General features: G+C 48.1%; 1 protein-coding gene across 2 annotated transcripts; it reads right to left on the reverse strand.

Moving 5' to 3' along the window:
* Positions 1-2,174: 2,174 nt before the first annotated feature.
* On the reverse strand, positions 2,175-101,139 carry IGDCC3 (immunoglobulin superfamily DCC subclass member 3). Of its 2 annotated transcripts, XM_033070720.1 has the most exons (14): positions 101,001-101,139; positions 90,713-91,018; positions 44,769-44,913; positions 41,975-42,105; positions 37,447-37,584; positions 31,046-31,204; positions 23,620-23,785; positions 15,095-15,342; positions 14,381-14,545; positions 9,557-9,745; positions 9,197-9,301; positions 8,079-8,217; positions 7,660-7,867; positions 2,175-7,579 (listed from the first exon to the last, which is right to left on the reverse strand). In XM_033070720.1, the coding sequence occupies exons 1-14, from the start codon at positions 101,065-101,067 to the stop codon at positions 7,415-7,417; spliced, it is 2,331 nt and encodes a 776-aa protein (XP_032926611.1). In that variant the 5' UTR covers positions 101,068-101,139; the 3' UTR covers positions 2,175-7,414. The 2 variants fall into 2 exon arrangements, with proteins under 2 accessions (XP_032926611.1, XP_042635600.1); XM_042779666.1 differs by having other exon boundaries at positions 2,175-7,867.
* Positions 101,140-103,928: the final 2,789 nt, after the last annotated feature.

Consider the following 103,928-nt stretch of genomic DNA (forward strand, 5'->3'; position numbering starts at 1 on the left):
TATTATTAAAATTCATGGGAGTGATTTATAGGGGTTTTTAAAAACAGCAGCTTGCCAATATAAATTGGCTTAGGAAAGTCAACTGTAATCCACCCAGGTCCAAATAATGACATTTCCTCCAATACATCCAAAAAGCTGAAAAGCAGAAAATAATATCCAGGCTCCAGAGATAAGGCAAGCACCCAAGGGAAAAAGGACTCTGAAATATTCATGCAGCCGTAGATTGGATGGTGGAAATGGCCATTCCCAACGGCTGCGTTTAGGGACTGATGAATTTAGTTACTGTACCTTTATATTTATCGCTCAATAAACAAGACAAGCTCCTTTACAACGCCGAGCAAGACTAATTTAGCTATTTTAGCACTAAGGAAATGGCTTTCTGGGCAAGGCTAGGGGTTGGTAATTTTGTATGAAATTAGGAGACTTAATTTAGCCAAGGCAGCGAGCACTGGTGGGATCTGAAGGTGTTGGGAATAACAGGGCTGGAGGAGAGATCTGAGGATTAAATCCCCTCTGGAGCAGTGGGGCTGGCGTGTTCCCTCTGGGTTTTGGACAGGGGGACCCCACACTAAGAGAGAGCAGAGCCTTTCCAAGGCACCTGCACCTGCTGATGAAGATGTTCCAGCTCTTGATTTTCAAGATGATTTTTGGAGGCTTAGGCCGTAGCTGTAAAGGTTTTACAGCAGCCGTGCTGGAATCAAGCGTGGCTCTGTAAAAGTGTCAGCAAATGAAGCGGTGATGCCCGAGCGGTATTAACGCCAAAATGACCTTTTCGATAGTTAGGGCTTTATGGGATATTATAAATTCTCCCTGTGTTGGCAGGGTTATAACTAGGACATTAGCAGTAACATCTTCTCCAGCGAAATCTGAGGCAAGAATGTGGTGTTTGGAGCTGAAAACACCCAACTTCATTTTTTTTTTTTTAGTGTTTCTGTAGCTGAAGAGTTGATTTGAGATGTTTCCAGCATAAATTTGAATGCACATGGTCAAAAGGAGATTGCTTCTATTAAAGACAAGTTTTGAGCACTCAAGTAGGGGTTTTTGAGGGCTCTTAATATTTCCAACAGCCCAAAATCAAAGTGATTTAAACGTATTGCTTGGGGTTTTTTATTTCCTTAGTTTCTAAGACTTCAGATTAATATTGTCAAACCTTTTTTTTATTGCCATGAAGGCAAGGAAAGTCCTTTTTAATGAAAGCCACAAGCTCTGTACAATACCTTAACTCTGCAGCTGCTATCTGCAGTACCAGATTTCACTGAACTTGCATGAAAATCCCCCGAGTGAGCCCACTCTGATCTTTGTTTCACCTCTTGCATTGCCACTGGGAAATAAAATCAGTTTTTATGCTGGTATTTATTAGGAAGTATATATTTAGACAATCCATGCTGCAATTTAGCAGTTCCGAGAGCTTCGGGGAGTTGTTTGAAGCGACTTTTCACTCACCTGCTTATTGAAACCCCTTTAGAAAGGGCTGCTGGGCTCAGTCTGTCATTTATTCCCCACAGCCTCTCCTTTCCTCTCCTTTGGCACTGAGGGCAGCAGCAGCACACAGGACAGTGGCAGGAGGGTGGCTCATGGTTCGCAGCCCATTTTGGGGCAAGGATTCACTTTAGAATCCCAGAATGGTTTGGATTGGAAGGGCCCTTAACAGTCATTCTGTTCCAACCCCCTGCCACGAGCAGGGACACCTCCCACTGTCCCAGGGTGCTACAAGCCCCATCCAACCTGGCCTTGGACACCTCCAGGGATCCAGGGGCAGCCACAGCTTCTCTGGGCACCCTGTGCCAGGGCCTCCCCACCCTCCCAGGTGCTGCTGCATTAGCACTGCAGGCAGCAGGAAAAGCAGCTGCAGCAATAGCTGAGCAAAAGCAAGATTAATTGGAAATTGATTTGCACTTCTAAGCACAGGTGTCACACTGTGACCCTGGAGGTCTCATCTCACCCAGCTCCCAAAGAGCCCCCACTATCCAGCAGGACTCTGCTGATGGCTTGGCTGGAGTTTTATAAGCAAAGCATCAGAATAAAAACCCTTCAGCCTTTAAATGCTGAATTTTGGAAGCTGCTCTTTGAGAGGAGCCAGATTCATTGCCATCCACCTGAAGTGGTGATGCCTCAAGTTACCCCGAATCTCCACCACAGCCCTGCATGTGAAAAGAAAAGCTCCACACAGAATTATTTATTCTAGTTTTATTTTTCTTGTACAAGTAGCCACAGGCTAAAATCTAAACAGAGCAAACTACAAAAAACCTGGGTTTTATTTTATTATTATTTTTTTAATACAGAGCTAACAATCATGGGATCAGTGGGATTTCAATATCAAGACAGTTCAAAGTAAGAAAGGTAGAAAATAAACAGTAGAAAAGTGCTTTGCAATTTGGGTTTTTAGTATTATTCCTAACAGTTGATTCCCAAAAAGGACTGGGACAAAGGTTTAGCATTGGTTTTATTATGACTTTCTTACAAACATAAAGATATTGCAAGTTTAAATGATGGAAATAGGCTCAAAGTACAAATCCCTCTTTGCTTTTTGAGTCAGACCCTGATCCAAAGCCCCGTGAAATCAGGCTTGTCCCCGACTCACTGGGCTTCGTACCGGCCCCGTCCCTTCTTCCACACGATGCCCAAGCCCAGGCTCTGCCCTTGGAGTAAACCTGGAGCCATTTCCCTCATTCCCAGTGTTCCAGGGGGTTCAGTGCCATGGCCTTGTGCCAGCAGTGCTTTCAGCTGGGGGTGCTGGTGTTTCACTCACCCCATCTCCCCACCCAGGCACCTTCCTTCTCCTTTCCCTTTTTTTCATTTGGCGGGTGAGGGAAATAAATGAGCCGGCATCGAGTTGCTGGATGGGATCTGTAACCTGCCTGCTCTGCTCAGGGAGGGATACATTTCACACACTGTTTGCACAGATGAAGTGAGGAACTCCCCCCCATTTGTTTTCATAAGCTTTTAATTTCCTTTTTTTAAACCAATTTTCCCAGACTTAAGTGCTGTCAGAGAGGGTCGGACACTGCCCTGATCCCCCCTGAAATGCCATGGGATTGTCATCCCACAGGAACAGCCCCACAGGTAGAAAAACTCTTCCCTTCACTATCCAGAGGCAACAACACTTCATAGATTCTCTCCCCTTTTAATGCCAAATGAAAACCTACAGTCCCTTTGTATAATTTTGGGTGGAACCTTTAAATTTCCCAAACTGGTCCAGCACTTAAATACATCAGCACCTTTACAAAACAAGGAAGAAGAAAGATAATGGTAGACAAATAAATACCTGAATCCAACAGTGTGAAAATACCCTGTCACAGCATAAAACTATTCCCTGTTCAACTAAAGACAATATGGATACTATCCCTGAGGAAGCAGCCATCTCTGGTTAACTTGAGATCTCCAAGAATAGCTTGTGCCCATTATGGGTTACCAAAAATTTAAAAAAAAAAAAAAAAAAATTAAAAAAAAAATCAGCTTTTAGATATTTATTCCTTCCTATAATTTCATCTCACCACAGCCAGAAAATAAGAGGTTTTTTTGGGATCAGCTGAGAAAAGGCAGCAGGTTGAATTAGTGTAATTATTTGAAAAATACTATAGGATGAGATTCCTACTCCGAACATGGGCGGGTTCCAGTGGTTTGCACTGGATCCAACACCTGCCTGTCATCCAGTGGTTTTATCTCTGGGTAGAACAGATTCCTCTCATCAGGAAAAAGTGGGGGGAAGAAAAGGAATAAAAAAACCTGTCAAGCTGTTCCTTAAATGTTGTGGTGTGTAAAGGAGTGTGGAGGGAGTGCTGCTCTTGGCTGGCAGGTGAAAGGCGCTGGGAACCACCCTGGGACTGTCTGGCTGCCTCAGCCTCTGGTCTGGGGACATCAAATGATGCCTCGACCCCTTTCTTGTGGCACAGCCCCATATCTGCAACACACAGGGACCTGCTGTCCCATATCCACCCAAATACAACTTGTCCACCCGAGTACAACTTGTCTGCTTGAGTACAATTGTGCCCCAAACACAGAATAAAATTCCATCAGTTTCTTTCAAAACCAGGGCAGAAGTTTGGATGAATGAAGGACAGACAGTCCCCCATGCTGAAACCAAACACATTGCTTTTTAAATTCTTTTTTCCTTCTCATTTCACAATTAAGGGCCAGACATATGCTAGGTGATGTTTTCCCAAGTTTTGGGTTGGGACAGCTTTGCCTCCAGCCCCATTCAAGCACTGCAGTACAGTGAGTGGGACTGTTCCATGTTGCTTTTCCAGCTTAGCAGCAGCTAGAGACACAAAGCCAATATGTAATTTTGAGTAGGGTTTTTTGCCCAGTTTGGTGGACTTAGATAATTTAGGGAAGACCATGGATCTCATGGATCACCAGACTTCAGCCTCATCCCTTCAGGGACTGAGCTGCCACAACTGTCTGTGTTAGGTCCCAATGGTACGAATTGACAAGAGCGGAAAAGAAACCCCAAAAAAGAGGAAAAGCTAAACATCTAAAAAATAGTCTTTAAAGATTTACATCCATCTTCAACCATCTCAAACCAACACAGAATCTGCATTGGTTTAAGCCACCATGTTTCTGCATAATTAAAAAACAACAAAAGAAAAAACTCTACTCTTGACATACTATTGTATTCCAACTAGTCAAATGGCACAGCATTTCCCTTTAATAAAAGGAAGTAGTGACAAATACTTGTTACTATTACAATATCACAATAATATGATATTAAATTAATAGCATGTTCACAGCTCCAGGACGTCTGAGCTGAACACTACTCTAGGTTCTGTGTTCACTTTGGCAACAGTACTTATTCAATGTGAACGGCGGCGTTACACACACAAAAAAAAAACAATAAAAAGAAAAACTGGGCTGGAGTGGGAATGGGATGGCAGGAGAGGATCAGGTTGTCTTTGATATGAGGTTATAACTCGAGCTGTTTGGTGTCTTCTCCTCCCTCCTGCTTTCCCCTAACCTGGAATCCTCTGGCTGCTGCAGTGGGGAGGGCTGTGCTATTGGTCTCACACAGCACTGTCCCCCCATAGTCCCTTCCCAGCCTGTCTCCAGGTCCAGCATCACAGGTGTGAGCAGAGATCATCTGACAGCCCATTTGCCTCTTTGGTGGGGTGGGGATAGGCTGTTTAGGGGTGTTAATGCCAAAATGTAATCCTTTGCATCTTTTCTGTTCTGCAGGATGTCTACAGGAAGAGGAATTTTAATGGAAAGGGCTAGGAACACTGAGCCTGAACAGCTCCTTGCTCTTGAGGTTGGTGCCATTACATCTGCTTGGGCCAAGCTGGATGAGGTGATGTGGAAGGACAGAGTCCTGCTCCCAGGTAACCCTGCCCAGCACCAGGACTCAGCTCAGGGAAGAGGCATTTGCTCAGCCTCCTGCACATTGTAATATTTACACAGCCATTGGTTACATCCCATTACCAGCTGGGCAGGTGATGGGGGTGTTTTTGACACAAGGGACTCTCCCACTGGTACCATTTAAAAAAATACAATTAATACTTTTTTAAAACTTAAACTTATTTCCTTTCCTGATTCCTTTCACTGTCCTTGCAAATACAGCAACGTTTGATTTACCACCACCTACACAAAGAAATCAAACCTTCACATTTGCCTGGATTTACCCACCTCACACAGCAGGGAAGGGGCTGCCCTCTGCACCAGCTGGCACCTGGTGTCCCTGTCCCTGTGTGTGCCCCCATCTCACCCATGGACAATGCTGGTCACACACTGACTCACAAGGCTGCACCATGCAACCCAACCTCCACAGTGTCAGGTTGGTGGTTGATCTCTGGAGGGGACAAACCCTCTCTTTGGTGTCAGGAGCTCCTCTGCCCACCCTGGGCATGGGGAAGGGGCAGCTCTGGCATCCCCAAGCATCCTCCTTGCCTTGTCCCTCCCAGGGAACTGAGCCCTTTTTGGCTCCACTCATCCTTTGGACGTTCTCCTGTAGCTGGAAAGGTGTTGGAGGAGCTGGGGGCAGCTCAGTAGCATCTCAAGGGGTTCTGGAAGTGCTCTATTGGGGTTTCTTTCCCCATGGATGCTCCTGATAGCAGGATGGGCTTTGGGACAAGACAGTGATGTCCAGGTTCCCACCTCCCAAGGGTGTGTTGTGCTGCTCATGCCAGCACACGCCATAGATCGTCTTGCTGGGAATCAGCCTTGGGGAGCAGCACAATGATAGGGCACAAGGGTGCCTGGCCCCAGCACTGGCATCTGAGCACCCCATCCCTTCAAACCCAGGATGGACCAGTGCCCAAATCAGCCCTGGAAAGGAAGTGGTGCCAGGGAGCCACAGGGCATCGTGCTGCTTGTCTGTGACAGCCCCAACAATCTTTAAAGTAAAAAAACCACAACACGAATCTCCGCCACACAAAATCACACCAGAGCCCCCAAAAGTAAAGCTCATAACACCAGTGAAGCATCGTGCTCCATGTGGGGCTGGGTGGGAGAGACAAGAACTGGGGGAGAGGGAGGACACACACACACACGCGTGCACACACACACACACACACATACACACAAATTTCACTCACACTTGAGGTAGAACATTGCTTTCAAAGGTTTGGAAGTGCTTTACATGGGAACAACGACAAGGAAGCCACCAAGGTGGCGGGTACAGAGCGTGACTGCTGAGGTAGGACCATGCTTGTACTGACCAAGTGCTACGCTACTTGTTTGTTTGAACACGAAGGAAGACGCAGCTATTTCTGCTTCCCAGAAGACATTCATTCCGGTTGAGGTAGGTTCTGAGTTCACTTGGGTTGTCTGTCCAAGTCTTTCAGTAGCCCTCAGGCATCTTTTGACACACACACACACTCTTTTTTTTTTTTTCCTTTTTTTTTCATATTATTTAGAGTCAATCAGCAAAAAAAGTATCCTGAGAAATAGCGAAAGTGTACAAAATCATCAAATCCACGGAGAGACAGCCTTCCTGGGCCTCAATTTTTGGAGTCAAGTTAGAAGGATTTTTCCAAATCCAGTCTTCTGGAAATAAAAAATAGATCCAAAAAGTAGTTCTAAAGCTGCTGATCAGAAAAAAGTCTGGGATGCCAAAAGATGGGGGCTCCACCATATCCCCAGTCTGTCAGAGACTGGAGAGTTTGCCAAACTCTGCCAAGGAGTCTGTTACGTAGCAGCTGTGGGGAAAATCCATCGTGACCAGTCTCCAGAGAGCCGTCATCGGAAGAAACACATTGAGAGGCTCAAGAGAGGTCAGAAAGATAAACTTCACAGAGTTTCCAAAAGGCTGTATACATATATATATATTTATATATATATATAAAAATAAAGCAAAACAAAAAAATAACAATCAGACCGTAGAAATCTTCAATTGACCTGAGATTGACAACTCGTAAAGACATCACCAGCCGTGGGTTTGGTTTCTGGTAACTCCTACAAGAGGCTTCGAGTCTTGGCAGTTTTATCCTTCATTGGCAGGACCGTGGTCAGGAGCTGGAGCAGCAGCACTGCTGCCATGGGGGTTTTTTGGGAGGGGGTCTGGCTGCTCCTCAATGATGCTGAACTCATCCAGAGGGAGTGTGGAGATCTGAGTTTCGTCGTGGGGGGCTGACAGGCTGTGAGCCGACTGGGGAGAGAGAGAAGGGGACAATGCAGTGACAGCGACAGCTCCCCAAGCCGGGTGTGCTCCCATCCTGCTGGACTTACCGTTATTCCCTTCTCCTGCTGCTCCTGGGATGGGGATGCTGGGAATAACCTCTCCAGCTCGTTCATATCCAGCTGCTTTCCGTTCAAGTCACGGTCGTCCCTGTCCCTACGAGTGGCCCCGTTCAGGACAAAGCCCGTGGCACTCCGCTGGCTCCGGGGGATCTGAGGGGTTGACAGCTGCTCCTGCACGTTTTTGCACATCAGCAGCCTGAAAAATAAAGAGATGGAGCCTGAGAGTGAGGTGGTTCATCCTGTTTCTTCCCCCAAGCTGGCTTATGTCTTATCCCTGTTCTACATTCCTTCATCCTTCAATCCATCCTATAAAGTCCAATCTTGCACCAGGGATGTGACACTCAGGTGGGCACACCCACAGATCCCAGGACCACCACCCCTTGTGAGCAGTGGCTGAGCATCCCTACCTTCCTCGGTACCCAAACATAAGGAAGAGGATGCAGAATATGATGCACGTGACTCCGATGTGGATCCCGATGATGATGCCGGTCGTGGAGGTTTTATTGTTCTGCTCATCCTTCATGCAGTCACAGGGAGGATTCAGCACTGCCAGGAAAAGGAGAGGAGTCAGTGGTGCTGCTCTTCTATTGCTCCTCAGGTTTTTGGGGAGCTAAAGTCAGAGCCTTGGGCAGTGCTGGGAGCTGTGTATGGGAAGAGGAGCAGGGGTTCTCTGCCTGCCTATGCACCTCCCTTACTCCCAGCACCCCAGGAAGGGAGACACAGCAAGCACAGGACTGGAATATCTGTAATGAGCCAGCCTCATTAGCTGGCTACTGCCATTAGACACAATTAATGAAAAAAACCCACTCTGATGTTAATTTTTGCAATGTGCCATGCTGAAGTGGGAGGTAAGAGGCAGCCACCACACCAGAGCAGGCTGAAACCTGATGGAGTAGACAAATGCCAATGAGATTAGTATTTACTCCAGCACAGACAGAAGAGTAATAACTATCTCTTGAAGATATTCCCACTGGAGGCTTAAAAGGCTTCCAAGAGCAGCAGGATGTTTTTTACACATAGATGAATATGAAAGGTGTGATCAGTTAAGAAATTCCCTCTAGAGGTTTCTCCTTTGCTGTCATGCAATACAGGGCTCATGCTCTGCAGCCGTTCCCTTTCCAAAGCCACATGTCCTCCCTTTTGACCAGTGAAGGCCAAAATATCCAGGAGAGCTCCAGGAGAGCAGAGATGCTCAGTGCACCACGTCTCACCTGTGGATGGCAGCTGGTGCCTTATGCATGGGGGATTGTTCCTGTTCATAGCCTCGCCTCTGTCTCAAGCTTAGGGGACAAACCTGGCATGTGCAAAACATTTGGTTTGTCTTTTCCCATTGGTAAAAAAGCCATCCAGGTGCTCCCAGCCCTGAAGAGTTTTGCCTCAGCATTATTTGTGAGCTGAAAATAACTGAGTGGCTGAAGGTGAGATGAGGGTAATGCCACAGGGGGCACACAGGACATGTTTGGCCTCATCACCTTCCTGCAGAGCTGCTTCCCAAAGCAGCACTGAGACCCAGGTCCCATCTCACCTGTCCTCTCCACAGTTTCCCTCAGGGACACGAAGCGGACGGTGGAGTTTCCGTCGCCGTGCTGGTTGTAGGCCAGGAGCTTCACCTCGTACACCACTGATGCGTCTGCCAGGGGGACACAAGAGGGACACTTCAGGTGTAACCACGAGCCTTATCTCCCCCAGTGATACTTATTTGGGAAAAGAACATCTTACCAAATACACACAAGATGCTGCAAACAAGTATCTGTTGCTGGGAATACACCCACAAAATCTGGGGGAAGAGCTGCAGCATTTAGGGGTTGGGCTACACATTTGAGTTCTCTCCTGCTAATCACGACAAGGTGGGGAGGGGACCTGGATCAAGTGTCACCATACTCACCCAGGTGGGTAATGTTGTAGGCTGTGACGTTGCTGGCCAGGAGCACTGGACCTGTGTACTGGGAGAGGTGAACTTTGCGGTAATAGAGCTTGAAGCCTTCGTGCTGGCCCAGTTTGATGGAGGGCTCCCACATCGCCTGCACAGTGGTGCTGTTAATGACTTTAATAAAGAGGGATGGCATGGCTGGGACTGAAACAGAGAGAGAAAGACAGTGGGTTGCATGTGCTTTTTCAGTCTGGGTGATGAGAAATTCCCCAGCAGCCTTTCCCTGCACTCACAGCACCAAAGAATGTGCCAGCTGAGACACAGAAAAATCTGAGCAGATCAGAATCTGGTTTAACAGCTTTGAACTTCTTCAGGGAGCTGCAGAGTTTGCAAGGGTTCCCTCTGCTCAGATGAGCAAGCAGAAGCTACTTTTACACTTTGGCTGCAATATGATGCTCAGTCTGGCCGGGTCAGGGCAGGAATGCAGCAACTTTAGCAATGAGTTCTCAAATTCCAATGTTTTGCCCTCACCCTGAGGCACAGACCTTTCAGAGTGATTAATCCCCCTGGGAGGAAGGAACCAGAAGGGATGGAGCTGGAGACATCCATCTTAAAATTGTGTGCTAGGTATCTGCACTGGCTTGCAGGGGGCTTGCTCTCCCCATCAGCTTTAGGAGGGAGATTTGTGACTGTTCTAGGGACTTAGGAGAGAATCAGGGCATCTTCTTCAACAGCCCTAAACAGCTGAGCAGCCTGAGATCCCTGCACAGCTCTGACTGGCATGTTTTGGGAGGCAGGCACTTACCTGGCCTGAGGGGCACACAGGGGGTTAGCTGGGAAGATGTCCCTGCTGCTGATTGAAAGTCCACCAGGAACATGCTCCAGTCAATGCCCCACAACCCTGCCCTTATTCCTGGGGTGTGCTGCAGAGGGGGTCACACCATTCCCTCTCCAGGTCCCCAAAAATCTGCCTGGCCGCATCCTGCCCCATCCATCTGGCTTGATAGGCAAAGATCTGCAAATTAAAGCCAATTTCTTGTGATACCTGGGTTTTCCAAAGCTGGCTCTGCCCCACGCCCAGCCTCGTGCCCTGGGCAGCACTGGGGCACTCAGTCCATGTTTCCCCCTCCCTCCCTCCCTCTATTTCTCCTACACTGATCACACCAATACCAGATGTGTCTCAGCAGGACATTTCACTGTGTTTGTTTTCCTCATTTTGACAAAACGCCCCCAGGCGAAACTCTCCCACTTTCCCCAGCCTTTGGCACCATCCAGAAGGTGCAAAGCATGAGGTGCTGCAGGCTCTGCCCTGCCCAGGGCTCTGCTCCAGCACCAGGAGGAAGAAGAGTTTTTGGGAACCAGGGACCAAGATCAGCACACTCCACAGCAAAATCATCCAGCAGAACAACTCTACTTCTCCAGCAGCCTCCAGGCTTTGAGGTAGAGCTGTTTTTCCAATCCCACATGATTACAAGCTCAGCAGTGCCCACATACAAGGCTTGCTGGGCTTGCACTGGACCAAAGCTGCTTTCTGGCTTGTTTCTCCCCAAAGGGTCTCTAAGGATGAGCAGTGCAAACCCAGCCTTTGGCAGAGTTCAGCACAACCATTAGTGAGTGATGGGGAAAAGCAGATGGAACGTGGCCATGTCAGTCTAAGACTGATGAGAGCTAAAAGGGGCATTTCCTCATTTAACAGTAAAACTGCACAGCACAACTGTTTGCCTTTTCCTGCGTACTGAGAGCTCAAGCTTTCCCATGAGGAGATTTAGAGGAAGGATGGAGGGTCTGGGCAATCCTAAAGTGATGCCTTCCTTCAGGATGCAGGGGCTTTGCTCTGAACAAGCCCTTGGAGATGAACAAGTCCCTGCTGACTGCTGCGCATCTCCAAGTGGATTCAGGAGGAAAGACCCAGTGTTCTGGGTCACATTAATGAGATCTCATCCTGCCTGAGTCCTGCCAGTGGGAAAAAAATGGGCTGAAGTATTCCTTCTTGATAGGATTTATTCTGATGTGCATTTCATTGCTGGGAAGGCTGAACTTAACAATTCCTGGGTGCAAAACACAGAGTAAATTCCATTTATATCAGAATGTGCCATTCCTCCCAAGGCTGCGTATTTTTGCAATCCAATTAAATACTCCTTTTTTCTTATTCTCCCAATTCCCTCCAGGGCAAAATCCCCGCTCTGAGAAGTTGGACCCTTGCTTAAAGCATCACTTTTCCAGCCACGGGTGAAAACACCACAGAAAGGGAAATTATCACATTATCCCATGGACAAAGAAACACTGATGTGGGCCATCCTGATTTGTGAAGAGTTGGCTTTATTTTATGGTTGCAGAGCCTTACATTTAATAAAAACCACAAGAATATCTCTCCTACAAAATATGGAATATATTGTATTTATTCAAACTTTAAGTATATATATGTATAATACTGATTATAGGTATATGCACTCGCAGAATGCACGTGCTGTTTATAACGTGATTACACAAATAAGTGTATACAATGGAATCTGGCTGTGTGTAAATATATGTACACACACCAGCAGACAGGTGCTTCACAGAAGTATATATTAGACATAATATGGAGCTAATATAAGTGAGGCATCTCCCTCATGCTAAGGGCTGGGATACTTGTTTTCCTCTTCCGTGCTGTTTGGAATTTTCCCCAGGTCATTTCAACTTTCTTCTTGAAGGCGTCTTTAGCCGAAGATGACTAAAGGAACAGTCTTCATCCTAGAGAAATGTCAAAAAGTCCTGGAGAAAACCCTAAAAAGCATTAAAAGACAAGAACAAGGAGTGTGTGCTGCTTAATGAAGCAGAGAGCGTTTGAGATTTAAAATACCATGGCATTTGTGAAACGGCGTAAAGGAGAACAACAGGGAGGAGGCAGGAGGGCCTTCCCAGAAAGTGAGGTTTATGGAGGAGGACATGGTTCACTCAAGTCCCTCCTCTACAGCATCTTCCCTTCTACTTTCCATCCAAAATCAGCACTGGCACAAAGGAAGGAGCACTGTGTCTCTAGAAAGCATCAGAGGCTTCAGCCAAGCGCGCTCGTATTGCCAACCCTGAGAAGCTGATGGTCCCAAGCCAAAAGTAACCCTGCTCCTCTTTTTTCTGAGAAGTATTTCATATTCCTGCTCCAAACAATACCAGCATAACATGGGTACTCAGACCAGTCTCCAGCTGGCAGCATCTCTGCTGCCCTGGCTCCACTGAGCTGGCCCTGGCTGCCAGATACGGCATCTTGGAAAATCCATCCTTTTCTGAGGCTGTTAGCACAGATCCAGCCGCTCCCCGAGCTCAGAGGGGACACAGGGTGAAATGGCTTGGCCATGAGAAGAGACAAATCTGCAATGAAACCTGAATTTGGTGACAAAAGGCCCTGGCTCTCTGAGCCACTCTCTCCTCTGTGAGCAGAAGGCAACAGGCACCCGAGTGAAGCAAAGTGAACAAATGAAGCCAGAACTGGGGCTTTAAAAACCTTTTTACCTTCCTACAAGACAAACACCAGCTGGGCTTGAGTGATCTGGACCATGCCAGCTTGTCCATCCCGGACAGGGAGCTAATTCCTGAAGCTTTGTTAGACAGGCAAGCCTTTTTTAAAGGACAGCAGGACAGAGATACCTTAAACTTCAGAGAGCCAGGAAATTTATGATCCCATTACCAGATACCTAACTATTCCTGCCATGATTGAAGGTAATGATGACAAAAAGTCCTCTCCCACTTGACCTGGACTGCTGCAGAGTCACCAAGCTCTATAGAGCATGGCTGGCTTTGTAGCTCCTGGAGCTGAACTCAGAGCACTGGGTCAAGGAGTTTCAAGCTTTGCCCTAGCTCATCCTTCTGCCTCTAAATTGGAAGGAAAAACAAACTCCAAGGGTGACTGATTCCCTGCAGAGTACCAAGGAAAATAAACTTGCAGAGCAACAATCCAGCGGGCGAGGATTTACTGGTGTTTTTGCTTAAATTCTGTAATAAATATCTGCAAGGGCTGAGAACAGAATGAGAACTGGATCTTCCCCCTGGAAGTCAACACACTTCCATTTGGTCCTAAATAACATCCTCACACCCAAGGCCCTCTCTGCTGGAAGTTCATAATTATTGAATATTCATAAGAATGATTCCTAAGAAATTAGTCTCCATATCTGAGACAAGCCAGGATTCAGAGATAGATGAGTCTCTAGGAAAACATTCTTCCAGTTCTGACTGACATATCACATGGGGGCTGTGGTTTCTACCTGGTATCTGTGTGCAAGGGTCCTATATTAAAACACCCACTGTCTTACTGGGGAAGCTAACTGGTGGCCAAGTCAAGAAAAAAAAGCTTTAGAGATCACCCTAACTTCCCACTGAAACAGAAAGCTGCTCCAGGGCAGGGATTTGTAGGTCAGGACAGCTCAGTTCTAGTGTGATTTGCCCTGGATAGAGCAGAAAAAAATAAAATCTTTAAAAGTGTGGCACTTATCAAGTAAGAGCTGTGAGTACCAGAGCTGCTGGAAGATGATGAGATGCTGCTTGAGCAGGAAATCTGCATTTAGCAAGGAGTTTAGGAACAGCCCAGAGCAGCTGCAATGCACAAGGCCAGGCAGGTTTGCACTCACCCCCTGCTACAACATCAGCTGGGAGAGGCGATGCTGTGTTTAATCAGTCAACCCCCCTGCAACGATACAAGTGAGTTTTACACAATATCCCAGAGCAGGAGGAGCAGCAGGAACAAGGAGCAGCAGCACCACAGGCTGCAGCGGCACCGCGCCGCGGGGCGGTGTCGGGGTGAGCGGCGCCGCTGCTACGCACAGCGGGCGGCAGCATCTGAGGGTCCCTGCACAGAGCTGTCCTTACCTTCCCCCAGCGTGCTCACCACCGTCACTTCTGAGGCTTTGCTGGCACCCCGGGACGTGTAAGCCTTTATATAAAAGCTGTAGCTGGTTGAGGGCTCCAGATCAGTCACCAGCTGCTGGAAGGTGCTCTTGCTAACAGCCTCCTGGTACTCCATCTCCACGGGATCTGAAATGCAAAGGGAGAGAGAACTGAGCCGTGTTAGGCTTTGCAAGAGGTAAAGAGAATAAATAGATGTTGCAAGCAGTAATTTTGGTCCCTGGAGTGGATATGTACCTGCTCACACACATTTCTGCTTACATTTCAAGGCCATTGAAATTGGTAATTTTGGGACAGGGCTTTGAGCAACCAGGTCTAGTGGAAGATGTGGGTTGGAACTGGATGATCCTTAAGGCACCTTCTGACCCAAACCATTCTATTATTCTCTGATTCTGTGATTTCTGCATGCTTTGCCAAGAGAGCTACGTGAGCAGCAAGATTTGACTCTGCAGCTTCATCCTCCCCACCCTTTTGATATTTACAGTGGTATATTTAGTATTTGCAGGTATTTACAGTGTATTTACAGCCTCATCTCTGCCCTTCAGAAACTGGGAGGTGATGGAAAACACTGATGGCAGCACGGACCACGACACTGCAGACCTGGTTTTACCTAGGGGGCTGTGTTGCTAAATTACAGGAGGGCTGAGGGTGCTCTGGGCCGTGGGTGTAGCACCATACCTGCAGCTTTCCGGATGTGCAGCACGTAGCCAATGATCTCCTTGGTGTTCTGCAGGGGCTTTTCCCAGGACACCTGGATGGTGGTTGCAGAGACAGTCTCTGCCCTCACGGCCTGAGGAGGGCTGGGCAGCCCATCAGCCCACAGCACGGTGAGGCGGGCGCTGGCCTGCGTGGAGCCCGCGCTGTTCTCGGCCAGGCACTGGTAGATGGCTTCATCCGCCTGGTTGATCCCATAGATGGACAGAGTGCTGTGTGGGGACATGAGAGGGACAAACATCACACTGGCTGCCATGGCCCCTGTGCTGGCTGCCATGGCAGGGCATCTCACAGCCTCTGTTTCCACAGAAAGCTTTCAGGAAGCTGGGGGCTGGTGCTTTTAGGGAAGGAACAATCCAGGAGGTGGTTGTGTCATTCCCTGAAACCCAACTGGGCAGATTATCTGTCTCGACCTGCAGATGCTGTGGTTCAAGTATAGCCAGATGTGGCCACAGGGTGGGACAGGGACCAGCAGGATCTAAAGGTGTGGATTCAGGAAGATCCCAGCCACACCACAGAGCTCTGTGGCAAGTGCATCCACACACCCAAAACAGCTTTAACTGGCTCCAGTACACACCAGTGAGACCCATCCAGGCACCACACATAGCTGCTAAGCCAAGTCTAATCAAACACAGCCAGAAAGCCCTCTGGTGATGTTCTAATTGCATTATAGCACATTAGAGCTGTCTTAGGGTAACACTGGGATTAGCTGATTTATCCAGCAGGGTTATAGCCTCAGCTCCCACTTCTGCACTTCCAGAAACACCATCACCATGAGCCAAAAACCAAAGCTTATGAGCAAGTCACAGATTTGTCTGCAGAACCTCTGAGAGTATTTTTGCTGCTGGTGCATCAAAGCTTGCTGCCTTCCAGGGAAACAACCAGAACAGTTCTTCCAGCCTGCTCTTGGGGGCTTCCATATCAGGTTTAGATGCCGTTTTCATCATCCAAGAAAGGACAGGCACTGGCTACCCTGGAAAACATCCCTAAAGCAGGGGGAAAGCCAGTCATATACCCCCCTCCCAAATGAGCATATTCCTGAGCACGGTGCCCATCTCTGCACAGGGACAACCAGAGTCCTTGTACATGTGGCCTACAATGCCTTTGGTCCTGGGAGGGTGTTCTCACACACAGGACAACCTTGGGAAAACTTCAGAACCTCACATGAGCTTTTTCTTACTTTTCTGTAAGAAATTACCCAAGCCTAACAAAATCCACATGCACTACTTGCTTCTAAGGAGACACAAATTACTTTCTTCTGCAGTGAATTCTAGGTGGACCTGGAACTTGACTGCACATGAGTAAATCCCAAGCATCCCTGCAGATGCAGGGTGCACTTCATGGGAATCACAGTCAAAGCTGCCTTTTGTGTAAATGAAAAACTGAACATTGGAAGTGGAAATGATAAATAACCTGCCACTGCCTGCCAGTATGTCAGAACAAATGCTTCTTCTAATTGCAGCAAAATATTGGTCTTCCTATATTAAAATTTATTATTACTGTTGATTTAACATTCCTGTTTCTGCCTTGCAAATTATCAGGGGCCATGGTGAGTGAGCAAATGTTTAACAGTCATCTATTTATGTCCTGTGCCTTTGTTTCCTTGGAAACATTGTAAATGGAATATCAAATGTGATGGTTTCAGCTGATATGGTGATTTTCGAGAATCAGCCCTAAGCTCCTCTCATAGCCACGGGCTCAACGTATCTGATTAAATGGAAGGAGAAAGGCAGAGCTGGGAGAGGGCGCGGGGAGGAAGGACCCGATGTGTGGCTCAGCTGTGTCAACAAGGGCTGACTCCTGTGAGGACAGATGGCAGAAGGCAGGATTACACCATCTGAGAGCTGCACTCCCAGCCCTGCACAAAGCAGATGTGTGGAAGGAGCAGCAGCACTTCCTTCTGCCCTGTCAATGCAGGGATTATTTCCATGTGGCTGCTGTGCATCTGGGCACCCAGAGAGGCAAGGCCAGGCTGGCACAGAGGTCAAGAGCAGCCTTAAGCTTCCCAAGCACAAAGCAGATCTGGACCAGGGAGTATTTAGGCTCTGCTACTTGCAGGTGCATTTACTTGCTTTGCTTAGAGGAAAAGATGTGGAGGAAGGAAGAGGGAAGCTAGGCTGAAAAGCAGTGCAAGAAGCCTGATGGCAGCGCTGTGATTCTGGGCCAAAGATTTCTCTCTCCTGGGAGGATTTGGGGATGAGCAAAATGATGTGGGACACAGATGATGTGCAGGATGCCAGAGGTCCTGGAAGGATGGCACTTGGCCACTGGGACCTGGAGCTGAGCAGAGTCTCTGTCATGCACAGTCAAGTCAAAAGAAATAAATGCAGTATTTTCTGTAAAGTTGGCATGGCACATAGCTGGAAACTTGCTTCAGGCTTCAGAAAGTTCATTTTCATTGAGATTTCCTGGGCTGTGTTTGGATGTGCTGTGCAATGGGAGCCTTGGCCATCTGTTACCTGGAGCCCACATTACTCACAATGATACGCAGGCAATGGGACACCAGAACAGCTGGAATTTAGGCTATGAGAGCATGGAGAAGCTGGTGAACACAATGCCCAGCATCTAAACACCATCTCCAGGAGAATCATCTCCCAGCATGTGGAGGCTGCAGCAGGGCCAGTGTTCAGTCCCAGGTTTTGCAGCTTTTTGACTTTTCTTCCTTAAGCAGGCTCAAACAAAAGGAAAATCTGTAGTTGCCGTGTGAGAAGGCGCAGAGCGTCTCTGTGCGTCAACCATCTGAAATATGCAGTGTCCTTTTATTTCTTCCCATCAACACGAAAAAAATCTGTCACTTTGGGACATCTGCTGCTGGAAAACTTTCCCGCGAGTGCCAGACTGGCAGCGCCGCAAGCACGTCAGACGAGGCGAGATGCCAGAAGGCTTTCTGCTGGTCACCAGAGCCGCTCGGCGAGCCCAGGGCTCCATCACATCTCCACACAATGCCCTGACAGGCATTGATGGAAGTGGGGAGAGGAGCTGCTGCAGATTCACACCCGGCTGAGCTGAAACGAGAGGCCTCCGCTGCTCGAAAGGCGCGCTATTCCCAAGCTGTCTTCCCAGCTCACAGGCAATCAGGATGACTGATCTGGCTCGGGTCAGGGGTCCAGGCCGGTGACCGGAGATCGGCTTTGCAAAGGCTCCTCTGAAAAAGTCTGTGAACTGAAGGAAGCCTCTTCATCGATTCAGCAGCACAAAGAAGAGGGGCCCATCTGGGAGGGCACCAGCCTGCGCGCGCACAGGCGCACAAAGGAGGGAGTGTGATGAAATTAATGCAGAGAGCGGGCTGTGGCTAGCAGGGACAGCATTCTGAGTGCCAGCAGATACAGAAAGCCACCAGTGCCACATTCAGATGCCCCATCCCTGCTCTAGCTCTGTTTGTCGTGTCCTGTGTTGTGCTGTGCTGCACTGAATGATCTGTTCCTGGGCTGCTGGCCCGTGCCACGCTGGGAAGGAGCCTTGGCCCCTCAGCTTTGCAGAAATGCCCTGAAGGTTGCCTCATACAGGCTGAAATTAGGGTGCAAAGCTTGAAAAGTGACACTCAGCAACCCAGACTGACACTGCATATCATTCCCAGCTCTCTATATGCATATTCTTACATATCCAGGAATTAAATATCATACAGAGCATCCTAGGTGAAATTGGGCTGGGTTATGCAGAAGGACTGGTTTCTATTTTGCAGGTACTGCAGCCCACTGGCCAGGATCCCTGCCCAATCTTGTGATTTCAGATTCACCTAAGAACAGCTTCTGGAAGCTGCTGGTCCCAGACACTCAGGCTGTTTTTATGAGCCTCAGACTACAATCACAGACTTAACTGAATCCTGCCCCAGCAAGCAGAATATCTTTACATCTTCTGGACCATGGGGAAGCAAAAAGCATCTCAGGAAAAGCTACTGGAAGGGAGGGCAGAGCCTGTATTGGTTGGACTGCAAATTCAGACACCTGGCAGAGCTCTCTGCTGCTAAATGGAAAGTCCCCCAAACTTTTTCTTAAGCAAACAGCACAGATACTGGAGAAGAGAAACACCCAGCCTAATTTAGGGGAGACTAATTTTTGGCTGCACCACTATGGGCTCAGTCCTGCCTCGAAGCCTCCTGTGTAAGGCCCATTCTCTGCTGATGGATTTTACTGTGTGCAGCAGTTGGAACAAACACTTAAACTCCTGACTCAATGCACTTCAAGAGCAGCTCAGTGGAGCAGCACACGGAGAAATTACACAGGCAACTTGGTAGCAAAATAATCGCAGCCACATGAGAGGGAGAGAGTGATGCCTGTTGCCGTTGGCTGATCCGGGGTTGCTGCAGGTCCTTTTTGTGGGATATGGCTGTGTGATCCCAGCACAGGACCCCTGATTGGTGCAGAGATCACACTGATTGCCCACTGCTTAGAGGGCTTTGTGTGCTCGTGCAGAGATCCTCCCTGCAAAGGCCATTTCCGTGTGCCTTCCAAAGTCAAACCCATAAATTACGCTTAAATCAGGAGCAGCGGGTTCACATCCCCATCCTCCACATACTTATTTGTCATGCTTCTGGGAACTGAAATATGATTTGCTCTAGAGCACCCTTTCCTCAATTACAACCATCTTCAATCACAGCATAAGGAACTGCAGGCTTGCCTGTCCTCCCTTTTTGGTCCAAAACCATACAAACTGAAGTGTTTGTGGGCAGTGTGCACCATGAAGGGATGTACAAACCCATCTGCACCTTGGCACACCCAGCTAATGTGGGGTTTACAGAAAACAGCCCCCTTGTGAATGACAGGCTCTGCTTTCCCTGGGTTTGGTACCAGAAGGGTTGTCTGGTCCCAAGTGCTGGGATGTTTGTGCTTGAAGGCCCCTTTCTATTTCTGCACTGGGATTTAACAGCATGGGAAGTGTGAGAAAATAAAAGTTGTCCTGATGTTTGTTTATGAAGGAATATTTCCCCTGATGAGCCTTGAACATTCATGGGCTTGGAAGTGAGACATTTCCAGAGCACGAAACCAAGTGCAAACCAGTGAGGAAGAATTTAAAAAGGTCACCAAGCAGAGCAAATGCCACCTGAGCCCAAATTCTAACAAAGCCTTTTTTCTGGTGGAACAAATGAAGTCCTTTAATTACAATTTGTAAACATAATCTTCTTGGAACATCAATATTTAGAGAGCCTGCCTTCTCTGAAGATGCTGGCCTTTGTCCCTTGCTATTATGGCAATATAAACCCCATAGTATAAAACACTTCCAGGCCGAAAATCACCCCCCTGAAGCTGATTGGGTCAAAGGAATAAAAGCAATAAACCTTTCACTGTGGTAATTTGGGGACTATTTCATGCTTCCTTGTCAATTTTGAAGTAATAACCTAGAAACATAATTTCATGCAAGTCCATATGTAAAATAATCTTACACAAGCCCAACTTGGCCAGTAACCACACCTTCCTCCTGCAGCACTGCTCAACCTCTGGGATGGGCTGGTGATGCTGGGTGGGAATTTTGCTAGAAATTCCACTTATACCTCTCAGGCATTTGGATCACGATCAATCAGAATCACTTCAGCAGCAACATGGGCATCTCTGGTCAGCATAGGGGAACAGACTGTCCCACTGCTGGACACAGGGATGGCTCCACCAAAGACCAAAAGGCTCCATCAGCATCTCCCTCAGAGAGCTTGGCTCAGCACAGCATCACCCTGACAGCAATCGGCTGCGTCCCAGCCCAGGGGCTGCATGGCAAGGCAGCCCCATCATCAGCTCCTTCAGTCATTTTTATTCACAGCTTTTAATGGAAAAGCCCACAATTCCCTATGCCTGAGCCTTCATGCATTTTTCATTAACAATTATCCGCTATCCCAGAACTGCTTTTGATTTTTTGCTAATCATCGATTGGCTATTTTGTTCCCACACAGCTGGCATTTTCAAAACATAACAACCACCTCTGGAGAGGGCACAGCAGAAGGCTGATCTTTAATGCTAATGTGCCCAGAAACCGTCAACACATCAGGTGATGGGAATTCACATCTGAGGGACCACGAGGGATGAGATATTTATTGGATGCAGCCTGAGAGGCTGATTTTACTGTGCTGAAAGCCTGGAAGTTGCTTAGCAAGTGGATGTCTGATGTTGTACCTAGCAGTCATACCAATCTCCAGTGAATCCAGACCCAAAGCTGCATCCCAGCAATGCAGGGTTTCTGGTGTCCCCTCACCTTGTGGGGTTTGCTCTCCTTGGAGTTGCAGTTACTGCATATGAGAGACAGTGTGGGGTGAGGCAGATGCAAAAGGGCCCTTCACAACTTTGGGAAGCAACAGATCCATTGGCTGTGGGTTTGTGCATGCAGGAACAGAGCAGCATCTCAAACACACCATCATCTTCTGCAGCTCTGGACCTTGCTTTTGGCTGTGTTAATTTACAAAAACGAAGTTGCTCCCCATGACATATTTTGCAATCAATTAGCACATTATATGTTTTGGGATGATTTACTCCTTTTTTATTCCTGAAACTCCCTTAGGGAGCATTCAGACCTCTATGACAATATTAAGCAGAGTTTTAATCCAAATGAATTTTCTAGGAAACCATGTAATTGAATTAAAAAGCTCACAGTGTAGTTTAGTAGCTTCATTACTAGTAGATTTGAGATCCATCTTTACACAGAGAAATATTTTCCAAGTGCAATAGACTGATAAATCCAAGACATAACCACAAACTGATTCTGCCTGGAACTAAATGGGTTGCACCACTTAGTCATGCCCATGAGAGTAAAACAAAGGGCAAACTTGAAAAAGCTCAGGAAAAAATCATCCATTGATGTGTCTCCTCCATGCCATGGAGCTCCCAGCCCTGCTGCACCAGTGAGGGCACTTTCCAGACTGACAGCTTTAGAAAGCACCAGGCATGGCCACTTTCCTGGAGGTTGGAGCTGACCAAGAGCAGTGTGAAAGAAGACAAAAGTTCAACACATTCGAGTGTGAGCCTGAGGGCTCAGCTTCACAATCGCGTCACCACGGCTTGAGAAGATGCCACGTGTCAGCTGAGCCCCAGCAACGGGCTGAGCTCCCTCAGCCCCTGCCAGATGCTGTAATCTGATCATTCAGCTTGCTGTGGAAAACACTGATGCTAAATTGCATTAAATGATTCCCATAAGACAACGATTACAGAGATGTTCACCAAGTTGCAGTTCATGTGCAGGGGTAGCACAGCTCCAGACACAGGGACCTGGCCAGGAGATGTGACCATGACCAAAGACCCAACTCCTGCTCTCCTCAAGTGAAGAGGAATGATTGCACAGGGAAGACATCTGGGAGAGACACAGAGCTGGATTCAGTGTCAGTTTTGCCATGGATTTAATGATCACTTGGACTTCATCACTTTTGACTTCACTTCCTCATCAATAAAAAGGGATGCACTAATTTCTCTGCTACCCCTTCTGCTCTGTTCATACCATAAAGGGCACACATGCCTCAGAAAGCCATGCCATGAGCTAGAAAGACCACATGCCTGAACTGAGTGTCATCTCTATGTGCACATACAAAGTTTTCTGAAGCTCTAAAAACTTCCAGTTTGGAGCAAACCTCCACTGATTGAGATGATTTTATTACCACTCACACCTTCTTGCATCACACATCCTCCCATCACTCATGTAACAAAACTTTCAGACCCCTCAAACGAGAAAACAAAAAGCCACATTACACAGACACTCAGAAAAATAAACTCACTCTCATCCCCTGAGGAACAAGCCATGGTGCCTGCACAGCACTTCCCAGCTGTCTAAACTGAAGGTCCAGACCCTCCTAGAGGGCTGGGTAGTTGCTTTCCTGAGACACATTTGTTAATAAAGAGAGCAGCTCTATGACACCACAGTGTACAAACCTCTACCAATACATCAGGTTTACAACACAGGTGTTATTATTTTGTAGTATATTTTTTCATGCTATTTCCATAGAAACAACATTGTCAACTGGTAATTTTCACACTAAGTGCATCATTTCCTCAGTACAAACATCCCCATCTCCTCACAGGAAAATGCAGTTAGTTAGTACTCAGAGAACACATTCTTCCCTGGTGAGATAAAAGGCTAAAGTTTAGTGAAAGTCAGGCTCCACACAAATATTATTTCTGATGTATTTGCATTTGCACACCCAGGCAGGTCAGTGTTCAGGCGTTAAAGCACAGTTCCTCCACTGAGGAGTCAATGTGGTCCCTGTCAGCTCCAGGAACAATATTTAGCCCTTCCAGGAGCACCCAGATGATGATCAGGACAAAAGAGAAACTCTTCCTGGGTTCCTGCGTCAACAAAGTCTAATGTTGATGTCCTGGCACAAAAAATCACGGAGCACCAAACTGTAAGACTGTAAGTCACAGCCAGCAGGACTGGAGCAGTGTTTTAGTTTATCAAAGCCCAAGTTGAATCCACAGATCTGCTTCAGAACACTACCACCACCCCACCAGCTCTTTGCTATGCAGAAAGCAATCCAACATCTCTCCCACTCCCATTTCCACTTCCAGTGCACCAGGACCTACCTGTTGTTATTCTTGAGCTTGATGTGGTCGCTGGTCTCCAGGATCTGCCCGTTCCTCAGCCACGTGATCTGGGGAGGGGGCTCCCCTTGGGCCACGCACGTGAAGATGGCAGTGGTCCCCACGGGTCTGGAAATGGACTGGGGGTGCTGCACAAACTCTGCTGGGGCTGAGAGGAGGAAGGAGAAAGAGGGTGAGAAAAGTTATGATGATTCCACTTTATCCTGGTACAAAAAACCATCTTGTGGATAAGCCTCGTCTGCCTGGGAATGTCTGATGTGGCCAAGCCACAGCACAGGCAGCAAACTCTGGTTTGGATGGGGTGTCTGTGAACAGTGCAAAGCTGCCTTTTGGTTGCCCACCCTGGCAGTCATGGCTTCACAGGAGGTGCCTGAAGGCCAGATCAGAAGTGATGGAAAGCTGAGATGAGTCCTGCAGGGTTCAGACAAACAGGATCAAGGTTTAAGCCCCTTCACCCTCCATGGTCTCCCATGGAAAGCAGCCCCAGTGCTGCAGCTGGGGAGATGTGCTGTTTCCTCAATGGCAGAGCTCAAGCAACACCCTGGCTGTGTCCAAAGAACCTGAGTGGCACTAGCAAACTGCCTGAAATGGAAAAAAATATATGGGTATCATACAGCAATCTGGCAGGGTGTTCTCTCCCCAGTAAATATCAGATTTGCTGCCAATTTTTCCTGTCAATAAAATATTAGGGAACCTTTTTTACCCTAGAACTTCAGCCTGGGACTTCTAGGGTCCTGCCAAGCTTTGCAAAGGACTGCACCATGCCTGTAACCTCTGCTCAACTTGTCACAAAATGTTTTCACCTTTGGCAGTAACATTTTTAAACAGAAAGCGATCTCTTCCTTCCAGCAGCTCAAATTAGATTTAAAATCATTTATCAGAATAAACCAGCGTATCAGCCTACAGAAAGCAGGGCCTGACAGACACTGCCAAATAGGTGAGATTATTCAAGCAGTTCTGCTTCAAAGGGCAAAGTGATAAATATACTGCATGTTGCTACTGAAACCTAAAATCAGGTGGAACCGGCAGCAGACACAATGAAGACAAACAGATAAGAGGCACAGGCCCATAATAAATTTACTGACTAACATCACATAACAGATGGCTGACATTAAATTTTTTTGACAAAAGAAAGATTATGGAGGGAGACACGTTCAGAGCCACTCAATGGCATTTTCCAAGCATGGGGTTGGTGGCTGTGCCACCAGCAGGGATGCAGGGGTTGGAGAAGGGAGAAAGCTGGTCCAGTGAAATACAGTGAGGAGTGGCCAAGCTGCAGGTGGGATGCAGGAGTTGAGTCTTATAGTTCATGGCCAAAACACCCCTTGGGGTTTCCTGCAGCATTTTGGGGGGATAAAGGTCTGGCCCAGCTGTGTGCTGGTAAGGGAGGAGCATGGCTACTGCTGCAACGTGGCCACACTGCAGGGACAGGTGCTGGTGTGAAAGACCAGTTGAGCGGATTCTAAATCCTCCAAGCAGGAAGACACAGGAATTCATCACAGAGCCCATCCCCCTCGAAGGAGCCCCCTCCTTCATTTTTAATAATCAGAGGGAAGTGGAGCATGGCAGATCTGACTTATGTTAGTGGTACAGGGTATCCACCAACAGAGTTTATTGTCAGGCCCCTGCTGTCAGTGCTCAGCTCCAGCAATGAACCTGATCCCAGCAGCCCAATGGACACGAACTTCCAGAACCTCCTGCTAAACTTCCCCATGTGCCAATCAATCTCTTGCCCTTTTACTTCCCTTCTGTGTTTTTGCTCTAGACTTACAGATTAAAACAAAATTCAGGATGGGTTCAATAAAAGTTGGAAGCAAGGATAAACAGGGGGAAAACCCCTCATCCCTGCCATGAATGGTCCCTTTGTGGTGTGCAGTGAGAGCATTAGAGACTTGATTTTCCTCAGCCTCCCGCCCCTCGCTTTGTGCTGGCGCAGTTTTGCAGAGCAATTATTTAGCGAGTGGCTCGGCACCTCCCTGCTTTCATCTGGGCTCCTGAGCTGCACCCGCAGGTGCAAACCCAGCATGCCAAGGAAGGGCACAGCCACCTTCAGCTCCTCGCCGCAGCTTCATTAAAGATCCTCTTGGCTCTTTGCCTCCCCCTCACTTCATCAAATCTCAAACCCACCTTTTGTTCCAGCCGAAACAAAGTTGAAATATGGAAAGAAGCACCCGGCATAACCTCCTGGAAGCGCTGGCTCTCCTTATCCTCCCTTATTAGCCCGTGTCAAGAGGCAGTAATTGGAGCGGGGTCGCGTGTGACTCGGGTAAGGAACGCGCAGCTGCGGCCGCTGGCTCGGCGCCAGTGACACTGCTCAGTGCCACAGCCCTGGGGGTTCCTCGGGTCCCCTCTGCCATCCCTCCTCTTTGCTGCCTTGCTAAACACAACCCCAGCCCCTGCTTAACTTGCTTAAACTCTCTGGGGAGCAGGTTCCCAACTCTGCTGTGCCGAGCTGTCTCCTGTTCCATGGCGTTCTTTGCTGCAAGACACAGATTGCCCTTGCACTGTTTCTGCTCTCCCTGGCTTTCCCCACATGTTCCTCTATCCTGCTGAGGTCTCAACAGTGTGAAGCTGTAGTGCCAAAATGGCCCAGGCCAAAACAGAAACCCATGGAATCAGAGGACGTGGACCAGGAACAGGTGGAGTTCAAAGGACATGGACTGAGTGGGTGTTCCTCTGCTACCTGGACCAGGATGTTCATAACCAGTGCTCCAAGGAAGGTGCCCTCAGGCCACTGCTGGTGTGTGGTTTCAGGGCAAATGGCTCCTTTCCTGGGCAGAAAAACCTCTCACCTCTCCCAGGTCCTCTCCCCTGCCCTTCTAAATGATTTTGCACAGGATCCAAGAGTTTGCCTGGGTCAGTGGGGAAGGAGCAGAAGCCAACCCTGCCTGCTGCCAGCCCTGCCTTCAGCCAAGCCCTGCCCACTGCCAGCCTTCACTCTCCTCATCACTCATAATTAACAGAGCATCTTGTCAGGGCATATCCTTCCCTGCATGGAGGAGCAGTGGCCTGAACAACTCTGCCCCTTCCACACTACAGCCAAAAAGCCATCACAGGCAGCCAAGAAGTGTTTCTCAGCCTTCCATTAAGATTTAATAAAGATATTAATGGAGATCACTGTTAAGAGCAGAGGATTCAAACATGGCAAGGAGGAATAGGCAGGATCCAGCCCTAGCTTGTGAGGTATGAGGAAGCCAGAGCGTTGATTATTCAGGACTTAATGGGAAGGAGAGGATCATGCAGTTTTAATGAATATTTAAAGGCTTGACATTGGTATCAAAAAGCAATAACACTTAATACCACCCCCAGATTCGTTAACAAAGTGATTCAATAGCTTTTACTGTGCTCAGCAAACTGTGATAGCATGGAGGTGCACTGCAACAGCAGCTTCTAATAGGAGACCCTGATGGGCTCCATCTCTTCTGGGACATGTCAGCAGGGACCAGCAGCCAGTGTGTCCCCCAAGACATCAGGAAGCTTTGCTGTCCTTGCCATGAGGTTGTGGTGTGGTGCTTATGGCAGCACTTGATGGCTCACAGAAGGTCCCAAGGACCACTGAGAAGATCCTAAGGGTAAGGGAGCACTGACAGCCAATGCCATTGTGCCAGACCAAACCATGCCTCTTGTATCTCAGTGTGAAGTGTCATTAATTCTCAGGTGGACAGAGTGGCAGGGCTGGGGAGGGAGGCTGGGGTGAAGAGAAGGAAGAATAACATGGAAACAACAAAACCTCATAAATTAGGGTACTGGCACCCACAGTAAGGGTATAAGGGAGAAGTCAGGTCAATGAAGAAGTCACTCAAGCACAGCAAATGGTGACAGGAGATTTAAGACAACTGCTCCTCACTTGGCTTCTCTCTAGTCACTACAGAGGATACTCAGATGTTTACTTGAGTAACTTACAGTAGCAGTGATGGGACTGCAAGGGCCAAAGGGAAACTGTGCCCATGTCCCCTGGAAAACAGGCAGAAAACACTGGAGGGGGCTGTCATGGAGCCTGCCTTTCAGCTGTCATGAAATTCTTGTCCCAGCAGGGTGCAGGCTGGAGCTCCACAGCAGCAGGGTATGTTCCCATGTCACCCACAAGTGAGGTCCTGGAAGAATGCTCCACAAGAATCAGACACCCCAGCTCACTCCAGCATCCTGACAGGCAAAATTTGAGTGCCCACCTGTGTGGTGGCTTTTCTTGAGAAGGAAAATGTGGACAGGAAGGGACCTGCTCCATGGGGGACACTGACTCACACAGCACATATTGGAGCTGGTTTGCAGAATGAATTCAGGGCTAAACTCAAGGACAAACCAAGTACCACAGAGCCAAGCCTAAACCACAGCAACTGCAATACATCTGCTGCTGAATTCCAGCCCACAGCCAAAGGCTGTGATGCCAGCCAGCAACCACGATGGAAGAAACATCAGGAAGCGCAGCGGTGGCCGGATCTGCTGGACCAAGGAGCACTGCCCGGTCCTGCCAACAGAAAGCAAGGCAAACAAGGCAGGCATTGTCAGCAGAGCCTTCAAACCCATGTCCTTAAGATGGGCCCTCATTTATGAGATGGGATCTCATTTTTCTGCATAGCTTTCAGGAGGAAATGAAGCGTGGAGTGGAGAACACTGGTGACCATCTGGCCATTCACAGCCCATCAGTTTGTTATGACACCAAACACATAATAAAGCACAAAAGATTGCACAGGAGGTAGAGGGAAAGTGCTTTGATATATTTTTTCCCTTGCCACCGAAGCCTGCTCTTCCCTTGCCTCACACACACACATACCCTCGGTTTCAGTTGGCGCTGCATTCGGCCCTTCCACAACTCCCCCCGTGAGACTTTCATTCCAAGCCCAGCACAAAGCAATATTCAAATGGCTGCGCTGGGATCTGAAGGGAAAATGGAAACTTTCTTGTGTGAGAACCTTACAAAAGAGATCAAAGGAGCCTAAATGGCCAAGGGAGGGCAGGGACGGAAGGAGTGGGGGATTGACGCCTTCTCCTCTGGAGGGAGGAGGAATTCCCAGGAAGATAATAAGATGATGTTAGATTATCTGAAGGAAAACCTGCAATGGAAAGGACATCACTGCTGGAGGAAGAGAGGAGCCCTGTGCTGGGACACCTCTGCCCACGCAGCTGATGGATGGGACAGGGACCACTGCTGGCAGCAGGAGGGAGGACGTGGTCTCAGTTCCAGCCTCCCGCTAACTCCTCGCCTTACAACAGGAAACATCGCCCTTTCTCCTCCAGTTTCCCACCTATAAAAACGTCCCTCCTTCAAAAGACTGGGGCAAGTTAATTTGTGCCTCTAGGCACTTCAAGGGCCCCTGCATAAAGGCAGCAAGTACCTGGTCTGGTGTGCTTTGAGGATGCCGTATTGTCCTAGCCCTGTGCTAACTTCCTCTCCAACCAGGCTTTTGATAGCTGCTCTTTGCTTTTCTTCTCTTTACGGATGTAATTTGCATCACTGACATCTTGACAAAGATAAAACCCACAGTCTCCCATGTCAGTCATTATTGCTGTTTTCTTCCCAGACGAACCTGAACAGCGATCATTTGTACCTCTCAGCTGGAAAATTCAGGCAAAATGAGATGCAGAGGCAGGAAAAACTGCTTCCAGAGGGAGGGTGAGCAAACCTGGGATGAGCTCAGCTGCCTGGCCAGGGTCTGCCGTTACCCTGCCTGGGGAACATTCCCCTAAAATACATGGAGCATTTTAAGGATGGGCAATACAGGTTGGGGTCCTGCAGGTCCTATCTAAGGGTTACTCCAAGGACACACAGGTCACACTTCTCCACACCACTGCCAGCTTCTCTGCTGATGCTGAAGCATCCTCCTTCCATGGAAAGACTGGGCTTCAATGGCCCTGTGAGTGACATTTTAGGGACAAATTCTTATCTTGGCTTGCCAGGAGAAAATCCACAGTAATTCTATGGCAGCTGAACTGCAGCACCAGACAGTTGCTCAAGAGCTGATGTTCAAATCTCCAAAAAGACTAAAAACTACTATTTGTAGCAATGAGAAGTTGTGTTACCTTTCATTCAGTTACTCACAGGAGCAGTCAACCATATTCAATAGTTGTATTTTTAAAACTTCATGGATTTTCCAAGTAATTAGTTTTGGGTCTGCCTCCCTGCCTCCTGGACATCAGTTTGGCATTTGTGCTAAGGAGACCTCTCCTACACATACCATGTGCAGAGCTGTCCTGCAGCAGCTCCAAAGGGTTTATATCAGTACAGACAAGTTGTTCTTAATGCTGAGGTTGATGTTTCTTAATAAGGGGATTCATAGCTGTGCCAGCTGGGAGGTCCCCTCATTGCACTGCTCACCCAGAAATCCAAGAGCAAAAGAAACAGTGAGTTTTTCACCTTGTCTCATGTCTGATCAGCACCTGGGGCTCAGGAGGCACAGGCAGCCCTTTCTCCACCCTTCCTACATCGCTCCTCCACAGCTGGCAGGATCAGCACCAGCGACTCCTGAGATCTGTGGGGTGACATCAGGGCTGGAGCAGGGCGAGCATCAGGGCTGGAGCAGAGCACTTTCCCCATCAGCAGCACGAAAGGTTCAATTAGCAGCTCCGGCAGGAGGTGTGTAATTTTAGATTCAGGATATCATCAGTCAATAGTTAATGAGTGAACTGATGAGAGCGTGAGATGCTTTAAGTGGACTAGCTTGAAGAGGAGGTGAGTGCCTGTAATCAGGGGCGGATTGCTGCCATTCAGAGCACGCTGCCAGCTGGGTTTGCCTTCTGAAATTCTTGCCTGGCTCCCCTCACCATGGAGACTGGTTGCAAAGGAGAATGTGGAAGGGATTTGTGTGCTTTACCTAGTGCTGATCTCTACTTCGGGCTCAGCTGCCTTTACAAGTAGCATTTCAGGGCAATTGCTGCAGGAAGAGAAGGAACCTGTGTCCCATTGGCACAGCAACTGGCCCAGACAGTGTCAACTGCCACATGAAACAGTCTCACAGACTTTTTGGAAATGGTTTTAGACTTACTGGTGCCATTTCAGTTGGAAAGCAATACTCTGTGAATGGTATCCACTGTTGCATATCATTGCAGGAGTCATATCTGCCATTCAGAGGTGTCCATGGGAACAGTGACCATGTCCTTGTATCATTAAGGACCATAAAACAAATTTGGCTGATTAATTCAGGCTTTCTGCTGAGATGCACAAGTATGATAACAAGTAACAACCAGTGTCTGCTAAGACAAAGAAATGTCTGTGATGAGGTGAGAAATCCCTGTATCCCACCCAGCTGATGCCTCAGCTGAACCATACCTGGCTGTGACTCACCTGTGTGGGACACAGACACACACCCACATGGGAAACCACGTGTCTAGAACAGAAGTGCTTTGTCTGGTGCCAGCAGAGAGGTGAAGTCAGCACCTGTCCCCCCAAGCCCTGAGGGTGCCAGGGGCTCACCTTGCACGACGAGGCTGCCCTGCGCGGTGCGGCGCACCCGCGTGCCCGGTTTGTTGGCGGCACACACGTAGATGCCAGAGTGCTGCACTGTGAGGTCTGAGATCATGAGGTTTCCTGTGCCCAGCACCTGGATCCCCTCCACGCCGATCGGGCGGCCGTCTGAAAGAAGGGGAGAAGGACAAGAGTCACCTGCTGCACCTTTGGGTGAGGTTCTCCAGGCCCTCAGTGAGGTCCAATCTGAGCACTTATGGGTGGTGCCATGTTCTGCTACTGCCATCTGCCAAGTAAAGTCAATGGGATTTAGCTGATGTTCTTATCAGAACTTCCTTCTGCAGAAACCAGATCCTTATTTACATGTTTGCCCACAATCACTCTTTGTTGCTGCTTAAAAACCCGAAGTACCACCACAGGAAAAGTGAAAGCTCTCAACCATGTGTTCAGATTAAGATGAAGCATCCAGAACACAGTTCAACAGAGTGGCTAAACCAAGCTATATCATCTCAGCTTCTCTGAGCCATTGTCTGGGTTCTTGCATTAGAATGAGCAGGGATCCAATCAGCTCAATAACCTATTTCCAACAGAGAGGCTTCAGGATGTAGCCCAGCCAACCCACTGCAGTGCTTCCCTGATGCACTTTCCCAGCCACCAGCAATTTATGACCTGCAGATTACCTGACCCAGAAGTTACACCACTTTACCTGATAACTCTTGATGGATTTTTGTGGCTTCTGAAAACAAGAGAACCCTGGGTTTTTGATTCCTTAGCCCTTGAACACACACTAGCTGAGGGCTGAGGAGCCAGTCTCCAAGCTGGTGGTTAGATCTCATTTACTCTGGTTTGGAAGGGCAACTGTAAAGGGCTGCCCCCACCCTGAGTGCTGGATATGAAATAGTTCAGTATCACAGAATTCAATTTTTTCCGGAAAATTCCCAGCCAGCTCTAATTACAAAGTGTTTCATTAGTATCAGGCTATTGCTTTCTATTGTTGCATTGATTTGTGTTTTAAGACACTGTCTGACAAAGGCAGCTCTAAATCAGGCCTAGCACATGTCAGGGTGTCTGAGCAGAGGGGCAAGGCAGGGGAGGAGTTTTACTGGATGAGCAGTTAAAGGGAGCACACTTTCATCAGACAGGAATCAGGAATTCAGTTCTCCCAGGTTTGCTCATGGAGGAGTTTAAAGAATCTACAGGAAAAAAAACAGCTCTGGTGATGTCCCCACCTGACCTCCCCACAAGACTTCCATTCTTGTGTTCCACTACAGTAGAAGAGCCTGGTCTTGTGCTCCAAAGTCTGTGCCATAATCTTGCCATGAGCTTCACACTCCAACACAGCCAGCATGCAGGACTAAAAGTTATCCTAATTACGTTTCAGATTTAATATCAAGTTTTGCATAATAAAAAATATTAGAAAATTTGGGTCATTCATAACCACAGGTTCTGGAACAGACTGAGAAAACTCCTGCTCCTCCATGGACTGCAGATGGATCTCTGCTTACCTGTGGAGCTCCATGGGCTGCAGAGGCACAGCTGCCCCACCATGGGCTGCACCCCAGCCTGCAGGGGAACCTCTGCTCTGGCACTGGGAGCAGTTCCTGCCCCTCCTTCTGCACCGACCTTGGGCTCTGCAGGGCTGTTCCTCCCACATGTTCTCACTCCTCTCTCCAGCTGCAATTTGCTCTTGTGTAATAACTTTTTTCTCTTCTTAAATTTGTTATGGCGGAGGTGCTACCAACCACTGCTGACAGGCTTGGCCTTGAGCAGGGGTGTGCCCATCGTGAAGCCAGCTGGAATTGGCTCCATTGGATGTGAGGAAACTCCCAGCAAATCCTCACTAAAGCCATCCCTGTAGCCCCCACACCACCAAAACCTTGTCATGCAAACCCAATACAACCACAGGAGTGAGGGATCCCATTTCAGATTCCAGGCTGCATCCTGCTAGGAAACACCAGCAAAGCATGGACTGAGAGCTACAAAAGCACTTCCCAAACCTATTGCCTGCCATGCTCTACATATGTTGTTTTTCAGGAAATTTTGAAGCTTGAAGGTTTCATTGCTTTATTAGACAGGAAATGCCAGACCTCTTCATTATTTGCATTGCAAAGAAAAATGCTCAGGTCTTTTAGAGAGAGAGAAAAACAATGTCATTAAAGGATCACACTGCTGGCCAAGCCACCGCTGCAGTAAATGGCTCAGTCATAAAAAGGACAGTAAAACATGACCTATCATGACATTTAATGAGCAATAACAAGGAACCATTCCTTCCAAACAGCATTTGAACTGAAGTGTAAAGAGGTCTGAATTAAATCCAAATTGAACTTGATTTCATCTTTTAAATTAGTCCTTTCAGAAGTCTGTATTTACAATAGGTGTAAAAATAAAATCTCTCTCTTGAGGGAGGGATGGGACCAGCAAAATATGCAAAGTGGTCATACCTGCACCCTTCATCACATCACTGCCTTGAGAAATGCCATGGAAATGTGATTTGAATGCCAGCAGTTTTACTGTATTATTTATAACATGCTCCATCATTTAAGCATGCAAAGACTCAGCTTGCAGCAGGTGCTCCCCCCAGTCCAAATACCAGCATCAATTATGCCCTCAGTTATCTCTCCAGCTATTAGAAGTCTGGTGGTCTGAGGAAACATCTTCTGTCCACACATCTTTCATTTCCCTAGAGAACAAAGCCCTCCAAGCTCCAAAGCCCAGATGGATCTGCCATTTGTGTCAGTGTGGTCACCTCTAACAGCCAGTAAACATCACTGTGCTTCATCATCTCTCATTCAACTCCTCCCTTTCCAAAAGCACTGAAAATCTACAGAAACATCTTTACTTTCCCAGTCTGTTCCATGCTTCTCACACTGCTGTGCCTCACCCAGCCTGAGCCATCCTGCACTCTGCTAGGTCTTCAGTTAATATCTAGTCCAACTTAGCAATACTGACAACACATATAAATAATACAGAGTGTTTACACAAGAAATTCCTTGCATCCTGAAAGCTCAGCACTTTGCAGAACCGCTGTGCTGAGGGACTGATGTCTCACACCTGCTTTGCAAAGGTTGCTATTTATTTTAACCCTGTTTTCTTTACATGCAGACTTGAAGAATGGTTTGGATCAGGCAATCCAAACCCTGTAAATCCACCTTCCTGGCATCATCTGCCACCACAAAGTCGTCTCTTCATGGAGGAGATCTGAAAGATCCTAACATTCAATCTAAATCTACCCTCTTTCAGTTTAAAGCCATTCCCAACTTGTCCTACCACTGCACACCCTTGCAAAGTCCCCCTCCAGCCTCCCTTCAGCTACTTCCAGGTTCCCCATGGGGGTGAAGTTTGGATGAAAGACACCTGCAGTTTGGGAGCTGCATTATTTATTTTTCCAAGGTGTGTGTGATGCTTTCTGGAGCCCATTCTCCGCCTGCTAACCGAGTGATTGGCACAGCAGCACCAATTATGGAGCCCCTTAAAACGTGCCAGGCGATATGAATATGCAACAACACCAACGCCTTTCTTTTATAAGTAGCAAGTAGAAAGAAAGTAACAACTTTCTAATGTTGATCATTTAGGTCTTTTGTGAATTCTTTGTATTGTGTCATAGTAGCCTTCCACTTTTTAGACGCATGGGTCTCCTGCTCCTGAGGACACTGGGCACTGTGGATTAGCATATTTAGAGTACATTGCAACAGTTGACTATTCAGTATGTGAAGTGGTGAAATTTACTCTATTATTTCTAAACACTTACAGGAACGGTGCTCCTGTCAACCAGTCAGCCATCTATTGCAAGCTTCTGTGTCCAATAAGTTACCAATTAATTGGCTCCTACAATTGTTGTATAGTTTACTTCTTGAATGGCTCCCTCTTTAGTAATTTCCTTCCCATTGTGCGGCCCTTTCTGACAACTTCTGTATAACGCTATCAGATAATCACTGTCCTTTCTTTCTCGCCTCACTTTTCTGTATCTCTCTAAATAGTTTATTATTCTGCTTTGGTACCTTTTATGGAGGCCAGCTCAGTGGCCTGTCAGTTAAAGGGTAAGGATACATTAAAATCGTCGTTCATTCAAAAGGCTTTGCAGTAAGTGCCCAGGATATTCATTTGTGCACACATACAGGTCCAAGCTGAAGTGCGTAGCTCTGAAAGGAAAAGCTCTATCTTCCCTGAACAAACCCTTAATGATTTTACATCTCTCTCAGAGCCTGCTCTCTAATGAATGTTGACATTTCATGCACGGCGAGACACAGGAATTCTGTTTGTGGTCAGGGGCTACAACATATTCCCAAAGAAATTAAATTCAAAATTGATTGTGTGACACTCAAAAACTGGCCCAGAATTTGAATGATTTCCTTCAAGCGAAATATAGCTGCCTTTCCCACTGAAAACCAGCCAGGTTTTAGCAAAGCCAAAGCAAGAAGTGCAAATGGTGTTTATGGCTTGCTTTTCCCTGTACCAGAAAGCTGTGAAAGCAAAATTGTTCTTTTGCTCCTTTTTGACAGAAGAAATGCCACAATGTCAAAACTGTGAGTAAAGGGGCTCAGAGAGAGTTTCCAAAAAGGCAATGTGCCCTGTGCAAAGTCCCAGCACAACAGTAATCCACAGCTCTTCCTTACTTCTGCAAGGCAAGAAAGATGCTCACACAGAATTGACTTTTTTTGCTTAAATTAATCCATTCCTATTGCTAAATCAGCTGCATCTCTCTAAGACTTTGTGGCTGTGTGGGTTTTTTTTATTTCTGAAAAAGGATTAAAAGTGATTATTTTCCTAAGTTGAGTGAGTTATCTGTAGGAGGAACTTCAGGAAGACAACCTTCACATGGAGGATGCCAGAGATGACAGATACTCTGAGGACCTCCCTGTCCAGCACAAACCCCTCTCCTTCCTCGTGATCACACAGCCAAGGAGACATGAAAGCACTTCTGAAATGGCTACAAAGAGATGACAAACCCTCCAAGTCATCAGAGAGCCCCTGCACTGCACTGCTGTCAGGATCACTGTCATCTTAAACCAGACCTTGTGATGCTTTGGACAGGAAACATTCCTCCTGAAGGGGAGGGAAAATAACAGGATCTGTTTCCCTTTCAGTAGCTCTGATTCTGCTGCTGTGCTGCCAGGCAGTGTGGAGAGGGGATTTATTTTTGGTGGAAGGCAATGCTGAGCTCAGACCATCCAGACAAACATCACACAGTGCTATTACATCTTCATTATTGCACTGCTCTATAGAGACAAGTGTTTTGAAGAAGGTAATAAGCACTTATAATTAAGGCAATTATAAAGTAGTTTATTATAGTTGAGCACTAACATAGAGCTGCCTTGTGTCCAAGAGAACCTAACCAGTGATACAGAGTATCTGGGGAATTTTTAAAACAGCATCAATCTGATGGTTATGGCTCTGGAGACAAAAATACCAGTTAGTGGCATAAAAAGACTGATTTTACAAGCCACTAGAGGATGCAAGGAGGGAAAACATGGAGAAAAAAACGTGCAACTGATATTGGATGCAAGTCCTCGTTCCCTGGCAGGCAGCTCTGGAGTGGGAAGTCACCCTGCCCATGAGCTGAGCCTGACCCTTGGAGAGCCATGGGGTGCACAGCAGCATGAGACAGAATTACCCTTGTTTGTGCTTCACAGCCACCTTGGGAGACACCAGGAGATGAGCATCCCAAAAACGATGTGACCTCGAGCAACACAAGATCTCAGGAAATCCTAACTGAAACAAAATCCATCAGCTCTTCACTCAGCACAGGTTTCTGTAGGGCAATGGAAGTGTTGCTCTGAGCAAAACAGTTTCTAAGCTATCATCACAAAGTTAGAACCTAAAAGAAACCTGAGAGAAACGCAGCCCTTTGCTCTTCCTCACTTGCATGATGCCATCAGACATTGCCTCTGGTTTCCATGCTGATTTAAAAACATATCACGGACCCCAGCAGCAAGCATTTGTTTTTTCATGGCTTCAGACACACTACTTTAAACACTCTCTCCCCCTTAAAATTGTTTTAAAACTCCCTGAACAGGCAGCAAATTTCTTTCAAGTCTGTTTTTATGTGAAAGATGTGTTTGTGTATGCTTTTGCTTCTCTAGGCCAACAGTGGTGATGTTTTTGATGCAGCAGCAGAAGATGCTGTCACTTGAGAAAAGATAAAATTATCACCTTTCATGAAACATCTACAGGTTTAACCAACCCACTCCTCTAACAGCTGAAAACAGAATCTTGGCAGAGAGAAAAAACAAAGTGTAGACATAAGGATAAAAAGTACTTCAAGCCTACAATTACCTTCTGTGGGAAGAGAGAGGGTGAATCAGTTGTTGTATAAAACAGTCAGTGGCACCTACTTATTTCCTACATGATGGCTATGGAGAGGAGGAGGAGGAGGAAGAGGAGGAGGAAATGCCAGTGACCCCAGGGCTTACCCAGGCGGCTCCAGGACACGATGGGCCGGGGGTTGCCGGTGGCGATGCACTCCAGCACCGCGGTCTGGTGCACGGTCAGAGTCAGGTTCTCCGGGCCCACAAGGATCATGGGGTCCTTGTACACGGTGGAGTGGGAGCCTGCAAAGACAGCACCATAGTCAGAAGGCTTCTGATTCCCTCTTGGTTAAAGGGAACATTGAGGACTTCAGGCATTCTCTAAGTATTTATCCTCCTTCATTGGGAACTGTAGTGACGGGAGAAGCAGCAATGAGTTCAAACTGGAAGAGGAGAAATTGAGGTTGGGTATTTGGAAGAGATTCTTCCCTGTTAGGGTGGTGAGGCCCTGGCACAGGATGCCCAGAGAAGTTGTGGATTCCATCCCTGGAAGTGTTCAAGGCCAGGCTGGACAGGACTCAGAGCAACCTGCTCTAGTGGCAGGTGTCCCTGTCCAGGGCAGGGGATGGAATGAGATGACCTTTAAGAGTCCTTCCAACCCAAACCATTCCAGGATCCTAAATTATGTGGCTGGTGTAACCCTCAATAAATCTGAGATGTGTATGAAACAAAAGGAGCACAGTGTTTGTGTGACAGTCACACTGAACATGTTTAAAGCCTGCATTGATTATTCCTGGGGAAAACCCCTGAACCAATGACCCAGCCACAAACAGCCCTGTTAACACTTGGATATCAGCAGCATGAAGAAGGAACTGCACTGTGAACTGCAGAGAACATGTGTATGATGTATAAGGAAAACACAACATGCAAGACAGCAGGAGTACAAAGAAATGAAGGAGTTGCTTTATCTTTCAGCATTTTGAGCCATAAACTAATCCATACAGAGCACAGTGCCTAACTCTGTCTCTGTGAGCATCCTCTCTTGCTGCTGGTGTCACTTGCTCCAAAGGACCTGTCCTGGGACAAGGAGTGATGGAGGTAACAGTCCCTGACTCCTGTTGAGGAGTTTTCTGAGAGAAAACTCCTCTGACGACTGCACCCCACCTTTTCCTACCATTTTCCTGCACCCCATGGCACTGATATAACTGTGACACATTTGCTGTTCATGATACAATCACTAATCCTTTAGTTGCACTACAGTAGTACCAAGTGGCAGCAACCAAGAATAAGATGGATGTACACACCCATAACAAAACAAAATCCTGGCACAAGGACCCTGGACACAAGACAGGCACAAGAAAGGCAAAAGAAAACACATTTCACTTGATAGAATGATAGCATGGGACAAATACATCATCCTTTGTTATGTATACCATAGCTGAATCCACATCTCCTGAGTCCCTAAAAAGTGTCTTATCCCTGGGCCAAATGTCCCTGCACCCTTTAGTCCCATTTGCTGGAAGCAGGAGAGGAGGAAACCCGAGAGATATTCTCAGTTCTCCATCAGTAAACAGGAACACTGAAAATCTCTGCATTATTCTTTCTCCCCATCTCTGATGAGAGCTGGGTTACACTCCAGAACTGCTGAGGTCAAAGCAGTGTTTAAGGAATTCCATCAATCTTTCAGCTGCTGGCAAAAAAAGCCCTGCACACCTGCAAAGAGAAATACTTGGGCTGGTCATCTGGGCCCAAGCAGGAGAGGGGCACAGGGAGGGCTGGGGAGCGAAGCCATAGGGACCAACCCACACTGAGTTCTGCACATGGACTTTCCAATGTTCAAAAGGCTCTTTACAGAGAACTGATCCACCAAAATCTACCTACAGGGGGCTTTTCTCCAAGAAAAACAATTTCTTTTGAGTGTTACCCTTCCACAGCAGCTCAGGGGCTGGAATCAGGGCATAGCAGGGGATTGCACAGTGGTCCAAGGGCCAGCACAGATCAGAGCAGCTCGTTTGTTAATCGTTCCTACGGGGGCAAAGCAGGGAGCAATAAAGCAACTCCGAGCTTGTGTGTAAATGGGCAAAATCCAAGAAAAATCACCGTGTCAGTGTGACTTAAGAGCTGACTTTCTCACTAAATGCATTTCACTGCAAGCCATAAAATGCAGATTTTTTGATGAGAACCAGAATGCACAATAAATTCATATGACCGGCTGGTTAACCCCAAGAGATCTGAAAAACAATACCTTCCCCTCAGTACCTCAGAGTGCCTTTAAAACCCATGTAGATTTATTGTTCTGAATCACAATACTAAATGTTCACGCTCAGAATAATACGGTATTATCAGCGTATTATACAGCGATTTCAATATTTCAAAACATGGAGAAATGAAATGAATTGTCCAAGGTCACCCAAGAATACCAGCAAATGGGAGCCAAGCTCAAAGCAGAATTTATAAAACACACTACTCTGACAATAAAATATTAAAAAATCACATTCTTTGATTTCTACTCTGAGTCTTAAATAAACCTTCAGGTTTTTGAGTGTTGTTTCAGCTCCCTGAGTTAGGGCAAACGCTGTCCAGCTCTAGAAGTGGCATTTCTGTCACTGCTCACCTTCTTCTGCAAAGATCATGGAATGGTCCTGTAGCTTTGCTGCTGAGCCCACCTCCCACAGGAGTGACAGCTCCAGGGCCAGCAGGGAGTGGGACCCAGTAGTCACAACCATGTCTCAACATCAAGGAGGAGGTTTCCTTCTTCAACCAGACCAGCCCTTTGATGCAAGGTCAGGAAGGAAGGAGTGACAAAATGAGGGACTCATGGCAGATGAGTGCTGTTGGAGTTCAGTAGGGTTCAGGGCAGCACAGGGATTTATCTGGAAAGGGAAAGGCTCTAATGATGCCTGTGGTCCCCAGGGATTCTGCCAGCAGCAGTCACAGTGAGGATGGGGAGGTCCCCAGCACTGCCAGCAGTGACAGGCACTCCAGCAGGGACAGGATCTTGATCAAAAGGCCAGCAGCAGAGAGAGCCACAGCTCACACTGCAAAGGTGTCAGTGCAGAGAGGCAGGCAGCCCCCTCGGGAGCAGCTCTGCTGAGCAGGCACTTGAAAATAATCAATCAGCAGGACTGGAGACATCTCTGTGCTGCTCACTGCCGGCAGCCCCGCCACCACTGCCAGCAAGAGGAGGGAGAGCACCGTGAACAGGCTCCTTCACCTCCCACAGGCAGCCTCCTCCTCCTCCTCCTCTCCTGCTGGCTGTGGCAGTGCCCTGCAGGGCACAGGCTTAGAGAGCCCATTCTCACCCTCTCCCTCCTCCCTCCCAGCCAGGGCTTGGATTGGAAACCTCAGGAAAGCAGATCTGGTGCTGCTCTGTGGGTGAAGCAATGGCTGAAGCAGGGAAAAGTGGGAATCCTCCTGCCATCATGAAGAGCAGAGAGACCATTTCCTTCCCCATGACACAAGAAGGAGGTGATACAGAAGATTTGCAAGAATTCTGTTTACCCCATCATGCCTATCACCATTAGCACAGCTGGACTCACGTTAGCTCAGTATTTACTGACACAACACCCACACCAGCAAAGCAATGCCCCGTGCTCCTCTGTGGCTCACCACAGCCTCTGCTGCCGTGCCAAAGCCCAGGGTTCACATGCTAACACATACCTGCTGCCCTGATCTAACAGATATTTGTGTGTTCTTAGCAAACACCACAGAGCATAAACCTTTTCCATGGAGGTTTAACCCAGTGGAAGGAGTTTTCCATGCAAATGTTCAGTAGTGCAGGCACTGATGCATGGTCCAAACCCTCCAAACAAACACTTACACACGGTGCCTGTATTCATCATCCAACTGTTTTAAGAAGGAGAAAAACCCACAAATGTTTCACAGACAGGAAACCTGGAAAATATCCATCTGCAATGAGGGATGGTCAGATGAGAACAAGTAGACCTTTCCGCTCTGTGAGAAATAATAACTCAGGCCAGTAAACTGACACTAAGAACTTCACCACATTGATAATTTACTGTTCTTTTTTCCCCTCCACGTGGCTGCTGTTTGCATAGAACAAGCAAACAGATAAGGAACAGGCACCCAAAGCTCCCAGGTCTTTCAGAACCAGTTAACTTGCTTTCTTAACTTGCTTTCTTTCCCCATTAGAGTTGATATACACACCATCACTCTTTCCTCAGCTTCACCCCATTTCACACACGCTGCTTTTTTACAGTCAGCAGAGGCTAATCTGACACTTGGTACAGGTGTTAAGTCTCTGCTCCAGAACCACCGGCCAGGTAGAGTTTTGGAGGGTGATGGAAAGCTGTGAGATGTGACTGTGTCCTGGAAAGCCTCCAGCTCCTGAGCACCAGCAATTATGTGTATATGATGGACAGGAGGATCACAGCTCAAGGGAAAGACCTTTGGCTGCATGTAAGAAAGAACTCAGAACACCCACTCAACCATTCCTGGGCAGATTTCCCTTGCCTTTTATCTCCAAAGATGCAATCTCCATTTCCACAGGGAATGGGGGATGTCCCGCACCGGAGGAGATCTTAACAAATAACAATCCAGAACAAGGAAGGTGTCATGGATGGACAGAGGAATGCCTCTCTGTGTGTTAGCCTGAAGCTCTCTTAAACTGTCCTGGTTCAGAACAGCAGTGGGAAGACAGGAAGGCAGCCAGGACAGCATAGCTGGCACTAACCTGACACGGTGAGCCGAGCCTCCCGGCTGAACTTCACGTTAGCAATATTGGTGGCAACACAGTGAAATATCCCACTGTCTTCTGCCCTTAGTCCTGTTATCTGGAGAACCCCCTTGGGAAGCAGTGTGTACCTGTGGGAAGAGAAAACAGAATCAAAAGCTTGCAAAACAGGACATGATGTGACAGCAGGCTGCACACCCATCCAGGAGAGGCAGGCACCCCTGCATCCAGCGCAGAGGTGCCAATGCCACCAAGAGATCAACACCCCTTTAGGCTGAGCCTGCTTCTGCACCAGTTCTTACTTTTTTTAGGATACTTGAGCCTCTGGTCTTCTTTTACAGGGAGTAAAAGAAAATAATTTATCATCTGATGCATCCTTGAGAAATGGTGATTTTTGCTGGAAGGCTACAAAATAGATGCTTCCTATTTAACTTGTGTTAAAGCTCCAGCAGTGCATTTGCATGTGAAAACAGCTGACATTGGAGTTATCATGATGTGAGAATTATCACTCATCAGCTGAAGCACAGTGACCATGGACAGGCATCAGAAACCTGTGCTCCACACTCCCCACTCCAGGACTCAAATCTGTATGACCTTAAAATCTCAGACACATGAAAAGGTATGTTTAAAATAAATACTGAGCGAGCAAACGTAAACACCAATAAATATTTTACATCTTTAAAACACAGGCACATTTAAATCACGCGTGCATACACACATATATGTACACATACATTACAGGTTGCTTGGCAACCACTTGTTTAAATTGGCTGGCAGTAAGTCATTACAGAGTGATGAGTTAATAATCCATTTCCGTCCGGAAGATGAAGCATATCTCTCTCCATATCAGCATATGGTTAAGTGCCTATAACCTGCTCCCCGTGCAGGTTCCAAACGTGCGGCTCCGTGTCGGTGGCAGCACGACAGCAATCAGTTTTACACGGCCCGAAGTTGATTGCAATCTCTCTGGGACTTTAAAATGCCCATTGTTTTGGATCAATTATACTACAAGAAGCCTTCATTTTTGTTAACAATCTGCCCACAGCATTAGAAGATTCAATTCCAAAGCTATTATTCTGCCTTCAAAGCCTCCAAGTGCAAGACTTGGCATACAAATTTATATACGTTTTATACGCAGAAATGCACCAAGCGTGATTAATGCAGAAATCCAATTCAGTTAGAGAAGCAACTCTCATCACCCAGGCTCTGGTGTCAGAGATTAATCTACTGAGCTGACAATAAAAAACTTCCCCAGTAACTTTACTCCTACAAAAAGACAAATCTCTTCAAAATCAGGACACAAATGTAGGGAAACAGCTCTTGGGCCACATCCTCCAGAGCTTAGGCAAACTCCATTCCCCAGAGGAGAAGCAGCAGGAACAAGCACAGCTTGGACCCTTCTGGGTTGGAGAAAAGTCTTGGCTTCTCAATCTTGGGGTTCCTCAGCCCTAGGGTTCCCCAGCCTTGGAGAAAAGAAGTCCTGAACACATTTAAATCCCTGTCACATTCCTGACCATCTCCACAACTGTGTACCTGGGCTCAAATGGAAAGGATCAATGATGCATGAAGGACTTCAGGGGAACTTCATCTGTCCTGCAACATCTCACTGGGATGCCACAAGGCATCCAGCACAGTTCTCCACCCTTTACTTCTGCTGATGCCACCTTGGATCAGTGGCTCTGCTCTACCACATCCCCAGTTCAGCACCTGTATGAGTAAGAAGCCTTCAGAGGAGATCAAGTTTAACAAATCAACTCTGTGCTGGGCTAAAAAAAGCTCAGCTGAAAAATGCAAGGAAAAACAAAACCTGACAGTTGCAGTTTTCCACAGCAGATTTCAGCCTCTTGGGTCCTTCTACTGTAAGTTCACTGCCACTCTGAGAAGGTCAGGCATTGTTCCAGCCCTTGTGTTTGCTCCTGCCTCCAAAGAACTCAACCACATTCTGCTGCAGAACTGACATTTTTAAGAATAGGGGCTTTCAGGAAAATATTTACAGCTTCCTGGTTTCGCCTACTCCCAAGGCAGGGCCGTCAGCCCGTGCTGGAGGTGTGCTGTGAGCGATTGTCTCCCACCCTGGCTGTGCAGCTCCCGAGCTGCAGCTGGGGCTGCCAGCACCGGGCACGCGTTTCCTGCACCTGTCCCGAGGATCAAACCGTGCTGAGGGACGTTTCCGACGCGCAGGGAGCAGCCTGTCAAACACAGGAAGCGCCGACGTGCTGCTCCAGGTCTAGGCTGGGAAGGGAGGCAGCTGGAGTTTCTCTTTAGGAGATTGTTTGGGAAATGGCAGCTCAGGGTGCTGTGGGAAGCTCTCTGCAGAGCTCCCCAGTTGCCACACAGGAGGGAATAGCAGCCACAGAGTAATTCAGCACTTACAAGAGTCCAGGACCCACATGCCAAGTCATGGATCTGTCTCAGAAAGAGCTCCACAAAATGGAGCCATGCAGGGTTGAAGGATGCCAAAGCTACCCAGTTCTTTGAGGCTTGCTGGGCAGGTCTCCAGGTTGGAAAATAAACCTGGAGCAGGGCTGATCAGAGATGGTCAGTGCAAGCCCTTCAAAATCAGCTAATAGCTATATCTACCTCTCCTAGGAAATGCCAGTACTACTACAAGGTGCTTGGCCAAAAAGAGAACCAAACCAGAAAAGTCACAACACACAAACAAAAAAGTCTTCCATGGTGGAAACACTGGCCAAGATCCTTAGCCCAGGTTAGCTGTGTCCAAGCACAACTGTGAAAGCAACAGAAAGCCTGGCCATCCTTTCCCACCTGGAGGAAGGCCAGCAGCACGTCCTACCTTTCGTTGTCTGTGTTGACTGGCATGCTGTTCTTGTGCCACAGGATGACTGGCTCAGGCAGCCCGTGGATCTGGCACTGGAATCTTGCTACCCCGCCCTCCTCCACCACTGCGTTCTGAGGGTGGATGTGGAAGTCAGACATTGCTGGCAGACAAAAAGAGAGACAGAATTATTCACAAGTTAAGAAAGATCCAATAACTGTAAGCTGTCAGCAATTTCACATGAACTAGAAACACACTCTCATTTCCCACAGAATGCAAATGGGACTGTAATGTAATGTAAGAGCAGAAGTCAGCTTGCAGCCTAACCTTCTGCATGGAAAAACAAAGACTAGTGGGAAGTTCTTGGTATCCCACCTGAATCTGGGTATTCAGTCATTGAACTTTGGCTCAACCAGAACAGGAGACTTTGCTCCAAGACCCTCATGGTCCTCAGCAAAGTCTGCTGGGGCAGCAAGAAACACAGACACAGCACTGGCACTTAGCAGAGGTCATTCCCAATAGTCTTTGGCTCCTAGTCCACATCAAAACAGAGATGGATTCTTTCTGCTGCCATCAATGTCAACATTTGGGAAGGAAAAGGATTTGGCCAAAAGAAAGGGCAGCTGCCAAGAGCTCAGCAAAGCAAGGTTTTTGGGGCTGGGACCATCTGACAGCAAATGATGAACCCCAGCATGCTCACACAGGGTGAACACAGACCAGCCTGCTCCAGCAAGCCACAGCTGTAACCACCGTGCAGAAACACTCTGGCACGCTGTTAGAGCTACATAAATAATACCGTAATTATTACTATTAATTAATTGGAAGGTGCTGCCTGTTGACTCCGCAATAAACATATTCAAAGCTAATAAACATCCCAGTGGTTATTGAGCTCATGATTCATTTAAAGTGCTGCATCCACAGGAAGGTCTCTCACATTACCATACAAACAAACTCCAAGAGAACCCCCTGCTCTGCTGCCCCAGCCCGCTGACACCCCTCTCCCCAGCAAGAAAGCCTCGACCCCTTTTAGGTGCATCAAGTGCAAAGGCTGTGGGTCAGCTAAGGAACAAGCTGCCTATGTGTCAGGGCAGCTTAATCACTCATCTGCAAACTGCAGTTGGGCTCAGGCAGATGGGAGATGGCCATTAGCAATCATACATTAAATATGTGTTGCATTAACCTGCGCTGCTCCCGCAACCACCGCTCTCCACCCGCTGATGGCAGATTTGTTAAGCTGGTGGAGGAACACAGAGCAAAGCCCCAGTCCTGCACAGTTGTAGGGCTGGGAAGGTTTTGCAGGCATGAGGGTGGGATGGGCAGCCAGCCCCACGTCGGGAGCAGGACCAGGGAGCGGCTGCGCAATGCTCCAGCCAGATGGGGACACACCAGCACAAGGTGAAAGATCACAGAAAATTGTATTTCTCCTTCCCAAGATAAAAGCCAATGCAATTATCCTCTCTGGTATAGGATGAAGCCCAATGGTGCAATGGCAATTTACTCAATTCATATAGATTTAGTCTTGAAATGACACTCATCATGGCCCAGAGCACTCAGACATGTAAAGGAGCACAAAGGCTGCTAGGAGGTCTCCCACACCAGGTGATGCCCTTTCAAAGGTGGCAAGGGATGCTTCAAAAGATGGGGGATCCACAGGTGCCTGCAGCAGGAGAGCTCAAGGGAGCCTGCAGAACATTTCAAGGCTGGAAACTCAGACCAGAGCATTTTTGCAAAGCCAAAGCTTATGAACCCTCACCAAGAAATTAATCCAAGAATTACTGAGAATGACACAAAGCTCTCTAAGAAAATTTTTTAAAAAGCAGACATTCAGATGCCTGCAGGAAAATTCCTTTCAAATGTACAGATGCTCAGCACTGAGGTTTTTTGGTGGCTGACAAGGTTGATAAAAGAGGGAGGTGTGAATGAGAACAGCCCTGGCACAGACTTCGCTCTGCTGGCTACAGAATTCACCGCCATTCCTTTATTTCAATAATATCACCTCTTATAGGTAAAACTGCAGCAATAACCTCTACTCTTAAAGACACCAGTATTAATATTTATCATGAATAAAACATGGCAAGTTATAAATAATTCAGTTATGAGGATGTTAAGTAAAATATTACTCTTCAACGACACTATAATGTGGCTTTGAAGCACAGTTTTATGTTAAATGCCTAGGAAACACTGTGACCCTTGCCAAGACCAGCTGGTTTGCAGAAGATGCATTAAAAATTCATGCACTGAGGTACAAAATGCTATTTTAAAAACAGGTTTATGAGTTTATTTACAGTTGCAGAGACAATAGACTTTTGGAGCATCTCCTGTAAAACAGCAACAGAACTTCTGTGTGAGTGATTAGTGGGTTTTTAGCCTGGGAATAAATCACCAGTGAGAAGGAGAGGAGAGGGACAGGAGCTCAACTGCTTCACAGGGCATTGCCTGGAGGGGCTCAATCTCTGCTCACCCATGTGAGGTTTTTATACACGTCCCAGCTGAGTGTAACAAACTCATGCAGCAGAGTGCTTGCTCCTGTTTGTCACTCGTCCTCCCGTGGCAAGCAGCAGGACCCTGTTAGCAGCCGGGTGCTTTTGTTCCAGCCACCAAGGAGAGGAGCTGCATGTCAGCCCGGGTGGGGTTGGCTAGCAGCCAGGGAGCTGCAGCTCATTTCTATGCTAATGGCCATAATAATTTTAAAAATAAATACATGCAATCACAATATTCACCCGCGAGCTCCTACGAGGGGAGGCACTCACTAATCCATCTGCCAGCGGCCTCTGCCATCCAGCAATGCAGCACCCATGTGCCAGTGGAGGGACTGGTGCTGCCCCAAGCCTTTTTTATCATCATCAGAGGGGTGAGTGCCACCCTGTTCCCATTAAACTTCCCTCTGCAATTTCCTTGTGTCATCAAGCCATAAAAAACATAAATCACATGCACACTCATTGCTCCACACTAATTCTCCAAGCTGTGATGTCTCAGTGCTTCTGCTATCATCTCACCTGGATTTTGGCTGTGGTACACAGCGACTGCAACAAGGCAGGGAAAGACAAAATTAGGGTTCACAGCAGACAGGGAATGGTCCTGGCAGCCCTTTGACACTGCAGGCATGGAGGAGCCTCCTCCAAAAGATGCTGGCCAAGGCTAGATGCAGATTGAATGCTGACTGTCCACAGGCACACAGACACATGAAGCAGAGCAGTTCCTCTTCTTTTCTCCTTCCCCTGTGTTATACAATTAAGGACCTCAACTAGGATGATGCTGGATCACAGGCAAGGCTCTTCTATAAAGAAACCCCCATGCTTGAGATGCCCCCTGAACTCCCAGTGGGATGCAGTCCCTGAAGGCATGTCCTATGGACACAGGTGAGCAGCAACCCTTAACCTCATCCATATTCATGGAGGATTCATTCTGGGGTCTCCTCTAATCAAATCACAAGCACTTCCTCCATCCCAACAGGCCCAGTGGAAAGGCCAATGGAATAAAAATGAAAATAGCTATTGAGTGAAATTTTCTCTACTCCATAAAAAACTAAATTGAAACCATTAGTGGCCAATCCTTTTTTGCTCAGTGCAGCATTAGTGCTAAGCCAGAGATTGACCTAGATTTGATATAGAAAAAGAAAACATTAACTTGGTATGTCCAAGCAAATCCCAGGCCTTTAGAGTCATTAAAACACAAACACTGTGCAGGCACAAGGAGAGGAGGAAGACTTGAAAGGTTCAGTGCCAAACACGGTGTTAGGAGAGCATTTGGGAAGGCCAGCTAATTCTGCAATCAAATTGCCTCTTTATTTTAAATTACTTACAGGGAAACAGAGACCCAGGCTGGCTCTGACCAAGACAATGCTGGGGAGGAGTGAGCATCCACACCACCACACAGTCCACAAACAGCAGCCCACAAGAGAAGATCCTTTCTCTACATTTCTGTCTCCACCAACCTGTTAAATTCAGACCTTTTCCAATGGAGGCATGTTGTTAAAATGCCTCACAGCTGACACAGTACAAGGAACAAGAGTTTTATGGGGATGTGCCTGCAGTACACAGGCTTCCAGATGCTCCTACCAAGGAGGGTGGGCTTTGTTACCTCCACCACAACTGAGGAAGGTGAAATCTGAGAGGCAAATTATTTGCCCAGTACAGAGAACAAGCCATGGGCAAGCTGATCCCTTCCAAGATTGGCTCCATTCCGATGAGCTGGTGATTTTAATATTGAATTTCTCTACTTACTAATAAAATTCAGGTCAGCAGAAGCCAGAGCTGTTTTTAAAACACAATGAGCACCATGCCAATTAATGCCAAACCTTAACCACTCTCAAATCAGGCTGAGAGCTCCAGCAGAACCACCCTTCAATTTCTGTGAGATTCATGGAGCACCCAACTCCTTTTTCTGAAAGCCACCAGTGCCAAGGTAAGCAGAGGGATTAAATTTTCAATTCCCTCTCGGTTTAAGAGACCTTCACCACTAAGTCAGCAATCTGCCAGGGAACATTCTCAAAGAAGCCAGCAGAAAGTGAAAGCTCTCCAGACTCAGGTCCCTTATTTGTCCCCTCCACACTCTGGAAATGGAGGATTTGCCAACGAGAAGGAGTTGGCACAAAAGATGGGGGGCACATGGATACCACAAATCCCAACCTCTCCTCTCTTCCCCCCGCCATCAAACAGCAACGCCTGCCCAAGCCTTGAAGAAAAACACACTGAATCTTCTCTCCATACTTTTTTTTTTTTAAAGATGGATTTTTAGAAAGCTAAATGCAAGCCCAGGGCAGGCCAGGCCGGTGGCTGCTCCAGCTGCAGAGCAGGCTGTGCGCCTGCGAGCCGGCCCTGCGTGTCTAATGACGCTATTGTGCGAGGTTGGTGCTGAACTGCCATCAGCCCAATTTGGAATGCAAGTTGCTTTGTGCATAGTGAAGCGTGAACAACAGCGCCGCCCATTTATCTATTTAATTCTCCAGGAGTAGCAGGAGCGGGGCCCTTGCTCACATCTAAAGGGAAGAAAAATCGCCTTTCTCTCAGCTTTGGAAAGGGAGGGAAATATTAAAGAGCAGCCGTGCCTCTCCCAGCACTGAGGAAAATCCTCTCTGCCCCTGTCCGCTAATCATAGAAAGGAAAATCCCAAATCTCTATTGTCCATGCTGAGCCTCAGATCTCAAAAGAATATGGGCTGTAAGACTCAGGACAGTTTGAAGCAAGGAAGACATTTTAGAGAAATGTAGTTTATTTAAGAGGAAACAAAACACCTGGTGAGATAAAAGAGGGAGGATGACCCACCTTGGTCTGTGCAGAGGTACAGGAAAATGGTCAGTCCTGAACACTTTTTATTTGGAATATTTTCAAGTAAGTGTTTATTCCTCTTTTGCTTAGGCTGTTGTTTTCTTCCCCTGGAGCTAACAGGATGGCTCAGAGCATGAATGGAGGATGGTCCAGCCTCTGTTCTCTCTGCATTTTGCATACTCGTGTCTCTTGTTTTCACCCACAATCAAAGCTGACTGGAAGAATTTAAAATAGGCTGAGAAGACAGCACATCATGAGACTTCTCTGGTTGAGGAACAAAGTCTCCACCTGGCCTGTTTTCTTCTCCTGTCCCAAGCTCCTGGGACAGGGATGGAAGGGAGATAACAGATAATGCCTCACAGTGGGACACAGCAGCTGCCCACAGGAGGGAACATGCAACAGATATTTTACAAGAGGAATATGGGGAAAAATCTTCTACCTTATGACTAAGTCAACCAGGAGGCAAATTTTTGTCTGGTCTGGGACTGTGGCTTCTCAACTTTTTGCATAACACATGAGATGACTGCGAGCCAAATCCAGCTCAGGTCAGCTCCCTGCTGCACGGCAATGAACAACCCTGATGGACGCTACTGACCCATGATTTATTGTTAGGTTTGCTGCTTTCAGAAGCAGAAAAAAGCCCAGAGCCCTGTAGGGGCTGCTTCTGCGTAGGGATGATAAATATCCTGTGAAAGTAATGAACACATCTTCACTGCATGCAGAGCAGGGGTCAGAGGGAACAACCTCAGGAGCCCCTGGTTGCTGTAGCTGTCCTGCATGAGTGAAGGAACCAGGCTGGGAGGATGATGATGGGTTCTTCCTGAAAAGGTCCCTGTAGGGTGGCACCTGGAAACCCTTGGAATGCCTGCACTGCAGCTCCACTCCTCTTCCTGAGGCTTGACTGAATGTGCTGCTCATTGCCAGCACACCCAGCCTCTCCTGCACAATCACAGGTGTCTCCAAACCCACATTCCAGTCCTAGAGAACACTTAATATATTCACAGTATTTATTATAACTCACTTACTGGGAAACTAACTATACCACCATCAGTTGTTGATGTAGGGGTACTCTCCTGTGAGTGGGAAAGATTTTTGACTGGATAAATGGCTCAATGACTGTTTCATACTGCAATATCTCACAATTTCTATAAAACTCACAAAATGCTGCACCTCTGGAGAAACACTGTCCCCACACTGTCCCAGTACAGCACATTCAACACCTCACCACCCCTGTTTGTCTTAACTCAGGGGAGCAGAGAGCACCAGGGGAGCTGCCAATGCCAGAGAAAACCCTTGAGAGCCTCTGGCCTTTGCCATGCTCTCCCTCCTGCAGCAGCACTGCCCAAATGCTGCTTGCTGAGAGCCAAGACCTACTGTAAAGTGGCTGGAGCCAGAAATCATCCCAACCTGGAAGCAAGAGCAGAGAGTCCCTGTGCACTGGCACAAACACTCTCTCTGAAGAGCAGTAAGCTACCAGGGCTGTCTGAGCAACCTCACACCTTTCCTATAAAGTTATTGGTTATTTTAGGGACTGGCACAAAGTGCCACCCATGGTCACAACCAAAATCCAACATCTTCCCTCCCCTGAGCACCAACAGCACGCTCTGCCCAGGAGGCAATGCTGCTCCTTATAAACCACTTTGAAAGATGCATCTTGGCAATGCCATGGATCAAATTTCTCACTTCCCTCCATGCTCAGAGCACATGGCAGCATCCCATCATGTTACCTGCTACGCTGAGCAGCACAGCTGACAGCCCAGGGTGGTTATTCATCTTCCTGCACCCTCTTGTTTTGCAGGGGATTGACTAATAAACAGCCCCTTTAGCGCTCTCAAATTGGTTTCAGGGAGAGAAGAAGTTTCTGGTGAAGAGGGAGGCATTGCTGGGAGAGACCTTTATCAGGGAGCTCTATTGCAGTAATTTTTCAAGATGAAATTGCTCTCTGGCTCATGACAGCATTTAGTGTATCCTGAGGCGACCATTTGTGAAGCCAAACCTGTGGTCCTGCTGCCCTGCTGCTGGAGGGAAGGGGGAGTATTAAATGTCATAAACAACTCTTAATTTGCCTGGGCAGACTGCACATGGGGTGGGTGATTCTGCAGGGCAGGAAGGGGTTATCTGTCAACTGCACAAGGCTCCAGCACCAAGGGTGATGTTGGCCAGGCAACACTGCTGCTGTGACACCTGCCCAGAGGTACAACTCATCATGAAGGGCTCCTGTGTTTTTGTGAGGTGACTTCTTAAGAAACCCCAGCATCACACAAAGCTCCCCCACCCCCAGGTGGGGCTCCCCTCCAGCACCACAAGAAGATGTCCCTTCCTGTTCCATTCACAGCAATGGCTTCTTCAGGACTTTCCTCTGAAGCACACATTCACTCTTTGCAAAATAGCGATGATTTATCCCACTCAAGTGCCCCTGCAGACCCCTGAAGTAATGAGAAAATGAAGGGCAAGCTGTCCACAAGCCTCTGGGAAGGGTTGGCTCAGCAAGGGCAGAGTACAGCATGCAGTAGGCTGCCAGCAGGCAGGTCTCTCCTGCCAGATTCCCATCCAGAGCTCCTCGTGTTTTTCCTACTCTGACGCACACAATTAAGACAAATTACATAGTTACCACTTTGATTTGTTGTACAATACCGATGTTTTCCATCCCTCTCCCAAATATTGATGGAGATAGTAAAAGAGGAAGCTCCCACACAGCTGGTTTTGGCCCTGGACCACTTTGTTTGCGGCCAACTCCTTCCAGTACCGAGCGTGGTTGGACTAGCAATCCTGCTTTTCATCAGCTCGGAGAGGCAGCGAGCCAAGCGAGCACGAGGTGTTATCCTCACAGCCCTCACAGCACCTCTGGGTAGGAACATCCCTGCTCAGACCTCCCTGAGCAAAGGGAGCAGCTTCCCTGCTTTTTTGTGCTCACCCACCAGCTCACACTTTGTTTTGGCATCTCCAGAGGCACCGGTGGAATCTGTAAAGGTGAAGGCAAGGAAGCTTTTCATCACAACTGCCCATGGAAATGCCATCAGCTTTCAGACAGGGAGCTGTCCTGATTTACAGGCTAATGAATTTTAAATGAGATGCATTTTTTAATTTTTTGTTGTCAGCCCCCATTTTTCTGCCAGCAATCATTCTAGTAATAGCTTTAAATTTTCAGCATCTGTTTTTACCAGCTCTCTTGTAATTAGTTTACTAATGTATTTCACTGTGCCTTTGTTATTTTCAGAGAATTACTTCATTCCCAGCTATCAGAGATAGTGCACTTCAGTCTATAAGGAGTTTGGCCTTTGTTCCCCCATGGTTATTCACATGGGGGAAGATGGCTCAGTGAATGACAAGCCTTTCTATCACTACACATTCTCCATTTAATGTCTTTATACTGGCTCATTAATTACCACAGAAAACTCCTTTCCAAATGGAACCTGTGATTTATAGAAGACTTGGGCAAGGTGCCATTTTTATCGGGCCGACAGCAAACAGCACCAGTGCTGGCAATTTGCTCTTCATTTTCCCTCCTGCTGCAGCAGGGTCAGCCCTGCCAAGGTGGGAGCTTTGCCTGGGCAAGGGAGCTCAGTGAGTGCTCAGTGCTGCTGAGCCATGGGATGGCCAAGCCCATGGAAAATGGAGCTACAGCCCATTCTGCCTGCTGAACAAATGTAGCTATTCCCTTGGGCAGCAGCTGGGGAGTGCCTGGAAGAGGTGAGACTGCCTCTAAGATAATCTCTTTCCCAAATCTGATGGTCCAAGGGGTGGCAGTGCATACAGCAAAGTGTCTTGTGCACCTTGGCAAAAACCCAAGCACAGCATGGAGACTCTGGCTTTCGTGATGGAGTGGGAGTCAGAGGTGCTGGGCTCTGTGGCACCTGGAGGCACCTCTCTGCCATGTCCCATCACACAGCAGGCCTGACTCCCAGCTGAATCCCTCAGAATCTGAAGCATTACAGACTTGCAAACCTCCCAGCACATGGGGTCCAGGCAGGGGGAAGAGCTGCCCAAAGATACAAGGCAAAGGCTCCCTGTGGACCCAAGGCAGCCAGAGCAGGGGGGAAAGGCGGCTGTGGAAGAACCCCAAACAAGGGTCTCTCTGTCCGACGGAAATTAACTTTAAATCCTTCAGAACACTACGTCTTTCACCACGTCCATACTCTGCTGAGCATGATAAACTACTCCCCTTCTTTATTAAGGAATGAAACACAAGTGGAAATGGTGCCCACGATAACTGAAGAAGTTATTTAAATAGAAAAATAATCACAAAAGGCTGGAGTCCCACAGAGGAGCTGCCTCACATCACAGCAAGGGAAATACTCAGCATCCCCTGTGCATGGGGAGAGGAGAGGAGAGACCTCAGGATCACAGCACTGAGCCAGAGCAATGGGGCACAGGGTTAGCATTGCAAAGAACCGCTTTAAAGCTCCTTTCTGTTCATTCTAACTCTGAATTTCATTCAAACACAGGTGATTTTTTCTGAATGCTGAAAGCTGCTCTGCTCCCATCCCTTGGTGCTGAGCACAGATATTGTGCTTCACTGTTGCTCAGTCCATACTGAAGGGGATAATGTCAGAGATGTAGAAAGGACTGAACTGTTGTGATCCTGAGAAAATCCAGGTTCCTCCCAGGTCTGCTTTTCCTCCTAGCAGCAGCTAAGCCGTTAGCTGTCATCTCATCCCTGTGGCTGAGTTACTATATAAATTCCTGTTCGCTCCTTGGCAATAGCAACAGCTTCCTATTTTGCTGGCAGCAATCCAGGGGAAATTCAAGCTGAATTACAGCCATTCTTCAGAAAATAGGCCAAATCCACGAAAGCAGGACACATGACCGCAGACGTAGAGCTCGTCTTTTTTTCTATTTATTTCGCGGCGAGAAGCCCCGTTGGCTGAAAATAGCTTATCTCTGGAAGTCCCCCTTTCCGTTCACGCTGCTGCTCCTGGCTGCCAGCCAAACCATTACCACCTCAAAGAGAGAGTTCATAGCTCCGGCGGATCGGCCCCACGCTACAGGACGTGCGGTTTGATGTTTGCACCGATTGCTCCCCGGGAGCTCGGAGGAGATGGGGATTGTGTTTCTGTGCATGAGCCAGAGAGTGTTAACTCCTTTCCTGGCATGGGTGCACTTGGGGCAGAGCCCCAGCACTGCTGGTCAGAGTAGGCACAGCAGTGTGTACACACGTGCATGTATGTGGATGTATGACAGAATAAATTGTTCCCTGCGAGGCACAGGCTGCCCAGAGAAGCTGTGGTGCCCCATCCCTGGAAGTGTTCAAGGCCAGGTTGGACAGGGCTTGAAGCAATCTGGTCTGGTAGAAAGTGTTCCTGACCATGGCAGGGGGTTGGATGTAGATGATTTTTAAGGTCCCTTCCATCCCAAACCAGGTTAGGGTTCAGTGATTCTGGGGGTGGTAACACAGGTCAGACTCTGTGAGCCAGGGTCCCTCCAGACTCCCATGACAAGTTGACAGCTTCCATTTCATGCCAGGTCCATGTGAAGAAGCCACTCTGTATCAAAGCACCTCTGCCCCCACAGTGAACCCTTTCTCCTCCCTGTGTACCTCAGAGCATCCTAAATAAAACTGGATGCATCACAAACACAAGTAAGGATAGGAGAGAATGGTGGAAGATAAGAAGGATGTGGAAGATGGTGACACAGAGGAAGGAAGTGATAGCAGAGTTACAAACCACCAATCTCACCATCTTTATCTTCCTCATATCATCAGACCATCACTGAACCTGAGGAGCAGTGATGCATTCCAGAAAACAGCTCTCCAGGGAGGACTGCCTTCTTGTTGATAAGAAGCAGGGAGGCTTATCTCCTAAACCCACTGTGACACCTCACCCTGAGCCCAGTTTATCAAATTAAACTCATTACCTTTGAGGACTCATTGAAAAGAGGTGGCAGCAGAAAAGTTGTGGGCCAAGGAGGCAAGGCTGCCACCACCCTGCAGTGCTGCTCCTGGATCAGCACATCCTTCCTGGTGTGTGCTGAGCAGGTGGGACAACAGTGCCTGGGAAATCACCACCAGCACTGAAAACCATCCTAGAGCATCATGTCAAGGAAGCAAAGTGACAGAAAGAGGGGACACACTGATTTCCTGCAAGGCCATCACAGGGCTCTCTGGTTTATGGCACCTACAGCACACCAGCAGGGCTGTGATCACTGGGTGAGATTCCTGAGAGAAGATGGTTTGCAAGGTTTCAATACAGTAGAAAAACAATCTGATTGTGCCAGTGGGAGAGTCATGAGCATAATCTGTCATCACCCAACCTCTGTACTGCATCACAACCACAAACACAACTTTGTATATGAATCTCTTACTGCCACAGAGAAATAACCAAGTCCTTTCTGTGAGGAATTTTTAAAATGAGCAGTCGAGCAAAACTAAATTTCAGCCTTGAGCACTTTGCTAAGGCATTCAGATATATACTTCAGATGCTTCTAATTTTTTTTTTGCTTTTTTATCCTTGATTCAACAAACACAGGTCACCTCAGGTGGTGCCTCTCCTCTTTTTGCAAGGACCTTTGGCACTGTTTATGGGCACAGGATAAAATATGAAGCCCTGGGTAAGAGGAGAGGGCAGTGAGGCTCAGGAAGCCTTTGAAGAGCATTCCCATGGGATGCTCCCAGATGGGATAACTATCAGCTTGCAGGGCTGCAAGGAGGGGCTTTATGGATTTGTTGGGAGGAGGCTGGAAGAGCCTGTGTTATTTCCTACCATAAAATTTGCAAATATTTTACCCAAACATTCCTGCTTCTTCCTGTGTTTGTGCACCCTGAAACTCACTTGGGCAGGTGGGTGGGGAAGGCCACCCTGACTAGGAGTGACAGATTTTCCTGTGACTACCAGCACCTAAACCCTCTGCAATGCACCAAGTCCCTACACCCTCCACTGATCTCCACCCAAACAACCCCTGGCAAGAAAACTCAGTGCCATGAACAAAAGACAAGAGGAGGTGCTGAAAAGAAACCCAGCACACAATGCCAACCCTGGAGAAGAGGTCAACACTGACATTGCAGCTTCTGCCAAAGGAGGAAGAGTTCAAAGACATGCTGGATGCTCAGGCAGCCACACAACTCAAATTTAAATACCAGCATTTGCCTTCAAAAACTGTCAGTGATGAGACAGCCAGACAGACCTGCAGCAACCTGGGACTCCTCTCTCCCTGTTCCTGCTCATGCACTTGCTGTTCTCATTTGCTTCCCAGACTCATTCCCCATCTGGGTGCCAAGGTTAACATCATTTAGCCACCTAAGCTCTCTGTCAGCAAGAAATTTCATTTTAATTAAAGCTTAAGTTTGGCATGCACACATGAATGTGGAGAGGTGTGTGGGCTGGAGTGATGATAAATGCCAAGGAGCAGCAGCACTGCAGAAGTGATGTGGGTTTTAGGGAGCAGGCAGAGGTCAAGCACTGCACCTGAAAGGAGGGATTGCAGAGGGGCATTTCAGTGACTTTGAGCTCTGAACTTGAGCTTTGCCCTGTGTTTGCAGCACACTGGGGAAATCAGAGCCAAAGCCCTGTAAGCCTGATCTTCAGGGGGCCCTTGCAGGGATGCTCAGTGTGTCCTGTACCAAACCTGAGGAATCAGTCCTCTCCCTCCTGAAATGTGCATCTTCATCAGAAAAAACACTTGCAGCCCAAAACAGGCACCTCTCCAGTATTAACAAAAGAGATGAAAACTCTGTAGCAAACAGGTGATTGTAGCACAGACTGTTAAGAGACCTTAAAAACTGCTGGGACACGCGAAATATTCAGGAAGGTGATTAAATCTATCTTAACAAAACCTCATGGCATATAATAGTCCCCCAGGAGACCCACTGTAATACCCTAAGAACTTGTTTATGTCGCCCAAATGTCCAAGAGGATATTCCACGAGGGTGTTCATGGGACTGTGCACCCCATATGCATATTCAGGCAGAGAATAAAGGCCAGGAGAAGCAAAGTCCTTAAGACACTTGTGTGGTGCAAGGCAGGAGCATCCGCATGGAAAACACTGTCAGCAACTTCACAGCCCTCCCCACCACGAAGCAAAATAAATAAATAAAGAGAGCTGTAGGAATTAGCAGTGAGGGTGACAGCACTGAAGGAAAATGAAAGCAGAAAGGGGGGGTAAGGGAAGAAAAAAAATAAAAAAAGATCCAGCCCGGCTCGCTTTTGTCCTCTCGCACAATGGGGCACGTCAGCTCCGGAGCCTCCGCAAGCCATCACCCGCCATCTGGCACCGGGCTGGGCCGCTAATGGGAGGCCCCGGAGCCCCAGCTGACTCCCAGAGCCACAGGGGAAATCAAGCTGATGATCTCCCCACATTAAGCCATCTAAATTAATGCAGATGCGCGGCCCGCTCGCGAGGAGCCGGGCAGAGGAGAGCGGGGCGCGGCAGCTGCAGCGAGCACGGCCCGGGAGCGCAGCCCAGCGCTGCCTGCAGCGGGGCCGGAGCCGCCCCTGCTCATTTGCAAGACAAATTGTTGGCGAGGGTTTCTGGAAGCGCTGCCCTTTTCATCCAGTGCTGGCAGCTCGGCTGCGAGATGCACAACCCCGGCCAGATGCAAATTGTGCAGCAGCGGGGACAGCCCAGATGAACTCGGGCCGTGCTCTCAGAACCAGCCTCATTAACTCGTGTCCCGTAATGCCCTAGTGGAGCAGACTGCCTGGGAAATGACTGTGCATGGCAAAGCAGGGCATGGAGGTGTCCCTGTCAGAGCTCTGCGCCAGGTTTGGCAGCAGAGCCTCTCCCGATGGTTTTAGCAGTGTGCACTCAGGTCCCAAAGGAGCATTTGCAGCCAGAATATCTGAATTCCCTGAGCACTGTGGTGCTGGACAAGGGTGCAGAGCCCGGCACTGAATCACAAGGGAAAATTCAGTGCTGGTGGAGCAGAGGGCTGGCTGAGCACTTTGTCAAGGATGGGAGTTCAGCTCTTCCCTTGCCAGCTGTTGCATGGATCAAGAGAACAAACCACCAGGGTTAAAGGTGCACAGTACTCTCAAGGCATGGAAATGCTGGAGAGGGCATCTTCAGCCCAGGGGGACACACAGTCCCTCCTTTTCCCCTGCATCTAACAGAGATGTGCCTCCAAAAGCTCCCAGGTGCTACCCTGGGGACCTCTGATGCTGATCCGTATCTGGTGCAGGTCAGAGCTCTGAAGGGACTCAGCTCTGGCTGGAGCAATGCACAAAGATCTGCTCCCTCCATCTGGGTGCAAACAGAAAAGTCAGCCTTCAAGAAGGAATTTTGTTTCTGCCCTCCATCACTGGTTTCATGGAACTGATGGAAGCCCAGCTCCTGTAAGCAGCAGTGGCACTTACCATCAGTGCCAAAAAAACGCCACAAACCTCCCCAGAGTGAGCTCAACCAGCAGAGAATTGCTGCAACAAACCTCAGACCAGGCAAAACCCAAACCTTTTAACAACTGAGGCACATTTCAGCCTCCCCAGGTCCAGCTGCTGTTGCACAGCCCAGGGAACCTCTGGGGGTGGCAGTGATGCCTTGCAACAAGCAGGTATTTGGGGATCCATCACTGTCACTGACAGCTGAGATCCTGCTCACAGCACCAAGGGTAAACCCAGGCCCTTTCTAATGACTTTAGATTCATAACCTATTCCCACAGATGGAAAATTTTATTCCCAAATGCACTGAGACCCACATGGCAGCAGCTTGAGTGATTACAGTCTCTGCTATCATTTGCAGGGAGGCAGAAAAAACCCCATTTTACCTAAAGGGGAGGGTGGTAGCATATGGTAAGCGTGGGTTACACTCAGCCCCAGGAGCAAAGCTGCAGCCCTTACACAGCTCACACTTCCTCTGAAGTGCATTTCAGCTCTGTAACATCCCACCAGAAGAGAAGCAGAATTTTTGCTGGGGTAGGAGAAGGGGAGAAAACCTCCCCATGCAAAATTTACTTCCAAATTCAAGCTAGTTGAAATAATCTGTTGGTAAACACAAAGCACCATTGGGGTAACAGCTGAGTGGAGGCTTATATTAAACAAGCATCTTCAGATGAAAATATCACTCATCTAAAAGGCATCACTATTCATTCATGCTCAATAAAACACAAAATGGTTACAGATAGAGCTGATGGAAAATGAGAGAGAGAAATGGAAGTAAAGGTAAAGCTGCCAGGCAGGAAACAGCACAAGAAGAAGATTAAAAAAAAAGAAAAGAAAAAGAAATATCACTGTGAAGAGGTTGATTTAGCATTCTGTTCTAGGAGAAATTTCAAAAGCATGTTTTAATATCTGATAAAACTTCACTGCTGGTTGCCATGCTGCCTGACAGAAGCACAGAAGGGGACTAATAGCCCTGGCATCCGACATGATAAAACCTTTTAAGCCGCATAGCTTCACTTGGACTTGCCACTTTTAAGGCCATTTTACGGTTCAGTGCCATCCCTCAGTGTCCTACCAACAACCCCTGAGCATGCACAAGCTCTGCTCTACCCACCAGGCAGGTAGCTTCCCCCAAGGATGAGTTTTTCCAGCCTGCAGATTATCACAGGTGAATGTTACCATCTGACAGCATTGCTGCAAGGAACTGCAAGGGCTGAGTGCAGGGCACCCAGGCTCTGCCCTTTCTCAACACACATCTGGATCCTCTGGGGCTCTCATCCCACTAAAACAGGATTCCTCCAAAGTCCTACATCATCCAAGCCCTCCATCCACCCAGCTGGATGCTGCTGAGTTGGCATTAACAAGAGATGTGGGGGCTTGGTTTGAAATACACCTCTGCTTTAGAGATGATTTCCCAATCTAATAAAGAGACAAAACATTATCTGTCTTTCCTTCTCTTATTTCCCAAGGAACAGCCAGAGTGGAAACATCTTTCTGCCTCACCAATAAAACTTTTATAACCCACTTCCCTGGTGGCTTCTGAGCAAAGGCCCTTTTCCCAATGAGAAGCTTGGGAAAAATAGGGAAAGGAGAGGCATGATCTGTATTCACAGCCCATCCCAGCTCAGGTGGTGGCACGAAACACCGGAGTCACGCCTGGATGCAGGCAGTAAAAATACTCCTTTTCCCTGCCTGCCTAGGGATTGTTCTTGCCAGGTAATCCATGCAGAGGGTTATTGGATACAGCACAGGAAAAGGACCACTAACAAAACTTAAAAGGTACCTGGTCATTTGAGAAAAGAAAATAAATACAGGCACCCAAGATGGGGTGTGTTGTTGGATCTGAGTCCTATCTTGTTTAGGGTTTGTGGGTTTTTTTTGCAATGAACTGGTACCAGTTTTATTTACTGGCAGCCATCCTGCCTTTTCCAGTTTGATTTTACAGTAGGAGAGGAGTGGAAAACTGGGTGAATTTGGGCACAGGTTTACCTGCACATCCCTCTGGACAAAGATCTCTCACTTGTAACTCTGCATTTCCAGGATTGCCAAACTGCTACAGGTGTATGGCCAAAAAAAATGAGACTACAGAGCAGGCTGGAGATACTTTAAGGCAATTTTTTGAAAAAGCACAGGATTACCAGCACACAAATACATCAACAGGTAGCAGTATTTCCACACTGTATTTCCAGCTGGAAGGAGGAAGAACCAGCAGGCTGTCTGCAAGCAATAGTATTTCCCATGGTCTTCCCTCTGATGCCCACCACAGAATAATACTTTATAAACAATTCCAGAATCACAGAATAGTTTGGGTTGGAAAGGACCTTAAAGCCCAATTGATAAGAAGGGCCATGGGCAGGGACACCTTCCACTATCCCAGCTCCAAGCCGTGTCCAAGTCAGTCCTGAACACCTCCAGGGATGGGGCAGCCGCAGCTTCTCTGGGCAGCCTCTGCCAGGGCTTCATAGGAGGAATTTAATCTCAAAATGTAATCTAACTCTGAGCTCCTTCATTTTAAAATCCCTCCCTACGTGTGAGAAGGGGCACAAACCACTGACTCCCATCACAGCTCCAGGACTGCTCTGACTGAGAGAGGACAGGATGGCCAAGGCAGGCCATGACAACAAAGCCCTAATTAGGAGGGACAGGAAGGACATGGAAGGGGAAAAAGTATCCAAAGCAATATGCTTAACTATCCTGGAGGAGCCTTCCCCATTGATCTGCTACTGCCTCCATCCACACATAGGTTATCTTTTAAGATTGTTTCTAAATCCAGGAAACTTTTCCTGGCCACGAGCACAGGGTCAGGAGGGGGAAGAAAGGAGAAAGCAAACTACTAAGGAGGAGAACAGGAAGCTTTTTTTTTTGTTTAATGACATAAATCAAGCCAGGGAAAAGACTTCATGCCCCAGAAGGCCAGGTTACTCATACATTCAATCATAAACTCCAGGAAGGAGAGGTCTTTCCTTTCTTTCTGCAAAATGCTTTTTTTTTTTTTCTTTTGGTCAGGAATGGTTTTAATTAGTGTTGCCCAAAGCTTGTGAGCAGCTCTGGGAGCTGAGAAGCCTGCTCTGCTAATGGTCTTAGAGAAAGCCAAGCACCCCAGCAGGATCTGTCCCAGCTCCCAAAGCTCACCCCTTTGACTCCACATACCTCCTTTGGAGACACCATCACCATTTCCCTGCACTTCTTTAGCACAACCAATGATTGTAACTGCTCATTAGAGCAGCATCTTGTTTAGAAGAGCCCACACCTCCTCCCTCTACATTAAAACAGCAACCTGACCTCAATAAAGTATAAAACAATTAACTTACTAATTAGTCAACAAATAACTGTTTCACCCAAGTAGATACCAAGTTGTTAGGAAATCTATTAGCATTTCCACTGTAATTTCATGCTTTGCTGATGATGAATAAAACAAGGTTGAAAGGGACCTATTCATGTCCAGAGCACAATGCCCAGTGGCTGTAAGATAGTTACTGGAAAACTTCCTCAGAAGAGCCAAATGCCAGGACCAGAACCACTATGTGGACAATGTCACTGATAGCACAGCAGCACCAAAACCTGGCAGGGACAGTGTGAGGGGCCAAAAGGAAAAGCAGAGGCTGAGCAGCTCTGCCTGCACTTCCCAATCTATGTGTGGGACAAGTTCATGCATTCAAGTGCATTGGGCCAAAACCCCACAGTGTTTTGCTTAAATTGATTCCTTTAAAATTCCCCCAGCCAGCTCCACCATGGACAGCACAAATCCTACTAAAAAACCTTCATTTTTAGACACATCTCCATGTTTCTTTGTGCTGTGGTCAACAAGCAAGGCCATCAAAGCCTGCCCTCCTGCAAATGTGGGCAAATGTTAATATGAGTGTCTGTTCTGGTCCCAAAGATAAAAATTTGGGCCTCCCAGATGACATCCATTTTTCTCTTTGCATGCCATCCTCTTCCCATGTCAGGAAATGCTCCCTGGTTGCATTCTGAGAAGGTAACAGGGGAGATCTGAGTGTTTATTCCTGACTGGCTTCATGCCTGCCCTGGGTGTGCAACCTGGTTGGGACCCCATCATGGGAAGGGACAAGGACACAGCCAGCTCTGAAGTTAAGTCTACACAGTTTGGATGAGCACACACACATGTCCAAGGATGTTCATGATGATAATACCTAATGGGCAAAGCACAAAAGCTGCTGTAACAAGATGTACCAGAACTTAAGTCTGTGGTCTCTTTCCTACCTGTGGATGAAAACCACCTAGAAAATGGGTGTGAAATTTGGATCTCATACAGTGAATCACCAGGTGCCCTGGCCTGTCAGCAGGCACAGGGGAACAGCAGCCCATACCCTGACTCCACAGCTGCTCCCTGGGCAGGGCAGGGAGGCTGCAGACAAACTGTTCCATTCATGCTGAAGCACAGGGATAATCAAACCCCATCACATGGGCCTTATGTAGGGGAAAAAATGAGTTGCAATGCTTGGATCAGTGAAATATTCTGCAGCCATACACAGTTCTCCCCATTCAGGCAAGGGGCAGCTCTTTGGTTGCATTTAACTCGAAAGACAACATCACCTTGCACACAACACATCCATGTCAACACATCCAGCTGCCTGCAGAGAGCCCCATTCCACCCACACAACATGGAACACAGCCCCTGCCTTCCTCTTAATCCAATATGCACCAGCATTGGAAAAAATTTGCATGTTAGAACAATTAGATGTGAAACATTACACGCCTTATCTCAATGATATTACATAATTGGATTTGCAGCATACACAGATAATGGAAGCCAGAGCTTCCAGCAGCCAGAAATATAAATCATGCACTGGATTTTCTGCAGTTAAAGTTGGGAATATTTTAAGAGGTCACCGCAAATACATTGTTTATATTAAGAAATTGAATCATGTTATTAGGTCCTCTGTTCATCTAGTAAAATCTTTAAAAAGCTCATAAACTTGTTACTTTATTAGTTCAGACTTATTATATGTATTTGAAGCAATACTCAGAGGTATTGTTAAGCTACTGCAGGCAAGGGTTACAGGTCTTATGTATTTTCCTTTTGGTAGTACCAGATGTGTTGGAGGCAGTGGCTGTGCCGAGGGTTTGTTGGGAATCTCAAAGCTCAGAGTTTGCCTAAGCAAACTTTCATGTGTGTGTTACTGTTCACTGGAGACCACCAGCACACTTAGTGCACAGGCAGCTTTGCTTTTTCCAGGGATAAATTTTCACCTGCCTCCAACCCATCCTCACTCAGGAGGAGAAGCCACCTGAGGGCTGCCAATGTAAACTCAGCTGTAATCCTGCTCCAGAGGTGAGGATGCCTGGACCTCTTGCACTAATTAACCCAAACAAGTTCCTGCTCTGAGCACCCATGGAGAGTGTGCAGGACCCTGCTCTGCATCACCAAAGCACCCACAGAGGGTGTGCAGAACTGTATCAGGGAATCATTTACAGAGCTGCCCTCACAGCAATTCATCTCCACCATCCTGTTGGATCCAGATTTATGCAAATAGCTTAATGTGTTAATTTACATATTTGATGAATATGCATTGTCGCACCCATAGAAATGACAGCAAACATCCTAATTACCAGCACACAAGCCTGATCAGGCTGCAGGATGGAAGGAGCTTGAGAGCTGTGCCACGTTTCTGCTGCTCCCAGCTGCTCCTGAAGCTGCTGCCCCTCATCCCATCAGCTCCCTGTGCATCAGGGCCCTCAGATTTTGCAGGGGCAGGTCAAAGACCTCTGATCCCAGAAGCCTCCCAGTATTGCCAGCACATGTGCTTTGATCTCCAGCCTCGGAGTCACCAGAGTTCCTCCCCAGCCTCACTTGTGGGGGCTGGCAGGAGGACCTTGACTTATTGGAATAAACAAACCTGTCCCTAGTGGCTGTGGAGGAAAGCCTTGAGAAAGGACCCCAAAGTATTCTTAAACATTCACAGCACAAATTCACAGAATAGCAAAATGAGGGTAATTTTCTTATCCTTTGCCAATCTTGTAATTTTTAACCCACTCTGCTGATTTTTTGGGGTTGGACCTGACTTGGGAAATCCTGTGTAAAGCAGGATGGATGAACACAAGGACATGGAGCCTTATGACCAGCCTCCAACATGAGCACCCCCAGCAAGCCAAAATCACGTTCCAGTCTCCAAGAGATGTTCAGGACCTCAGTAAATCATTCTAGGCAGCGGTGCTCCATGGGGGCTGTGCTTTGAACAGCCACCCTTACACAGGCAGGACTTCCCACCATCATCCCAGCACCATGGAAGATCTGCCCAGCCTGAAACCTGCACAGCAAATTTGGCAGGCTATGGGGTAAAAGGCTCTCCCCACACTGCCTCCTCCATCCCTCTGCTTTTCCTGGGCTCCCTCCTCCTGGAGCAGCTGTGCACCAGGTGAGCTGGCTGGCAGGGAGGCTGGGCAAGGGGCCGGCAGGGAGGCTGGGCAAGGGGCCGGCAGGGAGGCTGGGCAAGGGCCTTGCAGCCCCCCTGACCCCGCAGCTCCTCTCCCCCCTCCCCGGTGCCTGCCTGCCTTTGAAGCCTGGCTAATGACAAAATGACATCCTGCTCCCTTCACCTCCCCCTACCCACTAACGGGGCCCCCTCGCCTGACCTTAAGGTGTGACGGCTCCTCAGGTTCAAAGCAGGGAGAGGATGCTCAGAGCTGAGCCCCAGGGGAGGTTGAGGGGGGATGAAGGGGTTGTGGTGAGGAGCCCCACATCACCCCACACTTAAGCTTTCCCCTCCGACCTCTCCTCGCTGCTGGCTGAGGCCATTTTGCAGCCTAATGGACATGTGAAACCACCACGTTTCTCCTTCCACTGCCGCCCTGAAAGGCTCCAGAGATGGTTGATTTTCTGTGGCTCCTTTTGGCCAGCTGAAACCTCAGCAGATTCAATCACTACACTGAGAGATTTTACCTGGAAATCAAGCCCTTTCCAGGTGATCAGCCACCACAGCTCCCTGTGCCACCAGAGCTTAAATTCTTTATAAGGTCTAATTATTGATGCAGACAGGCACTGATCACTCATCAGCAGCGTTTCAAAGAGGGATCAGATGAGAAGCAGCTCTCTATTTGATATGCCATTAAATCAGGTTTCCCTTACCTGCTGCTCAGCTCAAACACTGGCAAAGAGAGACAAGACTATTTCTTACAGTGTTTCTTACCTCCTCTTTAAAAATAAACCACAACAAACCACTAAACTTGAACAGAGCCCTCCAAAGCTTTCCAAGCAGACAGGGAAAATATTTTTAATCTCTCCCTCTGCAGTTTAATATCAGCAATCAGTTACCACTGGCTCAGATTTATTTAACAGGATGTACAGCATGAACGAGCAATCCTCTACTATTAGAAGCTGGGGATGCAAAAACTCCATCACTGGCTGCTGCAGCCATCGTAAAGGCCATTAAGGGAGCTACTCTGCCTAAATGCACATAATCAGCAAATTTATGGCCTGTTTCTTCTGCTCAGAGAGGAATTGGTAGAGGCTACAAAGACGTGTGATGCTGACAGCTTACAGGCAGGGCTGGTGTGCAAGCTCAAAAACACTCCCTGCCCCAAAAGTGCAACAGTTTGGTGCACAAATGTGCCCCACGCATCTCACGGCAGCTCCATGTGCACAGAGCTGCCCCCTCCACTTTAATTGATTCCCCCAAGGGCTTTGGGATGGGTTTTATAGTGCATAACTAATACTGATAAGCAGGCGTGATAAGGTAGTGTTATTACCCAACTAATGGGTCACTTCATCCACAAATACTTTCTAATTTAATTGAAAACAGGAACATGAGCTGCAAGCAGTCAAACCTTGGGTATCATCCACACCAACGTTCCTGGAAAATTTTTTGCTCTTCCCTTCCCACCTTCAGTAGCTGATCAACCCCAGCAGATGTCACAAAATCGTGTTTTGTGGCTGCACATTCACAGTTGAAGATCTCTGGATTCAATTCAGCCACGCAGCAAGGAAGTGCAGCTCCCAGGAACTTCAAAGAGAATTGCATCCATCACTTTCAGCAGGGCTGAACTGGCCTTTGCTTATACCTACCTCCCCTAGGTCTGCACTGGAAAGGAAATTCCTGGAATAACTTTCATGTGCTTAACCCTTCGGAAATGGTAGGCATTAATAAAACCCCTCCTCAGCATCCGCCTGCCTGGCAGAGGTTGGAGGCCATCCACGCCTGATCAGCAGCGATGTTTGCAGGTCAGCAGCAGAAAAACATAACTCAGAATTTCCATTGTGCTGGAAAAGAGTGCATTTCTAGTCTCTCCCGAGGATATTCCCGAAGAGCACAGCTACCATTATGCAAATTGCTTTAACGAGAGCCTGGCCTCCTCTAATAACACCTACGGGACTAGACAGAAATATCAGATGAACTTCTCAGTTACTGGGGTTCTGAGAAAAACCACATTGATTTCAAATTCAGAGAATAAAGTCTTTTCTCCATTTTCAGTTGGTCCAGTACAACCTCCCCTCTTTGGGCATTTTCCCCTATTCTCAGCAATCCTGTGCTCAGAAACGTGGGATGTTACCACACTGCAATAATGCTCTAGCTTGGCTCACATTTGGAATCAGACCAACGTGTAAGGCTGGAACTGAGAATTATTATGTATTAGTGATTACATCTCCCCCTTGTGCCTGCAAATGCTGTGAGAGGCTACAAACCCACGTTCTGCCACTGTTTAACATCAGAAGTTTTCTTTAACTGGGAGAGACAGACTTTAGAGCAAAACTAAACCCAGTCCAGCAGCAGAGGACTCTTGATGTGATCAGAGTACCAGAGCATTGCCTGTGCCGTGGGTGGGCACACAAGTGAGCTCACACCATGAGTGCACACCTCATTTGTCAGGAAACACTGGGTTTTGCTAAACTTTGCAAATCAAATGCTTCCCAGACTGTCTGTAAGTGCATTTCCCTTCATTAGCACTAAGATCAACAATTTAGCAGGAGGCAGCTAGGGGATAGCAAGACCAATCCAAACAGTTTTACTTAAATTCCATCTAAATGAACCCAGTTTTCTGGGCTTTTAGCAATGGAGGGATAATGTATGCCTATTAAAGAGCATGTCAAAGCCCCAGTCACACAGTCTGGGCATTCAGTTAAAGCGAAGGTCACAGATCTGTGCCCTGGGGCCAGGGGAGAAAGGCTCAGAGGAAGAGGAGTGGCCATCTGGTCCCTCGCTTATGCAGAGGTCACTGCTTTCTGTCACCCCCCCTGTGGCCTCTGACTTCTAGGACTCAAAGAGAAGGAAAAAAAAAAAGCCAGGCATGATGAAAGTGGGGCCCTGATGTGCTGAGACAACTCGCTAAAAGAGCTCTAACTAAAAACAGCCACATGCTCTGCATGGTTAAAGGGACAGCTCTCCCCTTCCCACTGCATGCTGCAATGCCAAGACCTGCACGGCTGCATTTCTCCACACGTGGAAAATAGCTGGGATAAAATACTGAGCATGGTAAAAGCCCCCCAAACCTCCAGCAGCCCTAACAGGGAAGTGATGAGCCTTTTGTAATACACAAATACAGCAGCAGCATGGCTGGGAGGGAAAGAGAGGGGAAAACCAGAAGTGCAGCCTGTTTGCAAAGCTCTCTGAAGTGCCAGATACTTGCACATGCCTGAAAATCAGATTGATGCTATTCATGCCCGGCGTGCTCGTTTCCTGCTTGGCAATGGCATGTGCACTGAATCGAATCCACTAATTGTTCCGTCTGCACCACGATTTGCAAACGAGAGCGCTTAGGAGCCAAAAGAAAATAAATGAGGTGTTTATTAGAAGGAAGGCTGATTTCATATTCTTCATAAAAGCAAAACAGCTCAGATGCTCGGTGCCATCTCCAGCCTGCCTTTCTGGTTGAGATGCGACTTTGAGCTGCTAAAGCTTTTATTTCCTCTGGAGATACTTGTTCAGCATTCAAAGCAGAAAGGCATTATAGCAACTCTGCCATCTATTTTCAGAGTAAACAGGTTTCTTATTCATTAATTACATGGGTCTTCAGATAACACCCCGAATTTCCCATTACCTGGACTCTGTGCAGTTTGTTCCCTGCATGCCAGCACACTGCAGACTTTTTATCAAGCAATTCTGCTTCATTTTAATCTGTGATTTATCTGAGGGCCCAGCATCGTTGCCTGAAGGGTATTGTTTAAGTAACAATACTGATGTACACATTCCCACATCAAATGTCAAGGGAGAAGAGGGCTGCTCCAGAGGATGCATGGGCTCAAAGGAAATCATTAAAAGCCACTGGCCTGCAGAAACTAAATTGTATTTGAAAAGAAAAACTAACAACAGACAGGAAGCTACTGGCAACCAGGCACAGCTTAGCAAAGTGACTCTGGGGGGGAATAGCTCGGTTTCCACTTACAAACTCTCATCATGGCCCAGATTTCTTTCTTAGGCAGTGACAGACACAAATTTAAATTCCAGTTCATACACACAGCCGCAGTGCTTGGGTCGGTGTCGTTTGGATTTAATTCTTGTTTTTCCCCAAAGTGCAGCGGCGTCACACCACGTCCCTTTGAGGCAACAGCAAACCTGCCACCGCCCGTGGATGGAGCTGGGATTTCACCAGCCCTCCTCGCTCCCCGCCAGCTTTGAAGCCACTGGAAATTAGTGCAGCCCCATCAAAAGCAACAACTCCAATTAAAAGCTGTTGAGAGCCTTCCCCACTTTATATCCCAAATGTGTTCCTGTTAAAGCACACCCTCGAGCAAGCACAGATCAATCTCACCAACGCCACAGTTTTGTGACAACAGGAAAAAGAGATGCTTCATATTTGCTGACTCTGTCTATATTTGTTCAGGAAAGAAGAAATATTTATTTCTAGGATGTGATCTGCACTGTGATGCACTTAGAAGCTACTTTTAACTGAAGGGAAGGACTCAGTGCTATTTAAAAGTGAATCGGTGCAATGCAGAGATAAAGCAAACCACTAGTTTGGTCAGAATAATTTTAAAAAGAGCTAATAAAGCAAGACTTCATTATCTCATTCCAGCTGCTCAAAAAATGTCAACAGATGCAACTAACACTCCAAGGATGGAGACAGCTTCCAAAGATGTTGTGCAAAGAGCCCTCAATCCAGCAGAGCAGCAAAGCACCTACACAATTTACAGCTGAGAGTAATGCCACCAAGTGTTGGCTTTGTGGCTCTGATCCCAGAAAAGTTAACACTTCTGGAGACTCCAAGGAGATGGGTACTACAGCCCTGAAAAGCCCCAGAGTGCTGGCAGGAACCCACACAGATGCCACTCCACAGACACATCATCTCAAAGAGTTTCCAGCTCTGTATGTACCTGTTCCTTGAGGGAAAGGCACATTTTAGGGAAGTATTTGGGGCAGGACTTTGAGCCCCACAACATCTCTGTTCCTCCAAGAAGCCCAACACTTTAGCAGATCTTCAGGAGCACGTGGCACAAAGCTTTTAGCACCAAGTTCTGCAGCACTCCCCAAAATAAAGGAGCTACATAGGTGCTATTTCGTTAGGAAACCAATACAGAGCAGAGGGAGAAAGGGAGGACACCCTCCTTTTTTGGCACCCCCAGAATTCACCAGCAGGCAGAACCACAGCTACTTTAAGTGCACTGTTTTGTTCAAAAATCAGACTGTTTAGCTTTGCAGCTCCAGAAGTCCACATTCCTGACTCAGCAATATGATGGCACCTCCAGCAATCAGGAGTTCACTCACAACTGACACACATCAGCACAGCTGACATGGTCTGAGCTGGGCCCAATTCAGGAAACATTCCACCCCAGAACAGCCAGCTAACATGCTCAGCCTGGATTTACAGGTTCTTCAGCCCACAATGCCATGTTGTCCAAGATAAGCTGCAAGTCCAGCAGATCTCACAGATCATCTCTCAGAGCCATGCAAAATATTCTCATCTTCAGAGAAAAAAACATTTCCAGTGTACTTCCCACTAAGGAAGGGACAGAGGAATTAGATGCAAATATAATTAAACCTCTGCAACACTACAACTTCACTGTTAATTTAGTTGCAGGTCCATGTCATATGTGTAACAAATCATAAACATGCCTATTAATTTACAACTTTACGTATAATATATTCAGAACATAGCATAAAATGGCAGGAATATAGGCAGTTCCATCTAAAACTCTGCAGTTGGTAAATTAAATCTATTTGCAGCAAAGTAAATTGAAAAACATACTGAACTTATTACTGTGTCTAGTTTAATATCTACAAATGGGTTGGATTTCTCCAGGTGAATATTAGCCATATGCACTGGAAGAAATTTGGTTGTTTGCATCTCTGTGCTCACAATATTGCTCTCATCCTGGAGGGGCTAATCAACCCTGACTAGCACTGGGGCTTGGGGTGAATGATGTGGCATATAAAAGTTTCAAAATTTGACCGTCCTCCAAACCTTCATAGGAACAAATATTGTATTTTCAAAACACATCAGTGCCTTGTAGTGACCCTGCAAGATGTCAGAGGCACAACTGGAAAATCCAAGGTGTTTTGGTCCTTCACAGAAGCATTTAGATGTTTTCAGACCCTGGGGACCATCAAACATGCACTCAGAAAGGTCAGGGATGTCCCACAGGCTATTACAGCTGAGGCCTTAGGTACAATGCAGGGTTGAGCAAAAATTTGAGGAGGAAGAAAATACTCATGCAAAATCTTTTTTCCACCCAAGACAGTCTCAAGTGGTAGGATCCCTTCACTCATGAGCCAGCAAACCTAAAGATAGCTGGACCAAATGTCTAACCAAGACACCCAGCCTGAGCTGTGCAAGGATTTCCTAACTTCAGACAGAAAATCCAGACCAGTACATGAGCCCGTGCATGAATTTCATTTTCAGAAGAAAAACATCCCCTCCCTCCACCCCCACCACCCTGCCCCTGCCTAATGGGCTTTATTTAAACTGGACTCACCAACAGCTCTCCCCCCATCCCCCTTAATACTTTCAATCCATAATGCCTGAAAGGCTCTTTCCCTGGACCTTGCACGGTTTATAGGGTTAATTGAATGCACACTGATCTACTAAGTGTCCATAAGAAGAAGCACCATTCTTTAAGATGTCATTTCTCCCCCTAGCCCCCTCCCCGGCCCCCCGGACAATGCTGCGGGGCTGTGCCCGGCCAGGCTTGGCCCCAGTGAGGTATTGTTCCCCTGCCAGGGGGACCTTTGGAAAACAAAGCAAAACAAAAGAGTCCCTCACATGCCTAAAAAAGGAGACTTCATGCCAGAGCTAACCTTTGAAGATTTATTCCCCGCTGCCCTTGTGACCCAATTCAACCTCCATTACTCAGGAATTCCCCAGACGAGCCCCGAAAGGCAGGGATGGAATTTCGGACTTTCTAACTCATTTGTTTGTGCAGGACAGGGTGGTCTGGCAACCCCAGCCAGACAGGGAACTTGTGTGCTGGGAGAGGCTTTATATAAATATACATCTGTATTTATAGGTACTTTAGGTATTATATGTAATGATCATGACGATTCCCTCTCCCTCTGCTTAAAATTGCAAATCCTCACCTTGCACAATGTGACTGGATTGTAATAGGCTTTTGTGTGGTTGCTTCCCTCAAGCCTTAGAATTCATTGCCTACTTTTGGGGCTGGAAACTGGAGGGGGAAAAAAATAAAAAGAAAGAAAAAAGAGAGGCTCATCTACATTATAAAACTGAAGCATGTTTCTCTTGAGAATATCTCTAGTGGGGTGAGAACTTGGGAAATGCTCTTTTGGGACATCTGCTCCAAAACACCTCTTGCAACAAAGCCTCGGGAGGGCTGTGGGGTGAGTGTGATCCATGATGTGCTGGGCTGGGCAGATTTTAATGCAGGGCCAAGGGAAATGCCCACAGAGATGTATCTGTGCCTGGAAAAAAGTCAGAGAAACCCTAAAGAAAAGATATAAGAGCTATAAAGTCAAGACAGACCCACCCCAGGAGCATTATCTCTGCATCACTCTTCTGTCTGCAGATGGCTTTCCCAACAGCACCGGGAGGTTGGGGGAAGCAATTCAATTTAACACTAAAAACTTGGAGGAAATAGCTTGGGAAGGAATCATAAAAATGTCACATCTGCCTAGTCTCATTAGTGCAGCAAGGGATGTGTCCCCCCAGCGTGCTGAACACAAACCCAGACAGAGAGTGTGATTATCCCAGGTCCAATTCCAGCCTCCCAGTTTGAGCCCTGCTCTGCTGGGTGGTCACAGCCCATGGAAGCAAAGCTGTCATAGCCACTGATGTCTGGGGCAGGAGCTGCACCCTCTTCTCAGGCTCCACTTTCTCTCCCTGCACAGTAACATGTGTGAGTTTTTTGGCCTGTATTTTGCTCAGGGCTCACTAATCAGCCATGGTTACCCTTGGACCCTTCCTCCAGGATGGCAAGGGGGATTTTGCATGCCTCAGGTGCTGGGAACAATGAGGTCTCGAACTCTGGAGGAGGGGAGGAATTCTCTCCTCGTGGGTACTGGTAGGTGACAAAACCTGGCTGGATGGAAAATAACTGCCTGGCTCTCCTGTTGACCACCAGCCATGTTTTGCAAAAACAGCTACAAGCTGCCTGCAGAATTCCTCAGCTCCAACACAGCACAAGCCAAGGCACCTCTGTCTCAAGTCAACATCTCCCAGAGTAGAGAGGGACCTCCTGGGAATTCTACCTACTCCAATCCCACTGCATTGTGCTTGGTGGAGGAAAAATAACACTGTTAGAGCTGCTGAACACCTCACAAACTGAGAATCCAACAGAGGTTTATCTACAGGAGACCTCAGAGACATTTCTGTTGATGAGACAAGGTGATCCACGCTCCCACAGCACAAAATACTGTTCCAAAAGACATGATCCTGCCTTACCTGGGCAGCAAGGCATGAGCAGAAAGCTCTCACAGGCCACCAAGCCATGACATGAAAATATTCTGGGCCAAATAGAATTTACCCCCCAGCACAGATGTAGCTCTTTGGAGAGCAGGGAGTTGTTGTCTGCTTGCAGCACCATCCAACCTCAACAGCTAGCAACACCCTGCTCTTCACTTACAGCACCAGAAAGATTTCACCAGCTCGTGACACTCACAAAGTGTTAAATCACTGAAGCTGCTTAAGTGCAATAATTAATGATCCTACTGCCATTTGTGTGTTAAAAAGCATCGAATTAGAATGGGACCTTTTGATGTTGGCTTTGAATGAGCACGAATGACTCCAGCAGAGCAGGTCTGAATTCCTCCCCAGGCAGGGCACACAGCCCCATCAAGACACTGCAGGCTGTCACGCTCCACATCAGCTCTGCAGCACAGCTCTGGACTGTCTCAGCAGCATCCCACCCCTCCTATTCCTTCCTGTCCCCTCTGAAAGATGACAGTGATACTGTTCACCTGCTCTGCTGGCCCTGCATGAATTCCCTCGCTAATCTTGGCGCAGTCCTTTGTGGATGGAGGGCTGCTCTCGGCTGGAGCTGTGCTGATACAGGCCAGCTGGAGCTCTGCTCCATTAAGGGGTAGGTGTTGCTGGGGTCTATGCTCAATACCTAGGAAACAGGCTTGAGAAATGAGGTTATGCACACAGCGTGGTGCTGCACGTGAACTAGTAAAAAGAGCTTTACTTCTGCAGCCCTGAGTGACTGCCTGATTACTCCATCTATATACAGTAAGGCTACACTGTAAATATGTCAGCATGGTGTCAAACAGACCTCAGAAGTGGTAAGTACAAGGTGAGACTCTGGAATGTAAAAACAATCCCCCTTTCTTGCTGGTATCTGCTAAGTACATTGGCTAAATGTCTAAACTGTTATAGGCAGGAGCTTCAAAGTGACTGTGGCTCAGCACTGCACATCTCAGGTGGATGCAACACAGCCCCACGCTGACCAGGAAAAGTCATCTGCAAAATTCACTATACCATTATCCCAACTGTTTACAAAATCACTGCAGACACACCAGAAAGCCTGCTGGATTTATCCTAAAACCTCTCTCCCTAGGAAAGGCTGCAGAGGCCCTTGAATCCCATCCAGCCAAACCACCCAAGCTAAAAAGCCCTAAAATGACCTAAAATGCAGAGACATCTCCCAAACAAACACAAAGTAGGCTGAAACACCCTCACTAAGCAAAACTCCATTAAACTCCTGACCCTCCTCATTAAGATAAATGAGGTCTGACTGTCACTTTAACTTGCCACCCTTTCACTTAAAGCTGAGAAGGAAGCAGATGCTTAATTAGCATCCCTCATGGGTGTTCACAGGTCTCAGTGTAAGGAGGAAGCAATCTGCTACTTCTTCAAAATCCTGGGTTACATTCTCCAAGCACCGACAGCAAGCACGCTGCTGAAGTCCCCGGAGGAACAGAACTGCAGGTGTGAAACTCAGGCTTTGCTAGGAGCCCATCTCTCACCTCCCTGTCCCAAGGCAGCCCAAGTCAAACACCTACAGCTCCAAGGTCCGTGTGGTCTCTGCAGCTGTGGGTAAAATTAAAAGATTTGCTGGTTCTTAGCCAAGATCACTCATCCACTCCAGCTACAGACCCAGAAATGGAGTATTGTACAGACAAAATCCCCATACACTAATAGATGTGCAGTAAAAATAACACAAACAAATAAATTAAAAAAAAAAACCAAAAATCTGTTTTCAAAGTTTTTTGAATACCAAGGGTTTAAAGCACTCATTTGAGGACCAGTAGCTACCAGATGACTCTGACACAAACCACAGAACCCAAACAACAAATGATGTGCATACAACGAGTGGAAAGCTTCAGTCTCTTTCCAGTCCTACAAAGACAACTTGGATTTAACACACTCATGAGTTTCCCAGGGAACTCGCATCTTCCAGTACTACTCACCCAAATCTCAGGAAGGAATTACTACAAGGAGCATTAAGAAGGAACAAGAAATCCCCAAGGTGCCAAGACTGTCTAAATAAATCACCCTTTGAAGAGCAATTCAGCCATTCTTGTTCCCACCTGACAAGACACTCAGTGACTTCTCCAGTGTGAAAACACAGCAAGTCTCCAAGTCAGAAAGAGCAACAGATTAGACCCCTTAGGAAAAAGATAAAATGGACTATTGGCTGTTAAAGAGTCCTTGATTTAAGGAGGATGGGATTGCAGTTCAATTTTATCAGCTGCTCAATAGGTACATTTAGTGAACCACATTTCTCAACTCAGGAATTAGCATTAAACTGTGAGAAAACAAAGCAATTTGATATAAAAACACATGACTGGAGCAAAGTAGGATGGAGACCACTTTGACCTCCACAACACCACAGAAATTTGAAGCTGAACCCATTGAGAAATCCACAAACACCCTGGATTAAAACCCCAAAAAGTCACCTTTAAGCCCCCCCTTTATTTTCCATTAAAAACTCCTGGTTGTGTAAATTGGATTCAAATGAACATATTTACATTTGCAGTAGGAACCTGAAGTCAGGCTGTCAAAATGTCACTCTGTCACTCATGTTTTCATCGCAGCCCGTCACAACACCGAGATGTTTCGCTCAGCGCCTCGACAGCCTCCTTGGACACAGGGGAGTGAGTGGCAGGAAGGAAGGACGGCTGCTGGGAGGGTGTCTCATAAGGATGCTCGAGTGGAAAAGTGTTATTTGCCTGTGAATTCTGGCATGCCAGGCTCTTATTGTTGTTGGCTTTCAGCCAAGCACTGCCAGGACACAAAAAGTCAATTTATGTCGGGATTTTCATTGACTCGCTGTTGCTCGTTCCTCACGTTTTTGGGGCAACTTATTCTGGAAGCTGGCACTGGCTAAAAGAATACTTACTTTTCACAAAAGTATTCATCCAATTAACAGCATGCAAGGATGGAGAGTAAATTACAGCAGGACAGGATTGTCTTCACTGTGAAAAATAGTGTGTTATTGATGTGGGACAATTTATTGAAGCCCCTGGGAAAAAAACCAATTCTCTAAAAACAAACAGTTTAGAGCCTAAACTCCCACTCTTCTACATGAAGTTTCTGAAGGCAGTAGAAATCTCCAGAATGAAAATAAATCCCAAGTAGGACCAAGATTTACTACTTGAGGCTCAGCATTCAAGGGAAAGCAGCAGTAAGTTATTACTTTCTGTTCTCTTACAGGTACACTGGGCATGAGGATATTTGCATCAGTCCCTACACAAGGACAGGGCAATGATAAACCTAACCCCATTTCTTCTGGTTTGTGTTCCCAGAAGAGCTCTTTCCAGGCTCTCTCTCCAGATCTTTTGGGTAGCAGCTCCCAAACATTTTGGAACCAACTTCAGAAAGCAAATCAGAGATGCACATGGGATGGTGAGAGACCAGCATTGTAGAGAAGACACACACAACCCAAGGGCAGAAATTCACTTCCTTTTTGGCTACTACCTGACAGGTATTCCTGCAGGAAGAAACATCCAACTGCTGCCTCTCAGGACCCTCGTCTCACTTATTTTCAGGAAAAATACCACCAGTGCCAGAATTGCTAGATAGGGGTGTTCAGCTCCTGCCTAGCTGCTTACCATGCCAGAGCAGTCTGCTGTCCTTCCTGGGCCCTGTGCTGGGATGAAAAGCTGGAAAACAGGATATTTACAGTCTCCAAAACCAGGACACAACCCAAATTATCTTTCAGAAATCACCTCTTAAGCCCAGGTTCTGATTTTTTAGACATATGTGCTCCCAGTCCAGAGATGGAAGCACAACCCATGTACCAGAATATCCCATGTTTTAATTTATTTTTTTTTCATACTTATTCTCAATACCACTGTGTTGCTCTTTTCTCTGAACCAGCTGTTTTGGACCCTGTCAGAATCAGGAGCTTGCATTAACCAGAGCTGATGTACTAACCCATCAATTCTGCACTCCTCTGAGATGTTGCCTTCAAGCTCATTATCCAAAGCCTAAATTGCCAGGAATTAGATACCTTCACTCTGCATATCAGCAGGAAAAGGGGGAAGAAAAAAAAAATCAAATACAATTTACAAGCCCACAATCTAATTAGGAGAAAAACTTCCAGCCCTGAAGTGTTTGTCAGTTTTTCATCCTGCAAAATGCATACTAATCCCCTCTCCTGCCTGCTGCCTGGGATTGCCATTACTCCATGCTTCCACAACATGCCAGGAATGATCAGCATTAGGCCTTCCTAATGTGTCTCTGAAACAATAGCAATTACAGAGTCGTCCATTCATATCTAAAGGCTTACAGACTACAACTTCCCTCAGGAGGCTAAAGACATTTCATCGAAGCAATTATATTTATGTAGCATTAAAGTACTTTCTTTAAAGCCACGGCAGTCACCTTTTTGCATTCGAAGCAGAGCGGTAACGAGGAGCCCTCTCACCCCATCCAAACTCCTCCAAGCATATTTTTTGCCTGCTTAAAGATTGCTAACACACACACACACACACACACACACATCTTGGGGGTTTTGCTGCCTTATTTTTAATGTTATTACACTCCTTTCCCCAAGGGATCTGACATGCAGATTGGAGCCTATTTACATGACAAGGGAGCAGAATGGAAGAAGCTCATCAGTTTATTCAGCTTTCCCAGCTCTCATCATGTCATCAAGGACCTTCTGATGTCTGGCAATGCCGTGAAGCCCCAACTTCCAGGATTTCACAGTTCTGTCAACCTTAGCTCTCGTTATGCTAAAAGTGAGATGTTTTCAAGCTTCTTTTTTTTCTCACGAATCACAAATGCTGGGAACATTTTTTAAGTGCATCGGCTAAAAGTCAATAGGTAACCTAAAGGAAATAATAATTTCTTATTTTTTAATATCAAGAACCCAGAGCAAGTGTTACAATTTTGGGCACGAAGAGACAGCTCAGACCAGGTTTTTATCACTGGAAGCTGTCAATACAGAACATCATCTTCCACTCTTCCACCTCACTTCTACAGGAAGCAAAGCAGCTCCCTAGAAATATTCCACCTATGAATTTCACAGCATGCCTCCCAAAATCAAAACGCGAAGCCTTGGCGTGACGTCTCAAATCTCTGCCATTCAACAGCTGATCATATTTTCCCTTTGAGCCGCACCAGCTGCACTCCACCGGCACGCCTGGCTCGCGCGGGGCTGCCCGCGGCAACTCTGGCATCCCGGCTTGAAAAGACATTTCCTTCCAAGCAAAGGCTGTGCCTGGCTCTGCTACACAGGGGGATTTTTTTAGTGCTTGAAACATTAATAAGAGGAAGGGATTCCTTGTGTTTGGCCAACATTTCCTTGGATCTGGGCTCTCCATCTTCCTTGCTGAGCTCTTTGTGTTGGAGGGAAGAGCCACCATGACTCTGCACACGGGTGCTGCCCAGCTGGTGACCTCAGCAGGATCTCCCTGCAGCTCTGCAGTGCTTTGGGGCAGGGAAACACCAGCCTGAATTTTGAAGTTGGCATAAAACCTCGCCCCGTCCCTCCTGTCTCCCTGGGTCCTGCGGATGCTGCAGGCTGGACTGGCTCCTGGCTGCTCTGCCACGCTGCAGCCAAGCGTTGTCCTGGCCTGGGGATGAACTTGTTGCCATGGCAGGAGTCGAGGCACGGAGGCGAGCGGCAGCTCGGAGCACCGGCTGCTCCGCCACAACGGCTTTTTGTTGTTCCTTTCTCACAGTGCGCCCGTCCTCTCTCCGCGCTGGAGCAGCCTGGCAAAACCCAGCTGACCGTAAAGCACAGCAGCACCGTGGCTGAGGGCCCAACACTGCTCTTCTCTGCTGCAAACTCTGCCTCTTCCCTGCCTGCTGCGGGGCACAGCATGGGAAAGCCGATCCCATGGCACAGATGAGCGTCCCACTGCAAGGACAGGACATAAAGGGAAGCTGAAGTTTTGAAGCAGGAGCTCTGTCAGACAGAGAAGATTTTAAGAGAGGGGAGATAGCATCTCTCCAAAAGGAGGCTGTCCCCAGCTAATGAATTTCCTCACTGCTGCTGGAATGTTTGTACAGGACAGGCTTAGCTTGGCTGCCTTTTAAAACTCCCTTACAGCTTTGATTAGCCTTGCTAAAACTAAGGGTATCTCTCTTTCACACACTAATTAAGGACAGGCTCAGAAGAGGCCGGTATCCCTCATTGCTGCAGATTTTAACAAGAAGAAATACAAAGGTAGACTTAAAATTAAAAGCAATGCTCCTTCCTGAGCAGTGGTTTCAGTGCCTTGGAGATTACAAGCTAGCCCCGCTCTGCGTGTCAGCAAGCCTTTCCAAAATAATGAGCTTGCTTCCGTCCCAAGCAGCTCCTGTTGCACTGCAGAAATGAGCAGAAAGGTATTATGGGCTCACACTCACCAGATGGATGTCCTGCTTTGTTCTCCGCTTACTGAAAACCCTACACATACAGTTTGGATTATCTTCATTGTAATTCTAATCACCACCTCTCTGTTAGGAAGGAGGGAGAAAGGGAGGGATCCTTGCCTCTGTCAGGAGAGCTAATTAAAAGTTGTGAGTCATCCAGACTTCTCCACACACTGGAAATGCTTTTGGAAGATCAGGTAATCTCTCATTCTTGGGAGAACCTAGTTAGTAAAAGAAAAATTAAGCAGACTCCCCTTGGGCAGGGAGCTGCAGGAGAACAAATCCATTTTCCCCAGGGGATGCAGCAGTGTGAATCATTGAGGTGCTTCAAACACATGTAAAGCACTGTCTGAAGCAGAAATGCTCGTACATGTTCCCCAGCACAGCAACACCTCCTGTGCACCTACACCATGCCAGCTTTTAAAACTCCTTCCCTAAGAGGCTTTTACATATCAATATATGGTGCTGGGACTTCTGTTTTCCCATGAAAGAACTTCTGACCTCTCTGGCTGGTTCCTGGATGGGTGGTCACAAGCTCAAAGGTCTCAGAAAAGTCAGAGCCAGGAGGCTCATGGAAATCGACAGCTGGCAGCGCTGTGAGGTGCAGGCAGTGCCCCCAGTGCTCAGCCCCGATTAGGCACAGAGCAATCAGCACTGAGCAGCCGCCCCCAGGCACCCAGCTCCCGGCCCCACCACGCTGGGAAGGAGCTGCCTGTGCTGGCAACGAGCTCTGACAGCTCCAGGTGGGGTGAGGGCCCCCCACACCAGCTTGGCAAGGATAGCGTGCAGGGAATGGGCCCCCACACCCATGGGGATGGGGACATCTGGGGAGCACCAATGTCACCATCCCTAATTCCTGGAGATATACAGTTCCCTGAGATCAGTAACAAGAGCCAGGCAAGGCAAGGCATCAACCAGCACACTGCTTTGGCCAAACAGCCAAGTCTGGATCCTTTAAGTGTAGCACCCAGACTCTGTATTTAGGATTTTGGCCAGTCTCTGTCATTTAGAGGTGCTGGGTGCCTGCAGAGCTTGAGCCCTTGTGCAGGTCTACAGCATCCATGGATGTCCCAAGGGACAAGAAAGCTGTTTTCTCTTTGGTCATGAAAAAAAACTTTAAAAAGGGGATTATTTCTGATATCATCTTTCCAATGGCCAGTCCAGCATGTGAAGACTATTTCTTCTCTTTCCCCTCCCTTTTTTTTGAGAGACAGTTCAAGCTGCCCCCCTTGGGGCCCTGTCTCTTCTCCTGAGCATTAGGATCACTAATGAAAGATGCAGTCAGGACTTTCCCACCCCTGTACATGTTGCTGTGGGAAACTCTGGTGAGCTGGACAGGGATGCTGCTCTGAGGAAATGAAGTGTCTTGGCAAGTGCCCTCACCTCGGACAGAGCTGCCATGCTGGGCCCAAAGGATGTGACTGCACTGCTTGGCCATTCAGGGCAATGTCACCACAAGAGCCCAGGACAAGAGCAAACCTCTGGACTGAGGCTGAAGGTCCCACTGCCCTCTAGGGAAGATGCTGAGCTGCAGGGAAAAATATATTTGTGGGCCAACACCACCAAATAACAAGGGGAAATGAGACTGCTGCTTCCACCTGATCATTTTGGAGATTTGCTTGGTACCATAAATCTGTTTGGATTCAAATTCATTTAGGCTTTGCTTCATGGGAACCCTGAAGACCCTGGGGAACCTCTTGGCAAAAGAATGTTCCAGCTGATGTTCCTACCTTTCTACCCACGGCAAATCCAATGAAAAATAGACACAGTTTTACTCAAGGTACCTGCAAATTAATTTTAACTGGCATAGCCTGGGCACCTGGACATTTGCAACCAGCCCATCCCAAATACACATTAGCCCTGACTTTTTGTTGTATGTTAAGGCTTAGGAAGACTTGAATCACACTTTTCCAATGCTTAGTGAAGCCATGAATACAACTTGTGTAGTCTTGGTTTTCCTTGTCCTCCTTTCTGAATCCATGACATTGTCTTTGATGAAAGCTCACTGTGTCCCTTCCCTTTCTGACACCTCCAAATCAGCATTCTCCTGAGTCTCAGCGTGACTTGGAATGAAAATGGGCATCATCCTGCCCACAGAGGTGAGCAGGGAATGCCATGCACTGCACTCAAAAGCCACCAGGCAACCTGCAGTGCCATGCTCCAAGACGAGCAAGGCAACTGAAGAAACACAAGCTCCTGCTCCTGGCCAAAAACATCTCAGGGATCAGCCATGACTTGACCTGGCAGGTTTGCTGTCCCTGCCCTTCCCAGGCACAGCAGGCAGGGAAATGGTTGGTTTTTCCTTGAAGAATAAGCACAGAAGAATCGATCAAATGCAGCAGAGTACAATGCTACAGCTGAAGTATGCACACACTGAAGTTTTCTGCTGCAACACCGCCACTCATTTACACACCAGCAGCCTAAAACTATCTCTTTTGTACACCCAAATTGATCCTCACTCTTAATTAGTGCTCTCAGTTGCAGCAAAATTTCATTTGTTTCTTCCAAATGTGGCCTGATCCATTGTCCCTCTCCCTTGACCTGTGAAAATGAGTCATTGAGCTCAGTGACAGTGGTAAGTGCAAAATGCAGCATCAAAGGGACATAATGGGGCCTCTTAGGACTGACAAAAAAACACCATTAATCAAGGCATGCTCAAGAGGTGCCACCGTACTGAGGCATGTGAGTGGTGCAGGAGTGTGGGCCCTCCCTGGGAAGGAGGGATGCAGAGGGATGTGTGGGTGCAGGAGAGCCCCCCCTGCCCCACGAACTGCCCCAGACACCCAAGCACTGCTGCTTCATGGGCAGGTGGTCTCTGATCTGTATGTCCCAGTCCCAAGCATTTGTACACCTGCTTTGCAATAAAGGTTATGGAGATGTACTTTTCCAGGCTGCTCCTTAGCTTGGAGAGCAGGAATGGGGCTCATCTTTAAAATGCTCTTTAAGGCTCTGCTTTAAGCTCATCTGTGGCTCCTACTCTGTCAGGAGTGACGTAGGGGATGCACACATGGAGGGAGATGTCAGCATCTGCTTTTCCAGAGTCTGCAGAGGTAAATACATGACACTGTCTATCCAGCAGCACCTTGCACTGATCCCCTTCTGTGATCCCAGAACCAAGCTAAGGTGGAAGACATAAACTGCATAGAGCAGAGAGGTGTGGTACTGGGGAACTATCCCAGGGATCAGCACCCGAGAGACCTATGGAGAAACCTGCACAGGTACAAAGACAGAGCAGCCCTGCAGTCAGTGAACCAGCAGCAGGGCAGCTGAAAGGGTAAGGGACCAATTTTAGCTGGTCTGGCAGAAAGAGTTTTAACATCACAAAACCAAAGCAAAGAGGTAAATCTCTTCAAAATTCCAACCTCAGTAGCAAACAGTGTTTTTAAACCCTCTCCTGCAAATCCACGTCATTAAACAGAATAACTTGGACTCAGCAAATCCAAATGACTCTCACTTTCAAGGTCCTGCATTCAGAAGCCCACAATGGAGAACAATGAGGTGGGGAAAAAGCCGAGGATCTTGATGCAGCATTCAGAGGCCATCTGGTCCGGCCAGCACAGCCAGCGCTGGGAACGGGCAGCGTCGTGGGTTGAGATTTAATCTGAGCCACTTATTGGGTGACCTCAGGCGAATCGTTTGACCTCCTTTTGCCTCAGTCAACCCAACTGTAAAATTGGGTTTAAAGCAAGAACCTCTCTGAAAACCATATGCTGTGCCTAGGAGGAGTGGGAGCAGACTCCCTTCCCAGCAACAGGGCTATCATGGTGGGTAGAGCCAAAACCAGAGTGGAAGATGAGGTGCACAGAGCTCCTTGTAGAGATCCAGCATCCCTTGATGTCAGGAAGCTGTGGCTCTGTCTGTCCCAGGTCCACTCTGCCAGCTCTGGGAAAGCAGCTTTGGCACCTGTGCAGGGACTCACCCATAGAAGGGATTTGTGAGGTCTTGACCTCACCCAAACATTCAAAGCAAGGTCCTCAAATCCCAGTCTCAGTGGTTACTCACTAAGCAAAGAGCATTGATTGTTCTGGTCAAATGCCCCCCAAAACTGATTCCTACTCACAGCCTTGCCAATCAACAGTGGGAGAAAAGCAGCTCCTCTCTCACCTGTGCCCCAACCCAGCCCCAGCACTGTGCAAAGAGAAGCAACAGCGCAGATGAAACACCATGGCCAGCTAACCTGGGTCCTTGATAAACACAAAGCAGCAGCCTGCCCCCGCAGGGGTTCACATGAGTGTGCACATCCTGGGTTCAGAGAAAGGAAACTGAGGCACAGCAGGTGCATGGATGTCACTGGCCACCTCACAGCCAGCTGGGACCCTTGTAAGGCAAAACAAGAGTGAAAGCCATAAAAGCAGAGACCTGCCCTCCTGACTAAAATAATACAGGAGAGTGGCCCAATACTTTAAGGAGAGGCTGGAGCAGAGCAGCAGGCAGAGGGATGAGCAGGGTACAAGCACACAGGGCTGGGCACTGTGCTGTCCCCACAGGACTGCCCTTGCAGAGATCACAGAGCTTTACCCCGTGTTAAAAAAGAAGCAGAGAACTGCCTCATACTGCAGGTGCAGGCTGCAGAGATGTCAGAACTTCCTCAGCTGTGCTCCAAGAGTTAATTGAGACAAATAACTCAACAGTGCTGCCATTAATGAAATTCTTCTGATATATTTCCCCTGAGCTTTCTATAAATGACTAAGTGACATTACTGCCTGCAGTGCGAACCCCCTATATGAGAGATAACGCTGCCGGAGCTAAGGTTGGCGCATCCACGGTAGAAGCCTTGGAAAGAAGTGCAAGATGATATTTAAATAACTATCACACTGCTAAGAAATGAGCAGCCAAAAGAAATATGGTCTTATAATATGCTCAAGTCTCAGGATGAATCCTGGCTGTTACATGCAGACGCTGAAATGCAGTGGGTGGTAAGTGACAAACTCTTTTAATCCTGCAAATCTACTAAAATTCCCAGTCAAATCTCTCCAATTTTCCCCTGGTGACTCCTATATTTGTAGATTTGTTTTGCAGCACACACAGGGCCAACTACTGCAACAGTACAGATGTGAGAGGCAGTGTCATGTGAACCAGCATGTCCTAAGGGTAGCCAAAAGAGCTGATGGAGGGAAATAACCCACTCACCCATCATATCCATCTCCTGGAAACCTTTCACAGTGTTTCTGCTTTACTTAATTTCTTTTGCTTTCCTTTTTTTCCTTTACTAATTCCTCGTGGGTGTTTTTCCCCTCTGAGACCCACTGCTGCAAGCCCAGAATTTGCTCTGGGCTTGCCAAAGCACAAACAATATAGAAATATCACTGGCATCAGGGCTGAGCCCTTCTGCTAAGCATTGGAGAAGAAAGGGCAATAAATATGAGCAGAGCCACAAGAGGGGAAAAAAAAAATCTTGTTTATGGATGGAGGAAACTTGGCACGTAACACCAAGAGTTAAACTGCAATAAAATTCAAATGACCATTAGGAAAAAGTTCCTGGGAGTAAAAGGAATATTTCTCCAGAGCTGTAATAGACACCAGGGCAGACCTTCAAATCCAGCACATTTTGCACCAGTAAAACAAGGAGTCACAAAAGTATCCCACCTCCAACTACAAAAAGAGTTTAACTAGTCCTAAGCACAAGCCATAGGTAGGGATCTGCTGACAACACAGATACTGTACAGGCACAAGGGAAACCAACAGCAAACCCACATGTTTAAGGTCTGCCTTGATGTTTTGAGCTGAGACTCACAATCTGCATCTGCACAGTGGCACTGCCCAGGAAATACCTTGGTGACAACTTTGGTGCCACCTTATTTAAACCTTAATTTAAAATGCTAACTTCATAATGAGTGGAACAAAACTGTGTAAAAACATTTCCCACTCTAATCCTGGTTTGATCCCCCCCAGTATGGCCTTCTTTTGTAATTACATCCCTTTGTGATCTCACTCTAATGCCTTGTATTGTGACCCATAAAATAATCAGCCCCCTTTGTCTCTCCCTAATCCTTTTAGACTTCCTTCTTGTCTCTACACTCCTATAAATGCTGCCATTATTTGGGCTCAGCAGCTCTTCCCACCACCCCAGAGCCTGGAAAGGGGGCTGCAGGTTAAACCCTGAATATATTCTGTGCAGAGGAGCTGAAACGATGGGAAGATCTTTGCTGCTTTAAAATCCCTGTGAATCCCAACCTCCTCCCCTAGCCACACAGCTTGGCAGGGAAACCAACCTGCAAGTTTGCATATGAACCAGCCCTCCCCACTTCTACATCTTGCCAATGACCTGAAGACCTTTGTCCTCGAGGTCATAATGGCCAGTGTGTTTGTGGGGACAGCGTGCTTGTCCCCAGGCTGGGTGAGGGGAGCTGCTGCTGTCTGCAGGGATCAATGCACAGAGGAGTCACAACATCTGCCTTGCCCAAGCTATCAATGCTGCCCTCCTGCTGGCAGGGTAAGTGCTATGGACAGCCACACACCAGTGGGATGGAGGAGCAGAATTTGGGACAGGATGCAGAAGGAAAGGGAGTCAGGGAGAAGAGAAGGGTACAGGGATGTGTGCTGCTATGCTTCACTACAAACCAGCCACCCTGCAGAAAGACATGGTGAAGAAAATGTCTTTACAAGCTCAGATCTGTCCAGCGTTATTATCAGGTCCTACAGTACTTCAAATACTGGGCAGGTCCAATTCACCAAACTTCAAGAAATCTCTTTGGCTCTAAATTGCACCATTGACTTAATTCCCCTCTTTCCTTTTTTTTTTTTTTCTTTTTTTTTTAAAGCATCAGATCAAACAGGGAAAATTGCTACTCTCAGGCTGGATACGTGCAGAGCCTGATCCGATACCCAGTTTGATGGTGATTTCCAATTAGTGGTAACTGCTTGTTATTGAGTGATATAATCAATGGGTCTTATTCCACTGGCTGGGCTGTGATTTATGATGATGTGGAGCCAGGTCCATCAAATTACAGCATCAGCAAAAAGGGCTGGAAATGCCACGAGATGACACAATCAGAGCAAGTGAGGCCAAGTTAAGCAAAAGGTGGTGATGTGAAGAAAGGTGGCTGTGTTCTGGGGAGCCCACCTTCCTAAGTAGTGGACTCTGGATGTTTCAATTGCTCAGAGGTATCTTCATCCACAGAAAGCCAAAGCATGTTCAGCTTCTGGCATGCACTGGGGAAATCCAGCTCCTCAGAGACCTGTGAAAACACAGCCAAGCGGTGCCTCCAGAGAACACTGACTACGAAACTGATTTTAATTAAGACAGCTCGGAGTCATGCAAAACTACAGAACTGTCACTGAGAGGCAGAAAAGATCTGTATTCAATAACCTGATCAGATTATAAAAACATGTTGCATTCCACAACCTTTTAAACTAACACACCACGGTTTGAACAGACACAGAAACAGCGACTGAAAGAATTCCAGCCGGGGTGTTAGGCAAAGGGTAGAAATGCTGAGGGCAGAAATGCTCCCTGCTCAGCTCAGTCACACGTAGGCTTCTTGCACACTTGTGTTTGTTCAAAAGAAAGCTACAGTACAAAAATATTATTAATGTTTTTAGCACTGACCAGCCAATCCACAAACCAGCCAAGGTTTGCTTCTTTCCACTGAGTATCTTTGATTAGTAATGGTGACATACAGAACTACCCCAGAATTTAATGAAATCAATTTAATGAGTTAATTTTTAGGAGGAAGGGTTTAAGATGCCCCCACTTGATGAAGAAAGTGCCAGCACCTTGAGCCCATCAGGGCCGCACGCGCGGCGGCTGAGAGCAGCATATTCTTCCAGTTAAATTTTACTCAATGCCAAGTGTTGAAGTAAATTTGAAACATAAAAATATGATATCCAGCCCACATTTCCTGAATGCAAATATGTACATTCCTCCGAGCCAAGAAGATTATATTCCAAGCAATAACACAAAGCCAGGGTCTGTAACGGTGATATGAGACTAACAGCCTGCCTTTGAAGACAGCGAAAAGTGCAACAGAGCTCTCGAGGGGCTCCGCTCTGTCAGATCTCTTTTATTCCTCAGTAGCACGGCCTTGATTAACTTTCAAGATTTTTGTTTGTGAAAGGTTTTTATTTCTCCTTTGCTTTTGTGTTCAGATGTCAGGCTCAGAGGGAAGAAGAGATCAGCACTGGGATGAGGTTTTACCCACCGGCAGTATTTACTCTGCTCTGCAGAGGTCTGCTTAGCGCTTGGGTTTTTTCCCCTTCCAGGCAGCCAGCACCCATTCCTTCGATGCAAAGGTCCCTAAAATGGGGATAATTACTCTTCTCCTTTGACTTGCTGATTGGGACTTGAAGCAAGGAAAATCACTATCTCTTGTGTGTAACCACCCCTGGGACTTGGGGGCTCGGGATACAACTGTGATTCATTCTCAGGAGATTTCATCTATGATTAAGCAGAGTCTTAAGTGCACGTGTGTATTCCTGTGGCTCAGGCACAGCAGGGGAGCCCTGAGCAGCAGGTGACATTTGCCCACAACATCCTGTTTTATTCCCATTATCTGCAGGCACCTGTGGCATCAAGGCCGGGGGGGGCCCCTGGTTGTGCTGGCTTCACCCAGACCTCTTCTCAGGGCTGGCAACAAACCAAGCCTGAAGCCAGAATAGAGTCCAGAGCATTTTCAACACGATCCCTTTTTCATTTTGATTCATGTGAAACTACGGCTACAAAAGGAAACGCTATTCAGGGACACACAGCACATCACATACATATTGATGTAGGAGCCAAGATAACAGTGTTTATTGACAATCCCCAATCTCAAAGGTAATTCCTCTGGCTCTCATGTCTCCAGTTTACAGGCCCAAGAAGTTTGGCATTGTGCTTGTGCATGAGTCGGCTTCCAGCTCATAAATGCCAGAGCCATTCACCAAAAGTGCTCCAAGGTTTAGCACCACAAGACTGACAAGTTTGAGATCCAGCTGCTAATCTGGCACGGCCCCAAAGCCCTTGGCTCCTGGACAATATCACTTCTTACACTCCTGAAAAGCTAGGTTTGCAGATGGCCACTTCATGCACTCAGGAATTGTTATACACAAGGGCTGGAGTGTTCCCTTGGTGGGCTGCCAGCCGGCCCTGGCACTGTGGGGAGCGGGTGGCAGCGTTCCAAAAGGCCCCCCAGTTTGGGAAATGCAGACAAGACCTCAGCCCCAGACTTTGCCTTAGACTTTTCCTGCTTTGCACCAAAAAATCATGGTGATATTTGCAACAGAAGCATTGAAAAGTTGCTGGCACAGAAAGAAGAGGAGTAGCCATCTCCCAGACAAGTTGGAGAGCCCTTCAGCAAAACTTAACAAACCAGTGTGTTCCGCCAGGTCTCACGGCTGTAAACGCACCCATCCTCACACTCACTAGCAGTTATATCCAGCAGCAACTTCTGCTTCAATGCAAAAAGGAGCAGAGGCTGCACTCCCAGAGCTCACAGTCAGTCTGTGGGCAAAGCACAACCACAACAGGGACAGAAACCACCATGGACCCCCCAGCTCTGCCATCAGTCCTGGGACAAACACCAGCCAGCAACCAGAGCTGACAAGGGAGAACCAGGAGATCCAACAGGGCCAACTGCTGTGGCCAGGGCAATGCAATCAGCTCACACCAGGTAGTGTGCAGAGCTGGAGTCACAGCCTGCCCTGGAATTCTTCCTCCCCCACCTTTAAATTTCATTCCCTCACTGGCATTTTCATCTCTCTCCTCCTGCAGGCTCCCCCATCAGACAATCTGTCTGGTGTTGTTAGCCTTGCCCCCAAAGGCACTGCCACGCTGGGCAGTAAATAAAACCCTACTCCTCTACACTGCCAGCATTAAATAACAAAATGAAAGAGACCATGACCTTCAGGAGGTCTTTGCCTATGGTTTGGGAAGCACTGCCTGCCAAGCAGAGCCCAGCTGTGCTGCACAGCAAAGGGGCTTCCAAACTCACCACAGGAGATACACAAACCACAGACTACTCACCACATGATTTTAAAGTAACTTACACCTCCAACACAGAATTTGCTGTTAGAAGGTGGTTTTTAGTTTTCTACCCAAGAAAGCTGATGAGCTTTTCTTATACACTTGGACAGCTACACAGATTAGACGCCAGCCAGAATTCAACACCAGCTCTAGGGTTTTTCTCTCTTCCCTCTCTTTAATCCTCCCTCCATGAAAACCCAGCACCCACCATGCTGCCCTCCTGCTTCCCAGCAGTCCCAGTGCCCCTTGTGGGACTGCCCAGAGAGGTGGGGGTGGGACAGTGCCCGTACTTACTCGCTGCCTGGATCTTGGCCTTCCGGCTGACCACCAGCCCGTAGTGGTTCTGGGCCATGCAGTCGTACTCGCCTTCATCCGAGGAGCCGTCTCCCCGCACCCTCTGGAAGCGGGACACGTAGAGAGACCCGTTGGCCAGCATGAAGGCATTCTCACTGTCCACGATCATCACGCCATTCTTGCGCCACGTGATGGTGATGGGCTGGATGCCCTCCACCTGGCAGTAGAGGATCAAGGGTTGCTCCTGCACAGCTATGTCATCACTAGGCTCCACAACGAATGCCAGCTCGGAGGAACGACCAAAATCTATAATGAAGAGAGTAGGGCAGAGTCAGCAGCATGTCTGGGAGCAGCAGCAAGAGTCAACTGATTTGGCAGGAAACATGGGAGAATGGAAACATTTTGGATGTGCTACAAAGTGCAAGTGTTTCCGAGAAACCCAAAACCCAAGGGGCACGCTTTGCAAAGATTTTACTCTCTGAAATTTGGGATGCAATTTCTTAAAGCACAACCACAGGCAAAGTCCTTCAAGGCTGACTTTGGAGGCTCAAGAGAAGGGAACAAGCAGGCACACCCCTCCAGCAGCTTGCCAAACCCTAGCTCCACTCCATACTCCCCTGAAGATTGCCTCTTCACCCCCCACCGCAGGTATGCAGCATTAGACAATTAAAACTTGCACAAGCACGGCCCATCAGCCATTCCCAGTCCGGGAGCGGAAGTGCCCACCAGTGCTGGAAAGCCACTCCTCTCCCCACACAAGCAGGCAGAGGGGCTGTGCCGTGCCCCAGACCTGTTTGCAGCACAGCCGGCAGGGTGAGGAGGGGATCAGCAGCTCCCGATTCAGAGCATATTGCCACCGGCATCTCCCCGACACTCCTCCCGCCTGGCAGAGCAGGAGGCTGTTTGCCTCTCGCACGCAACACCGTGCCCTTCTGTCGCTCTGGTCTCTCTCACGCTGTAACAGGCAAAGCATGGTGCTATTCAGCCCTTAATGAAGAGCAAGTTAAGCACCAAAATACAAATGCACAATGTTCCGGCTCAGCCGCACAAAAGGTTTCTTGCAAAGCAATTACGCTAAACGATGTCCGCGAGAGATAAGTTATTGCAGAATTTGTACCAACAATAGGCTAACCCTCACTTCCCATCACACAGATACGTCCTAATTTACTCCTTTTGCCAACAGAACGTTTGAACGCTGTGTCTTTGCCATGTTATGCTTCACTTGGTCACCGCACACCTTTTGAGGGTACAATTTGCCCTACAGTCATGATCAGACGCTACAGAAGATGACAGAAATAAAACTATTGCTTAAAGATTGGCCACAATATATGCAGGCATGAAAGACAAAAAGAGACCAAGAAGCAGTTGTTTTATAGATATTTGAAGGCTGTAAATGCAGGGATGGAGGTGAACTGGGTTTCTTTACAGAAAAACAATGGTGAAGAAATTCCAGCAGAGTAAGAAAACTACAGTTTCATCCAAATACGGAGAAAGCCTTTCTAACAGTTCTTCACCCCTTCAAGGGATGGTTTCCCAACCTGTGACACAGCTTCTTTCCTCTTTCACAGGCTCAGTGGAACCAACTCCACAGATGCCCACAGAACTGGATGCACACATGCAATATCCCTTGGCAAACCCAGCCACAGCACATGTTCTGTAATGCCTGTTCCTCATACAGACCCCACCAAGGACAGGATCCCCCACATCAGGCTCCAAAGCAGGGTGGAGGGCACACTGTTAATGCATGGTAAGAATAACAGAGATGAGAAGAGGCAGTTGCACTAAAGAAAGAGAAGAAAAAAAAGTCTCTCTTTTCTGCTCTGCAAACCCAGTGAGATTTTTTTTTCTTTCTTTCTGTAAATCCCCACTGCTTTCTACGGCAACTTAAATTGGATTACGGGGGATAAACATTGAGTGCAACCTGAGCCGAGGCAGATGGACGGAGCAGACAAAGACAGCAGTGGTACTGCAGGGCCAGGCCAAAGGTACTGCCAACAAGGTATGAGTGTGTGCAAGGAATGGACAAACCCCACTTAGTGACAGGCACCTAAAACACACACTTTATTAACCCATTAAGTCTTAAAATGTCAGGCTAGCTCCAGCCATCTCGGTGATCTATCGCTCACTGTGACTCCTTTTTTATGAGATAGCCCTGGGGTCCTCTCAGCAAGTCAGACTGCAGCCAGCACAAACCCATCAATTACTTTTTTTTGGTGAAAATTAAGGAATTAGATGAATGCTCTGCATTTTTCTGCAAAGTGGCCAGAGTCTCAACACCATGCTGGGGCCCCATTCCCTGTGTGGGTGCTCTGGTGAGTTAGGTAGGGTAAGCAGCCTTGCATCCTGTTACTGAACCAAGAGGGACTTCTGACTCCAGAAAGATTGACGATTTCAGGATTTAGCTTAATGCGCAATCAGAAAAAAATCCATAATTAAATAAATGCCCCATCTTCCCCCAGCACCCCTGTACTCTTAGATAAAACAGCTTATTATTATATGTACAATAAAAGGAAGAATCAACATAATTACATGCCCTTCCCACAATTGCTGTCATTATAACAACCATCATTAAGGCCTGTGATTGGAGATAATCATGTTTGCCTCCATAAACATTCGGTCTGCATCCTCACTCCAGGCTGCTCAAACTGCAGGAGTGATGACACTCAGAATTAGGACTGGGGTCCTCACACACTTGCTGGAGTGGGGACAGACACTGATCCTGGGGTCTCCTTGGGCTGCACTCAAGAGCAGGACTGTGCCTTGAGGTGTGACACTGCAACTGGTTTGTAACCTGCAGACTCCTTGCAACGTCCAGAAGCACCCAAATCCCAACTCAGCTCAGGTTTTTCTCATGGAATGCTTATCAGACCTTGAAGAAATCCTGCTGCCTCCTTCCTGGAGTTTCAGGGCCAGGTAACCAACTAACCAGATGCATGGGGAGAAGATAGCTCACCCCATCTGGGGATCTGGGAGAAGACAAGCTCTGTCTTTCACCTGTCTTAAAGGCAGACTCTAAACACAGAGCTGGCTTTTCACAGGATGCTGAGGATGAGAGACAAAGGGACAGATGCTCCCAGAGGAATCTCCATGGTGGCAAAAAAAGTTCCCAGGTGTTTGCTCTAGAGGTCAGATCAGAGGGAGAGCATAGACAGGATAAGGAGGCAACAGTGAGAGAGAGGGACCCAATTCCATCAGCATAAAGAACTGATTGCAGTTAGCAGCGAGGCACGGAAATGATGCTGCAAAGTTGGAAGTAAACGACACTCCAAAGGCACATGGAAATAGTAAAAGTGCAATTAATTGAGAGATAGCAAGGAAATTGCTGAGGCTGTGCACATTCACTCAGGGAGTCTGAAAGCCCCATCCCTCTCCAACAGCTGGCTGTGCATCCAAACCCTGCTAATCCCACACGACATCCCAGGTACCTCCCAAAACAGACTGTGAGGAGCATGGCTCACAGCCTCTCCCTGCTCCAGGCAGGAACTGTACAGCTCTGCTCGTGGCAGCTCGAGTTTGCAGTTGGAGCTGGGGTGTCAGGCAGGCAGCTGAACATCCCGCTCGTCTCGGCGCCGGCAGCGCGCGAGGAAAAACTGCTTTGCTTTCTGCAGAGGGGTGGAGGGAGGAAGCGTGATTAGCTCTGACAGAAAGGCCACAAGAAAATTGCTGGAATCGTCATTCTACAAGTCTCCTTTTGAGAAACATTTACCATCTCCCTGAGCAATATAATATGTGACTATATGTGCAAATATTTAACAAAAACTACTTCCCCTATTGATCAAGCAGACATACATACTCAGAGAAACCAATTAGCACTTGTGCTTTTGAACCAAGAGATTTATTTAGCACTGAGAGAAAGAACTTCGAGTTAATGGAAAGCTTAAAAGACACTTTGAAGTACATTTGAAAAAAAAATAAGTTTAATTATTTTTTACTTGACACTGTGATTCACATTCAGGGCTTCAAAAGAACTTGCTTATACCCCTGTATTGTCCTTTTCTATTTGGGAAACACGATTTTGGCTTTCCCTCCTGTGCTTCAGTGACTAATCTCACCGCTCTAATTAGCAGTGACATCCATGGCCAAGGACCTCAGTCACATCCTGGCTCATCCTGCTGGACCCCATCCAGACCTGGAGCCAGCAGGGCCATCCCTGCCCTGGGAGCACACAGTCCCGACAGATGAAGCCCATGTTATTACTCCTGTTCTAGACAGGGAACATTAATCACAGAGGGATGAAATAAGCTGCCAACAGCTTGCTCTGAGCTTGTGGCAAGGCAAGATATTGTGGGAGCAGTTGGGTCCACCCCACTTTTCTGGGTGCAGCATCATGGGGAGCACTGCTGGGGAGACTGAGGTAGCACCAGCTCCTTCCTCATCACACCAACAGCACAACATCCACCTGCAAATTGCCTCACATTAGCACAAATTTGCCCCTTTTGATTGACTGTTTATTCCCAGCATAACCCAGCCTAAATCAGCAGTATAACCACCACTAAGGACAACCACTCCAGTCCTGCTCCAATAAAGTCAAAAGAAGATGTGCAGGACCAGAGGATTTTATAGTGGGATTTTACAGGGGAGTATCAGGACCAAAAACCTGGATGCAGATTGGGCCATGCACATGAAAAATAGCTCCTGTTTTTCCAGTGGTGGGTTGTTTTTCATTCAAATCCTTCTGCAAATGGGAGGATATGGAAGGAAGAGATATATGGACCTGAAAGATGTTCTCCAACAGATTATAACAAGCTTCAGGCTGATGAAATTGGCAGCCTAAAAATCCAGCTGGTGCCCTCTTAAATCTCCTTGAGTCTGACCCAGACCCTAAGGAGAAAAGCATTGCACTGCAGTAAAGTGCAAATTGGCTCTTTAGGGCATCCAGAAAATTTACATTTAAAGAAGAGGAGAATAGGCTGTAACAGGCCCCACATCTTGCTGGCAGTAAAGTTTACTAGCTCAGAATTTTTTATTCCCTTTCCTTTTGGACGGGAGGTTATATAAAGCGATTTTTCCATCAGGGAGCATAAACCACATCCACTCGTTAAACGATTGCAGGAGGTCTCTGACAGGGATAACACAACCTCTCAGCCACCTGATGGCCCAAAAACAACCAGCATCACTGCCCTCACTGGGACACAGATTTTAACTGAGGAAGGCAGAGAGCCTGAAGAGCCAAAGAAGTTGCCCCAAATAATTTTCAGATGTTTGAGACCAGACTGAGCAAATCCCAGGAGGTTGCTTGTTGAACACTGTGGAAGCTGGAAGCATTCACAGCACAAAGAGCCTTTCTAGGACAAGCTCCAAGTCCTTGTGGGCTCCCCCATCTCTAGAGAAGGCAGGATAAAACCTGTTGGTATAGCTGGAAAGGGCAGAGACCTTTCCTGAGCTAATTACCCACAGCAGCTCCATCCACAGCGAGGCATCCCGAGAGCATGGCAGCCAGCCGAGCGTAGGATGTGCTGTTATTTGCATTCCCCACGTCGTTCACAGCCCTGACCAGATCACAGCCTCGCCACAGAGGGCATCAGTGACACAAACAGAGCAGGAAACAACCGTGCAGAGAGCAAAGCCAAGATGGGAAATGCTGTGCCAGAGCCGGGATCCCCCAGGCTCCAGCTCCCAAGGCTGCCCTAAAGCAGAACAGGGAACAGTTCATTCCCGGACCCTGCAGGAAAGCATCAGGGAGGTGGCTGTCCCCACAGCCGGGCCCCAGCACAGACCCGGCAGGAAAGGGGAGTGACAGTGCCCGTGGATCAGAGATGGTGGCTGGCATGATGGCACAAGGCTGCCAAAAAAGCCACAGGCGCCTTGGCATCGCAGTGCCAAACCCCACCAGGCAGCACAGCCCTGCCACCAAGCCCTTGAATTTCAGGCAGGGACGGCATGCAAAGAAAGGGAAGGAAAGTCTTTCTGCAGGAGAAGTTAGTGTGCACATGACAAACTTTGAAACTCTTAACTGTATCCAGGAGATTCAAAGCAAACTCAGCACTCTCTCCTCCCCGCCATCCCCTCTGCCTTATCTCCTCCCACCCTGAAATTCAGGATGGAGGAAAACATCTCCTTTTCCTTCTCCAGGAGCCGAGCACTGCACGGATCCCTGCTCGCTCCAAAACCAGCGCCTTGAAACACGAGCTCTTCTCTCCCTTTTCACGTACTCTCAGGTTTCAGCAGCAACGACCCTTTTGCAAAAGCATCTTCACAGCTCAGCAGAACCATTCACCACGACTCGCATCCCCTGACTTGCCATCAGCTTCATCAACACAATCTCGCATGCAAGAACAACAAAAAAACCAGGCAGCAAATCCATGACTCTGCTCTGAAACTCTGGTTTTAAATTACCAACACGGAGCAGGTCTGGGTTGTTAAGTGACTGGGCTGCTCTCGAGTGGAGGGTGCGATACAACAGTGACATCTGATATAATGCAAGGCCACATCAGCGTGCTCTGTGCTTTCCTCATGCACTCGCCTATTTGCCTCTCTCCTCTCTTAAAGTGCAATTACTGACATGTTCGCCTCCTTAACCATCAGTTTTATATGCTTGCCAATGACTCCTGAACATGTGTAAACAATTATTTTTATTTTCTTGCAAAACCAAAATGTTGGATATTCTTTTGGATAAGCAGACTCGGGCAGATTTTCATGAGTCCTGCTACATAATTTATTAGTTTCTAAACTCTGTAAAACTAAAAGCTCCACTAAAGTTCAAATAAGTTTGTGATTTCAAAGTAATTTTGAATGAACTATTCCTGTTTCTGACTAATGTTACTCAATTGGTTTAAATGGGAATTCTTAATCTGTAGAGGGAGATTCTTGCATTGTTTTGTTAGTTAAATAAAAGGACAACAACATGGGCCAGAAGCCCAGGAGTGCAAAGCATGAAATATTGGGGGGAAAGGGGACAGAGAAAAAAGCATCTTCTGACCCAGATCTGCTGCAGGTTGCAAAATCAAATACAAAATCAAGTACAAAATCAAGGTCTGCTCATCCTCTGGCTTTGGGGCAGAGCCTAAGGGTCTGAGAAGCAAGAGGCTGAATTGCATGGGGTCACTGCTTGGCACCTCACACGCTGTAACACAGGACCCTTGAGAAAATCAGACATTAAAAAGTTCACACAGATAGAAAGAGGGAGAGAGACTTCTTGATTGCACAAATGAAATGAGAGCAGTTTTGCAGCTCTCTGCCAGGCAGTGCTGCTGAGCTGCTCCATGCTGGCCCACGCCAGGCTGAGAGCACATGGGCCAAAACTGGCATTGAACAGGATGGAGAGGACTGGGGAGCCAGGCTGGAATCCTGAATCTGGGACTCTCTGCCCAGATCCTCTCCCCTGGAACCCTCTGCCAGCCCCTAAGTGAGCATGGGAACTTGGTCTGTGCTAGATCCAGAGCCTGACAGGTAACGAGACACAATTACACCAGCTTAGTATTTCTAACTCCCTTTGCAGGGGAGGGCAGGGCAGATCAGAAGGGAAGCAACCTGTCCCTCTGACACCTTGCTTTATACACTCCCAAAGTTTACTTTTGGCACCACGATGGCCCCAGCAGGGCACGGGTGGCTGCACAGTCACACCCCTGTGCCAGCCCTGCCCTGAGCACAGCTCCCAGAGGTGGTGCACGCTGATGCCTACCCCTTGGCATGGGCTGCCTGCTGCCTCCACGCGGGAAAACCACTCCTGAGATTCTCCTGTTGAACCCCCGAGAGAGACGAAGCCTAGAGGTGGGCTTGAATTTCATACCGAGTCTCTGAGGGTTACTGGGGAAATGATACCTGATACTCTCTATGTATATTAAGAAAAAAGACAGGGTATTACACCAATTTAGTAGAAAGCAATCCTTTTTTTGCATCTGAAAAAAAGACAACAAAGCCATACAGAGTAGAAATTAGTGAAAGCTTATAGCTTCAATAATTTAGAAGTTAAGCCTACTTAAACATAAATGATGATGTTTAATTCCAAGGCTGTTACTGAGCAGAGCCGGGGAGCCTCTCGTATCCTATGCCTGCCTTTGAATGCCGGGCTCAGCAATAACAGACAAAAGCTGTCCACCACCCAGAACAAAGAGCTCCAGGAAATTAAAAAAAAAAAAAAAAAAAAAAAAGGAAAGAAAATACTGTCTCGCTGCTGAGCCCACTCCCGCACGCTGACCAGCAGCTCTCAGTGCCTGATTGACAATCGCCAGACCAGAATTTTGGGGAGTTTGAAAGCCACAGGGCTGGGAGTGGAGCATCGTGTCCTGCACAGCGCAGCACTGCTCCGACACAGCATCCGTCCCCGCGGCGAGGCTGCTCCGCGCTGATTGACACCGGCGCGGGAGGGTTTATTAAACTCAGCAGAGCGCACCAACACGCTACCGCGCTGTTAGCCAGAGCGCAGAAATGCACCGAAGGGGGAAAAACTGTCAGAACTAAAAAACTGTGAATGTGTAGCCAAATACTCCTCAGCGGGGCCAGCAAAACACACCCCAAAGTCAGGAGGCACTGACCCGCCGAGGCGCAGCATAAACAAACACACAGGGAGATCTGGACAGCAGCAGGCGATAACCTAGACACAAATTAAAGTTGCTAAAGTTCTGCTTTCAAGTATTCACTGCTTTTCCTTTCCTCCGTCAAAAGAAAAAACAAACAAAAAACCCCACAAAAGCTTTTAAACCATCCTCGTACTACTCAGGCATCTTAACATAATAACAAGACCTGCTTCATTACATCCACTTCACAGATCACTTCTATTTTCCGCGAGTTACGCTGGCTTCTCCTCGCACGGTTGCTACGGACCACGTGGCGAGATTTATGATACGACTCACCCACAGCCTTGCTTCCTAAACACCCTAGCAGCTAATCTTTTATAAATCTAACACACACTCCTCTCCCTCTGACCGTGCTGGGATGCTTACACGGTTTTGGTTTTTTTATAATAGTTCACAGAATAAGCACAGAATGGTTTGAGGTGCAAGAGATTTTAAAGACCATCTCGTTCCAACCCCCCGACATGGGCAGGGACACCTTCCACTAGCCCAGGTTGCTCAGTTCCTACTTTTTCTAATCTGCTGTTAAGAGAGACTAGAACAGCATGCACACGGGCATTTTGCTGCAGAACAGTATCTTTCTCAGATTAGACCCATGCTTCAGTAGCATCGCCAGCAGATGAAAAACACTGCCATTTATCAGCAGGACATGTAGGTCCAGGGAAAGCTCTCTCTGATGTTTTGTACTCCGGCCCTGGTCTGTCGGACTGTGTTACCAATGTGGACAGAGCTGGCGTTAGAGGAGAGCACAATATACTTGTAGGTCTGAAGTTGCCCTCATCCCTGCAACTTGTCTCCCAACATCTCTTCTCTGTCGCTATCGCCTTTGACACGCATCTGTCGGGCGCTGCCTCCCGCACCCGCAGCGGGGACGATCCCGGCGGCTCTCAGGATCGGGCACGGGTGGATGGGCAGCCCCGCCACTGCCCCGGCAGCCACCACACCCCTCCCCAGCTCCACAAACACCACCGTCCATCCCTAGAGCCCCCCGCACAAGGGGATTCCAACTGCAAGCACAGCTCCTGGAGAGCACTTCGGGATCTCTGCGGAAAAAGGCGCTGGATGGGCTGGTGCGGGACCCCGCAGCCCCAAGGCACGACCCCTGCTCGCCCTCCCGGAGGAACTCGCCCGGTTCCCGCGGGGGGATGCTGACCCACGGGGGGATGCTGACCCAAGGAGGGATGCTGACCCAAGGAGGGATGCTGACCCACGGGGGGATGCTGACCCAAGGAGGGATGCTGACCGCGGAGGGATGCTGACCCAAGGAGGGATGCTGACCCACGGAGGGATGCTGACCCACGGGGGGATGCTGACCCAAGGAGGGATGCTGACCGCGGAGGGATGCTGACCCAAGGAGGGATGCTGACCCACGGAGGGATGCTGACCCACGGAGGGATGCTGACCCACGGAGGGATGCTGATCCGCGGGGGGATGCTGACCCAAGGAGCGATGCTGACCCGCGGGGACCCCCACGCCGCACCGGCGGACACACGCGGAGCTGCCCGGCCCCGGAGCCACGGGAAGGGCTGAGCGCGGGGCTGCGAGTGACCGCGGACGAGCGAGGGGAGCCGGGACCGGCCGCGGGGATGGCGAGGGACAAGAGGACGAGCAATGCTGTGGCCAGCTCGGGGGTGATGAGGGACGCGAAGTGCTGGAAGGACGGACGGATGGACGGAGCGGCCGCGGGGAGCGGTGCCGGTGCCGGTGCCGGGCGCGGCGGCGGCAGGTCCGTGTCCGCGCCCCCGCCCGCTCCCCCAGCCCAGCCCGGCTCTTACCTCCGCGGCAGACAAGCAGCAGCAGCCCCAGCAGGCAGGCGGGCAGCGCGGAGCCCGGCGGAGCCATGGCATCCCGGGCGGGCGGGCTCGCCTCCCTGCGCCCCACGGGGAGGGAGCAGCCCGGCGGCAGAGAGCGAGGGAGGGGAGAAGGGAGGGCGGCCAGGCGAGAACCACCCCCAGCTACGGGGCGGGAGGGAGAGGGGGGGAAAAATGGAAAGGCAAAAAAAGGGGAAAAGCGGCTCTCAGCGGTGCTGCCCTCGGCGCGAACACGCCGCCGCGCCGGGCGGGCAGGGGGCGGCGCTGAGGGAGCGGGGCCGCCGGCGGGCGGGGGGCGGGCGGGCAGCGCCTTGCGCCATCTTGCGCATTCGCGGGGCGCCGGCAGCGCCGGCCGGGCTGAGGGGAGGGGGACGGCCCCGGGAGGGGTGAGTCCGTGCCCGGGACCCGCGGGGAGTGTGCGGGGACCCTTTGCCTTCACCGGAGTCCCCTCACGGCGCTCCGGCCTCAAAGAGCACGTCTCAGATCCCACTCTCGGGTCGAGCCTCAGAGATCTCCCCTCATGTGTCGCGCTCACCAGAGCGTTTCTCCCCTCACAGGAGCCCTCTCTTCAGAACCCCCGCACGGGTCTCCCGTCGCTGGGGCAGCCCCACAGGTGTTCCCTCACCGGAGCTGCTTTAGGAATCTCCGGTCACAGGTCTCCCCTCGCGTGTCTGCCCTCACGGGATCCCTGTCACCGGAGCCCCCTCACAGATCTCCGGTCACAGGTCTCCCCTCGCGTGTCTGCCCTCACGGGATCCCTGTCACCGGAGCCCCCTCACAGATCTCCCCTCACAGATCCCCCCTCACAGATCTCCCCTCACAGATCCCCCCTCACAGATCTCCCCTCACAGATTTCCCCTCACAGATCTCCCTTCACAGATCTCCCCTCACAGATTTCCCCTCATAGATTTCCCCTCACAAATCTCCCCTCACAGATCTCCCCTCACCACCTCCACTGCCCGGGTCTCCCTTCACGGAGCTCCAGGAATTACCGCGATACATCGGGGCCTTCCCCTCACCTGTCTCCCGTCTCTGGGGCAACCTCGCAGGAACGCAGAAGAGCTTGGCTTGTCCCACCTCTGTGCTCCCGATTTTAATGCTACCCTGATTTAGCCGAGTCAGTAATGCAGGTGTTGGACCAGCCCGCTCACCCTGGAAGAGGCCCCAGTGAGGAAGGACCCAGTGAAGGATGAGTCTGCTCCTCAATCTGCCAGGATAATTTGTCTGCCCTCCTGGCACAAAGTAAGGATAATGTGTCCTTACATGGCTCTCAGCCCCTATGCCCACGCATTTTGTGCCTTCCAACAGATCTACCCTGTCCCTTGGCCCATGTTCTCCACAAACATAACTCATATCCTCACTGTCAGCAGCAAAAAGCCATCTCTGCAAGGACAGCTCAGTGTTTTGTGGTATTTGCTTGGCAAAGAAAGAACTAAAATGAAATAAAAGTTGATCCTAACTAATTTCTGGACTGAGTTTGTGGACTGAGTTACTAAACCATGTAACCATTCCTAGAAATCTGGTGAAACCCTTTGTGAAGAGGAGCAGTGCGAGGGTCCCCTGGACGGTGCACCCTGAGTGCTGGAGTCGGCTAACGAGGAAAGAAGACGTCACTACATCTGCTCCGCATTAAAGCTTCCTTCGTTTAGCCGAGGGTTGAGCTGTGCGAGGCTGCTTTCAGCTGGGGAAGAATTTGCTCTGGCTCCGCCGGGCTCTCGGTAACATCTGAATTTCTGTGCTGTCCCTGACCTTTTGGCACCAGCCGTGCTCTTGCTCCGACTCCCTGGCTCCTGCCATGGGGCCCCATCAGCGTTTCTGTAACGCTTGAAGCCATCATGGACTTGCGGCCGCTATCACTGAGGATGGCTTGTGGGAATTAATAATTCCAAGAGAAATTGAGCACTATGTGCTTTACAGGGATGCTTTCCCTGTGAACAACAGATTTTGTGTGCTTTTACTGCCCAGTGCCCTGGCAGGACCCAGGGGCTGGGGGAGGTAGGTACGTGTTTGGGATATTATCAAATTTATCCCCAAATCTTGCAAATGACACCGGTGACAGCACTAGTGGCACATTCAGAAATCATCCACTGCTGCCAAACAATAGAACTTATTTGAAAAACCATGAGATCTTTTATGGAATAGGCAGGTTTGGGGCTTTTGGAGCCACCTAAGAGCAGGAATTCAGAGCACTCATGTTTTTCTACGCTCTGTAAGCACGAGGGCTTAGAAAAGTTGCTTTGTACTGGAGGCAGGAATTTGCTTATCACACTGCAAGCAGAAATCGGAGCCTTTGGAAAAGCAGCAGGGTTACAGGAGTGACAGTGTCCAGCCCAAACTGAGGCTCCAAACCCTTTCCTGCAGAGCAGTGGATGGGTCCATTCCTCCGTCCCCCTTGCTGCTGAGAGGCACAGATCTGTCTGTCTGTCTGTCCGTCTGCCCTCCCTCTCCACTAGGTTATCCTCCAGGAGAGCTGCCCTCTGAGGGCATCACTCACCCCTCACTCCTTGCACAGCAAATTTCCAAAGCTCCAATCGTGCTCCTGATTTACACCAATTAACTGCAACTGAGGTCCCCAAGACACCATTAGTAGTTTCAGTGGATGAAGTGGGAGATTAACTTGTCTGAATTCACTCCATTTATTATTCTATGTGTAATTGTGGTTACCCTGCCTGCTAACAGCCTGGGAGCTTTTCCCTTATGCACGTACATGCAGGGTTTTAGCATCTGCTTCATGGTCAGTGAGCAATGGGGAGAGGGAGACAAAGTTGTGGCATCCACCTTGAGGCACTGAGCCCAGAGCCATGCCAGCAGTGGTGGGACTTGCTTCTGGAAGCTGTTTTCCCCAGAAGAAACTGTGTTCTCTGTGTCTGTGGAGAATCTGTGAAGTGACCC

Source organism: Catharus ustulatus, chromosome 12 (genome assembly GCF_009819885.2).
Source record: "Catharus ustulatus isolate bCatUst1 chromosome 12, bCatUst1.pri.v2, whole genome shotgun sequence".
NCBI classification, from domain to species: domain Eukaryota; kingdom Metazoa; phylum Chordata; class Aves; order Passeriformes; family Turdidae; genus Catharus; species Catharus ustulatus.

Coding starts and splice junctions, on each gene's coding strand:
- IGDCC3 (XM_042779666.1), bottom strand. CDS start 101,067: ATGGCTCCGCCGGGCTCCGCGCTGCCCGCCTGCCTGCTGGGGCTGCTG. Junction 31,205..37,446: donor CGTGTCCTGGAGCCGCCTGG/GTAAGCCCTGGG, acceptor CCCTTCTTTCAG/ACGGCCGCCCGATCGGCGTG. Junction 14,546..15,094: donor GCACATCCGGAAAGCTGCAG/GTATGGTGCTAC, acceptor TTTGCATTTCAG/ATCCCGTGGAGATGGAGTAC.